The sequence below is a fragment of the Vidua macroura genome, chromosome 15 (assembly GCF_024509145.1).
Source record: "Vidua macroura isolate BioBank_ID:100142 chromosome 15, ASM2450914v1, whole genome shotgun sequence".
Taxonomy (NCBI): domain Eukaryota; kingdom Metazoa; phylum Chordata; class Aves; order Passeriformes; family Viduidae; genus Vidua; species Vidua macroura.
Window position 1 is genome coordinate 11012392 of NC_071585.1, and position 132889 is coordinate 11145280.

General features: G+C 44.1%; 4 protein-coding genes across 15 annotated transcripts; 3 read left to right on the forward strand and 1 right to left on the reverse strand.

The window, feature by feature from the left end:
- Positions 1 to 17200: 17200 nt before the first annotated feature.
- Positions 17201 to 36844, forward strand: MYOT (myotilin). Its single transcript, XM_053991512.1, has 14 exons — positions 17201 to 17263; positions 17804 to 17945; positions 18562 to 18585; positions 19163 to 19282; positions 19879 to 20137; positions 26154 to 26756; positions 28474 to 28624; positions 30513 to 30614; positions 32608 to 32657; positions 33239 to 33371; positions 34430 to 34637; positions 35102 to 35267; positions 35741 to 35874; positions 36247 to 36844. The coding sequence occupies exons 1-14, from the start codon at positions 17201 to 17203 to the stop codon at positions 36417 to 36419; spliced, it is 2328 nt and encodes a 775-aa protein (XP_053847487.1). The 3' UTR covers positions 36420 to 36844.
- An 8219-nt stretch (positions 36845 to 45063) lies between these two features.
- Positions 45064 to 89665, reverse strand: FAM13B (family with sequence similarity 13 member B). Of its 4 annotated transcripts, none has more exons than XM_053990921.1 (25): positions 89577 to 89665; positions 79016 to 79182; positions 77867 to 78057; positions 77207 to 77419; positions 74981 to 75158; positions 74219 to 74363; positions 72010 to 72167; positions 66191 to 66232; positions 65033 to 65188; positions 63014 to 63149; positions 62776 to 62799; positions 60436 to 60503; positions 59826 to 59880; positions 59299 to 59446; positions 56786 to 56851; positions 55523 to 55733; positions 53896 to 54025; positions 53348 to 53429; positions 52855 to 53084; positions 52442 to 52525; positions 51550 to 51645; positions 49271 to 49354; positions 49007 to 49179; positions 48487 to 48588; positions 45064 to 47404 (listed from the first exon to the last, which is right to left on the reverse strand). In XM_053990921.1, exons 3-25 carry the CDS (start codon positions 78021 to 78023, stop codon positions 47281 to 47283), a joined length of 2862 nt encoding a protein of 953 aa, XP_053846896.1. In that variant the 5' UTR covers positions 78024 to 78057; positions 79016 to 79182; positions 89577 to 89665; the 3' UTR covers positions 45064 to 47280. The 4 variants fall into 4 exon arrangements, with proteins under 4 accessions (XP_053846896.1, XP_053846895.1, XP_053846897.1 ...); XM_053990920.1 differs by having other exon boundaries at positions 89509 to 89592; XM_053990922.1 differs by lacking the exon at positions 56786 to 56851 and having other exon boundaries at positions 89509 to 89592.
- Positions 88999 to 102737, forward strand: LOC128814753 (thymosin beta-12-like). Of its 9 annotated transcripts, XM_053990928.1 has the most exons (5): positions 89670 to 89785; positions 91351 to 91537; positions 92031 to 92163; positions 100948 to 101055; positions 102466 to 102737. In XM_053990928.1, exons 4-5 carry the CDS (start codon positions 100956 to 100958, stop codon positions 102501 to 102503), a joined length of 138 nt encoding a protein of 45 aa, XP_053846903.1. In that variant the 5' UTR covers positions 89670 to 89785; positions 91351 to 91537; positions 92031 to 92163; positions 100948 to 100955; the 3' UTR covers positions 102504 to 102737. The 9 variants fall into 9 exon arrangements, 6 of the variants coding, with proteins under 6 accessions (XP_053846900.1, XP_053846903.1, XP_053846905.1 ...); XR_008439472.1 differs by lacking the exons at positions 100948 to 101055; positions 102466 to 102737 and adding an exon at positions 100171 to 100318 and having other exon boundaries at positions 88999 to 89785; XR_008439473.1 differs by lacking the exons at positions 92031 to 92163; positions 100948 to 101055; positions 102466 to 102737 and adding exons at positions 95231 to 95514; positions 100171 to 100318 and having other exon boundaries at positions 88999 to 89785.
- Positions 102738 to 115060: 12323 nt separating this feature from the next.
- WNT8A (Wnt family member 8A) lies at positions 115061 to 118391 on the forward strand. Its single transcript, XM_053991325.1, has 6 exons — positions 115061 to 115131; positions 115219 to 115252; positions 115465 to 115603; positions 116511 to 116636; positions 116751 to 116893; positions 117831 to 118391. The coding sequence occupies exons 1-6, from the start codon at positions 115061 to 115063 to the stop codon at positions 118389 to 118391; spliced, it is 1074 nt and encodes a 357-aa protein (XP_053847300.1).
- Positions 118392 to 132889: the final 14498 nt, after the last annotated feature.

Below are 132889 nucleotides of genomic sequence, written 5' to 3' on the forward strand. Positions count from 1 at the left end.
TTATCTCCTGTTTAGGACAAACAGAACCATCTCCATATATAAAATCAGAGAGAATCCCAGCCTGCTCTGATCCAGCTCCTCCATTGTAGGCACTTGCAGAGGCTCACAATCCCCACCTGGAAGGGATTTTCTGGGTATCTTTCCAAGACACCCAGTTTGCACCCAGACCTCACACAGACAGCAGGTCCCAAGACATTGGTGTGAGTTCCACCAGGGGTATTTTTTGATGGTCCCAATTCAGCTGCATTGTATGAGAATCATTTTTCCTTTTCTTACAGAGAGCTATTTATACTGACAATTGGGCTCTGCCTTAAGCACTTAAGCCTGCTGTCTAGCCAGAAAACAGGCTTCCCACCAACTTCCATGCCTCTTCCTGCACCTGCCAGGCCCTAAATGCTGATAAAAGGTGCTGTGCCACACACAGAAGTCAGGAGGAATATTTCTGCAATATAACATTTAAATGTCCTTGTTTATGGTCACGAAAACCTGCAAACTTGAGGGCCAGAGGTGCTTGTGTGTCCATCAAGAGAGCTGCAGCTGTTGGGAAGGCATCCTGAGCATGCTGGGGGAGCTCCTGCCAGAGCTAAAAACAGCGAGCGCGGGCGGCGCGCCGGCGATCCACGCTCTGCACGTGTCCTGACCATCCCTGCTGAGGCAGCCCAGGGGAAAAGGCTCTGCTTGGAGCCACTTTCTCTGCCTCAATAATTTAACTCCATCTCACAAGCATCAAGGGGAAAACCCAGCTGTAGGAACCACTGTCATGAAGTGAAATGGAAATGGAGATCGTGGTGAGTGCAATCCTGTCTTCTTTAGCGAGTGGGTTGCTTAGGGAAAGGCCAGGATAAAAGATTCCTCCCTGGAAATATCTCAGCTGCAAAACCTAGACCCACATCCACAGAGGAAACTGACATAAAACTTTTACATGTTTTGCAGAGCTGTATCTTGATGCAGCCTGCAGAGGACCCAGCTGGGGGACACATCAGTACAGGCTCTATAGATAGGGCAAGTGTCCTGCCCAGGGCTGGCAAGCACCCAACAATGTTCACCCCTCCTCAAACTGCCTGTAGACAAGAATGTATAGCCCAGACTGGCACAGGCTTAAATTACAGTGGAAAATACATTAGATACATCAAAATACCTGAAATTAAACCCCAGGGAATGCTGCCAGAAAGCAGCACTAAGAGAGCTGTAAGAGCACCCAATAAAGTGGTGCCTCAAGGCAGCATCCATAATGTCTTTATTGCAACACTCTGTGAGAACTTTAATCTGAGCCTAGCCAGTCTCCCCACTAAAATATTGTTCCTGGGATTCAGGATGTGGAGAGCAAGCAGGCACCTCTGCTAAGCTGCTTTCAGAAGTTAATACTGACAGATGACTGAGGAAATCTGCCAGCAATGCCACCTCTGTTATGTAGTAGCAAAGTTCCAAATTGCTCATGCTCATCTGCACTCCTTTTCCACCACACTTGCTCAATCCCCTTGAAGTCTACAAATATGCACCAGCATAATTCAGAGGAGTATTTGGCTAATGTGGTCAGAGATAATCTGAATTTACAAGATGCCCATGATAAGCACCTAGGCTAAAACTACTGATCTGTTTGGCTCACTGAGAACATCAGATCTTAAATGGAACAACAATGTCAGGAGAAAGGTCAAATGTGTCCCTGTTGTCCAAACACAGCCCTCACATAAACCTGCACTGCTCCTCTGAAGTAGAGGAACTGTACCAGCCCAAATTTGGGGTTGGAGCAGTACTGTTAGAGGTGAAGGCAGCCCAGCCAGTGCTAGGCTCAGACTTGGTTCAGTTTAACCAGACTTGGCTGAGCCTACTGGTGAGTCCAGTTTCAGACAGGTCTGACAAAGTGCAACCAGCCAAACCTGGCAGAGTCTACCAGAGTTTACCACCCACGTGGAGTCCCCAGTGTGGGAAGACAGGAGAGGAGGCTTAGGGAGACTCCCAGTACCCACTCACAGCCCCTCTACTGCCTTGGGACATCAGCCAGGCTGTGACAGCCTCTGGCAATGACACTCCATGTGACTGAAACCTCCCAGAGTCTCTCCTCTCTCACAAATGGTGATGTTAAAATTGCAATCACATTCCCTGCCCTGTCTGAGGCTCCCCTGGAGGAAGAGCCCTGGCTGTCTCCAGCAATGGGCCCCCCATCCTCCCCCAGCCCTGCAGGGGGGTGCAGCAGTTGTCCTGGCACACCCCTGCCCAGCATCCTCCCTGGCAGTAACCAGCCCCAGCCAGGCTGCCACTGCCACAGGTAACCCTGGGACCTCTTTGGGAAACACCTGCTGGACCTGCCAGCCTGCCTGGAGCTTCTCTCTCCCGAAATTCCTAGCACTGCCAAGCTCCCTCCCTGTCCCAGCTCCCTTGTGACACAAACACCAGCCTGTGCCCAGCTTCTTCACACAGGAGTGGAAAGATGAGCTGGGTTTCCTCAGGAAGTCAGAAGTTCCTGGCTGAACTCTGAATACAACAGTCAGAATTAATTCAACTTTTACTGTCAAAACTACCCCAGCCACCAGCTTGGCACTGAAGATACCCAGTTTCTCCACAGGGCATATCTCTTCATCACCCACAAGAAGATTTTTGTTACCTGCACTCCTCATTCAGAAATGTCTCTGGAAAAAAAATTAAAATTAAAAATAAGTCTTTATTCATCTGCCTCAGAATTTGATGTATAAATTGAAATGTCATTTCAGAGGCCCTTGACAAAGCAATTCAGGAAGGAGGGCCCCAGCATTTGTGGCCTTTGCACCTGCTGCTTTTCCATTTTGGGGAGGGTTTAAGATGGCTGGAATAGCCAGTCTGTTCCCACCACCCCTGCATTCGAAAAGCTTCAAAAGTTCATCTGGGAATTGCACCCCCAAGAGGTGAATAATAGTTTAAATTCCTCGGGCTGGATTGCCTAGTGAGGGAATCCAAGTAAATCCCATTGATAGTGGCAGAATTTCCAGAAGAAAGGGAGAGCATCCCTACAGCACAGCCCGTGCTGGAGGGCAGGACCCATCCCACCCTTGAGCCCAAATGGCCTCCATACGATTTGCAGCAACACAAAAAATGTAGCAGCAGCCCTTAGTAGCAGTGCCAGGAGAGAGGCTCTAGCCAAAAGTAATTTATACCTTTTCACACAGCTTCTGGGACTCATATGAATAAAATGTGAGAGTTTGTGCTTGCAGGAAAGCAAACTACAAGTCATGTTTTCAAACTGGGAATCTGGGGAATCCCACGAGAGGTAACTAATTATTCAATGCCTCACACTGCAGGGCAGGGTTCTGCAAAGCAGCTGGGTTATTCCCATGGCCACAAAACTGATGAAGGCTGGCCAAGCCAAGCCTGAGCAGGATAACCCCAGTCCAGCCATGGAAGGGCACTGCTGTGGGGGCCGACAAGAACCAATTTGTTTATAGACCCTTGCAGAGCAATGGGCAGCTTTGTCTGGGGATCCTGCCCTTTGTGCATCACACAAAGCAATTCCTCCGAGGGTTTGGGGGCACAGGAACCCCCAGTACACCTGCTGCAGTGACACTGAGGGACACTGCCCTCCACTTCAGAGATGCCCTCCCTCCCCACGACTCCTCACTGAAGAGTGCACCTTGTGTGAAATGCGGGTGTACAACGGCCCTGCACCTCTGCCATCATCACAGCATCCCTTCACAACATCCCTTCAGCTCCTACAAGCTTCACACTGCCAGCTCTGCAGGGTGGCTACACGAGGCTGCTCAAGCCAGCGAGACACATGCTGGCTCCACCAAGACATCTCCCTGCATTCCTCAGCATCTGGGAAGAAGCTCAGGTTTTCTTTATATCCCAAGTGAATAGGAAATTCTTTACATTCCAGATCTGTATAAGAGAGTCCTGCTTCTAATAAAGTTTTTCTACACTTCTCTTTCAATGTACAGAGCCACAATCGACCTGAGCTGGCATCTTTCCAGCACTCAGGGCTATTAGCATTTCAAATTATGAGCAATTACGGATCTGGCCACCGTTGTGTCTCACAACACTGGACCTGTTTTGTTCCAGCTAATGGTGCCACCCTGTTGACTTTCAAACAGGCTGGAGGGAATAAATTGCTGCAGTTTATTCCCATACAGCTGACATTCCCGCCATGCCATCACTCACAAGCAGGGATCTGAACATTAGAAATGTAACCCACCACCCCAGACAGCCTCCAGACCTCAGAGGGAGCTGCTGGAGAGGAGACTTTCCACTTCAAGACTCAGCACTGACACAAACTGCTGGCAGCAAGAGCCCCAACACCAAACTGATGGCTTATAGAGGTAAGTAACATTTTATTTCTAGCATATTGACCATGTTCTCAGGATGTTTGATGCTTTTCAGACGTGGGGAATAGAGGCAGGGATATGATTTTCCTTTTCAGAGAGCAGCATTCCCCTTGCTGGCACATCAAGCTCTGCTCTCACCTTTAGGCTCATCAAGGGTGGTCATTTGAGCATCCTGGCAACCCAGGAGCTCCAAACCCACAGCATCCTTGCTCAGTCCTGCTGCCTGCATCAGCATCTCTCACCCTGGCACCCAGGAAGATTGTGCTTTCAAAGCAGGAGAGGACTCCACTGCCAACCAGGGCATCCCAGCTCCACAGCACGGGCACAAGGGGTGAAGCCACGATGAGCTCTGCCCTCCTGAATGTCTTGGTCCATTTTTGAGGTACTCTGCAAGCAGCCAATCCAACAGTGCTTCACGTAGTGTCCTGGCCCCAAAACCCTCAGCTGTGATGTGGGCTGGGGTGTGCAGCAGAGCACTCACAGAGCTCCAAAGCCTGCTCCTATACATGGCTCATGGGCAGGGGAAAGAGAAAAGAGGTAGAGGTGCTACAGGGAAGAAAGTGGCCAGAAAATATAATACAATACACTCAGTGGGTGTCTTTTCAGAGCACTGAGAACTGTAGTTAGTGCAGGTAACCAGAACCACAGCAGTGGGATTTGGATTTAGTCTTTCACCCTGTGCTCCCCCTTGCAGCAGCTCAGGCTGCTCTGATTCTCTGCCAGCACATCATTTACAGCCACAGAAGTTCACTGTCCAGCACTGTGCTACCAGAACACATCACTGGCTGTTCTGTGCCACAGCCAAGGAGCAAGGACAGCCTGTCTGTGCCTCTGCAGCAGGGCAGCAGCAGAGGGTGACCTCAGGCCAGGGGCAGGGCTGGGCAGTGCCTCCTCTCCCAGCAGTGCTCCAGCAGGGCAGGAGCCGCAGCCCAGCCCCTAAGGACAATTAACACCTGGCCCTGTCTGCAGGCTTAACCCAGAGCCTTGTGAGAATGGCCAAGTGCGGATGGGAGCGTGGAGCCTCCCAGCTCCAAAGGACAAAACACTGGAGGATCAAGGATTTCCTCAGCAGATCAGGGTGTGAGGCAAACTTGAGGCAGGACCTGCCCCTTGAAAGGAATTTAATTCCCTTTGTTTTATGAGTATCTTCCTTTTTTCTTTTTGGTTGCATTATTAGTGGGTTTGGGGTATCCAAGAACTTTGTCCCTAACACTGTTAACTTCTAGAGAAATTCCTCACTGTTGTTGCAAAAGGTAGCAAGAAAATTGAGTGCTGTGTGTACAGTGCCTGAGAGAGGAACTTCGTCCACTTCCCACAAATACAATTAACAAGAACTGTAACTCACCTCCACCTCTGCTGCTAATTTAACCTCTAACATTTTAAACTAATTTACTGACCAGCTCTCTAAGCAGAAGCAAACTTTTCATTTTTAGCAGGGAGGGCAGGCAGACACAAAGCCCTGGCTCTCCTGTGCCTCACAGTGCACACGTGCCTTTCTATTGCCATTTCCTCATTTCCAAAGGTTACACAGGGCAGGGGACAGCCCCTTGCTGGGTGCCAGGCCTGCAGCACAAGCTGGAGTTCAAAGCCACCCTGACATGGCTCTACTTGTGACAACTTTCCAGTGCAGCTGGGTACACATTAAATCAGGCACTTTGGTTTTGAGAGACTTTCCAACAATTATGCAATATCAATTGCTTGTGGGACACTTGAGCTGAAGTTTGGCACATATGCTACCTCTGCCACTCCCCAGAAGATAGAAAATTAAAGCCCTTCTGTATTTTTAGGGGTTTTCTACCCAGGAAGTTTGTCTTAGCTGCCAAAAAGAAGGTAATCCAAGCACACATTGAGATCACTGCCTAGATGTGCTCTTGGCAATTAGCATGATGTCTGGCAAATCAACTTTTCACTGTAGAACACGTTTTCACAAGAGGGGAGCACAGGGAGTATGACCAGGAAACCTTTTCACCAGTTGCAAACACACACAGGTGAAACATGCTAGCAATGCAATGGATTACAGGGTGAGAGAAACAGACAAGACATGCCTCGCTTTTCTAAAGAAATGGAATTAAAATCTGAGTTTAGGCACTGCATGCCTATGGTTACAAATTTACAGCTCTGATTTATAATGAGCCAAGTGCAAGCTAAAATCAGGCCTGGCTGCTAATGGCCTTTGGGTGGAAATGAACATATTTGCTTTAGCAATGCTCTCGGGTTGCTCGACAGGCCCAGAGTTTTGTATGACACCAGCTGCTTCCATATCAAATGCTGTCCCTGCAGTTAAAATTAGCCTGATCCTATTTCTGGGGGGTTTTGGCTTGCAGCCACTGCCCATGGGCTGCTGGCTGTGAACAGTCACTGCCTGGCACCAGCTGGGCACAGGGCATCTGTGGGAGCCCAAATCCCTCAGCATTCATTGAAACCAACCTTTCCTCCTCCTTGGGCACGGCGTGTGGCACGTGGCAGTCACAGGAGGTGTTTGGGAGAGCTTGGATGGCACAGTCCTGATGCCTGCTGGGCACAGATAATAACCATTAGAACTCATTTTTCATTCAAGAAACATCTGTGCAAGTTATTTAATTTTATGCAATCCTTTCTGCCAGCTCAATTTTCTGTGAAATGACTTGGGGTTTGTAAAGTTATTTCCCTATAAAAAGCTGCCTTTGACTGTATAGTGACAGGTTAATTTAGGCAATTTGAACAATGGTGGTTTGGGGAATTGGCACCTTTAACTGCTTCATAGTCTACACCTTAGCTCTACACACAGGCTTCCAAACTACAGTGCTTAGCAATATCCTGATTATTTACACTTTTAAATGTACAATTTTTGCTCTGTGTAAAAGCTTCCAGACAGGAATAGTTTTCTTTACCACATTTTACAGTGCAAGAGGTAGGACCCTGCTCTGAGTTTTGTGGTAATGCTGCAGCATATGCAACAGGCTGCTCTTCCTGACTTGGTTACATGCTGCATTCTGGCTCCCAGCAGTTTTGGATAATTACCACGAGCCCTGCTGCTGAATCAGAGCTCTTGGTGTAGACTCAAATTCTCTTTTAGATGCTGAAGCTGCCCCAGCTTCTCTGGTGAAGAAATCAGGGATAGGACCTGGGAACAAGTATTTAAGAGACCCCATCTCTGCCCCACTGCACAGTAGCCCTCCAGCCTCTGCAAGGCCCATGCAAAGGAAAAATTATGGAAAATGCCCTCTCATGTTGCCATCCCTGCAGCAGCTGCACGCCCTGCTGCCTCTCTGCCACCCTCACTCCACAGCACTATGGGCCTGCTCTAGCACCATTTGAACGGTGCTTGAGATTACTGTGCTGCTCAGGTGGCAGCAGAGGGAAGAGCTGTGCTCCAGCTTGGGCAGGAGCTGGCCAGAGACCCCATCCCTGTGCTCTCCTCCCCACTGCCAGGCTGCCCAGCCCACAGCACTGCACATGTGCTGTGGGGGAGCCAGGTTACACATCCCTGCTGCCCAGCAGCTGCTCCTGTGGTTCGCATGCTCACCACAAACCCTCCAGCTCCTGGGGGAACCCCAGCACTGGTGTGTGCCTCTGGAAAGGCACTTCTGGCCAGAACTTTGCACCACCACCACGGGAACACGGGCACCACCTCCCAGCAGCCCAGACAGACAATTCTCTGACCAGTGAGCTAAAAACATCCCCTGGCGTGTCAGGGAAACCAGAAACCAGAGAGCTTTAGATAGCACTCCTCACAGCCCAGACTCCAGGGGGGTCTGGGCTCCTGGTTAACTGTGCTCGTTCAGATCTCAGCCCCTGACTTCACTCTGCTTGTGGAAGGGCTGGCACTGCCTGTCTCAGGGGCTGAGCAGTGCTGATGGAGCTCAGCTAGGACAAGATCTTTGGGGCAGAATTCACTCAGGGCACAGCTGCGAGGCGATGGGTATCGGGAGGATCCTGTGCACAGCTCCCCTGCCTGGGCCATTGTCTGGGAGGAGCTCCCATGGAGCAGGACTGTCACTCCCAGCCCTTCACTGCAGCCTCCGGCATCGTGCAGCAGCAGCACGGGCAGCTCAGGAGCCTGACGTGCGCTGGGACAGCAGAGCTGACATTTCAGCAGGCTCAGGAGCTTTGGTTCATCTCTGGATCTGCCAGCTTTGATGATTTCAGGTTTAGATGGCAGCAGCATCAGAGCACCAGTCAGTAACCACTTGAGGCACACCTGTGTGACAGGAGATGACAGAAGCTACAGCAGGCACGTGCTGCTTTGCATAGCACTTTGGAGAAAAATGTTCTGCAGGCTCTGCAAAAGCTACCCCACATTTCTATTTGCATCTGAGTGCAACGGAGCTACTGCTGTCACTCTGGAGACACCCCATTTGAATGTGTTCCCATCTGAGGACATACTTTCCTTTTATTCCCATGCAAATGAAATCAGCTAAGTAAAATCATGATGTTTGGGGACAGAAAAGGCTCTTTCTCCATTTTGGTAATTACTACTATAGCAAAGACATCCTGTGCTACAGGATACTGTAGCAGTTGCAATTCCTGCAGCGCTGTTTACAAAAAATTCCTTCTTCCTGAAGGAGGGACACGTGTAACAGGTGTGGTCTGGGGCCAGTGGAGATCAGAACTCGCTGCCTTCTGCAGAAATTGCAAACGTAAGGGTACAGCCACAGCAGCAGAGTCATCCTTGGGGCTCCGGATAGCAAAGCCATGAGTCACAGTTACTGCACTGATCACACAATTCCCATCTCCTAAGCCTGCTGGAATGACAGCCACCTCCTTGGAAGGTGTGCCCCTCACGGAGCATGGGGCAGGACAGGCTTCTCGCCCTCCTCTTTGGCCCCGTTAACTTAATCCTCCCTCTGACGTGTGGCAGAGCCGTCACTGGGCCATGGTGGGGAGGTCAACCCGCGCCCTGCCCGAACAGGGCATGGCACGTTTTCTACCTTAAAAAAAAAAAAAAAAGGACCGTAGGTTTTTGTATTATGGCTGAGGCTCTGCTTCATCAGGCATCCTGTGGGAATGGGAAAGGCAGAGCCGGGATGGGATTCATCCCCTCCCCAGGCGCGGGGGGGGTGCAGGGGGAGCCGATGGACGCTCCCGGCACGGGGACTGCGAGGAGGGACCGGGGCTCGGTGGCTCAGAGCTGGACCCGAGCAGTGCAGCCCAGCCCTGCCCCGGTGCACCAGCTCAGCACTAACACTGAGCTCTTAGGGAGCAGGAATCCTGGAGATTGTGAGGCTGTGGGTGTTCCCTCACAGGAAAGAATTTCGTCTAGCTTTGTTACAGCATCCTAACTGCAGAGACAGCATTTACAGGTTCTTGAAACAACATTCTGTCCATGGCACTGAATGGTCCATAGGATTCACATAAGGGACCCTCAGCTTCCACAAACACAGCCTCTGGGATGTGCCTGTGCCATGGCAATGCCAAAGATACAGCACAGAGCAGCAGGCACAGGATGCCCAGAGACTCCCCAGATGCTGTTGCCTGTATTCACACCTGCACGTCCTCTGCAGGTCACAGCCATGGGCACCAGAGCCTTCATCCCAGGGCCTGCAGGCTTCTCATGTCAGGCAGTCTGGGCTCAAAATCCTTCTACATCTCTGTAATGCTCTGGCATGCAATGAAGTGGGGCAGGGTTGGGTTTTTTATAGGGAAGAAAGGAAGGAAATTAGCAGGATTTCTGTTTGACACAAATATACTTTAACAAGTATGGAGCCTCATGACTTCAAGTGGAAGCTTAGCATCTCTTAAAATAGGCTGGAGGCGTCTTTTAATGTCGGTGCTTAAAAGGGATTTAGTCACTTGGTTCTAGGAACTCCAGCTCGACTCAAGTGTCCAGTGTCTGTTGGCAGTTCAGCTGTTATCCAAATAAGGGGAGGGAAAGCCAGGATTTTCCAGCCCTGAGAAACAGCTGTGCTCAGAAGAGGCATGCAATACGAGGGACAGAATTAATTCCCCCTCAGCCCTGGTGTGTGAGCTGCTCCCAGCCGCTGGATGAAGGGCCCGTCCCTCCCAGCGTGTCCCTCTCGCTAGGCGGCCCCCGAGCCCCGCCAGGGACCCTGCTCTGCCCCAGCGACTTCCAGGCAACCAAAAGGAGATTTGAACACACAGATATTGAGGCCCCATCTCTTCACACTGCACTTGGAGTGGGACGTGTGCCTGTGAGCACAAGCACCCTGAGTGTGGGCACACCTGCACCAAGAGCCCACAGGCTTCACGGCCGCGTGAGCCACACACTGGCTGTGTTCGTTCACCATCTCATCAGGGATGTGCCTTAAGTAGCTCCAAAATTAATCTTTTCACTGTGCTCTTTCCTATATTAAGGCTACTGTTGCTCAAATGCCATTACATTCTGAGAGCTGATGCTCTTTTCTTTACATCACTTGCTCTGTAAAGTGGACAAACCCAACTTAAACTTAGCAGTGGCTCTGAAGCATAAAACGCAGTACATTCATTCCTGCTGCCATGCTGGTCTCCATGCTTGACAGTCCTTGCTAATTCCAGAGGGAGCCTGTCCTTGAAAGCCAGCACACCTTCCTGCCCTTCCCAAACGTGTATGGAAATGTGCACAGGAGTGCCAGACACAACTTTTGAAATGCAAATCTCCAACCTGCTTCATGGGAGGCATTAAAAGCTGAATTCACAGAAAACGAGCCTCTGAAATTGTGCTCTTCAGTGCTACCTGTTCTGAAAATATGCCAAAAATAAAAGAGGTATTTGAAACATACTCAGCTGCATTTCTACAATTTAAAAAGACTCTCAGCAAGCTTCACATCCAACCAGGATTCTGCAGTTGCTGTGAATACCTTATCAATGGCTACAATAACCTCTTTCAGCTATTTGATTATTTTCAGAATATCCCAGCTGCCCCATTCCCCACCTGAAGAACAGTGATTTTAAGAAATTGTTCCACAAATCACAACAGTCTCTGCAGTCCAACTGATCTTCTCAGGATTCTTGGAGCGTAGAAGGAGAAGCAAATAAAATCACTCTTTATCACTTCCTACAGAAATCTCATTATTCACACCCCAGGAGCAACAGAGAAGCCACTTTATAATCACACATTCACACCACTAAGGAACTCACAACTAGAGAGCTCACTACTAAAGTGGTGACAATTTCCCTGTTTAGCCATATGGCACAGAAGAAATTCAGCTCCAGACAGAGCTTTCTGCAGCCCACTGCCACTGGGAGAGCCTCCTTCTTTGCAGACCTATTCATATCTCTGTTAAGCCCTACAGAGTAGTGCCCAAGATACCCAAGTGTCTGGCACACACTCCCAAAGCTTGAACACCTCTGTAAAAATGAGTAGCACCATCAGGTACATGCAGATGGTTTGCAAAATGCATCATTTCCAAAGTGATTGGAAGTTGCTATCCTGTGTATCTATTCAAGTAGCTTTTAAAATAAAAGACAAGCATTAATGTGATGTTGCAGTCTAGCTCTGCTTCACTCCTAAGTGTAAATTTTTAAATGTACTCCTCCCCCCTACACACACTCTTTGCAATGCAGTGTATTTCAGGTCCAGCAGATGCTCATCTTGTTCCTAAAACAGATTTAATGTGTTTTCCATGATCTAAACACCTGGCAAAAGGGTTCCGTGCAGATTTAATACTTTCCTAGCCCTGTGTTAAATTTGTCCTAGTGTTGCATATAGCATAATTCTGCAGCCATGTCAGCTATTCAGGTAATGCCAGAGTGTCGTCATTACGGTTTGTGTCAACAGCATGATCTGGATGTACCTTGTAATCATTCTGGTGTTGGGTTGCAAAGGTCCTTGGACTCTTCATTTGGCCGAGTCTAATTCTGTCCACTTCACAAAGATCTAGAGTTACACTAAGTAAAGGTTGACATTTACAAGAGACACCAGGACTGCTAGAATGACTCACCAAGGTAAAACCTTGGCTAGATATTCTTTCAAGGGCGTAAATTGTAGGGTGATGACTTTTCACAGACTCGTTACATTACAGAATGGTTTGGGTTGGAAAGGATTTTAAAGACCGTCTCCTCCCAACTCCCTTGCCATGGGCAGGGACACCTTCCACTATCCCAGGCTACCCCAGGCTTCATCCAGACTGGCCTTGAACACTTCCAGGGATGGAGCAGCCACAGCTGTTCTGAGCAGCCTGTGCCAGAACCTCACCACCCTCACAGGGAGCAAGGTCTGCTAACCTGCTGTAGAAAACCTCTCTGCTTAGCAAGGCAAACACAGGCAGAGGGGCAGGTCACACACAGAGCTCCTCAGGATGTGGGATCAGGGTCTCAGAAGTCTGAGAACTGATAGTTACAGAAGCCTGGAGCATCACTCATAAGGAAAAGGAGATGCGCCAAAGAGAAAACAGATACCTCAGAGTGACCTTCCAGTGTTTTCTTGGAAGCTGAATGACCTCTTCTCATTTTTACTGCTGAGTTGGAGAGCCACACACACAGGACAGCTTTGACCTCCTACAGAAACCCACTATTTCAACCACGTGAAACTAATTAGTAGTGGCAGAGCTTGTCAGCATTGCAGCCAGTGCCCAAATGCTCTCAGGACATTTACTCTACCAAATACACTCTGCCCTTTAAAGCAACACCAGCCATCATCTGCAGCAAGCTTGAAAGTCTCCTGGTTTACTAAATATCCTCAACTCTAAGGTCATTAGGTCTCAATCAAAACCAAGGAATTCAGACTAAAGCTGTGACTGTCCCAGCACTGAAGTTCATAAGCCTTTTATCAGTTCCCATGAACTCTCCTTTACCTAAATCTAACAATAACAGTGAGAGCATCCAACACACTCATGAGAAACAAACTGTGAAACTGAGGGACCACACAAGAGGAGGTGAGAACAGAGCATCTAACATGAGCCATGTGTGTGAAGGATGACTTTGTCTACAGAGGTGCTGCCAGCAACGTGGATTTCAAGGATGGCTTCTGCCTTCTTCACCTACAGCAGCCAAGAACAAACAGAATTCCCAGTGATGGGGTCTTCACTCAGCTGAACTGACAGGATCTGCTCTGATGAGAGGTTAACCCAGCCTTTCTCAAGCACTGGCAGCTGCAGCAGCCCACGTAGAGCTGCCTGTATTTACTGTGGGAACACTGACTGCCTGGTGTGTCACAGGGCATCAGGCCAGGCACACTCACAGCCCTGACAGCCACCATCCCTTGGCCATGGTCTCTGCCACGTCAGGAGGTCTTAGCAGCAATCATCACATCAAGGAACTAATGCCATGCAACTGAGTAACTGTCTTGAGCACAAATTCATAAGCTGCTGCTATTCCTGCTTAGTGCTAAAGTTCAGTGCCTCTTTCATCATACTGGAAACTTGTCAGGAGCTTCTCTCATTCAGTTCAGTAGAGCAACCTCTCTCCAAGACCGCGCTCCTCACTCGAGATACAGTGTGTATCCTCCTGCAGCACCTCACTGTGCTGTGATCCTACACCACAGGTGGCCACAGTCCCCTCTGACAGGGGAACCTCTGTGCCCTCTGTTTCTGTGCATGTTTTGTGCGAGTCCAGACTGATCATGGACTTGGAAAGGGAGTGGGACATGAAGAGTGATGGCAGTTCTGAGGATAATGAAGTCTTTTGTTGTGCAGAAAAAGAAGGGGCAGTGATCCTCCAATGCAGTTTTGTTAATGGTGTCTTTAAGGTGCATGGGACACTCTTTAAAGCAGATATATCAGTCCAGGAATTCCTTTTGTAATCTGAACATGTCTGATTTTTCATTACCCTTTTTCTTTGGAGACAAAATAGAAAAAAGCCAAATCATCCACTATTCCAGCTCCTGAAAACTGACTATACCAACTGTTACCTGGTAGACTGGAAGGCAGCACTGCAACCAGCACCACGGGAATCTGTGGTGGAGTCCAGCCAAGATTGGTTTGCAGTGGGAACCCAGGGCAACTCAAAAACATTCCCAGGCCCTGCTCCCACATCCAAGGGTTTGGGATTGTCCAGCAGCCCTTGCATCACAGCACAGCCCTGTTGATGGCCTCATGGTATAACCTTGGACAGGAGCCATCCTTGAACTACTTGAGAGACATTTATAAATCAAGAGCAACAGCTTGAAATATGAAAGCCATGGGTGGTCCAAGTCCATGGGTAACTGTGCCTGGGCCCTCAGGGCTCCGTGACACACTGCAGGTGTGAATGAGGCACACAGGGATATGTTCTTATTTTAACCAGGCAAATCCAACTAGACTGAAAAATATCTGCGACGGCAATTGGGCGTTACTGTTACGGAGAGTGCCAGAAAGCAGAAGAGAAAGAGAACAGGTCTCAAGTAAATTATTTGCACCAAAGAGCTGTGCAAAGCCTCTGAGGAATTCAGACACATACATTGGTTTTATTTGGTAAGATGGGTTATTTGTAGCCTACTGACCTCTTCAAGGTAACTAAATCCCACTCTGCTGAGATATCTCTGTCTCTCTACACCAGGTACCCACCTGTAACTCCACCAATATGGCTCCCAGACAGGGTGACAGTCAGCTAAAAGATCTGAAATTTGCATTGCTCTACATAATGTCTAACAAACACTGTAAGTGCCAAACTCTACCATGTGAGATCGACATGGGTAAGATCCAAACCCCGAAGAAACACCCATACTCTTCTGACTTACAGCACTGTCAGTGTGCAGAAAGCAACTGCAACCTTAGAGAGAGTTAAAGTGCCAGACCATCACCTCTCACATCTGGTTCTTCACAGAGGCAAACACAAAGCAGAACTGCCACACAGGCAGGGGCTGAGGCAAGGAGCTCACAGGGGAACACTACAGTGGCTTTAGCAACTGAGCACTCAACAGCAAACAACAGCTCTGCAAACGCCTGCCAACACCTTCAGGTGCTGCCTGCACAGCCACAGGCTCAGGCACAGACAGGCCTTGGCTGTATGTGACATCAGCTACCAGACAACAGCCAATTTGATGCCACAGGCACCGAGAGAGGGTGGAAGCTGCCCTAATGGATGGGGAATGCAAATCCAGGGCCTGCTTCTGCTCACGAGGATTGCATCACAGCAGAGAGCAGCAGGGAGCCTCCCTCCATGGCTCCTGCAGCCAGCAGAACGTCAGTTCAGGCATGTCCATGTCTTCTCCTGGCTGGCAAACCAGGCTCCATTCCTTCCCCACAGCTGTAGGCACACAGGCACGGGAGCACTGTCACCGTGTGTCACACGTGCTGCTGTCCCTCACCAGGGCCACAGTTCTAAGGCTCACTCCAGCAGCAGAGTGTGTGACAACAGCACTGCTGCCGTTCCTGCAGGGCGTTTGTCAAGGCTGGCCTTTGTCCTTGTGCAGGTGGCCCCAGGAGAAGTAGGGTTGGCACCCTGTGGTACACCAGCAACAACAATCCCTCCTGCTATAGCAAAAGGGAAGAAAAGATGAAACCTGTAAACCTTTAATTACCATGCTGAGCTATTAAAATCTCAATAACTACTTTTTCTGTGTCCACCCCAGTATGCTACAGTCTTTGTGCAGAGGAGCCTAGCAGCTGGTTTATGAGGTTCCATTTTCACTTTCACTAAAGTAACAAGGTTTTTTTAGACTTTCCCATCCAAATACAGGAAAACCCTAGTTCCAGAATGAAGCCAGGTTTCATATGTAACTTGGGTCTTTTATAGAGGTCTGTATCAATAATTTTGTTAAAGTGTCTCCATGTTCTGGTGGTGATCTGAGCCTACTCTCAAATACTCAGGATGCTTCCATTTCCTCTGGCACTTCTGTGTGACCCCAACCAGCCTACATTCAGTTCACAAAACAGTCATTGCTGTGTTCTAGGGAAAAGGAGATAGTTCTAAACACACACTGCTTTATGTTTGTCTCTGCAGGTTCTTAGAGTAAATCCGAAGGCTAAGCCTCCTTGCAAGTCTCAGCATCCTGTCGGGGCCAGAGGAATGTCACAGTAAGTGATCCAAATATTATTGGATCAAGTATACTCAGCCTCCTAAAGCCTCTGTCTCTGTCCTGCCCTGTTTTTTTCCCCACACACTGGATAAAAGCAGAGGGCCACCAGTGTTTTTCTGTCCATTGGCCCCTCAGCCAGTGCAGTCTCTCACAACCATTCAGTTGACCAGAGTTACACCACTTTAATTCAGCCTTATCTACTGACACTCAAAGAGCAGCTTACACATGGTTTAAATTATTATTTGCATCATTCTAGAAATATTTTGCAAGGATCAGCTCAGGCTCATTTTCAGCAAGCATCTAAGAGGCAAGGGTCAGCATGGATATCGAGGTCTGGTCCCTAAGCTCTGGAAAAAAGCTCTCTGGCTTGGAACATTTCCTAGTCAGAATTGCCAAGAACTGATGGAGCAGGTGACAGGGCTGGAAATGCCCAAGGGGCTGCCACAGTTATACTTCAAAGATTCACTTCAGAACAGAAGGCTGGTTTAGAGAACACATGTGGCCAAGAGCTGGGAAAGTCAGAACACCTAGAGACAGATTCACATCTTAACCTAGGCTGGGAGGGAAAGAGATGAAAACATGGGTTATTTCAAAGATAAGGTTATAAAAAAAGGCCAGTGTCTCAGCAAAACAAACCCAAGCACTTCAGTTGCACATTTATATGCAAGACACGTGGTTCCAAAGCTAAATGAGGCAGAGATGAGTGCACATCAGCACTCCACCATGGAACAAAGACATATCTGGCACTGGCAGCAGCACTAATCTTTACACAGAGGCTGCAAGATGTGGGCAATTAATTGGCTTAAAGCTCTGAGCAACATTTACTGGATATCAGCTCCTCTTCCCACTAACTTGGTGTCTGCAGTCAGGGAGTTGCTTCCTCTTGAAGCACCTGAGTGGAGGAGACTCTGCATGGGGTATTTATTAGAGAGGGACACGAACAACAGATAAAACACTCTGAATCTTCTCCTTCAAAGGAAAGTGCCAGCAACACAGCCAGGTTTCTGCGTGTGAAACATTCAATCTATAAAAATCTCTTTTCTTTGCCATCTAGATGCAGAGTCCCTCGCTGAGCCTGTCTGGGTCTGCCTATGGAACCACACCTGTGTTTACAAAGGTAAAAAGCACGAGTTGTCTGAACAACACAGCCCATCCTGCAACTATCAGCATTAGATTTTGCATTTTCTTGTTCCTACAGAAGGTATTTCTAGGCTGGAATATTGGTTCATTTACAATTCAAAAAAGCTAGCATACTTCATTAGTGATGCTATCAAACTAACATCTTAATTGGTAAACGATCCAGACAGAACCACTTACAGGAATTAATGTCATTTACTTCCTGCAAAGGAGGATGAAGTGGAAACCTCACATTGTAACCACCCTTATTATGTTGCATCCAGTGGAATAGAAGTTTTACCTGCATTTGTGTCTTTATTTAAATGCACAAGCAAGGCTTTAATGAGTGTTGGTCTTCTGGTGCAAAAATTTCCACTCACAACCCACTGCAAATGCATTTAGAATTCAGACAACTATTGTAAGCAAAATGAAAATACAGACGAGATCATCTTCCTCCCTGAAGGGTGTATAATTTCCTAATAAATGCCTTAGTGGGAAAATACTTGTATCAGGCATTTAACACAAATATTTTCTCCTCCAGGGTCTACAGAACATAAGAGCCACCAAGGGTCAGTTGGTGGTGTTTGAGTGTCGCGTTCACTCCACACCCACCCTGCAGGTTCACTGGTACAGGGAATATGATCAGATCGTGGATTCTGCCGATTTCCGAATCCTGCGGAAAAGTAGGTGTTGCTGCAGCTGTTGGATGCACAGACATTGTCCTGGGACAGGGACAAGACAGGAATAAGAACTGCTATAAAAATCGGGAGATGTTCACAGGAGCAGAGTTACGTTTACAGTATCAGATGACCCCAAGCCACAGGCTGCTGCACACTCTGCACTTCCTCTGGCAGCGCCTGGGTGGGTCAGGCACAACAGGGGGAGATTCCAGGCTGTTAATTATTAATGACAGCCCTGCTGAGCCATGGAGGCATTGCTACCATGTACTAGAGCTGCTGATGAATTCAGGGGGGGAAAAAAGCATAACCTCATTTCAAACAATTTCTTACACTCCCAGGCATGAGGCCAGAGCTCCAGAGGGCCAAACCCACAGCAACCAGCTCCAAAGTCAGTGGAGCTCTTTGTGTACCACCTCAGTGGAGAGGTGTTTGTTCCCCAGCCACACCTGAGCTTTCCCTATCCACGTGCTATTAGTTGTGATGGACAGAAAGGGACATGGTTTCCTTGTAACCAGGGTGACAGCTGATGTGGGAAAGGGAGTGAGGGCTGAAGGGTTTGGGGTTTTTTCCCATTCTGACATTATAATAATTTAAATTCTTTCTCTCTTATCTTGAGCAGAGGCTTGTTCATCAGCAGTTCCTGGTGAGTACGCTGTGCATTTTTTGTTAGACTCCTCACCACACTCATTATTTCCCACCTCACCCAAAATAAAACAACAATGTCCAAAGGTAGCCAGAAGACAACAGTCAGTCAGGCCAAGAGCTTTCAAGCTCTTAATTTTGCTGCAAGCACCCAAAAGGCACTGACTTTTTCCACAACACTTGGAAAGAGGTATCAATCCTTTTACATTCAGCCAATGAAGAGCACCCTATGCTAAGAGAAAGCATATCTACCATTCTGACCTATAATATTTTAAACTTGTGCAAGAAAAGACAGAATTTAGAAAAAAGAAAAAACAAAACAAAACAAAACCACTAAGAAACAAACAAAAACAACTAAACAAGCAAAACACCCACCACAAAAATGTGTTTTGTTTCATTAAAAACAGAAGAGTCTTCTTTAATCTTGCTCTTTCTGAACCCCTTGACTTCCCATGCCCTCTACATCACTTTTTTTTGCCAATCCCCACCACTAAGTAAGGAGTCCTGTAAAGAGCAGTTGCTACAGGTTAACATTTGCCTCTTGTGCTACAACATCATGCCCAAATCTCTTATTTCAGAGGAAGTCTGCACCCTGGTTATTACAGAAGCTTTTCCAGAAGATTCTGGAATATTTAAATGTGTTGCTGAAAATGAATTTGGGTCTGCAGCGTCCAGTGCACATCTCTCTGTTTCCCCAGGTAAGCACATGGATTTGTGTGTTGAACAACTAAGCACAAAAGAATTTGCTGCAGCTCAACATCAGGCAGAATCACAGATATTTCCCAAGCAGAGGCCAGACCCAAACAATTCTGTAGGCTCAAGAGAAGAGAAACGCCCACAAGATGCAGTCTGCTTGGGTACCTCTCAAAGCTGGATGCAAGTTGTTCTGTTTGTGCTTTTGGTCCCTCTTCTTCCTGGGGCAAGGATGACAAGGTGGAGATGCTGTTCCCTCTCTCAGAGGAGCCTTACCCCTGAGCCTCATCCCTCCAGGGATTCCAGCTTGGCCCAGCACATTGGCTGTGTCTATACCTTGTTTATGGTAGCACCTGGCCTGATTGGCTCATGCTGGAAGCCATGTGCAGCCAGAACAGCACCTGGCATGTAGCCAGAGCTCACCAGCCCTGCCAGAAGTCAGGTTTGGCTCATGCAGCTGTGCAGGTTTCAGTCTGTGCAGAGCAGAATGAGCCTCATCCTCCTGCTCAGACATTGCAGTTTCCCATCCCCTGTTACTGCAGTGCTGTACTGCTGAGCCACCCCTGCTCCCCACCTGACATGGGGACAATTCTACTTCCAGGAGCTAAAGAGCTGGAAAGCTTTGGAGCTGCTGCCCCCAGGCTAGCTGTGCAGGTCACCATGAAGAAACCCACCTTCCCCAGGAGCAGCCCCACAGGAGCCAAGGACCGTGGGGCAGCTGCTCTGCCATCCTACAGCCCAGAGAGCCCCGGGCTGGGCACTCGAGCAGCAGCCACGAGCTTTGGCCAGAAGAACTCCAAGAGCCAAGCTGAAGATTTCCATGGAGCTTATGAGAATTCACCTCGGGCTTCGCCTCCGCGGTAAGACAGAGGGAAAATCACATCCCTGGGCCAGCTTTTCACAACACTTAAGGCATGAACTGTCCAGGGACCCCAGCTGCTCTCTCCAGTGGCCCTAACCCTGACAGGGATCAGGCACAGGCAGGAGCCTGAGCTGTTTGCCTGGGTGACAATGACAAGGTGCAGCACCAGCCTGGAAGGTCACAGCACGGGCTCCATTTGACCAAGTGTGTAACCACCTAAAGCACCAGGGAAGGGCCTGAAGTCATTTTCAGGAGTGTCTATCTGTGACTAACCTAAAAGCATCACTCCAAATAATTGTCCTCTAGGAGACCTTTGGCTCCACAGCAGAGCATGAGGCAAAGATCACAGTACCTGGGAAATCTCAAGGTACAATTCTGTTGCCACCACCTTCCTTGGTGGTCTTGGCCAAGTGGCATCACCTCATGCTTCTGTTTCCTATTCTGAAAGACAGCAATAGAACTTGAGATCCTGTAAGTGTGGTGCAGACAGGACCTGCAAAGCACTCTGTGGAGGAAAAGCACTGAACCAGTGACCCACTGGATAGAAGGAAAGCTGTCCCATGCCATGGCAGGGACACTCTGCACTCAGGAGATGGAGATCTTCCCCCAGTAATTAAGTATCCCATTTTATAACAAGACTTGATCCAATTTCCATCCCAAATGCAGCTCTCAAGTCAGTGTATGCTTGTTGCATTATCAGTTACCCTGTTTGATTGCTCCAGAGAAACAAATCAGGTTAGAATGCATAGATTGGTGACATCATCCCCATTTCTGGAGGGTTTCTCAGGGGTTTATAGGCATAATAATGACGCCAAATGGTGACAGTTCAGCTATCCAAGCCCAGCAGAGGATTCCCTCAGTCGTGTTAGGGACAGGGAGAGCTCCGTGGGGGCAGACGTGTGCCTGCTGTCCCAGCTGAGTGCCGGCCTGCAGCTGCAGTGATCCTGTTACAGGCTGTGGAAACGGCTGTCCCTGACAGAAACCATTCCCTGGCTTAGAGATTATTTTTGGATGTACTCAGCCATTTTAACAATTCTGAACAGCCTCCTTCAAATTTTACCACAGGAGAGATCATATTTCAATATAGATGTCTCCATTCAGGAGAGTTACTTTTTTGCTAAATCAATGAGTAAAAATGGTTTTGCTTCAATAACCAGCATGTAGATCATTAAGAGGAAGCTCTCAGTTTTGCTTGAAGCCCTTCTATGAAATCCAGGCTTGCTCCAGGAAAATCAGCTGGGACCCTAAGCAGACCCTAATGCATAAAGGGATTTACCATGCCACCAAAATCTGCTAGGTAATAGCTTTTTAAAATGTAGGTTACATCCTTGTGTATGTATGTATGTATGTATATATATATATATATATATATATATGTAAACAAAAACATTAACTAGTCCAGACTTTGGACACATCTCAAAATACAGAGAGAAACTATTAAAATATCTATATCTACCCATCTATAAGAATTTAAATACCTTTAAATCTGACAGACATACTGCCAGGTGCTTTGAAACATCATTATGAATGTGACTCAGCATTGTAAATGTTGCTGTTACCTCAAACTCGGCAGTCGTGGCTAATGGCTGGCTGTAAAATAATTGTCTTGTTAGTCAGGTTTGGCATATAATTCCCTCATACAGTGTATGTGGTAGCAACTGTATTACCAAAGGCAAATACCAACAAAGGCAGTGATGACAGAACAAAGCCAGGAATAACTATAAAATGAATTAAATCCTTGTGCCCATATTCTCCCAATTCTTGCCTAGCAACAGGCGCTCCACAAAAGCCAGAAAATGCAATTCAACAAGACTGTCACCAGCTACTCCTTTCTGAGCCCTTCACACCTGCAGCTTACAGTGTCCTCAACAACCTCGAAGCAGAATAAAACCATTGTTGATTACTAACTTCATTAAAGAAATTCAATCCAAGCAAAAGAAGAGGTTTCAAGCACTGATGTACTGCAAGGTATTTTAGGTAGCTTTTAAGTATCTTAATTAATAAGCAACAGATCCTTAACTCTTCTAGACATTTTTTGCTATATGACTCAAGCAGTGAGGAGAAAGAACCCAATCAGAAGCAGCAGGGCACCATTCTTAGAGAGTAAACTGAAGCAGGACAGAAAAGCTGATTCTGACACCTCGCAGTGCTGGTCACAGTACTATTAAGTTACTTGGCACACGAGATGAGATTTATTCCTCCGCCTTCATCAGTTCAGCTTCCAGTTCTTTCACCTTTTTTCCTACCTTCTGGAAGTCACGTTTTCCTGTTCCTTCTCTTTCACACAAGCTGTGCCGGTTGCGTCCACTCTTTTAAGTGTGTAAAACTCTCCTTAAACTGATGCCTCGCAGCCAACTTTAGTGCTAAGTTGAGGTTGGTGGGAAGCCAGGGAGCCTGTCCGAGCACGGAGCCTGCCCTTTGCCGTGCTCACAGCTTCCTGCAGGGCAGCGATCATGATCCAGGTACCTTTTTTTAAGTAGTCGCCTCTCTCTGTGCAAACTACTTATTTTTAATTTTTTTTTTTCTTTTTACGTAAAAAGCAAATAAACGCTCAGACAAGTAGGGACAAATTCCCTCCCTTAATCACTTTCATGCGAGGAATTTATATAAATTAGCACTCAATTAACACCTGCTCTGTAGTTTTAGTTCACAAACGATGGGGTGATGTTTAAACACAAACACTAGAGGAGGATTAACCTGGTGAAGATCGCTGTGCTGACAGACTCACGGGCACAGAGAAGGAGATGAGAGCCCACAGGCAGCCCAGCTGCGGGACCTTCGGGCTTGGGGTGTTGTTAAACAATAGGCGATGGTTGCCAAAGTATAATTAAGATATTTAAAACGCTATAATGTTAATTTAGATGTAATTAGGCATTGAAGCTGGTAGTGAAAGGGATACGAATCACGTAACCTAACAGCAAGATCTGCCGCTGTTCTGGTGAAAACACCACAGCTGCATTTTTTTCATCCCTGTAAATAGCTGTAACAACAAACACAAACAGCAAAATCTTAATATTTTCCGTATTTTTGTCATATTCTTTCCACAAGGCTAGTTTTGTTACTCAGCTTATGACTGTTCAGACACATCCATGAGCAATGCCACTGCTCCTGACCGGAGCGGGCTGTGGGTCGCCCCGGGGCGGGGGGAGGTGACCCTGGGCACGGAGGGAGGGCTCGCTCGGGTCTGCGGCTGGGGACATTTAAATCACGTTTAAACCTGGCTCTCGAGTGCATGTTGGTTAAGTGCACAGCCTTAAAATCAGTACCAGAGTTTTATCGCTACAGAGGCAATTAGCTACAAACAACTAGTGAATGAATTAAACAAGGAATTTAGAACCACAGAATGGTTTGGGCTGGAAAGGACCTTAGAGATGACATTTTTTCTGCCATAGGCAGGAACACCTTTCACTAGACCAGGTTCTTCAGGGCCCCATCCAACCTGGCCTTGAACACCAGGGTCAGTCACAGCTTCTCTGGGCAAGAATTTCCTTGGCATAACAAAGAGGGATTTCGGGACGTTCAAGCATATTGCAGCGGTCCTTGCTCGCTGCTCCCTGGCGGTGCTATGGGTAGAACACCTGCTTTTCTGCTCAAAAGCTGGCGACCTCTGCAGTTCTGCCCCTTCTGCTTGAGCCAGGGACGCTCCCGGCAGTGCCGAGCCGCGGCCGCTGCCCCTCGGGGCCGGGACAGAGCCGGGTTAGCAGGGACAGAGCCGGGACAGAGCCGGGCTGGCCGGGACAGAGCCGGGTTAGCAGAGACAGAGCCGGGACAGAGCCGGGACAGAGCTGGGCTGGCCGGGACAGAGCCGGGTTAGCAGAGACAGAGCCGGGACAGAGCCGGGTTAGCAGTGACAGAGCCGGGACAGAGCCGGGCTGGCCGGGACAGAGCCGGGACAGAGCTGGGCTGGCCGGGACAGAGCCGGGTTAGCAGAGACAGAGCCGGGACAGAGCCGGGACAGAGCCGGGTTAGCAGGGCCAGAGCCGGGCCAGGGCCGGGCCAGGGCCGGGCTGGCCGGTCCGAAGCCGCAGCGGCGGCTCGCAGCGCCGGGCGGTCCCAGCGCTGCCCGCGGAGGATCCGCTGCCCTCGGGCACCTGCCCAAGTCCCGGCCCGGCCCTTACACAGCGTCCGGCTGCGGAGACTCTTATTGTGACAGCGGCGGGGGCCGGGGACAGGCCGGTCCCGCGGTGTCACCGCTGGCAGCACATTAAAGCCTCCGGGCTCGTACCGCCGCGCAGAGGGCGGCTATGACAGTGAATGACCGTCCTTCCCAAAATACCGGCCGCGGCCCAGGTGACAGCTCCTAGGCTGTAGGTAAGGTGCTTGTTGGGGTTTTCTCTACGTCACTTTCCAGCTGGAAGCTGGTTAGGGAGGTGGCGTGAGGGACTGCTGGGAATGCTGAGGTGGAACCGTACCTGGAGGTGCGGCGGTGTCAAAGGGAGCGTGGGCGGCAGCAGAGCCAAAAACAGGGGATTGTTTTTCAACAGGCACACTGTCCCTGTTATTACTTACTGTTTTCATCTTGTAAGGTCAAATGTTCGGATTTATTTTTTTCCCTCCCAAATCAAGGTGGAACGATTTGAGGAAAACATTGCTTTTCCCTTGCTGTGAGAAGTGACGCTGTGCACCAGAGCTTGGTTAAGTGCAGTGTTCTAGAAAACAAAGTAAACGCTGGTTGCTGTCCACAGCCTGTGGTACAGCGAATGTACAGACCCGTGCACAGGTAGAGATATAAAAATGGGATAAAGACAAGCCTGAACGAGATTTCTGTATTGGTGAATGAGGATGTAGTGTGGACATGCTCCAAAAATTTGAGCCAGCTTCAAATTCCAGGGGTATGACAAGGGGAAAGTTAGGGAATTTTTACTATAAGGCTTCTGTTTATTTACAACTAATTCACAACTAATATTGATGATTACCTGTAGGAAATGAAAGCCTTGAGTCCTTAATATCAGAGCAATGTCTCCACTTATCTCTCCTCATAGGAATTTATGACCTCGTGGAGCCCTTCTCTGGGCTCTCCAACGAGAGGAATACAATATACTGGGTATATATAGCAGTGAAACAGCTGATCTCAGTGGGGCAAGATTACAATTTTTTCCAGCACACGTAACTGTGGGGATTTATATTCTTTTTTTTGCCTTCTTCTTCTTTTTATTAGTGGGTTTATGTTTATTTTGGGGGACTATTTATTTATTCTGGAGCTGAAGTAATTTGTCCATTTTTTAAAAGACTGCTAAATGAAACTCTCCTAGGTTTTGTGTTGATGGAAAGCCCAGGTTTTTAGATATCAAAAACCTGCAAAATAAATCAGGACTCTGAGCAGCTCAGCTTGCCCTACCTTATCTTGCAGCTCATGTCCTTCTGGCAATTAGCAGCCTTAATAGCAAATCTCTGGAAATCACCTCAAACAGAGACATGCAATCCTTGGCATTCTAATCCCAAATCTCAGTTGGATATTAGAAGCTCTGAATTCAAAACCCATTAGAGAAGAAATGGAGATTTGGTTTCAAAAGTTTAGTTTTAGACTTGATAGTGAAACTTTCATGGTTCCCTATGGTACAAGGAATTTCTTGGCGCAGATAGCTGGTTCTGGGGAATAGTACATTTAGCATTTTGACAGGGCACAAACCAGCAGGATCCAGGGATCTTGAGTTAGGATGATACATGGGAAATTACCTGGCTTAGCAGTAGTATCTGTGTTTATCTGTAGATTTAGGCAGGTGGTTAACCAATTGCTATTTCCTATAGAATTTACTGGGTTCTGGCATATAGGACAAGTCTGGTGATCATTGCACCTGAGCCAGACAGACTGTGTGGCTTGTTACTGTAACCCAAAATGCTCATACAGCTGTGGGACAGTTCTAACAAATCCTAAATAACTTTAAGTTCAAGCTTTAATTTAGTTGAACTTTAACTTCATAGTGTTTGGATTGCTAATGAGTGCTCAGAACACACTATTTTGGTGATTCAGCTTGTGACATACAATTTATTTTATCTGTATTGTCTTCCTTAAGGGAAAATCCACTCCAAGAAAGCCTCTATTCTGCAAGGCAAGGGTTCCATTCTATCCAGGAGCCTGGCCAAGAAAACTTTTGTGGCCTATCACCTAGCTTTTACCAGCCACCTATCCAAAGCCAATTATCACCAACAAAAACCCAGGACAGCCGTGAAACCTCTCCTATGAGTGTCCCTAATCTCCCATCAGTTTCCTCTATGTGCCAACCAACCATGTTTAACTACGAACGTCCAAAACACTTTATCCAGTCTAAGAACGTGTGTCAAGGGCAGCAGCAGCCTCCAGGACCTGCAGCCTCTACAGAGCCAAGCAGAGAAATCAAACAGTCCTCCATCCTCATCCAGCCTCGTAACCCCAGCGGGCAGAAATTCTCCTCCTCGTCATCGCTGAGCTCTTCAATCACGCTCTCCTCGCCTTCCTGTAGTGCCCCTAAGGAATCCACATATCCCATCACACCTGCATCTGCACAGTCTCCTGCTAGCTCATCATCTGGGCAGAGGCTTCCACCCATGCCTAACCAATCCCCCGCAGCCTTCCTGTGCTCCGTGCTCCCCTCGCAGCCCGACTATAACAGCCCAGCTCCTTCTCCCGTGGAACCTCAGTAAGTACACACAGCCTTCTAACCTGCCCTGCCTCCCCCTGGCCTGGCCTGTCCCCAGCTCTCACCACCCCAAACCAATGCCCTGCTAAAGCTGTGCTCATGCACAGCTCCCACTCACTGCTGGTGTGCAAAGCAGAGCCCTGCACGGGTCGGGTTAGGAGGCTGAGTGCTTGCCCCTGTGTGGGAATTAAACTGCACAGTGGGCATGTCACAGGCTGCTGGGTGAGTTTTCTGGAGCTGGTTTGAATTGTTTAGTTTGATTTGACAGAAATCTCTTAAGGTTATTTAGAACAGAAGACAGGCACCCATCTCAAATTAATTTCTTTCCAAAACATGTCTTATGAACAGTGAGACAGGGGGGAAGCAGTAGTATTCCCAACACAACTTAAAGAGTCCTAGCAAGTCTCAGCAATATTTTCGGGTTCCACATCATGATGTGGATCTAAACTCACCTACAATACCTCTTTTATTAATCATACATGCAAAAGAAAGGCGGCCCCTTGAAAATTTTACCCCTTTAGACCAAAGAATAAATTCTTTCCTAAATATGTATTATATCATTTTGCCTTTGGGCGGCAATCCAAATATCTTCCAAGGTCAGTGAGATCTCAAAGGGAGCTGGGCCTTGCCTCCTCACCAATTTGTATTCCTGCCAATATCAGCTGGAGGTCCTGGGGAAAGTCAGGGTAGAATATGCACAAAGTGAGATATTGGAAAGTTGATAGGGGAAGGGGGTCCTGCTGACTTGGATATAAATCCGGGTTTAAGTGTCAGTTTGCATTCAGGAAATCAGAATCTTTCTGTCTGTTTTCTGAATCACAGCACTGAGGGAAGGGGAAAGGTAAGATGGGGTGGGTTATCTGGGGAGCATTTCCTGAAGTCCTGCAGGAGTGTGGGGGTTTGGGACACTGCTGGGGAGACTGCTGGGGTTTGTGTTTGTAGTGTGGGGCTGTTTGTTTCCATAGCAAAGGGCTTGGGTGCCTTACTATGCTTTTCATATAAGCTGCTCTTAAGTGCAGCACGCAGTGAGTTGAGGAATTATTTTCCCAGTCACTCTACTAATGGGCAAACAGGGACATGAGGTGTATTCATCTGTGGGGCAAATCATTCAAGTTCTAAAGTTATAACTCACATTAAGTTATTAAGTCCAAGCAGTGCTGGGAGTATTCTGGAATTATAACCCTTCTACTCTAGTCTAGTCAGCAGAACAAATTCCCAAGTGACAGGAGGAAGAGGATTTGGAATAGAAATAATTTCTGAACACAAGTGCAGCACAGGAGGCCCCACTGCAGGTCACAAACCAGGTTAGAGCCTGTCAGCCCAGAGTGCTGTGACCTCCAGCAGACCTTTGCAACCCGTTCTGACGGATGCTCCTCTTTTCCTGGCATCTTTCAGAGTCAAATGCAGTACCCAGCTCCGGGAGCTGACTGTGTCCCGTGGCTGTGGCAGGGTCAGGCTGTGAGGGGCCACTGCAGGATGCAGGCAGGCTGAACGAGTGCTGTGGAGGACACTCAGTGACTTGGCTGCACCATGATGCTTCTTCCCCTTAATGTTTTGATACTCAATTGCCCAGCTTGGCCTGTGGGTGCTCTGTGGGTTCATTGAACCGCAGCTCTTAGGAGGCAGGCTCACATTTTCCTGTACATTCTGTGAAGCTGTAGCAAATAATCCAGCACGCCTACAGGAATAACTTTGTTTTCTCTTCCTGTATGAGTAGTTACTCACAGCCCATGTATAACAAACAAGCCAGCATCAACTCTATGCAGAAGACATCAGACCAAGAAATCCGAGGAACAAAGGAGGCCCTCATTCAGGACTTGGAAAAGAAACTCCGATGCAAAGACAGCCTTCTCCAGAACGGCAACCAGGTAAGGGACTAAAGGGCTCTCAGGAGTGCAAGCAGGCTGCAGAGGCTGCTGCTACTACCCCAGGGGCTCCAGCCTCCAAACTGAGCTAAAAGCAGAAGGAAATGCAGGAGCAGCACTGCCCAAAGGCCTTTACTCAGAACCTCAACAGATCCCACAAGAGCAAAAGCCATGTATGACCAAAATATTCTTTCAATGTGAAAGAAAAAGGAACATGTTTACAGCTGTGGCACAAATTTGAACTCTCTTCTGGGGATCCTGTTGAACATCACATCCACAGAAAATTAAAAATCCAGGGAGAATGCCTCAGTTGTCTAGACATGACTATAACTTGGTTTTCAACACTGGGGTTAATAAACATCTCAAAACCATTAGAAGCTGAGGAAAAATTGGAATATTTGAAAGTTCATTCTATGGACCACGACCAAATGGGGTATTTTTTTTTTTTTATGAGCAACGACGAATGAAAGAAATTATATGAGCTTTTATCATAACGCCTGTCTTCTATAAGAAGGCCTCTTAGTCTCACTACTTATTTATTTATTCTGCAGAGGGTCACAATAGAATCCCCCTTACCAAGAAATAAAAATCTGGGGGAAAAATTTGCTACCAGTAGGGAAGCCCCCTGCAGCAAGCTAGAGCAGGCAGGTTTCTAATGTGGGAACCTTTCTGCTGGCTGGAGGCAGACTGGTAACAGTCCAGTGTTTAAAGTTTCCATCTTTTTTCCCCTGAAGTAGAAAGAAGTATTTTCATGATCATCAGTGAGAACAGGTTTGTGTCATATATGTAATTTTAAATATTGAATGGGCAAACAAATAGGTCAAATCTGACTGAATATGCCCCTAAACAGAAGTGTCCTATGTGCTGTAAGAAAGCTTGTCATAGCAAGTCAGCTTTCCTCCCCATAGGAAGCCATGCTAAAAATAAGTCTTATGCAATCCCCACTGTGTCCTCCTCCCCTTGTCCTCCAACAGCGTCTGAGCCAACTGGCCAATCTCAGCCACACTTGATACACACGTAAGGACCTCAGGGATATTCAGCTCTCACAGGTTTTGCTAAAGGTCTTGTGGTCTCTTCTAAAGAAAAGTCCCACAAGGCTCCCAAACCTTTCCCCACCCAGCAGTAGACACATGTATATCTGTACAGAGAAGAAATTCAGTCAGAGCTCGTGTCACAAAATCCAAACCCGAGTGAAACTTTATGGGCAGCAAAGTGTCTGGTGTTCTGGTGCTAACATACTTTTCTAAAGTAACCCAACTGACAGAGCTTGAATTTAACTCTGCTCATTTTTATCCCTGTGTGCCACATCCAGATTGTAGGAACTGACTGTGTCATGCCTGAAATGTGTCCTTGCCTCCTCCCCAGACAGCTCACAGCATTTCACCCTGCAGATGTGCTGGCATAAACCTCCCCAGTGCTTTCAGGGGCAGTGGTGCTCCCTTCTGGCTGTGCCTGCTTCTGGTGTGGCTCTTGCTTTTTTAGGAGCATCCATCATGCCTCCAGCTCCACAGCTGAATGACTTGGGAAGTTTTCCCAGCCCTAACAGAAAGGTACCCTGGGACTTACTCTGGCTTCTGTGGATGATGCCATCAGCTACCCATAAATAATCCCAGTAGAGAAAGAGGAGGGGTGGAAGGCCACAGATGGCATTAGGGAGGCTTTGATGAACAGGCAGTTTAATCTTTTATGCATTTCAGTGCTGTATATATTGAGGCTGACTTCAGTTGGCATCACAGACTGCAAACCCTCTGGGCCAGACGTGGGGCTTCTGGTCAGCTCCTGCTTCCATTGACAACATCCTGAATTTGTGGCACATTAAGGTGCTCTTAACAAGCTGGTCTGAAATAATAAATGGACTTCTGACTAGAATTCCTCTCCACTCTGCCATCAGCGACTGACTTATGAAGAGAGGATGGCTCGCAGGCTGCTCGGGCCAGTGAACGCTGCCTCTGTGCTGGACACACAGGGTGAAGACAGCATGCAGAATGCACAGGTAACTGGGGACCTGTCTCTGGAGCAAGGATTTCCTGTGATTGTGCTGTGGCCTGCTTGTACCTGGGCGAGGCAGAGATGGAGTTTATTTGGTGCCAGTGCAGGTGAGGGGTGGCTCTCAAAGGCAGAGCTCTCTGTGGCAGGGGTTTGGTGTTTTCACAGGGTGATGGCAGAGGGGGAAAATTCAAGCACTATTCCCTTGCCGTGCCTGATCTGTAGGAATGACCTCTCCAGGGAGGAATTCCAACAGCTGCTGCACAGGACAGCACCCAGTGCCTGTGACAGGCAGGGAGCAGCACCATGAGGGAGCCAGGTACCCACTCCCAACAGCCTGAGTGCAGGCTTGGCCAGGACAACAAGATTTACACCTGTCACTTTTGGGAATAAGTGACATTGGCTTCAAGAGGTCATGGCCTTGGGCTGGGATTGGTTGGGTTTTTGCCCTTGCAGGGGGCTGCAACCACTGAGAGAATGCAAAGCAGTTATTTCAGCAGCCCACATGCTGATAGACAAGAATCTATCACTACTGGCATTTTCCAAAGTGTTTTGGTTGGAGACTTGCATCATTCGTCGGTTATTCAGGCCAGTTAGAAGCTCTCTTTGGCACTTCTGTGCTCAAAGTTAGTGGAAATGTCCCTGGTATGGCACTGGGTACCTGTGCAGGAAAGAGAAGGCCCCTCCTGCTGCAAGCAGCAGAGAGCCAGGAGCAGGCACACACCTGCCAAAGAGCCCTCAGCAAAACTCCTGCATGGAACAGACACTTAAGATCACAGAAAAGGAGGAACACACAGTTTGAGCTATTTTTCCCCAACAATCACGTGGGAAGAGCAGGAAAGAAGGAAAAATCATGAATGTCAGAGAGCAAGGGAAGCCCCATCTTTTGCAAAGAACAAGGAAATATTCAGTCCAAACAGGATGACTGACAGCTTTTCAGGATGTGTGAAATGCTGCTTTTATAAAAAAAGAACACTGGAAGTAGAGATTGGCTTATGTTTGGGACATCTTACTTCCATTGTTCAGTCTTATTTTTTAATATTGTAGTCACTGATGCATTCAGCCTCCTGATCCCTCAGTAACTTAATTCAGTCCATGTAACAGGTCATTAGAATCATCAGCAACTTCACCACTACAGTGTAATTTCACAGGACACGTAATAACTGTACAGAACTTGTGTAAATGAGCAGAAACAGGCAATTGCCTTTGGACTCCACATGGAACTCAGCCCAGCAAAACCCTAATTCATGTAATATTTCCCCTGAACTTAAAACTGCCTCCTTTCTTGATGTTTAAACCCAGGCTTAAATGTTCCACAGGACTGGACTGCAGAGCACAGAACCAAGCACTGGGATGGCTCAAGGCAAACACTCCAGAAATTTCCATGCAGCGTTTGCTCTCTCTGACTCCGTTGCTAAAACGAGTCACTGGCACCAAACTCTGTCGTGTTTTCCAAACATCCAAGCTCCTAACAGGAATCAATCCTAGGTACTTTAGCAGATTTAGCCACGTGATTGCAGAGTTGTCAACGAGCTTTGCTGGTGCTGTGATCTAGAAAGAAAAGTATTTTCCAGCTCAGCATGTGTCCATCGCTGTCGGTACCATATTTAAGTGGGCACAATACAAGGCTCCTGCCAGCGATTCCACTTCTATTCCTGCTGTGGGGAAGGACACTCTGTACTCAGCTCTCAGTTTAGATACTGCCAGGAGTCCTGCTCGTCTCCAACAAAGGTTATGGGCTGGCAGAAAACTTTTGTGCCAGACAAAGCTGCTGCACCCATCACCTGGGCAGCAATGAGAAGTTCTTCCATGGCAAAGCCTGTGGTGAATACAGTGTGTGTCAGGTCCTCATGCAAGTTCCTCTACCTCCTGTCCCAAGGACTTCTGAAGTACATTCATTTTGTTTTTAAGCAGCAGTCAGGATAGGAACTTAAAATGGCTTCTCATTCAGTCTACAGATAAATCTAAGTGAACTCACATCTCCTCTTTCTCTTCCCAAGCACCAGAATGCAGAAAACACCAGGCTGCAGGTTCCTACAACACATGTAAGGTAAAGCAAAAACTTGTGCTGTGCTATTCTTCAAGATCTCATTTCAAATGTTTCTAGACAATGTTGGTTTAATCTCACTACTTATCACTTTTGCTAAAGTAGTAATGACTAAATTCACTCCCTTTTGACTAAAATGCTGCCATTTGTGGATGGGTGATGATGCCTATGATCTTAATCCAGTGAATTCTAAGCATAGCATTAGAGGTTTAAAAACTCCTTGGGAGTTGGGAAATGCAACTCCCATGCACCTTGGAAAAATATTCTTTGTATTCTAGAAGATTAATTTCTAGTCAAAGAAATATAAATATTTAAATGAATATAAATTATGAAAATTAAACAGCCAAGTTTCTCTTGTCAAGTCTTTTGGATATAAGGCCATAATGAAGGTTATTCTTCTGTGCTGAGTTGAACAACTTGAGCAAGAGAAGTGGCTGATCAAAAGTTATGACTTACAGCTGAAAAACCAATCAGAACTGTTAGATTCCTAAAGGTGTTGAGGGACTCCAGCTGCAATCAGAGCTTTGATACCACTTGTGCTACAGTAGCTTTTACACAATTAACTGTTCCTGTCCCATTTTCAGGAGCAGACCATCCTCAAGAGGCGACGATCGTGGACATGACTCAATCCAGGAGAAGTTTTTTCAGCCACGTTTTACACAAGTGCCTGAAGATGTAGTGATTGAGGAGGGGCGGTTCTGCAGGCTCGACTTCAAAGTAATGCCAACCTCTCCCTCCCAATTCCACTGCCAACCTCTCCCTCCCATTCCATTCCTTCTTGGGGTGTGGGGCGTGGAGAGAGGTCTCTGCAGTGCCTTTGCATTTTAATAAGCCAGAGCACTAAAGGCAGATGGTTCAGGGTCTCCCCAGGCTATGGAAACCAAGAAACAGGAGATGGGTAAATATGTCAGCATTTCCCCTTGGAAAATGTAAGTGGAATTAGCTGCACAAGGTTATGATTAAAGCTAAGTAGTGGTAAATATAGACCACTATAGAATGTCTCTAGACCTCCTTGGGAAGAATGAATATTAATGCCCTGCTGAAAAAAGGCTTTTTGGCAGGGGACCTTGTGCTTTGCACAGGGACTCCACTACTTCAGTGGACACACGTCCAGCGAGGTCTGTGTAGGACTCACCTCCCTTTAGTGAGGCTTCCCTGAGGTAATTGTACCCTTGCTGGAGCAGACAAGCAAGGAAATGCTCTAAATAAAATAAAACTCAAGAATGGCCTAAAACTGCATGGCAGCTGTACCAATGCTGGGGTGAGAAAGGACCTTGCTCTTGAGTTTTCCTAATGACTGCCAACCTCTTTGTTTCAGTAAACTGGCCAGATTTACACATGGCCTTTAGCCATCTTCCTCCAACTTGCCCAAACTTCTGCATGCCATGGAGAAGCTGGAGCATGCCTGCAGGACAGCTCATTTTCAGCCATTATCCGTTAAGAGTGTCAGCACTGCTGCAGTGATAGCTGTGGGAACAAAAGGCTGAACCCAAAATCAGCATCTTGGGCCTGATCAAAGCCACCTACAAGAAGGGAACAGCAGGGGGTTGCAGGAACAGCATCCACTGTCTTGTAGCTAAAGTTCATTTTTCCACAGCACTCCATGAGCCTTTGCGTGCAACATCTCATTAATATTCAGAACTAGGCAACACTATAAAATTTTGCAGTAGAGACATGGTTTGATCACCTATCAGCATCAAACTCCCTGTAGTGTTGGAGGGATTTTATTATCTTAGGGGTGTTTTAACTCTTCACTGCTCTCCTCTCCCTCACAGGTCAGTGGGCTCCCGACTCCAGATGTGATGTGGTACCAGAATGGAAGGATGGTTCATCAGGATCAGTTCCATAAAATGATAGTGTCAGAAAAGGGGTTCCACTCGTTTATTTTTGAAGCAGTCAAATCAGCTGATGCAGGGACATACGAATGTGTGGCTGTCAACCGCGCAGGAGAAGCGTCTTTCACAGTAAAAGTGGAAGTAATTGGTAAGACTGAGTGCACTGATAATTCCCTGGACTCACTGGGAAAGTCTCAGCAATCTACTGCTTTTCTCCCTGTGTTTGGGACATTAAACTAATAAGAAGCAGAAGTAGCACTCCACATATCCAGGCTCAAACAATAAAAATTAACTGTTCCAAGACTATTTTAATAACTACATCTAGGATGCTGTATTTCTTCAAGACACTTCTATCAGATATAATGAGATGTCCAGAATTTAATTGATATTATTAATTTTCCAGGATTGATAACATATGTTAATTGACTCTCCCTCTAAAGTGAACTGTGTTTCCCACACCCTTTAGCTCATGGGAACTGCCTGCAGGCTAAGGAGATGCAGTGAGGAACACGTGTCCTCCTGAATTTAGCAACCTGAAATCTTAAAAAACAAGCATGTCATGAGCATTCCACACTTCCAGTAACTCTTCCTTATCTCTCCTCTTTAATTTAGCTAAAGAACATCACACGCCTCCAACTTTCATTTTCAAGCCACAAAGCAAAAAGGTTTTTGAAGGAGACACAGCCAGACTCGAATGCCAGATCTCTGCCATCCCAACACCTCGGATTTACTGGAAAAGAAACAACGAAATGGTACAATATAATACAGACCGAATAAGGTATCCTACTGATGAGCTGGCCATTGGTGTGTTAGAAAACAGCAACCAGTATTTGCTAAATCAAATGTAAATGGGCTGGTCTCTATAAGGAACAGGCTGGAAAGCTGGATGTGCCCCTTGTGTGTGACACAGGGCACAGGCCCATGTGCTGAGAGCCTTGTTTTGAGGGCACAGAAGGGAGAGAGCTGTGCCCAGGTGCTCCTCTGAGTGCCTGCAGCAGTAGAGGGCCCTTGGAGAAGCTCAGCTTTAGGACTGAAATGTGCAGTGTGGGGCTACACATCCATGCCACATGCATGGTGCCAAGATGTGAATCACTGGTGGCTCTAACACAAATGCAGTGTTCATGTCTGAAGAGCGTGCAGTGCCTTGCAAGGATTGTTCTGGGGCTTTCTCAGCTCCTCAGCATGTAAACTGACTCTGCTTTCTCTCCTTCCCCCTCAAAGCATTTAGGCATTAACACCTTCATTTTTCAGCTTGCTCCATGACAATACTGGAAGGATTTGCCTCCTGATCCATAATGCAACCAAGAAGGATGCTGGCTGGTACACCGTGTCTGCTGTCAACGGGGCAGGGGTGGCCACATGCCATGCCAGGCTAGAGGTTGCAAGTAAGTTCAGGTCCCAGTGCTACAGAAAGTGCATCTAATATTCAGAACTGGCCCTCAAGATTAATGTCATGAAGTTCAGATTGCTGGGAGGATTTATTTCCTAGATAAAATTAACTATCCTGGGAAAAGCTCTTTTGTTTAGTACAGGACACTGTGGAGTGTCCTTTTGCACTTTCAAAGACTACAATTGGCCTGACACCAAGCAAGAGGGTGAATATAAATCGCTGGTGTCTGACATATGGGGTTGTCTGCTAAATTCTTCCCAAGGGCTTGCTGGTTTATATTGCAGAAAAAAAGCAATGGGGTTGCTCTGCCATGGGTCTTTCTACACTCTGGGAAGGCACTGAAAGAGGCTTTTTCTCTCTCTTCCAGCACATACAAATAAGCCACTTCCAGCCCCAAAGCAGTTACGGGTTCGACCAACTTTTAGCAAGTATTTGGCACTTAATGGAAGAGGACTGGATGTGAAACAAGCTTTCTCACCAGAAGGGGAGTTTCAGCGTTTGGCTGAGCAGTCTGGACTCTATGAAAGTGATGAACTTTAACTGGAAATGAAAAGGAAAACCTCACACCTAAAAGAGACAGTTACAACATATATGCAGTTAACTGGTGATTGCTCTAATTAGCAAAATACCTACTTACATATTTTTACTTTGACTCTTGCACATTCAGCTGTTCCCGTTTTACTATGTTAGATTTTATTTATATGGTTTGGTGACTATAACCATTACTGAGTATTGCATTTTAACTAGAAAGCCTAAGAAAGCAGGTTAATTAGTTTTAACAAGTGTGGGTGGGCTTAGTTCCACCTGTGCTTTGTTACATGCTAAGGTAGCTTGATTTGTACTGCTTCTCCAATATCACTCGTGATAATATCAGAAGTCTGTACTGTCTGAATACTAAAACCAAATAGATTAGAGTGTTTTTATGAGAATAAATTAGAGGCAAATAAAATTTTAAATAACTAACATCAGCTGTGACTCTTCCTTGCTTGAGTGGTTAAAAGCAGCTTTTGAATGTCTGGCATCAGCTGCAGCCTGGGAAAGATGGATTTTTACCCTCCTAAGCTTTCTACTTGTCCCCTCCCCTGTCTGTTCCCACTGTCATTTGTCATCTGGCATATATCAAATATTTAGCATAAACTAAATGCCGACACCCTATTAACACTACACCATGCCAGTGAGGCAACATCAATATTTCTTCTCCTTGCACACTTGACCCAAAAGCTGCCCTCTATAATATGAATCATTAGGGCTATCATGTTTTCCCTCCTTTAAACAAGGAGTGGTTGCAACTTATCCTGCTGTTGACTCTCAACAAGCTGTTGATTTGAGTCACCCAAGTGGTTTGTGCGCTGCTGTTCACAGACATTTTGTTCAAAAGCTGTATTAAATACCATGGAATAAAACCAAAACTGGAGATCTTTCAACTGTACTTACTACAAATAAATTTGTGGGGGTTGTTCTAGCCTGGCCTCCTCATCAAGGTGCACAGTCAGCAGACCTCTCAAGCACCTTCCAGAACAGAAAAAATGATGCCTCCATTTCACCCTGCACTGCTGTACCATTAAATAACCCCCCCAAATCTGAACTACATAACACTGACTATTAAATTCCCCCAAAAATCCTGCAGCTCTACCACCACATGTCTCCTCTGGGCTGCCCAAGTGATGAAATACACTGAGAAAACTCCCCTGTTGCACATTTGGAGATGGAACTGATCACATGCAAACCAGGCTCCACTGGAAAGTCTGCACCATTCCTCTGATAGGTGTCTTTACACACAAGTCATGGAATAACTGAGGTGACTCACACTCGTTACCAGTAATCACAGTGTCAGCTGTACCTCATTCAGTACTCACTCCTTACTCCACACATCATCCACCCAAAAACATCCCTGCAGGGGAAATGGCTCTCAATTCCCAGCAGCATGACTTAGTGACAAGTGGAAATGGCAGAGCAAGGTTAGAAGCTGCTGTCACCCTCTAAATTCAGCCCGTGAGCATCCCCTCCTTGCTCCTTCTCTCTGGTGACGTTCAGGGTGCTGAGCACAGATGTCCCACCTCTGCCTGGGGCCCTCCTCTTCTGAGGATGACAGGAGCAGTTCTGGGAGCTGATTTCTGGAGAGCAAGGCTTCCCTCGTAAATTTGTTTTCATGTAGAGAAACAAGTGAAGAAGCTCCCAGTGTTAGTTCAGAGCAACCTCACCTTGTGGTTCCCCTGAAAACCATGTGCTAAATATTGTGCTTTCAGTTCAAGAAAGGCAACCAGCTCCTTCAAATGTGTTTGGAGAAATTCTGGGTACAAACAACACTGATACTTCTGAATAATCAGCCTAGGAAAACAATAGGTCAGCTGATTGCTGCATCATATACTCAACACAAGGCTTGGTCTGGAAAAAGTCTTCAATAAAAAATATTTTCATAGTTTGCAAAGGGATCCCTGTTGGATGGACTCTGCTGAGACAAATGCTATCACAACACAATATTAACCCTCCCAAACAACAACAGCCATATTTACTACAAGAATTTGCTGTTGGGAGTAGCCCAGGTCCACGAGCTGAAAGGAGGCAACAGTGTAATTCCACACTTTTTTAGCATACTTACAGCAAATGTCATTATTGAGCTGAAGATAGGTCAGACCTCAGCCTAAGGAATCAATCTGAGCAAGTAATCCTGTCTGAGCACAGAAATGTTTTGAAAGTGCCACAAATCTGGAGTCAGTGATGGCCATGAGTGCAATTAGCTGAGCTTTTCTCTTGTTTACATTGAGATAAACCATGGATTTGTTTTTGTGCCAATATTAAAGATGGGTATTTGGCATGGGAAATCCATAGCAGAGAGACAGGAAGAACTGGAAAGAGCAAGCCCAGTTGAACAGAAGCACATGTGAGTGCTCCTATCTCCTCTATCATCTCTGGAGGAATCAATTAAAGGAGGCCTGAATTTACATCATATATTTATAAATTAGAATCAGGCAAAAACACTCTGGAATGCTCTGCTTCACACACTTCATTTAGCACTGATTTAACACAATGAAGAGACCATGTGAACGTGCCTAAGTAACAATGAACTATGTAAACCAGAGTTATTTCATTTAAGGCAATGAAATGGGGCTTTAAATTAATAAACTGCCTGGCCTGTGTTGGGTGAAATCCAGATTAATAAGGAATTGTTGTTTTGTGAAGGTACTGAGCAACGAAATAAAGGCACTGGGAATATGCTAAGGCTGTGTATCTCCTGAGTACTTCATGTAAAGAAAAGTGTTATTTCAAGGTCTTAAGTGGTCAGTTTTGCATGCAGAAGAACGCAAGGACTACAAAATAAAAATTCAGGCTTACATCAGTTCAAGTTCCATAAGCTGAGCTGCTTTGTTTTCCCATTTCTGAGAGATGGAAATGCACCTCAGCCCCCTCATTATCCCCATGGAACTGGGATCTGTGGGCTGGTACAGCAGTGGAGGACATATCTTCACCTAAATCAAAGCAGGAGAGTGAGGAGAAGTTGATGTTTCTCAGGCAGAACAGCTGTCTCCCTAGAGGAACCAGAGCTGCATTAATCATACTTGTGTTTGTATTTCATAAACATAAATGTATATGTATTTCTCAAGGTGTAATGCTAATGTGAACCTCTTCTGGGTAATCAGGTGAGCTCTTACCTTTACTGTGTGTGAAATCCAATTAACTGAGGCATGATGCTTCCATAAAGACACAAGGAAAGGCTGGGCACCTCAGGCATGTGCAGCCACTTTTCCTCAGGTAGCAGCTGGCAAGACAGTAATTCATTAAAAATGCAGAAATCAGATCAGGGAGCAGACCCAGATCCATCCTCCCCATTTTTTGGCAATTCTTGGTGTCTGGTCTGTACACTGGTTGCTGCTGGCTGTTGGAAAAGATTTCTTAGCCTTTTCAAAGCCAAAGACTGTATTATTAGTGCTTGTTATTAGCAGTATCAGACAATTAAGGCCTGAGGTGATTCAAAGGGATTGTATTTATCACCTGCCCCCTGTTTTTTCCCTGACACTGAGGCTGCTCTCAGCCCCCCACACTCCTCCTGCGTGAAGTCCATCAGATCAGTCACGTGTTGTGATGAATTCCTGTGGCCTTGACAAGTCTCGTGTTGCCTCTGTCGTTGCACCCATAATCTAGGGAGCTACAAAGACAGTAAATCTGAGAAAGAAATGCTTCAGAAGTGCCTAGAACTGGCTGCATTTGCTGCTGTGGGGGTGAGTTACCCCTTGACTTTCACCTCTGTGTTTGCCAGCCTAGGCCAGCACTGGCTAAAGAGGCAACGAGGCAGAAGAGCCCCAGTGTGTGCCTGGTTAGACTCAGTCTAACCTGTCCTACCCTGAAGAGACTGCACAGACCAGGGTCCAGCACACAAACCCCTTTCTGGCCTTGCTGTGGCTCTGTGTCCTCCCTATTCATTATCCACCCTGCTTTGTTTTAGCCTGAGTCCTGGCAGGGCAGGGAAGTGCTGGAGCACAGCAGAGCTGGCACAGTAAAACTGGGATGTGTGTGGCGTGTGACACAGCACAAGGCCAGAGCTGCCCCAGCACAAATACAAGAGGTTTGGCCAGAAAAGTCTCATATATACAGCTTATGACAAAACATCCAAAAAGCTCAGGTTCTTCAAATCTAGCCAAGGGCCTTTTGAAGGCAATCCAGTCTGTGCAAAATGACACCTGAAGAGAGGGCAGGGAGCTGCGCTGGAATCTCCCCGGCTCCTGCTTTCATTCAGGATCCATCCTTGCCTCCAACACCTCCTGCCCTGGAGGAGGGGACCTGCTAAAGGAAGAGCTGCTGGCTGATGCCCATGTCTATCCAGATTGCTGTTTCCTTGGTAAGTTCTTTACAACAACATGTTGTAAACATGCTGTCAACATCTTCCTTCACTGGATAAAAGCATTGGCTCAGATTCCCTTTCTCTGTAGTCAGGAATCACAGTGTTCCTAAGCACAGATTAAATGTTCACTTTTACCTTTTCATGGGCGAGTTGCAAAGGTGGAGCTCAAAGGGAGGATTCAGTCTATAAGATTCCAGAGGAGTTTAAAATTACCTCCCCCTCGTGAACATGGGTCACGCAAATTCCAAGCTCATCTAAAAATAATTTTGCACGTGGGCAGCTGTCTCCATTGGAGCAGCTGGGAAATCACCACAGGCAAAGAGCCTCCCTAAACTCAGCCTTTTCCTAGACCCAGTGTAAGCCAGGTATGACCTGTACAGACAGCCTGGCTGTGAGAGAGGAAGGCAGTCATAGCTTTGTAGCCAAAAGCTATGAAAAAAGTACCTAATTCTTAACTGCAGAAGGAGGCAAAATGTTCTGACCTTGATTCAGAACTGCCTTCACACCTAATTTAATTGCATTTTTAGTTGCAAATACATATGCTGACCTCTGGACAGAGAATGAAAACTTCTCCAAAATTAGGAACTATCTTTGCTCCTAACCAGGTGCTCTGGGGCCAAACTAATGGAGACAGTGCTGAGGAAAAGGTAGGCTTTATTCTTTCCTGTAATCTTAGAAACTGCTGGTTGCATTTTGGAAATTGAAGTATACAAAAGGAATCACAGTTGCCTCCACTGTTCCTTACAAAAGCTATTTCTCCACAGGATACTATTTTTAACATCATAGGATGTTAAAGCATAGGATGTTTTAGTAAAAGCTACAGTTATAAATAAAGAAAAATCACCAATTATGCCCATAAAGTCAAATGAAAGATTGCTCAGGCCAGGTCATACACTGCAACAGCAGAATTGGCAGCAGGGTGAGATCAGCGAGTTTTAGTGATTGTATAAAGTTGTGAGCTGGACATTTCCCCAAACGTTAACCAGAAACAGATGTATGGAAAACAAACAAGTTTCACAGCAATCTATTGGGTCGCAGGCTGCATGTACAGCAAGAAGAAACATTACTGCAACTTCCCTTTGCTTTGGTAAAAGGTTTCCAGCAATCTTTGTTCCAGTTCCATCGTTGGGGTAAGTCTGTGTCTGTACAATTTATTTTTATTTTAAAATCACTTCTGCAAGAAGAAAGGGAAAAGCCCCCAGGCTGGCTGTAAACAGTACTGCACAACACTCCCTGCCATCTCTCTCCACTCTGAAAACAAATGTGTATTTCTATATCCTGTCTTTTTGGAAGGGCCAGAAGGAAAGTCTACTTTCTGCCAGATGTGGAACATTTTCCCCACAAAGGAATCTCTTCCTACAGGAGTGATTGTGGTACTGGTGTCCCAGTCAGCCATGCTGGCTTTGATAGATACTTTTTTTTTTTAAATCCCTCTGGTGTTGAATTTGGAGTTATCAAAGCTACAGGAATGGAAGGAAGAGACTCAGTCACAGCTCAGAGTGACATCTCCAGTGCATCATTCCAGCAGGGTGTGGCAGTTTGCTCCTGCAGATGTTGTTCCCATCCCCAGGCAGCTGCAGCCCTTGCTGAAACCTCACTGAGTGACAACCCAAGAGACAGAAGAACTGCACAAAGTCAGTGATGTTAAGATATTTTAAGTGCTTTTATAGTGGTTGACAACAGTTACCCTCTGGGAGGGAAGGATTTAGTAGAGATTCAGGAAAGAGGGCCCAGCAAAATGTCTGAGCTCAGCTGGTAACACTGTTCACACAGTTTAATTAAAACAAACTATCCCCCCCCTTTTTTCCCCCCTATTTCTGGACAAGAGGAGTAGGACTGTCAGTAAATGTATAAACAACCTTCTGGGTCTTTTCTCTGAACCTTTCAGGTGCTGTTCTGAGAAGAACTGCCCAGCCCTGCTGGAGCTACAAATGCTCCATGAATGACATCAACTCCTGTGCCTTGTCCGGGCCGCTCCGGGGCTCAGCTGTGACCGAGGGGCAGATCCCGAGCCCCGGCAGCATCCCGGACCCGCTGGCTCGCAGCCGCCCTCCCTTCCCGCGACCCTTGCTCCGTTCATGCATCAGCTGCCGAGGTTAATGCTAATCTCTCAACAATTCCTACCGCAGCTATCTGTTACCGTCAGAGAAAAAAAGAGTAATTTAAACTTTCAGGAAAAACCCCGAATAATCTCTTTCCTTGGCTCAGAGCTCACAGCTGTCGGCACCAGAGGGCGCTTCGCTTCATCCCTGCACCAGGCGGAATTCCGGGAACATCCTTTTTATTCCTCAAGCCCTTTACTCCCGTAGCCCCAGGGACAAGTTACGTGCAGGCCAGAAGCTGTGCACTCCCAGGCAGTCACTGCTGTCCGTTTATCGCCAGGCCTCAGCCGCAGGAGAAGGAAAACGCGTCCCGGCGCCACCCGGACAGCGCCACGGGAAAAGCCGGGGCCGGCACCGGGATGCAGCCCCGCCGCACCCCCAGTCCCTGCCCAGGCAAGTTCTGCTCCTGCACATCTCTGCTCCTGCATGACACACAGCCCCAGCCCCCACAGCCCCTGAATCTTAGACAAATCCTACAAGGAGCTGTATTTGAAAGCCGATGTCCTGCATTATCACAGCTGCTACACGGGCTCTGCTCTGCCTGTGTCTAACCCCAGTGTGGAGGAGCAGGGTCACGGAGAAGGGAGCAGAGGCGTGGGAAGGGTCTCAGGAGGGGATTTCCAGCCCAACAGCACAATCAGGGAGCACAGGGCACAGCACAGCAGCGGGGGTCACTGATTTTGTACTTTGGTCTCCTGGCCAAGCCAAGCCATCGCTCTCTTCTAAAAGGACCCGTTTTAAAACCCCATTCCCTTCCCCTCCAAAGGGATCTTGTTGCCAGGCAGTAGCCCAGGACACTTGTCCCAGAACACATAGGTCATTGGTGATTTGTTTATCCGGATTACTCAATAGCCTGACAGCAGAAAAGCAGGTGTGTGACACCTTTGACATCTCCAACCTTTCCTAATCCTGGCAGCCCTCTCATACAGAGCCTCAAAACCTTTGGACACATTTCCTCTCCCAGAACTTCCCAAAAGAGCTTTCAAACACTCTTCAACCTCACCTCAGTCCCCTGGGGCACAGGACACCCTGTCCACACCCTGCCTGGCTTTTCCCTGCAGTGACACAACAGCTCAGGCAAATCAGTTTTAAGAGGCAAAAACTCTAGACTTGCATTGTCTCAGAACTGGTTCTCCAGTAATAGATTTTCCTAATATAACTGAGCTTTTTGCACCCTCAAAAACATGCTTCTCCATTTTATTAGTTAATAGTGTTCAACACAGTTATTTTCATTAAAATCTTAGTTCAGTGCACATTGATTTGCAGCAGATCCCACTAAACCATCTTTGAGGGAACTTTTTTCCTTATTACCTTCCTGATCACAGCAAGTTTCATTGAATAATGATTTAAGGAAAAATAGGGGATTGTAGAACAGATCAGTAGGAACCTTGTTCATTCTCCAGGCCAACATCCTAAAAATTTCTTTCCCCCGTTTTCAGAGAAAGGCCATGTGATCAGAGGGAAGGATATTCTGTCCCAACCCAAAGAACATGCCCAAGGCTGCCTTCCACCTCCTCTCCCTCACTTGCTCCCTCAGCTTGCTGGTTTCCTGTTCCCATTTACCTGCAGTGCCACACATCCACAAGCAGAGTCTTCACCTTCAGTTCTTTAGTCCCTGCCACGCCTTAGGCTGAGGAGAGGTGGATTTTCACAGAACACAACACAAGAGTCAGCTTTAAAGACCTTGACCACTTTCTATGAACTCACAACATACTATGAAATAGAGGCTGCTCAGTTCAGAGGAAAAGCATCCTCTGGTGTGTACAGCAGCATGCAAGAGCAGCGTTCCCTGGCCACAGACAGCAGGAACTGCTGCAGTACTGATTCCAGGGATGAGAGATCCTCATGGATACAGACACGACTGATGTGCTCAGCTGAGGGCAGTGAATGAACTGTCCCAGTGGTGGCTCCCTGCCCCATCTGCACCCACCCTGCTGCTGTTGGGGCAGGAAGGAGCCATGTCCCAGTGTGCTCCCAGTCACTCCCAGCAGGAGCTGAAGCCCAGGTGGCACCACGGTCCAAGCTGTCAGCCCAGGAGCACTGGGGCCCCTCTCCCCTCTCCCACACAGGCAGAACACGGCCCCAGGGGATGCAGTTTCACCCTGCCTTCACCAGGGCACATCGGGGAATTCAGACCCACCTCACACCCTGCAGCTACAAACAGGAGCAGCAAAGGACTCAGCACTCCTTTTTAAGAGATGGCAGTGGAGGAGAAAGCATGATGAGAAACAAAGATACAAGACAATAAAGGTTAAGGTACTTTTATTATAAAAGTCTATACAATGAGCACCAGACATAGCAATGCAATTATATCTGGTTTAGTTATATATATTCCATATCTATATATCCATATAGATATATAGGTTTTGCTTTTACCAAAGTAAAACTGTTATATCACAAAATGCCTAGTTCTACCATTTATTTATTGCTCAACAAGGATGGCACAAAACACAATCAGCATAACTGTTGCCATGCTTATCTACTATACTGAATAAACAGCCAAACACTGCATAACAAACACAAAGCAGCTGTTAATTCTGAATTGGAACCAGTCTGATCACTCACTCACTTATAAAAATATTGGAATCATATAGATTTAAGCATTATAAAGGAGGAATATATTATTTAAAACATTTAAATAGTGCATATTGACATTTTGCATGTGGTATATAAAACACAAACATTCATGTACAACACTATACAGTACACATTAGTTTCAATGTTTGGATACACCCGTGTCTGCAGACTGATAGAAAAGGAACTGAAGTGTACATTGCACAATGGAACTGAATAAAATTGGTAAATGGTCTCAAAGACTACTTTAACCTCATAATTCTCTAAGGTCCCAGATCACTTTGCAGTTAAAAAAAAAGAAAAGAAAAAAAGGCATACCACCAGTGCTCAATAGTTTTAGTGCTTTTTTTTTTTCTGAATTCCAAAATTACATGCCTACAAGCAGAGTAAAACAAACCAAGAAGTATTCTACAGTACACAAATGAAATCTGAGCACTAAAAATCCTACTTGCAACCTATTTCATATGCTTCATGACAGAACAGCAAGTCTCTGAGATTACGTGCAAGCCATTTCTTACATCATGAGAAAGTTCATTTTTGGTCTTCCATAAAGCAGAGTGAATCATTGCTATGTTGACATTAGCCAGTCATAAAAACATGCAGTGAGAGTAGGTGCATGCAAAACATGGCCACAATCAAACTGATACACTGAAACAAAAAAAAAAAAAAAAAAACTGAGAAAGCACCAGCTGAAATTAACATTTTGATTTTGCCAGATCAGAAACAGCTGCGGATGGCTGCTGCAGAGCAAAGCTAGTCCCTAAATCATCATTCAGCACAGCAGATGTGATACTCAAAACATTATTTAGATTCAACTCTGAAGCTAAATCATGCAAGGCTCATAAACTGTTTTGCTTACATCGTAAGGATTAGATAATGTATTTTTATTCTCTAACTGTAAAACAAAACCGTGATAAACAGCAGTAATCTTTCCACTCCAAACCGACAGTTCTCCCTGTGGTGCATGTTAACTACACTGATTTTAGCCCTTGACACCATACTCATTTCAGGTACAGTGGGATTTTAACTGTCCTAAGCCAGCTCCTTTCTGTGGAGCCACACAAGTCTGAGCGTCACCAGATTTCCCAAACACCAGAGTGTTCACTGTGCTCCTCAAATCTTCCGAAAGCGGAGATGCCGTATCCAATTCAGCCCAAACACTACGTCACCACTGGCTGATAAACAACAACCGAAAAAGGGATCAAATGAACAATGACATGAGTCCTGTAGGCAGCATGTGATTGAACTTTTCAGTTTTCCAAGGTTTAAAAGCCACTAAGGAAAGGTCACTTTCTGGTTTGTCCACTGTCATCTTTATCAAGGAGGAAACGTGACCGCTAATGAGCAAAATCCATAGACGTTAATTATTACTGTGTACAGGTGCAATTTAGAATACCAAAAAATCAAAGTTGTTCCACAGCAGTCCTTTGAAAGGAATTACAGTCTGTTTAAGTGTTCCAAAAATTAAGAGCTGTACCCTTAATTTGCTGATTTTTTTAGGCAAGAGGAATAGTTCAGTGTAGCATTACAATATTAATAATTTCTTCAACAATGCAAAAGGTTAGTAATAACAAAAGTCTCAAAGTTCTTGAACGCTAAAGATAAAAAAAGCTATGGTTGTTTTGGAACAGGATGGATGCATCTGGAATACAAAACTTCGATGGAAACTGTGTTTGCTAAAGTTGGATAGAGCAGTCTCAAACTCAGAAACCTTATTTGCTCTCTAGACAGGACCTACTTACCCTTCAAACATGTCCTAGTGGCACCACAGTAAAGTGCACAAACTGGATTCTTTCAACAGTGCATGACACATGAACACAAGCACCCAATAAGTACAGGGGTAGTATATGGAAACAGCATGTTACTCAACAGGTTGGAGGAATATAATTTAAATTGATTTTGAAGAATCTTGTTTGCTGATAAGGACTTCTAACAGCCTCAGTTTGGCTTTGATTTTCTTGTACTCCCTGTACTCATCCAGCATTGGGACTCGATCTTCTTTCTGTACGTTCCTGTAAAAAGAAAAATGTCAAAATGTCAACCAAATCCTCCATCCTGCAGCAAGCCAAACACAGAAGCAGCTACAGGAAGTTATTTTAGGGCAGATGAAAATATTATTGGCAGCTTGTTCACCAATAACATGCATGATATTGTATTTTAGTTTACTGTAGTTAAAACTGCCATCACCTAAAAAACTGAATTGAAAACCCAGCAGCATTTATTCAGCACAACTGCTGCAGCATTTGGTAATAATCATTGCCCTAAGCTGTCCTGGGAATTTTACTAACAGGATATGAACAGTTTCATTTCAGATCCTGTGTACACACTACAGAAAAAGTAGATTGACTTAAATTTGTCATTTTTTACTATAAGCAGATTGACCCCCAAATTGGCAGCAGAGCATTATTCTTACTGGACCATAATAAACTAATCTATTAATATGGTTAACCTCATTATTTGTCATTGAAGTCAAAAGGAGTTTTGTCCCAAACTCAGTAAGGGCACAATGAAGCCACGTTACTGGAATTCGTGTGACCAGTGGTCCAGGAGTTTGTAGTTCAGGAGAAATACAGGAGAAGGCACAGTCAAGTGAGAGCATTTGCCAAGAAAGGTCAAGAAAGTGACCTCTTAGGAGTGTTGTTAGTTTTGTTCATGACATGAGATATCTCAAAAATACAATGGGCAGCAATGTAATCCAATTCATGAGAAGACAAATTCAAGTAAAAAACCTAAAATATCTAAACTATATGGAGAATAAAAATTATAAAAACCTTTACTGGTAAAGCAAATATCCACTGCCAGAAATGACCTACTGAAACAAGGGGCAAATGGGCAAATTACCCTGCCCTATGTTAAAGAACGGGGATAATATGGGTTTTTAAAATAAAAAAAATCATACTTTCTAGTAGGTATTTTTACATGCCTTTTTTTTTGTAATGGAATTGTTAAAAATACACAAAGTTATCTCCCTCAGGAGATTATTCACAGCAGATCAAAACAGATCAAATTCCAGCTGACAACATTCCAAGTTAGAAAATACACTTGGCCACATAATAAGGCTGCAACCCAGCATCTGGTATTGTGCTAAACAAACCTTCCATTCTGCTGATAAAACTCCTCTTCAAATTCTCGTAAAGTCTTACGTAGCTTCTTTTTCTCAGCTCTGGCTTTCCACAGTTGCTCCAATAATTCAGGCCTAAAAATTTCAAGTGAAAGAAAAATATGTTGGCCGTACAATAGAATTTAAATTCCTCAGAAACAACTGAGCTAGCTCCACTAATAATTTATTTGTCTGGCTCATAAGGAACATGCTGTCAGTTTGAAAGTGAAATATTGAGAACAAACTAGCAGTTAATAAAGGGGTATAAATTTTCTGCTGTCTACACAGCTCAAGTAAGGCTGAAGAAGGTTTAGAAGATACTAAATAATTCACTGAGTACAAAAAGATCTTAGTCAGACATGTCAGAGCAAAGAACACTCATTCAATCCAAACATTTCCTGAGAAGTGCTGAACATGTCACTCCCTTTCACCCAGCATCATAGATTTAGTATCATGACTCTAACTACAATTATTACAACTATTATAATTAAATTATCCACTTAATTATCCTTACATAGAAGCAGCTCGGGTGCTGGAGAGCCTCAGGTCCCGGGTGAGTTTCTCTTGACCATCTTCAATATCAGACTCAGAGTTTTCAACTGGGCTTAGAACGGGCTGTGTTTGGGCAGCAGTTTTTAAGATTTCATTCAGGTCTGTAGACAAACCATCACTTTCCTCCTCTTCTTCCTGAAAGCGAAAACAGAAATTCAAAACAAATATGCATTTCAGTTCCCTATTACAAGTGCTGGGATGTATTTTTTAAATGCACTGCACCTACCTTAATTTCTTCAAAAAAATGGGCAGTTTCACCTTCAATAATGGGCTGTAACATCTGCCCCCGCCTCTTGGTTGATGGTGATCCCTGAAAAGATGGATATTTGTTTCAAAATGTACAGTAAGACATCAAGTGCTGTCTGAAGTCAGAATTACGTTGAAGTCACACAATATTTCCTCTTTGAGATGAATAAAAGACTGCAAACATACTTACAGACCACAAATAACCATACAACCCAAAAAGCTCAGGTACCCAAGGTATCCTTGACACAGAAAATAATTGTTGTAGCTTATAATTTATTTTAAAATATTTCTTTTCAGACTTAAAATAAAAAGCATTTGCTCTCTCCATGTTTTGTAGAAGACTCATAAAGTGCAATGAAAGCTCTGAATTTTGTATTTATTCTTGTTCCTCCCAAACCAAAGCACAGTTACAGAGGCCAGAGCTGCTTATCTCCTGCCAGGCATCCATTGGGAATAATCCTGCCTGGTTCCTTTTCCAGACACTCTGAGGCCCTGCAGGTGGAAGTGTGAAATCAGAGCTACGTGTTGCCACCTCAGAGTCAAAATCCTTTGAACTCCAGCCTAAAGCAGGTGTCCCTGTGCTGCCCAGGTGCCCGCTGCACACCTGCCATAATGTCCTGCTCATCCCTTATCCCCAGACAGCAGAAGCAATTCCAACAGATGGCCTCTGGACAGTAAAAAGGTGAAACACAAAAGCCACACAGACAATGACCTGTCAAAAACTTTCGTTTATGAAAGGTAAATAGTCTCCTGCTTCTCTGGACATTTCCACACAGGCTTCAGTGCATGTCATTGGTGTACCAGGAAACAGTAAGAGATATCTCATATAAACCTAAAAATCCATTCTTGAAATATCTGCCACTGAATATAGGCTACTTAGAAGTTACCATTGAACAAGCCTTGGCAATAAGAGAGAGGTCCTCATATCTCATAGGTTTCAAAAGCAAAGACCTATGAAAGAGATTTTACAGGTGCTGCCTACAGCACAGATTAGGAATCATGTTACTGACATCTCTCCTGATTTTTAAGTCTTTCTGGTGGGCTATCACCCATCCCTTTATTTCACAGCCAAAACACCAGAATGGCTAAGGTACAGTCATAAGGCTACCCAGAATGTAAAATCCATCTCAGCTGAAGAGTCAGATTTCTGAGGGGAGAGATGGGATAGAGCCCAATCAGTCAAGAGCACTACCAAAAAGCTGTGACCCACCAGTCACAGAGAAACACGTGGGTGCCTAAGACCAACCTGTATTTATGGAGTTCAGAAAGGGATTCTGATAGAAAAGCCCTTAAACTTGACTGTGATGCAAATCATGTTTTTCTTTAAAAGAAGCCACCAAAAACAATGTACGTGCAAGAAAGGCAGAATCCTAACCTGGTCTCTTTATCTCAATGTACTCCAGCTTAGAGGGGAGAGCTCAGAAATGTCAGTGACAATGTAAACAGCAGATTAAGCTCCTGCTGAGTAAGCCCAGCTACCTGTGTCTGGGAAGAACTGTCTGTATGCAAAGAGATTATCTCACGCCAGCTATGCAGCTCCTTCCTTCCAAAAGGTCAGCAGCCAACATCCAAACAGGTATGTTGCAAGTCGGGTCAGTATGCAAGGCTTGGATTATGGTTCATGCAGAACAAAACCAGCTGGCTGTCATTCCCCAGCTACTTTACAGGTACTATAAACAAGGTTACATCAATTTCCTTGCACAGTATGACAGCTTTTCTTCCTCATCTCTTAGAAGACCAGAGAGAGAGGATAGAAAATTCAGAAGGAAATGAAGTGAAAACACAATGAAAAAGCACGGATGCTGTACAGATGCTGCAGGTGCTGGTAATATGTCTCTCTCTGGGGAAGCATGAAGGAATGAAATGGTTCTGATGGCAATCCTGTCACTCAAGCCTCTGCTGACAGCAACCTGCACTGCAACTGGTGTTACTATTCTGGGGAGGACTAAAGTACAGTATGTCCTGTGGATCCATACCTAGCACAGGCACTTGGGAACATCTCAGCTACAGCAAGTTAGCACAGCTCATTTACTTCCACAGAGAACCATTTAATTCCCAAGAGCCATCAAGGTCACAGACAGCTTGGAACTGCTCTGTTCTTAGCAGTAAATCAATCAAATGCCTCAAGTACAATGACAACAATATCTTACATCTCCCACAAGAAAGATGTGTCACAGAACAGTGTTACTAACTCTTCTAAACGCAGCCTCGCAGTTCAGAAGTGGGAAAATAAATAGAAATAGCATTTGTTTTACTCACAAGAATAGGAGTAATGCTTGCTCTAGTTAACATTTGTTTTACAAGTCTGTATCTGTCATAAAGTGGCTTCACAATATGTCTTTCTTCTCTAGTAACCTAGAGGCAGAGAAACCACAGAATTAATTATACCGGACACTCAATCACAGACAAGCAAACACAAAGCCGTGTGCTTCTCCTGCCAGGCTACCAATGATCCAACTAGGAATATAAAACTACCTTACATTGTGGGTATGAAAGGGGGTTTATGCAGATAAAAGGGAATAAGTAGGTGCTTTTTCATTCTCTCTCACTTTAATACCCTGTATTTTTTACGGAAAATATTTAAACGCTTCCTAAAAATTAGGGGAGCTTCTGCACAGGCAAACCCTGTATTTAAATATCCATGGAAAAGAGGCAAAAAAGGGACCAAGAACTGGGGGAAAAGATGTGCCTGGCAATGATGATGGTTCTACAGAAATGAAAGGGAAAAAAGAAAAAGATGAAACTGTAGAGAAGGGGGATGGGAACTGTCCTTTCATTTCTGTTTCTGTGAAATCCAGAATAACATTTCCAGTCTTTTCTGAGGAAATTCAATAATCTTGTTTATTTTTAAGACATCTCTTTGCCTCACAGACATATAAGGCACCAAATGACACCCATCACTTTGCACACTCCAATAACCTGCTGATTTCTGAAAAGGGGGCCTATTAATACATACTTTTTTTCTTTTTTTAGAAGTCAATGCAGCAAGTTCCTCAGATGGCAACATGGAGGCCAATAGATACCTTTGTGTTTTGGAGAAGGAAAAAGAAGAACCCCCCACACCAGCATTAAGTTCTGGTCTTACGACTGCTCAAGAGTTACTGCTGTCTATGCACACAATGGCACAGTTTGAAATAAAGCCAAGCATTACCGGCCGTCCATGTTGGCTTTCATAATACAGGAGGCTCTTCTGGAGAGATGTTTTCTCTTCTACCAAATGGTCCTTTGTCATTTTCTATCAAGAATAATTAGCATTTAATCAAACACAAGTCACTTTTATTCACTATCCAGATGCCTAAGCCAAATTTAGCTTAGTTAACATCATACAACCCACCTTCCTCCATTTAAAGCTGTTCAATACTGTCAGCACATACTTGTAAATATTTTTATATAGAGCAAGGAAAATGTGGTTCATGTTGATCATTTCCCCACTGAGTCTGAAATATGACGGCCTGGCAAAGGGCTGCTAGCCAGAGGCATCATCATGTTGATAAAATGGTATCTCAAGTGCTCTATTTCCCCCTTATTCTCCCAGAAAGAGCCTATCCATAACATCATGCTAACCTTTATATCTTCTGGTAAACATCTCTCAACTCGTTTTTCCTTTAATCTTTTCAAAATGAGTTCAAGAGTAGCCTCCTTGGTGGGCTTCTTCTCTTTCTGCACAACCCGCATCTCATCTTCATTTTCTTCATCCTCTTGGTCAAGAGAGGAACCAAAGCTTTTTGGAAGTGTGTTACTTCGTGGACGTGTTTGAGGTATGAATTCTCCCTCTGAGCTCCTCTGCTTTGCATCTGAAATGGGAAAAACTGCTCAATCCAAAGGTTTAAAAGAAGTAACATATTTTATTTAACTGCAAGTACAGGAACATAGCAATTTGCATAGGGAAAGTTTCTCTCCTAAAGAACTAAGTAAGAATAATTTGATTTTTGAATAGTGCAGAATGTAGAAATGAAACATTTTTGTGTGCTGTGGAAGTTTACTGAATGACTTAGCCATTTCAGTCATGGAGATAATTTCTGTTGGTAGAGAATAAGAAACCGTAGCAATCTCTTACCTTTTATTTGCTTTCTCAATTTGGTAAGTTCAGTCATCCATTTTAAAACTTTTGGATTGGCTGCTATATCACTATAGGAGGGCTGAAAAAATACAAATAAACTACATATTAAAACAAACACACTAAATCTTGTTTATAAATACTTCTTTTGAGATTTGGTAATATTTGTGACAGTGAATGTGAACAGTTACAGGAATGCCACTCAGTATCAGATCAGATCTCGGCACCAACATACGGACAACACCTGTGAAAATAAAACTGAAACAACTTCAGCAGCTGAACCAGAGAGTGGCAAAACACTTCTGCTTTTCCACACATCTCATCTGAAATGCTCTCAGTCTCACAGCAGAACTGCAACTCTGTCCTCCTCTGGCTCTGGCACACTGGCACCTTTGCTAATATTGCTGTTGCTCAGCTCCCTTTTGCATACAGCAGTGTGTAACGAAGTTCTCATTTGTGAACACAGTTATTCAATAATGAACTACAAGAGTCACTCAGCCCTCCCATGCAATCCTTTATCCTGAGTGAAGACAGAAGTGCTAACCTACCTTACTGTTTTTCTCTTTTTCAAACTGTTCCTCAAATTGCTTTATTTTTTTCTGTAATTTCTTGACAAGCTGATAAGGTGTCTTGTCTTCCCTTTTGTCATCTTTTGAGCTAAAGGATGCTCTTCGTGTTCTGTTTAAAAACATTTTTAAAATGTCATTTAGATAATTGAGTGCAAACAAGATGTATATTCAAGTCAGAGATTAATAATTTCATTTTTTCTCCAGTTCGTAATCCATTAATTTCAAGTTTTAAGAGCTATTTATTCTAAGTTGTTAAACTGCTTTGAGCTGTTGCCTTCAAGATGTGATGCTATTTCTGTCTCCCTAACATCAGTAATACCCACAACAGAAAAACCATATTTGAAATTCAAGTGTAATGTACCATAACTGCCAACTTTCTGGTGCCTGGGCTATTTACCTAAGTTACTTTACACTCAGTTGTTCTTCAAGTACTGGGCACAGAATAAAGCCCAGGCTAGAAAATACTACTGAACAATCCTTGGTAATTAAGCAGCTTCACTCAAGTGTCTCAGGCAAGTTAAGAGATAATTAAGCCAAAAAGTATCCACATAATTTGTTAGTCTTACTAATAAATTTCTTAGATTTTACTAATAGACTTCTGAAGTATGTGGTTTTGGTTTTATATCATCTTTCACACAGCTCCTTAGCATTTGCTGCTCTTGCAAAGCATTTTTTGTTTCAAGACTGACATGAGAATTTTCCAGAAGACTTGTTATACAAAGTGCCTGAAACATCTCTCAGCACAGCCAGTGAAATCTATGTAGTTCAAGATATTAGCAATACTAATCTAATAATCTACTAGAGCAGATCCTTATTAGTTTCAGAATGAGGAGAACAGCTATTATCATCAGCACTTTTCTGCAGGTCAGTCTTCTACATCACTTTAACTAGTACTTGTTAAATATCTTCTGTGGCTAATTGGAGAAAACTTGAACAAGGATCTTTCTGCATCAATAAATCTGCCAGACAGACAACTAGAAACTCTAAACTTGTTCCAATCTCCTGTTTCAGGCTTTGTCATTTTTATGAGATTATTTCTTCCCTAACAAGCATGAAAATTCTTCTCAACTGCCCTTTCCCAGTAACAGTAGCAGACAGTATAGGTCACGGGTTATATACAGTTTTGAGAGTCACACTGCCCAGTTCATACAAATAACCTGCAGCTTGTTTAGTGACAACTCTACTTTAATAAACTAAGTAAAAAAATACAAGAAAAAAAAGCCAGAGCTTACATAAAATCAGACCAGCGTCTAGCAAAGCCTGGTAAACAAAGGATATAAATACTACTTTCAGCCCAGGAAGTGCCATTTGTCCGAAGCCCTGACCAAATGCCAGGGAAAGCTTTGCAATCTTGTCCTATTTTTATCCTCTTTCCCTCAGCATCTGTCAAAGGCCAGTTAGAGAGACACGATCCCACCCCAGCTGAACCTCTACTCTAACTCACTCCAGCAGTTCCTGGACAGGCAGAGCAGCCAAATGGCCACACAATGCTTTGACCTTGGCCTTCAGTTCACTCAGATCATGAAAACCCACAACAATCTCAAACAGCTGTATTTTCATCCTGGAGTAACACATCCTGCCCACCAGACTGCATTAAAATACACACCTAACAAAAGAAAGTGCTTTGGATGAAGAGTCCAACGTTTCTGGATCATGTAAGAAACGCTGGCTTTGCCCAAAATCCAAACTCCGATGTGACAATATGGGATGACAGTCCTCTTCCAATGGATGATTAGTCATCCTCCCAGCCTGTGGGGAAAGCTGAGCTTCTCCAGATTCACTGTCCTCTTGCCAGGACTTGAAAGCAGGAAATGGATCTAGAAGATAAAAAAAAGAGACAAAATGGTACTTTTCTGTTACCAGAACTAGCAACAGGAGTCGAAACAAAAATGCGAACCCAGTGCTTAGTCTTGTATGCTCTAGAGGATGTGGTGTCATACACAAAGTGAATAAAAACAGTGAAATGCATCAGAAAGCTACAAATTCTGTCATATAACTGAAAGAAAAAGGTACTGAAATGAAGTATGCACACTAGGATCCCTTTTTCAAAGTGTATCTTGGGAGTATGCATTTCTGAGCAGTTCAACAGTGTAATAGAGCCTTATTTATGTATCAGAAATATCAAAAAAGAATATGTTTATTGTCCAGTGCAGTATTTTGCTGTGTAAATTCATTCTCATACCATACACATGTACTTTGAAAGGTGGTCTTCTTGGTTTTGCAGAAGTACCTCTTTAGGGACAATGCCCATTTGCTTAAGTCTTTTTCAAGGAGTGTTTTTGGGTTTTATGATAAAATCTACCTTGACACCACTGAGAAAAAGAGATTTCTTAATTTGTGGAAGGTGATTTTTTTAGGAGGGAGATTCCAAAACAAACAATTCTTTCAAATCCCTATGAAAAATTCCTGGCTAACATTCCTTATAATTCTTTGACATGGTTTTCTTGATGTCGAAAAAAAAGCTGACATAGCCTTTCAATTACTTCAATTTAAAATCCCACCCCCCTTTTCCTTTCAGAGTTGCCTGTTCTTTTTCCTAGTTCAAATCAGGAATTTGAAAACTGGGTTCAAAGTGTGCAGAACAACAATAAAACCCACAAAATAATCTTCAAAAAAAATATAACCCTTGTACCTGCTTTCCACTGCACATTTACTAAGTATGATTGGGATTTTTTTTGTTGTTTTTCAGCTGTGATCTTGCCTGCTTGCACAGTACAAGATACAAGAAGGGGACCTTTTTGAATCAACAAAAAAACTGCAGATCAGAATATTCCCAAGATATAAGGGACAGCAGGTGAAGGGTTAGTTAGAAAGCAAACCATCAACTATCAAAAGGCAGATAACTGAACGTATGGCGAACCATACTTACCCTCCCCTTCTCTCTGCAGATGCATTGTTTTGAAATCAATGAGGGGGAAAGTGATAGGGCATGGCGCTAATAAAATGAAAAAGAATGGCAAAAATACTAAAGTGAACACACAGCACAGTCAGAACAAACTATACATAACATGTAAAGCAGGAAGATACAGTACCAGGGAAAAACATCCCATCTTTTTGGACCAGGCCCTGAGCATTCTCAGCTTCCAAGCAATTACCATGGCAGGTAAGGATGCTCAGTCCTCAGCCAATTTGAACTTTGTACTGGAAAGGTTTACAAAGAACTGGTAGAGGAATAATAAAGACTTATTACAGTTTAATAAGAGATTCATGCATCCCCACATGAACAAAGGCAACTCTAATGTTTTTGCTCAGAGCTTGTAAATAACAGAGATGGTGGTGATTTCCGAAAAGCAGGGCAAATGCAGAAAAAAATACTCAGAAATATAAATCAACCATTCTGCATTTTCACCTTGGGCCAGCAAGCAATTGATTTTCAAGAACTCTGTTGCATACAGTCCTTTGAGTTTTCTATTAGATTGGCTTTAAGAACCCAAATCTTGTAACTGAATTTGGACTAGTACAGATTTCTTAACAAAGTCACTACTTCAATGGAATGCCATAAGGACTTGCAGTGCCTTGGAAGGCTGAGTTCCTAACAACCATCCTAAACAGGACTGAAGAATAGTCAACGTTCAAATACTTCTCAGTGAAATTAAGACCTCTTGCAAAGAACACGATTTAATACCAAGAAGTTATAATATAAATTTATAAACAGATACACTGCTTTATTTTCAAAACAAGGGTCATAAAGCTATTAGGGGAAGTAAAACCAAAAGCAATTTCATGAGCAGATTTAAGGAAATAATGAAAACAGATGCCACAAACTTTCTGAGTATACATATTAAGTCATCTTAACACAGAGGATGCAACAAAATGTAATGCGCAAGTAAGCAATAAACTAAATAAAACACTGAAAACATAAGCAGGATTTTTATGTTTTAGCTCTAGACTGTTCTTGGGTAACAAGAATGAAAACCTGGACTCAGGGTCTTTGGGTGCCTGCAATTTGACTTCTCTGTGCCATGACATACTCTGAATGTGCAGTTTGCTAGGGCTCAAGAGCATCAACCAGCAAATATTGTACAAAACTAATGAAGCCAATCACAAGTTGCAAACCTCATTATTTGCAAAAGGGTTAAAAGGGAAGTGTGGACTCATGAAGGCACTTAATTTGCAAGCCAGTCAGCAGTGACAAACTAACAATCAGCTCTCACCACTTGAGCTTCAAGACAAAGCTGTATGTGCTGACAGCTCTAAGCTGCACTGTTACAGAACACACATTCCAGCTTTATTTCCCTCATTTTAATACTTCCAACACTGCAACCACAAGTTAAGTGCAGTGATTCCTTGCTACCAGTGTCTTGCTAAGGTTTCACTGTGACACTTAAAGGCATTTCAAGGAACAGCTGTCTCTGAAGAGCCTGCTGAAAGATAAAACCCTGTCCCTTAGAGTTAACCTGCACTACATCTATCAAGTTGTACTGCAAGTTTTCCAAACCAGAAATGAGTGGCCTGTGGCCACTGTACTGTCAGTGACAGCTCACAGTGGTTTAGCAGCTTAGATCATTTGCATGTTTTAAGGTGTGATGACTCCAACACCAGGCAGAGGAAATACGATATAAGGAAGACATAAAAAGAGAAGTATTTTGAAAAGAAGGTATTGACAAGAGTATTTTGCTCTGGTTACAAAGGACTTATGGTTGTTTTAAGAAGTTTTAACAGTTTAACCAGATATTTGAGCAATAAAATTCAGTCAAGTCACAAGCTCAGGGGATTGCTAAGCCTGGAAGGCAGAGAAGAATAAGGTCACAAACATAGGGAATCCTGTCTGAGAGCAAACTGTTACAAGTATTTTTCTTCTCCTAAAATGCAAACCATGGAAGGAGAAGGGGCACAGAAGAACATCCATCTGCAACTTTAGCCTTTATTTGAAAATTCAGAGCTGCTTCAAGTTGTCCAATGACATGGAAACCAAAACAACTGACAGATTTTTCTGAAAAATTGAAATATGAACTGCTGTGTTTGGCAGGTTAGTGATTTTAAGTCAAATTCAGCCAATTCAATAGTTTACACTTAATAAAACAAAGACAAACAAGAGACAATGATAATTTAAACTAAACTATATGATTAGACAAAGTGTTTTTAAAGACTTGGATAAGAGACTCAGGGTCATGGAACTTTTAAAACAATAAAAAACAAAAACAAAACAAAACATGACACCTAGCGTGAAACTTGGGACTTTTTTGCTTTCTTTCTTTAGTTTTCCCTTATATTTTTTTAAGGTCCTTAATTAAGTTGCAGATGGTTCTGAAACAAGATGAGACCTAGATCATGACTTGGTTGATCTTACCACGTGTACAGGAACGTGTTGTTGTCTCCTGCTTCTACCTTGTAAATAGTTTTATTTATCAACTATAGTGTGAGCTAAAGAGCAAAAATTACCTTCCCATTTGTCACCATCAGATACATTCTTCAGATCCAGATGTGGCACTTGGACAGCCGGAGCTTCCTCGGGAACATTAACGCTGCCATCCCCCAACGCCTCTGAATCAGGGTTTGCATTAAGATCACAAGTCTTGCTACTTGAATCCTGTATTTAAAGAACAGAACAATTTTATTATTACTTAGCAGCTTGAAATCAGGTATTTAATCAGTTCCAGCACTTCTAGAAATTTTAAGGAAAAAAGAAATCTTTTCAAACTTGAGGCATTAAAAATAGAGGCACACACCCCAACAGCAGTCAAATATTTACATTACAAAACATTTCTTACATGAGATGCATAAGCATAAACTTGCTGTGCTGCCCTGAGTTTCAGTGAAGTGACATGATGAGCTCTCCAACAGAGGTCTTGCAAGCCTTGCAGCACCAACCACCATTAAGATGTTAAAAACTAAATTTATTGCGTTACTTCACATTTGTATTTCTTATAAGATGCTGTATATCTGAATATAAATGAAATCTTTCTTACCAGAATTTCCTCTGAAGATATTCTATCATTGCCATCAAGCAATATACTATTTTCCCTAAAAAGAAGGCACACACTTCATTATCATTTTAAATGGACATTATCATTTAAATGGACAGTAGAAACTATACACTCCCCTTGTATTTGTTTTTTACAAACCCCATGCAGTTTAAGCAGATAGGCAATGTATTTATTTAAGGCAATAATTAAAACTCTGGGGGATAAAAGTTATATTACTTTTTTTCCACTTTCTGATCTTCACATTGAATTTCAAGTTGTAGCATGTAAACAACTAGACTTGAATAAAGCTGAAAATAAAACCAGCTCAGACCTTTATTCTCAATGGAGAGTAAACATTTTAAAACTCAACTGAACAAAAACTGAAATTTCAATCAGTGCTGAACTAAAGGTGCAAATTAACAAAGCTTTCTGGCTAGTCACTGTTGCTAACATTAATTCTTCAATCACTAAGAGCAATAAAATATGCCAAAATAGTTTTAAGAAAATAAATTTTTATTCTTCTGTTTCTCTTGCCCAGAACATAGGGCTGTTCACAAAAAAAAAGCTGCAGGTTAATTATATAGGTTTGTATGACTACAGAAAAAACACAAACCTTTCACTATTATTTTCTCCATCAACATCTTCATCTTCATCACATGGTTTCAATAATATGTCTGCAGTCTGTGGGGGAAAAGTATGTTGAGAAAGATTTGGGAATGGCTCTCTCAAAAGAAAACATTTGCATAACCATTTTTGACCACGAAACTCCCTCAAGAACTAAAAGTTTCTTGTATGTGGGGATGGAAAACATGTTTTTTAACTATGTGACGTTTTTACATCTCAAGTAAGGCCAGTGACCAGGTGGTTTAACCACCAGAAGTCAGATAACCATTTTTCATCTTCAGATAAACCATTTTTTATTATTTCTTCAATAAAAGCTGTACGTAAAATTGTCACTCATGACACGAGGTTTAGGGTGACTAAAATCATGGCAGTTTGTACATCCTAGTTTCACTAGTGAGTTTTTGTTGTGCCCAACATGTACGAAATTAAACAAGTCTGACAAACTTTTTAAAGGAGCTACTAATTCTGTTACTAAATAAAGCAGCAACAGAATTGGAAGGGGATGAAAAAGTGCTGTCAGTTCTGACACCATCTCACAGAAGTTCAGATGAATCCATGTCACCTCTTTGTTCAGTAAAAGTATTTATGCCAAAGCCCAGTACTTGATTTCTTCAAAAAAGTGTGTTATTTGGGGGAATACAAGAAATTTGAAATATAAAATATGTCATTTGGTTTTAGACTTCAGGAGTTCTCGCAAAATGATCTTTACAGTGTCTGAATGTAACATCAAGTTACCAGGAGACTTCAAACACACCAACAGTTGCCAGTTTTATGCTGCTGATAGCAACTGACACCCATGTCAGAAAAAACACCATTCTTCTGTTGACATTATTTCAGTCCTCAAGTCAAACTCCAATCTGGGGACACAATTTTTAATTACAGTGTCATACTCCAGCAAATAACTTCCACCCTGGAGATGAGCTGTATAAGTCTTGCACAGTCACACTTACTGGAGTTGTGGAAACAGCTGCTTCTATTTCCATTTTGGGCCCAAAGGAGAACTCACATGCAGAGCTTTCTTTTCCTACAACCCTACATGCTCCTCTCAAACTCATTCCACACAGGAGAAACACCACACTTCTCTTTAACCTCTCCCCAAAAGGTACAACTCTCCAATAACATTTGAAACAGTTTATTAAAATATTGTAAAAACTACCATTGAAAAAAAACAAAACTCCATACCAAAATGTCACCTTACTACTGCCAGTAATGGACAGAAGTCTATCAAAAAGCAAAAAAAGGCCAAGAATGACACCAGGTATGACAACAAAAGTATTTCTATTGTGCAGTCACATGCATCATGTTCCCCTTATAGCCAACACCATGTTTTATGCATTTTGTGCTACAGGATAACAATCTAATTATTTTTTAGACCAAGTTTTGGCACTAAAGGAAAGAACCAGGACAATGAATACATTCTGTGAAATTGAATTTACAGAATGGGATTCCAAAACAATATGCTAGTTTGTGGGAACAACTGGAAAATTTGGCTTCCTAGGTGATTCAAGAGAGTCATTTGGGATCCCCAAAAGCAAACAAAAGCCTAAGAGCAGAACACATCACAATAGTGAAAAGCACTACAGAAACATTTTGTTTTAATAAAAATACAGATTCCAGACTACTCAGTTTCACTATGCTAAGGCATCCATTCCCATCTTTTCAAGTTCAAAGACCCATTAAATTCTTCTAGTTAATTTAAGTCTACTAATAGTAGGTTTGCTTATCTGCTTATCTTTCAGGAAACTCTCAGGAAGATTTATGGATTCACAGGCAAGAAGCTGAAAATCATTGCATTTTCTACATATGTGTAACAAACCTCTCCACCCACAGAATTCATCATTTAGATTTGTAACAAAAGTGTTAGCAAATAAATAAGGAACTATAGATTTGGTCTTTTTCATTAGAAGGGCTTATCTGACAGCTGCATATGCTTGATATAGAGTGGAAGAATACTCTCTTCTCTTGCACTTTAACTGTTATCCTTGATTTCATTTTTGTCAGCACATATTTTACAGAATTCCTTGATTGCATCAACTAGGGAAGAGATAAAGATGTGCTGAAAAGAACAGGACATCTCTGCCTACCACAGAAGAAACTGGAAATAGAGAGAAAAGGCTGTAGTTAGCTATTGACAAAACCACACCTTCCTAGCACATGCACAACCAAGAGACTGCAAAGTCTAAAGGTGACTGCTACCCTTTCCTGATCCATGCAAGGTGACTCTGGGCTATGCTGCAATCTCAGCTCTACAGCTTCTGCTCCTCAGGAAGCCTTTACTACCACAGATGCTGTTCTAACCAGTGCTATGCTGCCTCATACACCAACTTACCTCAGCAGAAGGAAGGGCTGGTATCTGTGAAAGAAGAAGGAAAAATATCAGTCAGGGTCCATACAAGTCACACCAAAATACACAGAGAGTTCTCAGTGCACATGGCACAACAAGGAAGACAACTGACTGCACAGAGCAAGAGCACTATGTAATGCTACATCAGAGCTCTTAGGAAAAACTGGATCTCTAGAGCACTAAAGCTGCAGCAACTTATGATACAGGAGACTCTTCCTCTCACCTGAATGCTTTCTTCTTCCTCAGTTACAGTATCATGTTTCATAGCTTCGCTGTCTAAATCAGTGCAAACCAATACTTCAGAGCAGTCTCCTGTGTTTTCACTGCTACCAGTGTCATTATCTTCAATAACATCATTCCTAAAGATACAAACAAAAAGACTTTAGAAACCTGTTGTAAAACCTTTAAAAGAAAAAAAGATAAAAAAGAAACAATTTTCCCCCTTAAACATTATCAAACATCAGGCCATTTTTTGCTTGGTTCTTTTTTTTTTTGAACAGAATTATTCTGACCTGTAGGCAAAATTAATTATGTGATGTTTTGTATATCCAGACATGATAGACATATTAAAATGTATTTATATGGTTATTGTCTGAAGGGCCAGGCATAACCCCACACTTAGCATACCAACCTAAGGAATTAAAACACAATAGCCAGAAGCAATGACATCCTAAAACTACAGTGACTCCATGACACTGCTGTGGCTACACTCCTCTCAGTACTGAAGCCAGTTAGTTTATAGCTGGGTTCCCCTCCAGTGAGAAATCCCATTATTTCTAACATTTAATCTGCCGAGACTTCAACTTTAGGCATGTAACATTACAGCCAGATTAAAACTAATTGACACCATATTTGTATTCACATATATGCTTTATGTGCCACCACATGACTCTGTCATTCATCACAAGCCTTTGACTTCATTGCCTTCCTTGCCCTCACTCAAAAAGAATTCCAGACCACATCAAGAAAGCTCCTTCACTATCAGATATAGAGAAAATAAACAGGACGGGTTGAAAATTAACATTTTAACTCTTTTTTTCTTAATTGCAGCCACTGAATTAGCACTAAGAAATTGGCACTGGATCACTGCTTTTTTTAGTTCTTAATTTAACTGTGTATTTGCCTTGTGCAGCGTCTGCTGCTTTAAAGATCCCAGACACCCCCTTGAAGAACAATATCATGTATCCTCTCTCACAGTTAATCCACAGTGGAACGATGATCAGAAGCATTTGCAGTAGTGCCTGTGCCAGAGGAGGATACTGGTTTCAAACCGGCAGTGATGGCACTTGGAGTCCCCCCCTCTGAGATCAGCCAACCTTTACAGCACTTACACTGGGACTGAAGGAATTCAGCTGCTACAGGGCTGCGAGGCAATTACCCACTTACAAATTACTTCAAAGACATTGAATCTTTAGCACTAAAACTCAGATTTAATTGATCATTACCAGCAATGATTATTACTTTTATGATCCACTGCAAACTTTATTCCTGTCTTCTAAAACCACTAAAGATTGAACAATTTAGAAAAGAGCATCCGAATCGCTGAGCACTTCATGTATTGCAGACTCCATTCATGTATTCCAGCTCTGAGCAACAAAGAAATTTAGGTACTGAAATCTTATCAACACATTTTTGAAGCCTGGGTATTAATCACGACTACTTATTTTTAATGAAGCACCAAAATGTACCAGCTTCCAAATGCTGCCATGGCAATCACTACACTCAAAATCTGTCCTGATTTACAAGAAAAATAAAATCTGATCAAATAAGGTTGGAACCGTATGCAAATAGACCCACAGTGGTCATTCTACCCATTTTGGGCTGTTTCATTGACACTGGCAGCCAGAGCAGTAAAGTAGCTATGTTGACATGGAAAGACAGGGTTATGACACAGAATCTACAATAGCTTTAATATGTTAAAATTTTGTTGTGAGTCACATTGGTGAGATAAGAATGAAAGCACTTGAGTACATTTAAGTTCCTGTGCTATTTACACAGAACTCAGCAGTAAAGCAGATACTACACAGCATTTTTAGCTACAAGATCAATTTAAAATATTTGCTTCAAGAGCTACTGATTACTGGCACCTGATGGAAGTTGATTTGGTTTAAAATAGATAAAACTGAAGTCAACAGCCAAAGTTGTAACTTTTGGGTCGAGGTGGGGGATTTGGGTTGTTTTTTATGGAAGAGTTAAGATACACAATCCTACAGAATTCATTACAGACACAACGAAATCTTACTGGTTGTTAGATCCTTCCTCATCCCCACTGGGATTTTTTGTTTCACTGTTACAGCCCAGTCGTTGTTGCTGTATGTGTTTCAGATCGTTATCTAAGCTGCTCTGCAGGTCGAAAAGATGCTGTTCCACAGCTGCTCTGATTGTTCTTTCTAAAATGCTAAAAAAAAAGATGGAAAAGTCCTATTAAGATCCCTATTTTTGCATGGATCAACCAGACAGAAAGGCAGAGATAAACCTTACATGACAGTAATCTTTGATGGCAGTACTTCAAGGCAAAAGAGACTAGCTTTTCCAAAAAGGCAGTGGGAATTACCACACTTAATATTTTTGAATGCATACGATTTACATAAAGTATTATGAAGTTTATCAACATTATTTTAAGAGTAGCCAACACTTTACAGTAACTAACCTATTTTTTAACAACTATACACAAAAACTTATGAAAGCTTTATATATTAATGTGACAGTAAAATCCTGTGTCTGTAACAGGTCAGAATCAACCCTGGGGCAGGTTCCACTTCATCACATGTGGCTGCACTCTCTCCTGAACAGGGCTGTCATCTTAAAAGGCTAAAGCCAACAAATAGCAGGGACAATCAGCAAGTACCTGATGAAGGACACAGGATATACCCAAGATATCATCATGAAAAGAACAGCATTCTTTAAAAACAGACTACTCTGCTGAGCGCCTCTCAGGCAGCTCATCCCCAACACAAAAGAGGCCCCTAACAATCCACCCGTAAAAATCTTAAGCTACTTAATCCCATTTTAACTCTGAAATTGTGCTTTTATTTTTTCCTCCACATATGTACAAAGAATTCCACTGAACTGCACTCAGCATCATTGGTGCTAAAATTACAATATGAACGCTTGTATAAGATTAAGTAAAAAACTTATGAGGTATCTAAGTGTAAAACCAAAGTTTTGGACTCTGGATGCAAGCACACTCTGCTCTCATGCTCCTGCAGTCAACAACACTGACAGGCATTTGGTACTTCCTGCATTAGTGTTAAATGCCACCAGTGAAATCCTTCAGACTAAAATATGTTCCTTCATAACTGTAATCAAACCTATTGCATTTTTTTGAAAGGCTACATAACGTCTATGCATGTTCTAGTAAGAGCACAATTCCAACATTTTATATTTTCATTATACTTACTCTGCAGAGGCTGGCAAGATACTTATGGGAGAGATATGAGCACTGCAATAAAGAAAAAAAAGTTAATATAATGCAAAAACTTATCACACTAAATAGAAATCTTGAAGTCAACAGAAAGCAACCTAAAAATACTTAAATATTGCATGTGATGCAGCTAACAGAAGTAGAATAAATATGAAAGGAACACCCTGATTTGCAGTCCTTTATTATTTAAATGACAAGGCAGAAAGTTGCAGAAGTAACAATGCAGATTTCTGTCTCTCGAGAGCCAGTATTTGTTGTGTGATGAAGCTCCAAGCTCTCAGATGTATGGTCTTTCCCATGGGAAATACTAATCATTTTGTAGTCAAACATTTCCTGACACCTTGCTTAAGAATGCAGATTTTAACCTTGCTGCCTAAAGCAAATTCCAAATTACTCTGCTTTCCTCCACAGGTTCTTCCCACTGTTGCATAATTTTGTTCTGCAACGCTCAACACATCTACAACAATCTCTGAGCACAGCTACAACATTTCAACTAGAAGGCAGATTTTGGGACAGGAGCCTGACTTTTGTAAAGCATCTGGAAATCTCCAGGCAAAGCCACTTCAGCCTAGAATGTTAAACTCCTCGAGGAGGGGTGGGAGGGTGGAAATCAACATAACTAACACAAGTCAGTTAATTCATGTGTGTGTGGTCCCTCTGCAATTTTTTATTACTATGATTAAAATTTTATTATAAACAGAATATTTAAAACTTCAGACAAAGTGACAGTAAAGAATGAAAGATGAGAAATCTACTATAAACAGCCCTGCATTGCAACACACACACCTCACTCAGAAAAAATTAATTTCAGCTTAAGTTGGAGGCAGGGAAGGAGGTAAAAAAAAGGCTTTTTCTTTCTATTATAGATAACTAAGCTCAAAAAGCTGAAGGAGATTTTTTTCTCCTCTTTACCATGCAACAACACTGTTGCCAAAGTTGATGTAAAATATTATTTTCATGAATGCATATGGTAAACCCTGAAACACAAGAGAGCTTGCCACTCCCCTGGAGAATGAGCAAGTTACTACCTCTCTGTGGTGTCCTATCAGTTTTGACTGCTATGAGCCTTGCTTGCACCAAAAAATGCAGACAGTCTCTCTGTTTACCCAAGAATAGTTTCAACAGAGCAAAGAATACTTTGGTTAGAACTTACAAGGTTTATTAGTACTTCCACCACCAAAGAGAAGTCACCTCAAGCAGACTTTCTATTTTTCCTTCCTCCAAGCAGGCAATACAAGCAATAAAGGGCTTTCAATTAATCATAAGGTGATAAAGAAAGTGGTTAAAGTATTTATTTTAAAATAACTATACCAGTTTGCCTTAGACACCTTGTACTGGGCTAAGACCAGACTGCATAGCATTTAAAGCCCATATGACACAAAGTGAACAAGCAGGTGCTCAGAGATGCTTTTAATTTCTTTTCTTCCCTTTTTTTAAATGGAAACTGGCTGGCAAATCAAGTTCATCTTATGATTTGTGTGTGTGTTTGCCTGGTGAAAAGCCAAAGCTGAGCTATTCCAAATGCATTGACAGAACAGGCAGCAGTTAACCACTATTTCAAAACAGACATAGCTTCAGGAAATTAAAACACCTGACATAGAAGCCAGATCTTGTAGCCACTGATTTCAAAGCTGCAGATCAAATAACTGAGGGGGAACACACTGACATTTTGTATTTTTTTTACAAACAAAAAAATGGCAGGAGGTAGTTTACAGCTTAGGATATTTACATTTCATTTGTATTTCCATGCACAGAAGTTCAACATAGCCCTACGATCTGTACAAAGTCAATTTTCTGATAAATATACTTTATATTAACAATACTTGAAATAAAAAATGAAAATATGGAACTACATGTTTAGCTTCATGAATAAAGTAAGATAAAAGAAGCACAATGTTGGAAAAAACCCCCAGCAATATTTCAAAATATGAAAAATGTAGTTTTAAGTATCCATCTCAGTAAGTTCTACAAAAGTTGCATTATAAAAGGTATGTTTGAATTCTAAAGGTACAAATACATAATGGTGTAGACTGAAATTGAATTGCTATTAAAACAGTCACTCCTTGGACAAATTGGTAGGAAAAAATGAGGCAATTAGAGCACAGAACACTGCAACACCCTAATTGCAAAAGAGAGCAAGAAAAAGTCAAGGGCACAAGTACAAACACTATTTATAGGAAACTGTGATGACTTGAAATCCTTTTATTCTACCACTTGAGACAATGAGGAAATGTGTCAAGTATAGGGAGAATCAAACTCATCTCCAAAGAATCCAGATGATTCCAGACATGGTTCAGAACAAAATTTTCCATCCTTGTGTGTAACCTTCAGTCCCCAGCACAGGATGGCTCTCTAGTGCTTCTACTCAACACTTTTGGGAGCATTAGAGGTACTCAGCAAAAGCTGTGCATAAATCAGCAGTATCACAAATCCTAAAGAATCCTCTTACTACGTGAGGAATATCTTGTATCTTCAACAAATCACTGTAGCACTTAAGCACTTTCTGAAACAAATGTGACAATCTTAGGTGAAAAGCCATTACAACTTCTAAGCTCACCTACCACAGTTCAAGGATACTTTTTAAAAGCTGTAATTTATAATGCCAGACAGAGCCTTAACGCAGCATGACACAGCAAGACACAGAAAGGTAAACATCTTTGTTTCATAATGCTTACTCCCTCCTGAGAATCCCTCCAGCACTGGCTCCCTAACCAGAAAAGGTCCCAGTAAAAACGTATCTTGAGTCGAAAAATACATTAACTGGAAATAAAACATGTCCAAGTTTTCCTAGGTAATTTCCTGACTGTACACAGATTCTTATTTCTCATTAAAATAATTAGTTGTGGTATTATTTCATTTTGTATCTCAAAACCACATTTAATCTCACGTAATTTTAAAAGTTAAAGCCTTACTTGCAATCATACCAAAATTACATTTTCTTTTCATATATTTACCTGTGCAGCAGAACTTTGCAGGCCATTCTGATTATTTTTGCTATCCCAAAAGAGCACTTCATGTAAAAATGCTTCATCTGGAAGGCAGCAAAGCGTGCTGTGGGCTGCTGGCTGTGCATGCTGCTGGCTGTGCTCCGGGGGCTGCCTGCGAGCGGCACCTCTGGAGTGCTGCACTAAACCCTGCAGTCTAAATAGAAATCGACTGCAACATGAGGTCACTCCTGACAATAAGCTGCCCAATCAACACTTGAAAGCTCTCCTAACGTGTTGTTTACAAGATTTTCCAGGATGGAAGGAAGAAGAAGTATTTGGATGCTAAAAACAGCACTACATTAAAATAAGAATGTATTCTTTAGCAATTTAGGCAGCTCTTCTAGTCAGTCAGCTATACCATGGATTTTGTCTGCCTTGGCAGGTGTTAATATTATCACTTCTCTCTGATCAGAGCTGATTAAATAACAAAAGGGTTAACAAAAATATCACAGAAGCAGCAAGGATGTTGCCTTTGTCACTGCATTTAGTAGAAACAAACAAACTGTTTATACAATTTACTGCCTGTCATATCTCATATTTTTACACATATAATTTAGAAAACTCCAAAACCAAAGAGATTTTATATTAGGCTTCTGACTGACAACATTTGAGATGAACTGCCCAATTAAAGCAAATACTGCTTGGCAAGGCTCAGGAATGAAAAATTTGGAATAATGACAGAGAAAGATTCTAAAATACTTATTTCAACAGCATGTCTTAAAATTCAGCTGCAATGCTGAGTCAGTAATTCTTTACTCCAAAAGTCAGGACAGAAGAAGGGAAAAAGCTGTGGGGAAAAGACTTCTGGTAAAGGAGAACAGATTTCCTTTACGTGCTCAACACCAACCTGTGAGCAACAAATGTTCCCTGCTGGGTAATGGGCTCAAAGATCACTCCACAGGTTTATTAGAAATACCATTTTCAAGCAGTCACTAAACCAAAGTGCATTAATGATTATCCACATTCTCACAAGATCTCTAACTCAAAGTCAAATTAACACCATGCAGTGCAGGAAGGTCATAGGTTTCAGCAAGAACAAACAGAATGAGTAGAGAAAAAAGAGAGTGAGCAAAATTAGAAGCAAGTTATAGTCCAAATAACAAGGAAGAAGGTCAGATGCCCCATTGTACAAATCAAGATAAGCAATCTCTTTTAGTACTCTTAATAGAGAGACCAAAATACATGGATATTTGGTTCCTAAAATCTGACAACAGCAAAAAGGAAACAAAACCCCAGCTTAAAGAACTACAAGAATCATGTTTAAGATCTACTTCTCCTCCTCCTTCCCGTATAAGCTGCCACAGGCTCTACACCAGGACAAAGATAAATAATCCAAATAAACCTGCATTAAGATTTGCTTTTGTAAGTTTTTTTTTTTTTTTTACATCAAGAAACTAAGACGGAAAAAAGGCCACTAAATGCGTACATAAAAGCCATCAGGTTTGGGAAAATATTTACAGTATTTATAGTTGTTAAAAGTTTAATAAAGAGCTCTTTCTCATTCACTTTACTTCTTTTTTCCTGTTTCCAGCAGGGAAAAAGAAGTCAAAATTCTCCTTCTTCTAAAGAGTTCCTCCAGTCAAAATTCTCCTTCTTCTAAAGAGTTCCTCCTTATCCTTCCCCACAAATTATTTAAAATGCCAACCATAATTAATGCCTATTCATTTTTAATTAACCTTAAACATCAAGTCAAAATGTTTGTCTCTTCAGGCTATCCAATTTAAGATCTCAAACATGTTGAGTTTGTCCCTACTGCTCTGTTTAAACATTCCAGAAGCAACCTAATACCTGTGAATAGTTATACTGCAACTTTTTTTAAATTTAATTCAAACTAAAAATAAGAAGCTGTATTAGTGATAAAGATAATAAACTATTAAAATATAATTTCAATTACAAAACAGTATCATGATTCTATCATTATTTTACAGCTTCTTGCCATGAAGCAGAATGAAGCATGCAGCCAGTAGCTGAACAGATTCCAACCAAAAATCCACATTCTTGAAACTATCCATTCTTAAGCAGTAACTTATTTGTTACTGTATTACTATATTTGTGGTTTTCCCTGCATTTCTTCTGCTTTTAGTCACATTTTTATTATAGATTCCTCCTCACTCATCACTACAAGTTCTTACATGCAATGCCCATACCAAACACATGCTGCAGAGGGGAAGAGGTAAAATTCACCATCTGTAGAATGTAAACTCTAAGTACAAGTAAAGCAGACTTAACAATAAAACCTTGCATACTACAACAAGCAAAATATAAATCTGTGTATTAAGCAAGCACCAATAAACTCTCAAATGAAAGTACGATTTTATGTTTACACACTCTTTTATGAGAATTGCTCTTAAAGCTGGGTCACCCTCCAACATTCCTGCCTATATCGCATTTTGCAACTTCCAAACCTGCCCACAGCTCTCCAGCACCACGTGACAAGAAGCAGCCCCAGGATTTCCCATTGGAAGGATGATACACAACAGGTTTGGATCTACCAGTATGCAGATTCTTTTTATTTCTGCTGTAAAATTTACTGTTTAAATACCACTTTACAGTTTAACTAAAATATGCTCTTTTTAACTTTCCCTGCATAAATCCCCATAGTTAATCTGATCTGATCATACAGGCATTCCTCTGCTCAATTTAGGAACAGTTATTTTAACCCACATTTTACTATTATAAGAACTGCACTTCTAAAGCTCCAGTTTGTAGACACCAACACTTATCTCAGAAGTCTGGCAGTTTCTCTCTCTGACAGAATAAATTACAATTCAAACTTTAAATCCAAACTCCAAGGCAGAACCAAGTTACCTTGTTGACGCTGTAACATTCCTGGAATCTGAGAGACTTCCTGTCATATCTAGATGCACCACAGCTGGCCTTTCAACAGGTTTCTCTGAGCTGTCTTCTGGAAGTTCTTCCGACTGCTCAAGCTTTACATCTTCCTCTTCTTCCAAGAGATCATTGATCTAAAAAAAAATTTAATCAAAGTTAAGGGATTGAAAAGTTCCTTTCAAGAGGTCCAGGTAATTAAAAGAGCATGAAAGGTATGAAAGTAACATGAAAAAGGAGAATACTTTTCAATTTTAGGAAAAAACGGGCACACTAGACTTGCTTCTATGTAAAACTGTAAATTCTACACCATTAAAAATCTCCTCTTGAACACCAGACAAAAACTGAAAAGCACGAAGCACCTCTGATGCCATAAATGAACACAAGCAGAATGAAGAAACAATAAAATCCCAACCACGCTGAAATAATGAACTACAGAACCTTTCTTCTTCTATGTCAAACTGACAATTCTCCTCTATTCCACAAGTAGCCTTATTCATGTATCAGAAGCATTTTCAAACCCTCCTAGGGAAGGCAATACAGAAGTCTATGAACCCAAACTTCAAAGCTCGGAATGAACACTTACAAAGTTTCTGTGCCCTTGTCTATTTTTGTTTCTTTGTTTCCAAAAACAGATGTTTTTGCTGAAGCAGAGAAATACAACCAATTTAAAAAGCAAAACAATATAGCCAAGTGGTAACTCAAGGCAGTTAACTTCATTTTTTAAAAAGCAACTATGTGTAAAACATGAAAAGGTAAAGAGAAAAAAGTGATTGACTCCCAAGCTGCCTCTGTGATTGATTACTGATTTCCCAATCTTGCAAACCCAAAAATTAAAGCAGCAGCCTCAAGAAAATATGCTTTATAGTATCTGTCACCAGTGTAAAACAAAAACGCTAAATTAAGAAAAATTGAAACTTCAGAAGTTTAAGATTACACAGAAGACAGAGAGAAGATATTTGTTAGTTTTTAAAAGGGGTGCAACGTGTTATATGGCACCACATTCCAGACAAGAAATGTATTTATCCCTGAGTTTCCTCTGTAATTGCAAGAGGATGTGCCAGTGAAGCAAAGGCAAGCCCACCCACACACTGGGGCAGCTGCCAGCGGGGCTGTGCCCTGCAGGGACAGCAGCCCTTCTGTCCCCACCGCACTGGCCTGACAGAAGTGCACTGTTGACATCTGGTGGAGACACCAAGAAATTAAAGGGACACCCCACCAGCCCTCCAACTAAGAGAAAAAACCAAACAAAACCACACACCAAACAGATTTTGTATTTAGGAAACACTTTTGCTGAAACATATAACAAGGCACAGCCAAGGCAGTAATTTCAAAGCATGAGAGCACAGAGCAGCTCTGGTTTGCAGAGCAGTTACCCCAACTCAGTGCCAGCCTCCAGCTGCAGCAGTCACAGCCCAGCTTTGCTCAGCAGCTCCCTGCATGCAGCAGGGCTGTGGCAGCTCTCAGTGCCAGACAGATTCCTGCATGGAGCTTTGCAGAGCAGCAGTGTTTGCTCCAGGAGCTCTCACAGCAGACACTGCTCACTCCAGAACCTGCTGCCCAGCCTGGCACACCAGACCAACACCTACTGCAGGGAAGAGGAAGCAGCCAACTGCTCCAGTACTTGCCTTACCTGTCTTGCTAGAGGAGGGGTTTGTAAGATCGGCTGTAAAATTCAGCACTCTTTCTTACCTACCTTAGCAACCAATTATTTTTCCCCTTTTTCCTCTTTACAGAAAATACATCATTTTCAAGTCTTAGAATCAGAAGCAGAATTCAAAAACTTTGGCACAGGAAAGCACCACTGATAACATCATCAAGTGGAGTGCGAGACCCTGCATGTTCCTGTAAGACACACCTAGAAATACTCTTGACCAAGACCAACAACAGAGTCATTCTTCATTCCTAAATTGGTAATTAGAAAGCTGTTTATAATAGTTTCTGTGTTGGGCAAGATATCACTCTTGATTTAGTTCCTATGTATTTTTCTACATAGCACAGCTATACTTACTACAAAAGCAAGAATTTCACAAGCATTAAGAAAATTAAGAAAATGCCAGGTTTTGTTAGTTTGCAAGAAACATCTAAGTCATACTAAAGAAACTGTATTTCACTAAATCTTTCATGAACATAAATGTGTATAAGAGACAGGTAAGTGGTAACATATAGCCATTCAAAATAGTCTTACCTGCTCAGTTATTGAGCTTAAATCATTAGTAGATGAAAAATCTTCCTCTTCATTTTCAAAAAACTCATAGTAGTTCTCCAGAAGTCCCGCCATTATTCTGCTAACTATTTCCTGTTCTTTCAGATCCTCCACATCTGTGTAAATGCTAAAGATTTCAACACTGTTTTAGTTTAAAAAATCTAAATGCAACATTTCCCCAAAGAACACCTCTGAATGTCTTCTAAGTGCTACACTTCACACCATTATCCCCTACCCATTCTGAACACACAGAACTTTAAGCATGCCTTCACACTACTGCCTTATAAAGCTTTATACTATTTTATATTTAAAAATAAATTAGCAACTATTTAGTCAATTAACTTTTCATGAAGAATATTTAAAAGTCAAATATTTTCCTGTGCAGAGGAAACAACAATATAAGCTGGTACTTTACCAGCCTTCTCCCAGAACTGTTTTCTTGCTACAAATAGTAGCCTTATATATTATTACTAAAATAATTGAGCCTCCGAATAAATACTGTAATGCAACAATCAAAACAGTGGTTTCTCATGCTATAGCTCAGAGACAAGCTGCTGTTTAAATCTTAGCAAAAATTGTAAAACGAAACTGGAGTGAGAGAGTGGGTGGGAACAGAAAAAGATTCTGCCTGAAACATATTGTGTACTTTGTTACTGTTTCTCAGGGACCAGGAACGACTTTAAACTACAGAGAGACACTCAAATTCCCACAGAAACAGTGAATTAACTTTTATAATTAACTTACTGAAAAACATCCGGGCCAAAGACTGCAGCTAAAGAACTTGCTGACCAAATTTCTTCATGATGCGATGCTACGTTAGCTAAAAATTTACACAGAAACTTTAACAAACTGTAATTGACAGGTGGAAGCTGCTGCAAGAGGAACCTCAACTTTCTTCCAAATTCATCTTCATTATTATAATCTGAAAAAGTAATAAAAGTATTTTAGTCACAAAGAAGGTATCTTTTCATACTTGATAGTGATCAGCTTTTTGCCTGACAATTACTTATTTCTGAAAAGACAACTGATTTGATCAAACCGCAACCTAAAATGCAGAAACTGACTTGCATTTTTGCTCAATATTATCGACCACATTCTCTTCTGCGCGTTTTCCCCAATTAATGCCCACTCAAATTCCTGATTTCAGAGGGCAAACGCTGTATGCTTTTGTTTTACCGTTGTTACATAACATTTGCTTCACAGAAGAGCTCTAGAGACAGCAACAGCTCCAGATAGTGAGTTAACTACCATCTACTTAAATTTTTCTGGCAGACAAGCTGCTTTGACACCTTTTCCTTTACAAGCATCCCATTCTCACCACTCTACCTGCTTTTATAATACTTAACTGATAAATCCAAGCTATCTCAATGTAATAATCATCTTCACATGTGCTTAGCTCGAAGCTTGCTGATTCAATTTCAGATCTGAGAAAGGGTCACCATAAAATCTCCTCATTTTCACCCCATTTAACTATACTCTTCATCAAAATATGTCCCCATAAATCTTATTTGTTACATCATCAGCCTTAAAGGCAGGAAGGTTCAAAGAATTTACAGCTGTTTGTACCTAACTGAGAAACTTCATATACAGAAAATGTCAGGAAAGCAAAATGGGAGAAAATTTGATACAAAGAGGCCTCCCTTTCTTTCTCAGACACTTGAAAACTCTTCTAAGATCAGTTAGAGAGGGAAAAGCATGTTTGAAGATGATGAACCATCTTTGCCTCTCTAGATGAGAGAGCAGAGACATCCTTGTCTTTAATATCAAAGCAAAGAGTGAGTAAATTCCCTGTTGAGCAAGTACAGGAACACCAAGCGGGATCTGCAGGATTTCATTTGCTCAGACACAGTCAACACCTACAGCAGCTGAATACAGGCAACCAAGCACAGAAAATGGTTGTCTAAACACATAATATGTTAAAATGAACATTTCATTGACAATTCTTACTCTAGAAATGCATTTTGGAAGCAGAACAGCTTTAAAAAGTACTTTAAATAGGTAGACTTTTATAAGAAAGGGACCACAGCAAGGTGATAATCAGACCACTCTGAACATACACATCTCCATGTTTTGTCTAACCAATCCATCCTGAAACTTAAGTTCTAAACAACCAGAGACCCAAAGGCAGAACGTTCTTACCCCTGACTGAAGTCCTCTGGCACTAAAGCAGGGATAGCACTTGTGGGACTGGCCACGTGCACTGGGATGGCCACATTCACACCTCAATTAGCCAAATCACCTGTCTTTGAGGAACCACCAGCCTGCAATGAGCTCCTAGGGAGGCACACAGGACACACCTTGGTATCCTGAGGACTAAGCCTGACCTAATGATATGGAAGAAGTGCTGAAGAGGGAGAAAACCAGAACTAACACACGGGTCAACAATTACTACCACCTTCTGCAGGTCTTTAAGCAATTCCTATGCCTCAAATGCAGCTGATGATGTAATTCTGAAAACTGAGATATGTCTATCAGACAGGCAAAACCCAATTAGAGAAAATCAGAAGTCTCATTTTAGCATCTGAAAACACTGTTTAAGGGTTTATGTGGTTTGATTTCCTTGTTACAGATAACTTTAAAAAAGACAGTAAAGACAATAAGCTAAAAGTTTAAGTGAAGTTTCTCTATATATTTAACAAAAGCAAACTAAATGGGGACTTGCATGCTAGAAACAATCCATATGTAAACCTATCCACAGTGATCTATTCAAAGATGGGAGGAAAAAACAATTTTCACATTAGATTTTACAGTCATAGAAGAGAATTCTGCTGTCACACCAAGTGAATATACTTCAGTCCCATTTCCAGTCCTGACAGATAACATTGCAACCAAAGTGCACAGCAGTACTATCACTATTATTATTACACAGAGCACCAAAGACACCTTAGTGGCACTACAAATCTCAATTCAATACTGGGTTTTACTCTTAAAATCATAAAATAAAAACACTGAATCAAAAAGAGTTATTACCTTGAGAAAGTTGCATCAAATGTATGTGCAAACTGCCTGGAATAACTGGCTCTGGAAGTTCTTGAAGAAAAAATCTAAGAAGGCTAATAGCTGAGGGTACATCTGCTTCTTTAACCAGGTCCACATCTTCTCCATTATCATATCGTTGCCGGAGCCACTCCACTGTCTCAGCATTCCCATTGACTTGGAAAAGTCCTTCTTGTTCCAGACCCCCTGAGTCAGAAAAAAAAATTGCAGAAATAAACTTTTAGCTCTGGTATGGACAAATATATCAGAAAAAATACTGATAATCAGCTATGCACAATTCCCATACTGACTGAAACATTTTCTGGATAACAGTTTTGCACGACTTCCAGCAGTTCTCTTCCCAACACACACATTCTTGTGCCCAGTAACAATAAAATAACAAGGGAAATGTTAGCAGTACCTAAACCACAGCATTTCCTATGAGGTGCCCTGCAGAGCTGACTACATTACTGTTGGCTAGAAAACAGTGATACACATAACAGAAGGAGCAAAGAAAGGAAGTAGCCCAAACAACCAAATCACATTCAGTTGAATAATTAACTTCAGAAAACAAGTACTCTTCAAACCACACAATCTAGTCTGTAAGAATAACAGTGAAATACATTATTTTAAATACAGCAAGGTGATACATACCATGTTCCTCAATATAGTCCACGACATGGCGGACTATGAATGGAACCTCATTGTCTGGTTGCCCTTCTTGCTGCAGCTCATCAAGTGGAATTCCAAATATTTTGTTAGCAAGAACAGAGTTGCAGTTACTCAAGGAAGGGGAGGAGCTCTTCCTCATATCTTTTTGCAGCCAAAAATCAAAGCTGTCTTTTCTGTCAATAGGAGAAATTAAAACCAAAAGGCCCACTTCAATGTATGTTTTTGAAAGTATTAATCTGTAACATAAAGTGTTTTAATTTCCTAATGCAAATACTCTCTAGTCTGTCTCCATCCATTCACTGCTTTAATGGACAGTTCTGTAATGACTCCAAACACAGCTAACTCAATAAATTACTATCATTGTGGTGTTCTGTTCAACCCTCAACAGAGGACTGAGAAGAACACATATAGCAGCAAGGAAAATGCAGAAAATTCTAGTTACCACATTTCTAATTAAGTTCTAAGGTATTTTGGTAGATTCCTCAGTACTTTTTCTGACAGTATTTAGTAGTCAGGCTTTCAGAACTCAATACAAAAGCATCTCAACAGGAAATGAAACCAGTGGATCACACCAAACCAAAAGCCGAAGTTTCAATTATATGAAATTATTAAGCATTTTGTGATATTCAACTGCACTGTAATAATTTTAAAGTATACTTGGCATTTTCTGGTGTACATAATAAAGCTTTCAACACCTGCATCAAATTAAAATTTTTACTGAACAGAAAACCCCCAAAGCTAGTTTCTAGATGTTCAGTGATACCATTCTATCATGCAGAAGCTCAAGCTTCACTTGCAAGTCTTTGCTTGATAAAGGATCTAGATAGATAACAAGGGCAGTGTAAATCAGTCAGGCTGTAATCCTGTCAAAACCAAAATATTTCTTCTAGCAAAGAAAAAACTGGCCTTTCAAAATAAATAATAAAAAGAAAACATACTTGCTTAAATGCAAGCAGTCACTTTGACAGAAGCTGGCACACAGAACATGAAGTATATGCTGTTAGTCAAAGCACTGCAACCAAACTAAAATTCTATGTTTACCAAGAGGTAAATTCTAATAGATTAGACATTCTAAAATTCACACTTGCTTTTCTTTTTTTTTTCCCCAGCAAAACAAGTTAAGAAACCCACCTCAGAGTACTTAAACAGCCGAGTTTGAAAAACGCTTTCTGCGCCAGCTGCCCTCACTGACCAAGCATTCTTTTGTCATTTATGGTTGTTTAAGATTATGGCAAAAGATCAGCCTGTAGTTCCTCATTGAAGAATAGCAGAACTCGATCAGTACTTCAGCAGTTAATCTGAAAATAAGGAAAATATTATTAGATCATAAAGTTTTCAACAGTTTTAAACTCAGACAGGAATCCAAACATCACGTTACAGGAATTCTTGTCAAATCAGTTTCTTGTTCTGAACAAGAAAGCATAAAGACCACATTAGCACAGCTTATGAGAGAGCCCCCCAAAGAGCAAATCCCTCTTTTCACTTATGAGTTAAACAAAGCTGAAGTGAAAGTTAGCATGGGACATCTAAGTCTCAACAACTATGAAATAATTTGCAGACTCATTCAATCCTCTTCCAAAGAATCGATGAGGGCTAAGTAGGTTACACGGAGTGTTTTAAAGTACCTACCATACTAAAATATTGAATGGCTATGAAATTTTTAGAAGGATCTCAGGCACTGGTCTAATACAACATATTTAAACAGCAAGACCCAAACCAAAATCCTAACTAAGGAACCTTTACAGTCAGTTTTTGATGGTACTGATCATATTTTCCAGGAAGTTGACTACATGTCCTAACTGCCAGTCAAAGTCCAAGTGATCATCAAGTCTGGATACAGGAAGCAATTTCCCCCATGTCAGATTCCATAGAACCACCCACATTTTTGCCACCTTTTATTTAGAATCTAAATTATCTGGACATTTTTCATGTCCTCAGCTCTCAAAATAGCTACAAACCACAGGAAATCACCTTTATGATTTTCTGTGGTATTAAAAATTCAAATTTCAGCTTCACAGCACAGTGGAGCCAATGTAATGCCCAGAATTAGTCCACGGGTCACCTAAGCCCCTTGATCTCCCCCAGTACCTGCTCTAAATAAACTCAAGCAACTGTGACTGGGGAAAACAAGCTTGTGACATACACATAACCACAACATTCATCACCAAAACTAGATAATAAAGAGGCTTTCCACAGCTTCAAAAAATTCACTGCAACCTCGTTTCATAACTGGAGATTGATATGACAGCCTGGAGACAAGTACCTTCCCTCCCTTTGCTCTCTCACACCAGCTCCTGATTCTGTTCCACATCAGGACAAATAAACTTTATCTTCACTTGCAAATTCCTGACAACCAAGCCCTCTGGTTTCAGTACCCAAAATGCCAGACCATTCATTAGCCTATCACAACAAGAGCCCAGAGTACTCTCAGTAGTTTGAATAAAGCAGTTTTCCTGCTCCCAACCCTCCCCAAACTGCCTCCATGTGCTAAGGGAGTTGGTCATAAGCTCTACATAAGACTGCTTCCACCTCCTCAGCATTTTCTTGCATTGAGACCTAGAGAGAAAAATATTTCAAGCTTAAAAGTATTTAAATTGTCTATTGCCTTGTATTACACACAGGTTGTAAATCTGTTAAGTCTCACACAAGTGAATCCTGGTCTAAGATCAGGACTCCAGGTGAGCTGACAACAGAAAATGAAGGGTTATATTCTACTCAACGGGTTTTACTTTTTTTTTTTTTTTTTTACCCTAGCATATTCAAATCTGTTACTGCAAATTCTTGGTTACTAAAAGATCCCACCAGATTCCAACAATGAAGAAGCAGTTGCAATTCATGAACCCCGTACAATTTGTGGAGCCCTTGTACAGCCATTTTTCTTATTGTTCTGGCATTTTAAGTGAAAGTTCACATAATCTTTGCATGTAAGTAGAGTTCAGTCAACCCCAATATAGCAAATTTTAAAATATGAAGTTGCACACTGTCTATTTTCTCAAGCTCTACCAAAGTCAGCTTATCCACAATGAACCAGAAAACCTCACACTGGCCAGCTGTGGGGTTAAGGGCAGCTGGGAGAAAACCTTTGATGGATCTGCCACAATGCTTCAGGCTGACTTGCTAAAACCAACAAACCAACCTTCAAAACAAACATCACCTAATAAAAAGACCAAATTTAAAGTAACCACTTCTTTATAATTCCACACCAAATGAACAATCTTGCAGCCCAGCTTTCTCAGCAGAGGCAACTTTGTGCTCAGTTCACTGACATGAAAGCTCAGCCACTTTTGCCAGGTGCAGCAGATGAACAGGCTGCCTGAATATTAATTTCATTCAAGAGGCATGAAAAAAAAAAAAATACAGACTTCTATTTTAACTGGCTTGGCAACATAAGAATGAAGTTGAAACAGCCTTGTTGTCTCATTGTTAGAGCAAAACCGGATTTACAACCCAGGTTTATACTTTGAAGAAAGCTTTATATGGCTTAGTATCACCTAGATAAATTAGTGAAAGCCTCATTTTCACCCTCTCAGACACACACACACTTTTACACACATTTCAATATATCATTATACATGAAAAACTATTTTCAGAGCATTTCCGTCTTTCCCTTTTAGTTCAGGTTTTGGTATCTTCACAGGCTGTGATACAATTAATCTGACATTTACCAAATCTAGAAAGAGCTAGAAACTCTGAAACTTATTCAACTTTCGGCAAGTTTGATTTCCTGCTATTTCCAACATTGTAAAAAACTGTTAATAATTAACCATTTTATCTCCACTTTTTATATGGATCAGAAGCTTTCCCACTTGCCCTCCCTTGACTCAGGAAGTGCAGCACGTCACTGCAGACACACATGAGAACTAGGACAGGATGTGTAACCTTCAGGATCATTTCCAGAGTCTTTTACAAATTCTAAGCAATGCTGGTTTTTAATACTTTTTTTTGCCCCAATCAAACAACTAAGGAAACAGGAACTAACCCACTTAGTCAACTCTTTCTTTTGCCCATATTATCCTGATCCTTTTGAGCACATGCTTCCCCCTCACAATTTCACAACCTAAATGCTTCACAAGTTCTATCAAGAAAAACACAAAAAAAATAGCAACTAAAAAAAAATAAATAAATAAAACCCAAAAAACCCACAAAAGAAAACTCCCTAGCTTGAGTTTAATTATAAACATTCTGGTTGCATTTTTTTCAATCTACTTCCCCTTCTTGTTACTACAAATATTTAAAAACATCCTTAAGCTACAATCATGCTCTACAAAACATAAATGCAGGAAAGCAAAAATACACCTTATTATAACCACGTATTACACCACAATTTTACAAGAGACTGAAAAAAAGTTACTATGTCCTTCGCAATATGTTGAGCCCAACATCTTAAATGGGGGTAAAATACATAGTTTTGTTTTATATTGTGGATTTCAGTGCTCTCTGGTGTTATTTAAAAAATTTTGATTTGCCTTTTTTTATTAAGGCAAGTTCTTCATAGAGTCTGCTGGGAAAACAGCACCATAAGCTTTATTTTGCCATCATAATAGCATTCACTTATCTTGGCAACTTGAGAAGTATTTACACCCACACATGAAATGCCACTAAAAACCCCACAGAATACATGGCTAACTGTTAATATTTGAGGAACACACATGAAAATTTAGACTTATATTTAGTTCAGCTTTTACATTAATGACTGAAGTACAAATAATATATGGGCATCATTTTAAATTAAAGTCCTCAGGGTTCCACCACCTTTCCTTAAAACAAAGGAATGAAGCAACAAGTAAAAATAAACAAAGAAAGGCTGCAAACTGAAACTATGCCATAGGAATGAAAACATTAATTCTGCGTGTAAAATGTCTGCCACAAGTCTCAACAATTTAAGCAATTCTTTTATTTGCTCATTTTATGTAGCAAGAAATTCGTATTGTCTCTGAAATAAATCCAAAGCTAACACTAACTGCTGTTTTGCTCTGTTTTTAATATATTGTTTTGTGGCATTAGCGAATATCACCAGTAAATTTTTTTTTTAAATACATAAAAGTAAAAACTAACTAAGATTTTTAGATAGGGAAAAAAAAAATCAACAAAATGGCCTGTCCCAGCTTCCCAGGAAACACACACCTCAACTTTTTTGGCTTTTTCAGCCTGCAGTGGCATGACCCTGTGAACCATCACATTCCTGCAAACTGGGTCCTAACAGATCACATACACATCCTCCAATCATGGAAAAAGAGATCAATGCTCCTTTTCTGCAACGATTTACAAATAAAATTCCACAAAAAACATTAGCGTCTCAAAATTTTTGATTTCTTCCTCTATATTTGATGAAGAAAAATAATGTATTATGTTTACTTGTATGACTTACAGCTAGACAAAACCTGTGATGTCCCCCTGGATGTCTACAGCAAACATACTGTTAGATCCAAATAAATAACTGATTTTTTGGCTAAGTTCGAAATTATCAAATTTTAAACAGATTTGCTAAGAAGAATTTCTAAGTGTCGGTCAAAACTTAAGACCCAGATTCCAAGGTGGAATCACAGGAACTCTCGTGCAATCATCTCCTCATGACATCACCCAGAGGCAGCTGCCAGGCGAGGGCAGGAGCAAGAAGCCTTCCCTGGGAAACCTCTGTGCCCCAGAACACACAGAGCCACTTGGCAGCTGCTGAGCTACATTGATTTCTGTCTCCAAAATATGGCAACCAGCACCCTCGACCTTACTCTTCAGTTTTGTTGACTTAAAAGGAAACTGACTTTTTGTAATGTTATGTCAGAACTGTAACAATTAACACTGACTGATTTTTATGTCATCTGTATACTCAAATTACTGTGAGCACTCCCAACGGATGAACTGGTTTTGGGCAAAAGAGCTTTTCCTCGTCTGATTTTCAGCTTTTGTTCAGCTAACAAGTAAAAACAGAGTATTTTGCTTGTTTGAAATAATCCAGACAAAATTGAAAAGATAGCCAGGCTGGGGAGGGGACATGGCTTGGAGTAAATTTATACAAAAGACAAACTGAAATAAACCCCACAAACAGAACTCTACCACAAAGCCAGGACACAGAAAAGGACAAATTTGTCTCAAGACATGTGCCAGTGCTTGAACAGACAAAGAACATCCTCCATGTAAAAAGAATAATCACATTTAAGTACTTATTAATACATTTGAGTAGTCAAAACAATAATTATTTAAAATAAAAGTTTTAAAACCAGCAAGATTAGCTTAAAATAGACTCTTAAAGCAAGATTTCCTCTTTTTGACTCAGTGAAATCAGCTATCAAGAGGTATTTTAGTCACAAGTCTAGACTGGCAAATCAGACAATTGGGCTCAGTTATTATTTTATATTTAATAAGCTGGTCTTCTTAAGAACACAATCCCCATCCCCATTAAGGCATACTGTTTGAAATTAGGTATAACTACAAAATTTAACTTGCAGTGTTGAAGGAATCCATGTTAGAACAAATATCTTCTCAAGCAGACGTGACTTTCCTGCTCCCTTCGTTTCTCATTATGGTTCCCAACTCTTCAGTGCCCTGTTTGCTTTCTGGTTAAGTAGGAATCAGAAGGAAAGCAGCTCACTGCAGTTTTACACAAATCACAAAAGGAGTCAGCAGAAGCATGAACCCAGCTCTTTAATTAATGAACTGCTTGCCTGTCTATGCCTTCACATGTGCATTCACACACACATTAAACCTCAATGCTATTAAGCAGAAATTCTCCATCATTTGCCACGAGCACTTCTGAGATAGTCTCAAAAACCACTCAACTGACAAAATACTGGTTATACTGACACAGCAAGTAGAAGCACAAAAATACAACATAAGATTTAGTGGAATGCAATTCTAATGCAATTTTTGTTCCCTGGGAATGTAGCAGCAAGCCTTCTAATTTACAAATTAGAACAATTTAAATTAAGCCTTTATGCCGTCTCCATGCAAGAAAGAAACAAAACACCTCATGAAAACTCCTCTGGAAGAGATATAACTAAAACTAATAGAATTTTTTTATTATTATTTACAAGCCAAGAAACCATAATACTGATTAGTATTTATTTTCCAGTCATTAAAGTTTAGGCTACAATTTCAGTTGACAGAACCTGATCACACTGTTCCTGAAAAAGCCCATCGTCCACAGACCTTCACAAGAGACAGATCCTATATATTAGAAAAACCTCAAATACAGTGACTGATTTAAGCCTAAAAAAAAATTCTACACTTTTAAAGAACAAAGCTGAAAGATCATCAAAATGTTAGCTGGTTTTGGTAAGCAAAAATCATGTTTTATATTCACTTACTAGATAAAATCCAAAGGCTTTTTAACAGCATTACAGCAACTTATAATCCTCCAACTACATTGTAGCAAGAAAATAAAACCATCAACAATACCAGAAAAAGTAGATTTTGCTCAGTGCCTCACACCCACCACCACATACTGCCAGATTTGCTCTCATCTGCTGCTGCCAATGCACATGTGCAGAATTCTAAAGAAACTTCCTGCTCACACAGATCCCATCACACTCTTAACAACAGTAGTTAATAAATAAAAAGGCTTTTGTATCTTGTGTAACAGCTAATTATATTCATCCTACTCGCCACCCCCCAATGCAAAGCTCTACTCCACCAACCACACACATCTCATTGCCCCTGCATCAGATAATGCAGAACCTTGGCGCAATGGCATTAGAAAAGTCCAGTAAAGTAACAGACAGGAAGAAATTATCAGCAAAACTATGCAACTTGCGAGCTTCACGTTATAAAACCAAAGCAGTTTAACAATTGTCACTGCTGTTAAAACAGACTTTGGAACAGAAATGAAGCTATCTCAGAGACACCAAAAAAGCAAACTATAAATATATAATGCATTTAATTCATTATACATAAGTTATCCTATTACATACATTTATCATCAGTTTGTTCCTCCCCTCCCAAACAGGTAAGCAGAAATACACACTGGAACTCAGCAGATCACAAAATGGTTCACAGCCCCTTTGCTATCGAAACACTGCCTCTGTCAGAACCTTGAGCACGTGCCACCAAAATAAAGGACAGGCTCAGCACCCCCACTGCAGAAGAAAGACATTTCAACGAAGAGTTCAATGCTACAGCAATGATCCTTTGAATTTCAAGAGATGGGAAAGGAAAAAAAAAAAAAAAGACCAAAAAAAATTAAAAAAAAAAATAAAAAATAAAAAAGGTCTGGTACTGAGGTCTCCCATCAAAACTTGATTATGACTAAATTTGAAGAAATCACCTGAAATCATAAGGTTAACAGTTACATTGCAGACTAAAATTAACTAACCTGATTATATTTCTAGAGTGCCACGACAACAAAAGATTTCATTAAATGTAAAGTTCAGCAGAAAGGGGAGAAAACCTTTCAAACATACACACTTTAAAAAGGGTATAAAGGAAGAAAGAACCACATTCATAAGATTCCAGCTCTCACCTTTTCAGTTTTGTCCATGTATTATTATCCTACACAGCTGAGCACAAATTTTAATCCTAACACACTGCAGGGAACACTGAACAGAAGAGACACATGAGGAGAGCTGCCAGCGGCACTGGAACCTGGACAATCAGTGCAGGGTTCCCACCAGATACAGGGCTCAGATCCAGCAGATGCCCCACCCAAATGTCCTTAGAAATGTCCAAACAGTGAAGAAAATAAAAACCATTTAAACCTCTCTATAGGAAAAAGCCTCTGCAACCACAGTCTTTGTTACAAGCTGTTTGAACACAAACATAAAGCCCTTATCTGTATTTTAAGCTCATATGGCATATTTTTCTTTTTTTTCTTTAAGACAAATATACTGAATTTCACACATTCACAGGGGAAAGACCACAAGAGTAGAACTATTATTATCACAAAAGAACTAGTTTCACTAATCAGACTATGGGTCTGCAAAATATCACCCATTTCTTGTAGTGAACAACTCCACCCATATGTTGCAAACATAACAGGTTTTGACCTTCTAAACTATGTTTTTTTAAGACTTCAAAACAAATCAGTTCTACAGAAAAAAAAGCAAGCCGAGTAGAAGATGCAGTAACAAATACACTATGTTTTAGGGTGCAAAAATCCACAGAATTCACTTGAACTGACTGAACTTCCATAAATCTCAACAGCTGGCTATCAAGCCAGTACAAACTGTGAAGATAAATTTGAATTTACCAAACCTTGAGATGGCTAGTCATTCTCAAACAAAATTTTTGCAGGTAAAATCACTCACTTTACAGAAAATAATAGTCATCAAGACTGAATTGCTCAATTATATTAACTTCCCAGGGAACAATGTAAAATTCTTGTATTCTCTGCCTGAATCCAATTTTGACTAGAGACACAGGTCCTCTGCTGAAAAACTGTTAGAGCCATCACTTTACAAACTGCATGACAAGTAACAACGTCCCTCTTCCATAGCCCTTCACAGAAGATTTAATATTCCTTCACTTCTGTATCTCCTCCTCATATGTTTTGGATAAAATGTTATTTTTCAGTTCTTAAATGACAGTCCTCACAACTGAAATGATCAATAAATATACAACTAGGCCTGCAATGCAAGGAAGTTTAAAAAGTTTCCCATCCTTCACCCTTCAGATGCAAATTTGGAACTGCCCTGCACGTAGTTAATTCACTCCCACCTAAATGGCCACCAGATTTTTGTGCGCTAATATGGCAGTAAGATTAACCTGGTGCTATGCACGGAATTAGAGGAAAACTTGAAGCATTCTCTTACCAACATCACTTCCTCTTCCATGTAGCTACAGCTTCTTTTGTGGGGGATGGGAAAAAAAGGGAACCACCACACAAAAAAATAAAAAATCCAAACTAAAAAAGTCTCCTCAGACTTGGCAGGTTTTTCTCATTTCAGTGAGCCCTGGAAAGGGCATCACTGCTCAGCTGTAACATTTGACCAGCAATCAAAAGGCTGAGTATTAGAAAAGGAAAAAAAACTACTCCAGAAAGCCTTCCCACACAGCAAGAAGGGACTCAGAACTTTCTGATGTCTGTTCCAAAGACACAGAATATTTCTTCAGCCTCACCTGCTTTTGCAAATATGCCATTATGTACATTAGAAAGCAATGCTTCATTGCTTGCACAGGTTCTCAGGGTATGAGCCACACATGACAAATGTTAAATTAAGTCTTTTAATGAGTGTGAGAAGATCCTCCAGTGTTCCAAGCAACACAAAAATGAAGTGCCCAAACTAACATAGAGCAGATAAAAACTATCATTTGCTAAACTCAGATATTTTGACATGCCGTTCATGTCAAAATCTGCAAGCATTAAAAGCTACCAGGAGCCTCTCCGAGTCAGCTTCCTTAAATGTAACCATAGGACACTCTACTTGATTGATTTTTCTAAAACAATACTGTAAATTTCCAGTTTGATGCTTTCAAAACATTGAGGTATTTAATTCCTTATTGTTACATAGTCGAGACAAGGAAAGAATCCCTATGGAGCCAAACAATGTATAAAATACAGACAAAGAAGATTAAAACAGATTCTAAACATCTTCAAGTCTATGCAACAAAGAACACATAAAGCAAATTACTAGTAATGAGCAGTACAAAAAAAAAAGAAAACAAACTAAATAGCTAAACTGCTTATAATATAAGCCAACAAATCAGCTTTCTTTTCTTTTTATGCTGCAGATTAAACTGCATGGAAGACAGGAAAACTTCAAACCTGAATGCTAATCCAGTTTAACAATTTGTTCTAAATTCACAAACTAACAATTCCATCCCTGAGGACATTCAGGAACACATGTCAAAGAAAAAATAAACAACTGTGTAGTTTTTTATGTATTCGCTTTCTTTTTTTTAACATGCAAGAGTTATTACGTGGTATTTACTTTCTTCATCTGTTACCTCTTTTCCCCATCTTGAGCCTGGCAGCAGTAAGAAATTTTGTAAAAATTTCTCAAAATGCAGCCAGACCAAGGAAGTTGAGAATAAGAGAGCTGTGCATTAAAAGCTGGCGTTGCAGTATGTGATGGCAGGCTTTTTGTTGTCGGGTTCTGTTGTATTTTTCCAAACCTTGAAGGAGCACCCCAACACTGGGACATCTCAGGTTAAAGCTACTTTTTGATAGCAAGAAACATTTCCACTCAAATACTCAAATCCCTAAGGAGCTTCCATGAACAATGGAAACCCACAGCAGCAAACCCCTCGGAAAATACATTTGGTCACAGGCTGGGGCGTTCAGTCCATGACCCAGCGTTCTTAATGCCAGCGCTGCCTTCGTGACCACAGGCGATTTAGGGACTGCCCTTCTTGCAACTGCTGGGACCAAGCTGGCTGTCAGGGAGCTGCGAGGCTGATGCTGTCAGCGCGCCAAGCCCCCCGGCAGGGGCACCCGGCGGCTCCGCGGAGAAGGGAGCAGGCAGGGCGCACAACTCCTGGAGGAGCCGGGCTGTCAGCGCTGCCTGCGCGGTGCCCCCGACGCCAGCCTGGGAGACGCTCCCGCCTCTTGACAGCTCCGCGCGAGCGGCTGCAGCAGCTCGGCAGGAGGAAGTTCCCGCGCCCCGCTCGGGCCGGTGCCAGAAGGTTCCTGAAGCCTGACGTGACACCGAGCGGCCCGAGCGGGGACCCCCGCGCATGCGCCCCGCGCCCCTCACCGTTGCCGGGTGACTCGCCCTCCCCGCCGTCCTCAGCACCACCAGCAGGTTCCTCCGCCTCTTCCTACCCCGGGGGCCGGCGCGGGCCTCTCCTCGCCGCTCCGCTCTCCTCGCAGCCCTCCTCCGCCGGCCGCTGCCCGCGCCGTGTGCCGCGGCCGCCGCGCTGCCGGACCCGACGCCGTCCGTGCCCTCACAGCCGCTCCGAGCTCCGAGCCGCGAGCGGGGGGTCCCCGACGGCAGCGGCGGCGACGGGCGGAAGTGACGCGCTGACTGACAGGTGCAGAGCGCGCGCCCCCCGCCCGCCTCCCCCCGGGGGTCACGTGCCGCGGGGCGGGGCGGGCGCTGAGGGCGGGCGGGACCCGCGCCCTGAGGGGGCGGTGGCCGCGGGCCGAGGGTGAGGGTCGCCCCAAAATTAACGCTTTCCTCGTGTTCTCGCCCGCGCGTAACTCAGCCACCCGCCCGCCTCGGCCTGTGCGGGCTCCGAGTCACTGAATCAAATAGCTTGGGGAAGACCTCTGAGCTCATCGAGCCCAACCTTGGACTGAGCATCCCCGCGTCCACCACACCAGGGCACTGAGAGCCACGTCCGGTGTTTCCTTAAACACCTCCCTGGACAGCCTTTCCAATGTCTGATCACCTTTTCCATGAAGAAATTCCTTCTCTTGTCCAACCTAAACCTCCTCTGGTGCAGTTTAAGACTCTCCTCTCATCCTGGGGTGCCCAGACAGTGACCACAGCCAGCAGTGGCACCAGGCAGGCTCCTACCCTGCTGGCTTTGGTTGGACATGAGGAGAAATTTCTTCACAGAAAGGGTGACAGGACATTGGAACGGGCTGCCCAGGGAGGTGGTGGTGTCACCATCCCTGGAGCTGTTCAAGAGAAACCTTGGACAAGGCACTCAGTGCCATGGCCTGGTTGACATAAGTTGGACTTTACGACCTCAGAAGTCCTTTCTGGCATAATTGATTCTGACATTCCAGTTTTGCTTTTCTCATAACCATATTAAAATATTTCCTGTAAAGCTTCTGAATTGAAGCATCAAGAGCAATCACTGCCAAACATTTCCCAAATGTTAAGCGTGCCAGAAGCAATGAAGTGCCCTTTGACAAAGAGCTAATGCATTTTGAAACACAAAATTTAGCACCCTTAAAGTGAGTTAGCATAAGTTAGAGAGGAGATGCAAGCTTCCACCCGAAGTGTTAAAACCAGTGCCTGGCAGTCTGTGGTTCCCACATGCCACGCTGAAACTACAACAGCTTTTTCTGTCATGCAGTGCCAGCAGCCATAGGTGGTGGGTTTAATAAGGCATTTAAGGAAACTTGGATTTAGTTAGTAAAAATCCTCTCAGGAAAAGCTTTTTTTTTTTTCTCTCCCGTGAAAAACTGACAAAGAGTATATGAAAGGGGGGAAAAATTATACAAGCAGTATGGGATTAATTGAAACCTCTGTGTTTTCAATAGCTGGGAGGATTTTTTTCAGGTTTTCCAGCATGGATTCTGAATTTTATCTAGAGATACATTTATAAGACTCATTAAAAGGTTTTGCATGTAGAATCCAAAGACAGGAGAGTCACAACCCCACAGTAAATTAGCGTGGGTTTAATCAGATCTTAAAACTCTGTTTTCCTGCTGGAAGATTTGGTGTCATTAGGAGGTAGCACACAAACCCAATAAAACATGTAGGGTTGGGGGAAATGGCCTTCCAGGAGGTCTGTGTGTGCTCTCTGTCTGTTTCCACAGCAGACTTCTCCACTTGAACCACTAATAAAATTTCCTCGCATCAGGATGAGGTTTCTGAATTTGTATTTTGTATACATAGCCGTGTTCTTTCTGATTCATTTAGCCTCATCAACAACAATAAAGATACTGAATCAGAACAAGCTGGCAATTTTGTTGATGAAACACGGGGGAGAGCGGACTCCAGCTGGCTCTTCAGCAGATCCATTGGCCAGTTGACAGGAATAAAACTGCAAGAAACCTGACACAGAAAGCACATGCGGTGAGAGGAGACAGACAGCAGAGGCAGGCAGGTAGGCAGGCACTGCACAGCACCTGTTTGCTGGTTTTGAGTCCAAGGCAGTGGTTTCTCTCCTCTGAACTGGCTCTGAATACACCATTTCATGCCAGCTTATCCTACCTCCTTTCAAAGGCTTCCAAGGCTCCTTGCAGGGGGCAGACATATGCAGTCCCAGGCTGCCATTTTAGGCTTTTCTGCTCACTTTGTGTTCTTGCTGTCTACTTGAAAGGTTGAGGACAACCTGGGAGTCACAGAGTCATAGAATATCTCAAGTTGGAAGGGGCCCATAAGGATAGAGTCCAACTCTGTGCTCCTCACAGGACTGTCTAAAGCTAAACCATGTGACTAAGAGCATTGTCCAGATGCTCCTTGAACTCTGGCAGGCTTGGCACTGTGACCAATTCCCTTAGGAGTGTTTTTCAGTGGCCAGCCACCCTCTCAGTGAAAATCTTTTCCTTATGTCTAGCCTGAACTTTCCCTGACACAACTTCATTCCATTTTCTCAGGTTCTATGACTGGTCATTGAAGAGAAGATCAGCATCTCCCCTTGCCTTTAAGGGAAGCTGAGGGTGTGATGAGAGCCCCCCTCTGTCTCTTCATCTCTGAGCTGAACAAATGCCGTGAGCTAATCTGCTCTTTGTAAGAATTTCCCTTGAGACTTTTCACCATCTTAGTCTCTGTCTGGTGCTTTACCCACATTTTCTAGGATAGTAAACAGAGAGAGAAGAGAGGCAACAACTTAATGAGTGGCTGCATGGTTATATCCCCGAAATTCAGCTGTTGAAAGCATCTGCCTCTCAGATCACTCCTAAACATCACAATAGAGCAATGTCCATTAGCTGTTCCCACTGCATTTTCCACTGTCTCAGGCACACCTGAATTGTGAAGGCAGCATTCCATATTCCTGCCCCTCTGGTGCTGTGCAGGCTGTGGAGCTCCCACAGCCTCGTTTCCCACTCCAAACCCAGGGGCACATTCAGAGCAGGGGTTGTGCAGGGCAGGGCTGCTGTCCCGCTGTGTGACACAGCACTGTCACCCCATGTCAGGAGGTGTGACGCTGCACTGCCCTGTACAGTGACGTGGCCCCAGTGGGAGGCTAATGAGGAGCAAAGGACTCATTGCCCAGGTGCTGCACAGCTCCAGGGGCTTGGCAGGTACAACTGGTCAGCATCTGGCCCTTGGGACTGAAGAGCCAGAGTGCCATGGTATCCCTGTTTCATCAGTAAATCCATGTCCAGAGCCACACCATGGAGGGGGGGGCATTTCTGCAGCTCAGTGTGTTTTCTTACAAATCCTTGCAGAGATTGACTGCTAAGTGCTTACAAAGTAACTCAGTAGATCTGAAATAATTACTAGTGTAATTTCCCTGTTTTCAGGAAAAGCCATTCATAAGCACAAATCACTATTGCCTGTATGTGTCACAGAAGAACTGGAGCCATGTTTCCTTCATATATCGTCAGTTCCCATCATGAACTAGAATAAATATTCTCTGAAGAATTTAGCTTACAATTAAGTCTACTTCCAGCAAGAGCCCTGCATTACACCTCATCAGAAATTGAAGAAACTAAAAGAAAAATATCCTTATCCCAACTGTGCTCACTGTTGTACAAGGCTTAGTAAAAACTGAGCTAAAATACTCCAGAACATAAATCATCTTTGCAAAGCCGTAGAATGCTTGGAAGGTTGATAGCCTGCCATACAATTCCTTACCTTCATATTAGGTTATTATCTTACTAGGAGGAAATGGGAATCTGACATGTAGCAAAACAAGACATCATCTGTTGTAATACCGTGTATGCCAAACAGTTTTTCCTGGAAATTATCTGTATGTCAGCAAAGTCAGCTTTTGGGTTTAATTGTTCACCTACAAATTATTTGATACATTTTTCTGAACTTGGAAGTGCTCCATTTTTGCCTTAAGTGTATCCTATTGATATCTTGCAAAAAATATTGACGGCGAATCCTTTCAACACCAAGGAAGAATTAGCAAACCTGCAAACACCTTTCCAACTGGATGCTCTGCAAAGAGCTTTCCTTTCCTGCATATTTCATCCACAAACAGACATGTCCCCAAGCTGAGTCTTTACTTTGTTCTTCTCCAGCATTGCAGCATTTTCTAACAAATGTTGTGTTTCAGGATGCCCAGCACATAGCACTTGGTCTTGCTGAACATCTATAACTCTCCATGGAAACTCTCATATCAGCAAGTACTCAGTTGTTCTAATTCATAGTGTCCAAAAGGGCACCTAAGAATCAAAGTTCAGTTTAAAGTTTTGCCCTGTATTAAAAAATGAGGTTTCACAACACTCAAGCAAACAGGTTAAAGGATCTATTTTATAGAAACACAAACTCCAGCTGAGAGAAAACCATTCATCATTTCAAAGACTGTCAGCCATTACTAGACACATATGTAAGGATTTTTTTTAAACTGAATTCAGTATCAAAGGCACATGTTCTGCGTAAATGTCAGACATTTTTACTCATTTTTCTACTAGAGTTCTGTGGTTAAAATAAACATTTACAGCATGAGATTTTTTTCCCTGCCTCTGAACACTTTTTGGATCTTAATCTTGGTTTTAGAAGATCTGTCTTTAAAGTAGAAATCTAGGAATATGGGTCAAATGTGTCTTTTAAGGCTTGTTCATATTTTAATTGCATGGTTGCAGACTTAACAAGAGAAAATTCTTCCCTCCTTGAAATTCAAGACATCGAAAGGTTAATTCAGTCTTCTCAATTCCATTTCCTTCCGTCTGTTCCCCTTCCCACACTCCTCCCCACCCCCCATCTGTAGACAGCTGAGTTATTTGAATTTTGTGCAAGCTAGTATTCATCCAAAGGGGAAAATCACTCAACATATGCACCAGGCAAGAGAAAATTGCAGTACTGCACACTTGCATTTTTTACTTCCTATTTGCTTTCCTCTGCATTCACCAGCTTGGGCTGTGGACATACACACTCATGCCCCAAGGATAAAGTTAACTCAAATTAAAGCTTGTGTGTCCCCGTAGCTGTTGAATTCCCATTCTTTGCACTCACATGGAATCTGTGCTCAAGCTGCTGTGGTGCTTTTACCTTGGGTTGAGGAAAGGCTACAGTTCCCGTTACCACAATTTGTCAGCTGCCAACACAATCACTCTCTGCTGCTCCCATGTTATTTCATGGTGTGGTCACTCATACTCAAGGTACACTAACTTCAGAGGAGTCACTTTGACAGAGCTCAGGTTAACCCAGGGATGAAGTCAGAGCTTTAATCAAACTGATTTTGGCACTTTACATACAATTGCAAGGAAAAAAAATCCATAGAAGTACTCATTAAATATGTTCTAGTTCACTCAGATTCTGAAGAAAGAGATGTTCACTTCAGATGCCAGGAGAGGTAAACAGTATCATCTTTCTTTATTATCTTTTTCATATTTTAAAAAAGAAAAACCGTGTTTAACATAAAATACTTGCAGTTTTCATGGAAAAGGCAGAAGTTAACAGATGTGGAACTTAGTTATTACCATTTTCTTACATAATTGTCGACCTTGTACACAACATGTAATACCTGTGTGTTTGACCTACACTGTATAACAAGCTTATAAAATTGGAAAATGATTTTTTGAAAAGATGATGGAGAAATACAAGTTTTTATTCTGTAAATTGCTCAGAGTAATCAGCTAGAAAAGATTACTTGGCTGTCTTTTCTGTTCCTTTGCTTCAGCAGCCTTGTGTCCTTAAGCAGCTGAAAAACTTCAGGGTTTATCTTCTCCCCAAACATAAATCCACTCAAGCTACCAGGAGTCCCAGGCTATTGAGAGTGGAATGATTTGGCAACACAAAGAGAAGTTCTGGTGAGGTGCCCCTGAGGACTACATCCACAGCCCTGAATCCCAGGAACAAAGAATTCCTCACCTCTGTAGCTACCCCAGCACAGCAGAGATTGTAACAACAGACCCACCTATTGTCCTTTTTCCTCTGGACAAAAGGAAAATCTGAAGATAACATAAAGTTAGTATATCTCTAGATTTTATGATCTTTGATCTATCTTCTCCTGCATTATGTTGGTTATTTATTTGCTGCACAGTGGGTGCCACAATTTCACAATTTGAATGGTAATGTTTCTCCTCTGTGAAGCAAAGAGAGGGAGAATCTCAAGAGTGGATTGTTTAATTCCAGAGCAGCCAGCTACACTGAGAAAAGCCATGTTTGAGCACACTCCCAATGCTCATCCAAGATTTCCCTGTCTTACTCCTTCCCTAAATTGATGCTTGCAGGAGATGCTTCTGTCCAGAGACAGAAAGGAGGGAAAAAAAAAAAAAAAAAAAAGACTGTTAAAGACTCAAAGTCATGCTAAACTTGTGTCTCTAGACGAGTATTCATCACAAACTGTCATGTGTTCTGTAGCACTAACTAATGTGACTAACACATCACATGCTTCATTCCCCACCCTGGCTTTGGGGAGAGAAGCCTGTGCATGGACATTCTGTATTAATTCTACTTTTTCCTTTAATAATTCATGCATGGGTCAACACATTTTGCTGGAAGGAGCCAGGACAGAGCCAAGTACTTTGTGCTGGAAGACGTGCTTTTGGGTCAGTTCTTGAGAAAGCTCTGTTGCAAGAATCTCCATCTGGTTAAACTTTGAAAAATTCACCCCCATACCAAGTTTTATAATATAAAAAAAAGAAAAAAAAGAGAGAGAGAGAGGAAATTTCTACTCCCACTAGCTTATGTTTTCTCCTTTTGCTCTTTGCTGCAACAAGGCTTCTGGTATAGACTTGTCTGAACTCCTGAGCTATTTGGAAAACATGGGGTTGGAAAAAATAGCCCAAGGAGAAAGATTGTCTAAAACTGCCTCTCCTCACCGCTCATCTTCTGCATGTACCTACCCTCAAGGTTCAATGGTCTTGATAAGGAAGATGAAACACCTTAGGTAACGATAAAATGTCCAGTGTAAGACAAGTGTGGAGTATTTACTGACTGGCAGTGCAGCATTACAGCAGAGAGTCTGCCAAAGAGGGATCAGTGCCTTCCTTACACCCCCAGCATTCATTGTCTCTTAGCCTGGGAACCTGTCTCCGTTCCCAAACAGGGATATTTTTTTTGGCAGCAAGATGGAACAAAAGGCACAAAGAGAACTAAGAAAACCCTTTCAGTGAAGCTGTAGTCTTTTCTTGTTCCTGTTCCCCTGAGGACGGGAAACCTTCTAAGGACAGCTCATAATATACCCAATCCTGCTACCTGCCTGGAAGGTGCTCAGTGCTCACAGGGACCTATAGGAATTAAGGTCTGTGCAGATTCCAGCCCAGCTTTCAGCCTTGACAAATTGATCCCCTACCTTTAGCACCAAAAATACCACAGCATTTTGAAAATGAAATCACTGTTATATTTGAGTGGGTGTGTTATTTCGAGACAGCACTAATGTGATTATAAAATCAGTTATGTCAGCTTATTGGCTCAGCTACAGACACTGATCTGCTCGAGCGTCTGTTCCTCTACCCGGCTGCTCGCCTTAGGGTGCTTTGTCCCCCCTCAGCTCCCCGTGGAAATAGAGACCATTTGGTTCCCACTGCTGCACTGAAGAGAAAGAAACCCCTTCTTCTGGCAGTTGCCCACCTCGTCTCTATGAAACTTGGCATTTCCAGAGCACCTCTTGTGCCAAACACGAGCACAGCATCCCCCAGCCTGCTAAAGGCTACACCCCATATATGTGTGTGTGTGTATGTGTGTTTGTATGTATACATATATGCACGGGCTGGGCATGCTGCTTCCAAGTGACAGCAGCCAAGGGAAAAGGTCAAGTGGCAGCAGGGTCCAAACCTCCCAGCTTCACTTTTCAGACTTTTCACTTGAGCTCCCTCTAAACGTTTCCTCTCACCTATTACTGTATCCTGGGAGCAAGTGTTTGTTTTTCCTGCTGCTCTGTGGGTGTCTGACAGACTCGGTGCCTTGTGCTGCCAGGCATGGTTTAATGCTGTCAATGGCAGGTGACTCACTGGTATCAGAAGTGTCAGTCCTGGCAGGTTTGACTCAGTCCTTCATCTTTTGGCAGCAAATTGAAATAAAATACAGTTTCCATTGTATGAGGCAGCTTTTCAGGCACAGCCATACCAGTGTAGCTTTATATGCTTTATGTGTAGAGCATCTGTAAAGATCCTATAGTCTACATGCTCCACTGGTTTTTCGTATTTCTATACACTTAATTCCTCTGCCTCTGTGCAACACGAAGAAAGTTAAGGTTTTCATTGCAACCACAATCTTCCCAAGGCCAGGTAAATGCCACGTTCCCCCTACTGAAGACAGTGACTCTGAAGTCCTGCAATTAAAAACCTGACAAAGAACAGCTTTGCTGCTCATATAGCAAAAATATTTCCATTACTAGTGAAAGGAAAAGGCATCTGAGTAAGATATTACCTACCCATCTTTACCTCAAAGTATGCAATACCCTCAGGCCAAATTCCAAATTTTCCATATTTAAACTGCATCCAGCTGTGTGTGCTGCCATGAGTATATAAACATGAGGTTTGAATCCCACACGAGCTATGTTTGACCACAGCACTGAATTTACAAGCTACAGAAACTTGACAGGCACTTTATGCAATGGTCAAGATGTTTGTTATGGAGATGAGTATCTCCTGATTTCAGCAGAGTGAGGATGTGTAAGTTCTCATCATGATGTTATTTGGCTCAACACTGTTGCACCTTCCTCACAAACACAGCACAATATCAATTAAAAACTTGGTCATCTTCAGCCTAAAAACCCAAACAATGTATCCCAAACTGTTTAAGTATTAGGTTGGACAATAAATTGGGCAATTAAAGTGGCAGTGGTGGTGAAAACAAGCATGCACACCCTGTCTTAGCATGTTTAGAAGAGCCTGAACTCTGCTGTGGATCCTGGGGGCAGAGCCTGTGACTGGACACAGAAAACCAAAAGTGAGGTTCTTCTGCTTTGCTGTTCTAAACACTTTGTTTGCTTTCTGCAACTGAGAGAACTTGTGCTACTCTTGAAGTTTAAGAGGTTTTGTCCTTTCAGTCTCTCTTCATAATCATAATTATAATTGTTATTTTTAAAAATGGACAAATATTTAAAAAACTGAAACGCATTAGCTGCCTGGCTTCATGAATCACTCAGATTATGTTTTAAAGTATTTTCTGATCTAGACCTCGTATCCAGCCAAACAAGAGGTTAATGCTGTCTCTTTAAACAGACAGAAAAACTCTTCAGTGCCAAATCTCAGCTACGGCTTACACCAAATATTCACCCAGTGGCTGCCTTCGTGCTTTTTCGGGGGGTTTCAGTCAGGAACACAGCTTTCTATTTGTGACAACTGGTTGGATATGTGGGATGGAAGCAAAGGAACCGAGTCCTGACATTAAATATGGTGCACACACACAGTGATTTGGTGTGGTCAGTGCAGATGCAGAGATAACTGAGCCAGCCTGCACAAATCCCTTAGGCTGGGAAAAACCTTTAATATCAAGTCCAACCACAAACCTGTTCATTGTTTTAGCTTAAACAAACATTGTAAGAAAGAGGTCCTTAAGACACATTTAAGCACATTAAAACCATTTTCTCCATGCAGACGTATCAGACTCAAACCCACTCTACCTAAGCCTGTGGTGCCAACAGAAAGATCCACAGGCCTTCCAGGGGCTCTCAGTCAGCTGAGAGACATCTCTGTCTCTCTGAGCTCACTGCTCAAACTGCTTTACAGTCAGTAGAGAAAACCAGGTACTCCTAGGGCACAATTAATTTTATCCCAACTTCATTGCCTTCCTTCTGACTGTCATGGAGCCTAGACAGGAATTTCAGGAGGAGACACTGAAAGGTACATGAGAGGAAACCCACTCCAGTATCCAGGAGGATGCACACAGGCCTTCCCTCCCTGTTTCCAGAGCCGTGGGCTGAGGGAGGTACCAGCAAGTGAATTAACAGCTACCAAAACAGGGACAAGCAGAAATTCATTGTACATCCCTTTAGGACACATTCCTGGATGTCACTGTGGTGCCTGGGCTGTGCTAATCTCAGACTTGGCCCTTGGTCATGGCAATCACACCATGGCTGTGCTGAGAGCCCTCCAGAGCCCCAAGCCTGTGCCTCTGCCAGCCTGGGCAGGCAGGGATGATCCCCAGGCGTGTTGCTGAATGCACCTACAATCCCCTCCCTCCGAAAAATTAATCTGGCAGCTGCAACCCCCAGACCTCAACCTTACTCCAAACCTCAGCACTGGGAAATGGTGGGAAGGGGAACTTCAATATGATTGTCATGGTAAATGAAGAGAACAGAAAAAAGAAAAATCAAGATGTAATTTGGCAGTTTTCCATGTCAGTTTTCCCATTTCCCTCCCTCATGCACTTTCTACAGGAGCAATCTGTCCTTTCCCTAAACGCTGAGCAATCCCAGCACTAAACTAATCAATATTAATAGCGATGGGTTGGGGAGGGGGGAGGAGGGGAGAGGAGAGGAGAGGAGAGGAGGGATTACCCTGACCTTTTTCAACTCACACTGCCTCAGACAGCCACCAAGCAGCTGAAGAGAGAGCAGCCAGACGGTAATGCCATGTGGTTTCGGTAGCTTTTCATTTTTTAAATTTTTTTTTCCTTGTGAATATTTACTCTGTTGTCTCAGTGCAGATAGCAATGAAATCTGATTTTCTGCAGGAAGGAAAAAATTTAATTATATCAGCCATCTCCGGGCCAAACCTTGCCTTGATGGGAAACTCCACTGAAATCAGGGGAATAACGCCCAGGCTGGATTTTAACTTGAATTTCTTAATAAAAGGAGGAATTGGATTTGGGAAGTTTTACAGGTGAAATGCTTGTGTGCTTTGTGGAATTCTCTTTATTATAATAGAGTATAATCAAAGCCATTGAGCTGTGACTGGGATATGGAGCAAGAGCAAACAAAGGGCTGGGGGAACCAGTCCGCTATTGTTATGTTCAAGTGTCCACAGCAGCTCAGGGGATGGATGTAGTCAGAATAGGGGGCTCAGAATGAAAGACAAATCCTATTAATTAAAAGAAAATCATATTTGAAACTCTTTGTTCCTGTTGTATTCGGGGTTTATTATAGATTTTTCCAGTTAGCAGAATTTCTTAAAATGCAGGTTTATGTCAGGGAGCACTGTGGATTGCTGACAATTAATCATTTTCTCTTTATTACAGATTATTCTTGTTGCCATGTGCAAAATATGATTTTTAGAAATTACATCTGAATAATCTAGAGAAAATTCTATTTATGTGTTTCCTCTTTTGCTCTGAAAGAGCCAAGCCTTGGGGAAAGGTCCCAGATTGAGTGTTAGGTTTGTGGAGGTTTTTGAATAACCATTTTTATGGTATTTTCATTTTTTTTCTCTTGAGGAGAAAATGCTTTGCAGATGGCTGGTATCACAGCACTAGCTAATGAAGCCATGGGTGTGTTTTCCCTTTCTTTGTCAGGACCCATCATGTCCGACAAACCAGATTTTGCAGAAATTGAAACATTTGACAAGACCAAGCTGAAGAAGACAGAAACCAGAGAGAAAAATCCACTGCCCACTAAAGAAAGTAAGTGCTTATGAGGCTATTTGAAGTATGAGTAGCAAGGACATAATCCATATTGCAGTTCATATGCAAAATGAATACTAATCACAGGATTACAGGCTCAAACTCATCCCTGACTTTAAGTGGGGATAATACTAAGACTCTATGCTGGGCTTCCAAGGATGTCAGTAATTATAACCAGCGGTGCATTTTGTCTGAAAAACCCTTTCTGATGGGATTGCTCTTGCTTCTGCTAAAAGCAAGACCAGTGTTCCCATTGGGTGCTGGTAACAGGATCAATCTGTTTGTAATTACCTTGTTACCAGCCCCCCTGGAGGCACAGGGGACCCTTTGCCCATCCCTGGCAGGCCAGGCAGCATCCCCAGAGGGTGCTGGGCTCTGGATTTAATGTTATCAGGCAGATGAGCTGCTGCCTCCCACTGGTACCTGCTGTCAGCCCTGGGCAGGAGACCTCCAGGCACCTTCTCTGGGAATAAGGCTGCAAGCAAACCCATCAGCATCCTCATCTAACAGGCAGTCTCCCTCAGAAAAACACCCCTGAGCTTTTCTCCTGTGGGGTCTTCTCCCATACACACTGTGCACAGGCAGCCAGATAAGGCTGGGATTCATGTTCAGCTTCAGATATGAAAAGAGCATTTGGAGCAGATTTTGTGAGCAGTTTCCTTCAGAAGAGAATTGCTAATCACCATGGATGTGTGTGCTGATAGCCATGCACAAGCACAGTCTCAACCTTACATACCTGATTTTTCCCCTGTTCTATTATCCTTGCCAATGCTAAAGCTGTAAATACAAGAGGAGCTTTGCACACCATGACCTGCTCCCATCTAGCTATGCAGATGTGGGAATGAGTTGTCATTTTCAGGATGATCAAAACAACCAATTATGGATTTCATTCTCTGGCTTTGTGTATGACCATAGAAATTGGTATCCTGCAGAACCATTATCATTGAATTGGTTTGGGTTATAAAGGACTTTAAAGATCATCTTGTTTCAACCCCACACCATGGGCAAGGACACCTCGCACTAGATCAGGTTACTCCAAGCCCTCCAAACTGGCCTAGAACATTTCCAGGGATGGGACAGCCATAGCTTCTCTGGGAAACCTGTGCCAGGGCCTCACCACCCTCACAGGGAAGAATTTCTTTCTCACATCTAATCTAACCCTGCCCTCTGTCAGTGTGAAGCCATTCCCTGTTTTTCTGTCACTCCAGGCCCTTGTCCAAAGTCCCCCTCCAGCTCTTTTGTAGCTCCTTTAAGTGCTAGAAGGGATTCTAAAGTCTCCCCAGACCCTTCTTTTCTTCAGGCTGTACACCCCCAAAACTCCCTCATTCTGTCTCTACAGGAAGGCAAAGTTTATTGTTCATAAGCAGTAAAGTTCACTGATGGTGTTTTTGTTTCCTGTTTTTCTGCCAGCTATCGAACAGGAAAAGCAAAGTGAAAGTACAGCCTGAGCATAAAATTGAAGATGTGACTGCTGCTTCTTCAGTGGGGTTTTGGCTTCTGAGTTGAGTTGTTGTTTTATTTTGTCCCTCCCACCCCAGATTTGTTGCCCATTTATTTTAGGAAGCATTTGTTCATTTAATATTCCCTGAAGAAGTTTGTTTTGTGTTTGTTGAAGAAGATATTATGTACTTGCATTCTTAAAATTATAATTCCAAGTTCTGTATCAACCCCATTACTTGGCAAAAAAAAAAAAAAAAAAAGCAATTTGCATAGAATTTTTTTCCTAAACCTCACAATAAACAGGTTTCTTCTGACCAACTGTCTTTGAGCCTTGCAGAAATCAAGTTTACACTGCAACTCTTACTAACATCCTTCCCCCTTTGCATTTCCACAGCAGCTCAAGGGTTTGGGCAGCTTGGGAGGGGTTACCCCAGGCACTCACAGGTCCCTTGGCTGGAACACAGCCCCTCTCCATCACCTGTATCCTGCAGAATCCCAGAGCCCCAGATGGCACCAATCCACAGGAACCCCCCTGACTGCCTTCACAGCAGCCTGGAGACTTCACCCCCATCCCTTGTGTCACTCAAGGTGTTTCATGGGAACCCTGAGGGACAAACTGTGTGTGCCAGGAGCTTTGAAACCCCCAGCCTGGCAGCAGGCATGGGTAAGAGGGGAAGCCACTGGCCGGCTTCAGTCTTGTCCAGCAGTAGGTTAGAGGTTCCAGAGACAAGTACCCACTTACAAATTCCATGCCAAATTGATGGCTGGGCTGAGGACATATTCAAATTAACATTCCAGATAAAGAAAAGGGCTGCAGCACCCTCTCCACAGCTTTTTTATCTCTCTAACTTGCAAAGATCCAGTCAACCTTGTCATAACTGCAGCACAAACACAGCCTTTGGCCCATCTCATACCCAGCAATACAAGAATGAGAGAAGGTGGAAGGAAGAAAGAAAATTAAGTATTGCATTAACTTTTAGGGATGAGAGAAAGATCTTTAGCAGCACAGGGGTATAAGACACAAACCTTCAAAGTAAGAAAGGACTCCCTACATCTTCATTTCTGGTGGAGCAATAACATCCTCACTGGTCTGCAGAGAACTTGGCAAAAATAGACTCTGGTACCAGCTCAGGGGACTCTCAATTACATGGTATCACATTATCTCTGGAATTAATTTGCAATCATATTAGAAAAACAAGTGCTTACTCTGGGCAGATAAACTGCTGTCCCTGGAGCTTTAGTTTGATCCTACTTGTGCTGTGAAGTGACAGTAGCTCTGTGTACTTCAGCAGGCTTAGCCTGGGCTTGTACCTGCAAAAGGTGAGGCAGAACACAGCCTACAGGCTTCAGGAAACAGAAGGGAATGGTTGGGGTGGTGTCCAGAAAGGTCTTGTTTGCTTAAGGGCTGTTTGACACTTGACATTGCATGTGAATAGTCAGAGCTGCAATTAAAAGTAGCAGTGGATCCACAAGACTGTGACCTTTGGTGGCAACAGAAAGTAACCAGAGGTGACCAGGAGACCAAAGGAAAACACAGGGCAAGAGGACCGATGATTTCTGTCAGAGCTTTGTCAATGTGGTGGTGTCCAAAGGGATGAGACTGCTGTTTCAAACCACATTCATCTGTTCAACACTGATGATGTTTTCTTTTCATGACCAAGGTTTTTTTTTCACATTCTCATTTGAGGTCCCCTTGGCACCTGACTCAAAGGAGTATTTGTTTTCAGGTCAGCTGGATTTATTAATACTGATTTTTATATAAAAGGTAAGGAATGCTAGAGATTGAGCAACAAAGATAACAGTACGCTTTTCTTTGTGACTTGTGCCCTCCCCTCAGCCCTGCACACTTCAGGGTCAAGGAGCCTCTGACATTATTTAAATATTTGCTTTAATGATGGTTCCTTCATGGAGGAAGCATTTAGAGATAGCACTTAAAGCAACACCAGTTATGGAAATCCTACTGTTTAACCAGATTCATTCAACCTGCTCCTTTCCCCAGGATGGTTTTCAAGCTCCGTATTGCACTCAGCAGTAAGGCCACAGATGAGACTTTCTCCTTGGTTTTGTCCCACGTGATGATCTCCCTCCACCTCTGCCAGTTCAGAGCATCTGCCAACTTGCTCAGCAAATACACTCTAAATCACAAAAAACTTATTTGGCAACACTGAAACAGGGGCTGGTCTTTGTGTCCACAAGATCTCCCAAAATTCAAAGGCCTGGGCTGTGTCCTTAGCCTGCACTTTTTGGGCAGAAGGGAAGGGAGGCCTGGCCAAAGCAAGAAAACAACAGACATATTCTCTTGTATAAAGGATTAGCAGCACAGCTCACATTTGCCCAAGCACTTGGCTAGGGGCTGCTCCTGGTGCTGCTGCAGGGCTCAGTTTCCCCCCATGAAGCCTGCTCCCAACTTAGCTGTTTGAATTTAAAGCCTGAAACAGTAAACCAAACATCTCAGTGCTTTTATCCACACATCTCACCCCGCTAAATAGGCTGAGAAGAGCTTTACTCACATTCCTGACCCCTGGATCTGACTACAAAGGCTACAAACACCTGCTTACCTGGAAAAACTCCTCAAGGTTAAAGGCCAGATCTTCCCAGCTTCCCCCCACCTGCCCCAGGTGGAGCATGGTTTTATGGCAGGGCTTGGGGAGTGCTCAAAGTTACTAACATGTAGCTGCAGTGTTCTGATTTGAGGGACATCCCTCTCTGCTGCTGCATTTCAACCCAGGAACTGGGTCGGGAGATTAAAGTTTATCAAGAGCAGGGACAGGTTTGGCTCCCTGTTACCTTAAGAGCATTAAAGCCCTTATCTGTGGGGCAAGCTGGGGACACCAACCAGGAAACTGCTCATTACTTCAGGTTGAGAGAGAGAATTTTCATCCTTCCAGGCATTACACAAGGAAATCTTTGTTGCTGCCATTGAGAAGGAGCTATGAGCAGAGCCAAGCTAAGCTAAACCAAAGCAAACACCTTACCCACACCTAGGAAACACCTTCTGGGTGTTAACCTGACCTTCGCTCCCTGGAAGAGCATCTTCAGCTCCAAGGCTCCCCAGCAGCCACCACCCAGGAGCTGAGGCCCTTTCCCAGCCTCTATGGTGATGGGTAGCTGAGCTGGAGACAAGTTCATCAATAAATAGAACCAGCCTCAGGTGGGAAACTTAAATATTTCTGCCAATTAGCAGCAGCCCCTTGCTGTTATGTAAAGGTACATAAACAAGGTGTTATCTTGCAACTCCTCCAAAGGAAAAACGCCTTCCATGCTAATGCAGTTATGGCAAAAAAAAAAAAAAAATCATTATATGCAGATGAACATTATGTGCAGATAAACACCCACTTTCTTGGCATCACCATGAAGCCAGTTTTGCCCCCTGGATCCCAGGGATAGGGCCAGCCCTCTCAGGATCTTGGCCAAGTCCACCTGCCCCTGTGAGTCACCTCTAATTGCTGTGCACAGTTGCAGCAAGCCCTGGCTGTGCAGAGGAGATCTGCATTCCTGTCGTTGTTATACCAAAGTGAGTTGATTTAATAAATCTCATTAGGCAGGCATTTGATAGCAGTGAAAGCCAGGCAGAACAAGCCCTGAGCCTAATTCTCCCAGGCAAAGGGCATTTGTGTGTCCCACCACAGCTGGAGCCTGGTGAAGGCTCTGGAGGTCCTGCCAGCCCCAGCTCAGATACCACCGCTGAGTCTCAAAGCACATGTGGGGGTTTTTCCAAATATATTTGGGTGTTCTCTCTTATTTGGGTCATTAGCCCCGCGACTGCTGAGACATGCCACAGCTCTAAAGTGATGAAAGCAGTGGGTTTTGGCCACCACAACAAAAGCTGGGATGCCCATGCAAGGCCAAGGCTGGAGAAGTCTTTGGAAAACACCTTTGTGTGTTTGTTCTGCCCTAAGCACTGGTCCTGATGCAGCAGAGACCTCTCCTGCTGAGAGAGGATCAGAGAAAGAAACCAGGGAGAGATGTGAGCAAAGATCTGCAAAAGCTCTGCGGGATCAGGGGTCTGAACCACACCACGTGGGAAGGAGGTCAGGGCTGGGAGTGCAGCCAGGGAGGTGCCCACGGCAGCAGAAACTCCAGGCAGAAGAAGCCAGAGTGGTTCTCATGCCTCTGCCTGGCTCGCCCTTTGTTTTTCCAAAAACACAGGGTGAAAACAATAGTCTTTTGAAAAGCACTAACCTTCTGGTGCCAAGCTGGGGGAGCCTCCCACACTGTGCACGAGCAAACAAAGCCTCTGTGTCCTCCTGGAGCCCTGGCATGGGCAGCCAGCCCTGGCCTCGCCACCTGTTCCCACCCAGAGCTCTGGCTGTCCCAACCCCATCCAGGGCACCGAGGTGTGTCCCGGCAGCACAGCCCGCTCGGGCTGGAACGTCAGAGGCACGCTGGGGCTGAGCCAGGCTGTGTGGGAGCAGGTGTGGTGGGGGTGTTTCTCCAGCTCCAGCCCAACGCCGCTCAAACTGACAGCAGGGAAAGCTCTGCTTCCATCTCCCGTGCCCGGAGAGGCGGCTCCGTGTGCTCGCTGCCTTGTCAGGAGAGCTGCCTTGGGAAGGAACAGTTGCTGGGGATGGTTCGTGCACATCTTGTAAGCTGTGCTGACAACAGCTCTTGACAACTCCTACCATCAACTGCAAATCTCCCAATGCTTCGTGTTTGCTTCAAGGCCCGGGTCCAGAATTCATTCAGTCCGTGGGGAATCAGGAAGGAAGGAAGAGGAGGGGGGAGAAAAAGGGGGTTTCTAACTTGTCTGGTCAAAGGGACACGTGAAAATGAGATCTTTTAAGGCCCTGGAAGTACACACTGAACAAAAAGAATGAGATTTTTAAAATAAAAAAAAAAAAAATCATGAATTTTAAGCTGGTCTCATGAATTCAGAAGCCAACTCAGTATCAAAATTTTTCATTTGGCGAAGTTGCAACAACAAGGGAGGAAAATAATTTTGTGTGATTCCAAGTGCGTGTTTTCAAACAGCATCTTGCTTGGGGAAAATAATCCTCCTTGGTCTGCTTTGTTTTCGTATGATGCTGGAAATAATTCTTTATCTCAGAAAGAAGAATTGGGGTTTTATTTTTCTATCTAATGACGGGAGCTACCTCAGGTCACGCCCGACCACAGCTGGTCCCCCCATCCTTGCTAGCACTGGGAGGAGTCACCACCACAAAATGTTAAAGAAACACGTGTGCAGGTCCAAAATCACACATTTCATTTAGCAATGAAGAAATCAGGCATAAGGAGCCTTGGCTGGAGGCGTGTGCTCATGGGGCTGAGCCCAAGGGCGGTGAGGGAGGCAGCAGGGATGCCCTGGGGCAGCAGCATCACTCCCACTGCCAGGACCCTTCTCTCCGGGGAGCAGGAATAGCAGTAGCTTATAGTATTGCAATAGCTCCATATTGGCTTTATAATGCTCCAGCCTCCTCACTGCTCCCCCAGATTCACTGTTTCATTTCTGTCCTGTCCAGGCTCTTGTTTCAGTGGGATCTGGGTGACCCAAGCCCACGGTGCTGCTCCCGGCCGTGTGCATGGTCTGCAGCACGGCCCTCACCTGGTGCAGCGAGGAGCACGGGCCCCGGGAGGGAAGAGGCGTCACACAGCTTGTGCCAGCTGCAGTCTCTCCCGCTGGCACACATCCCCGGTAACGCTGGTGACTTTGGGGGCGTCAGTCCAGAGCCAGATGGGGGCAGCGACAGTGCCGTGACCCTGGGGGCAGGCGGGTGCTGCCGGAGGATTGCTCTTGCCCACGCAGCTCCTTCATGGCCACATGAACCACAGACCCACAACAGAGGGGTTTTTTTTTTTTTTTTTCCTTTTTTTTTCGCCTCAATGCATCTTGAAAATCCCAGGGCTTGGCCAGCCAGCCCGAGCACGGGAAGCTCCGCAGGGGCTGTTCGGGCAGCGGGATTGCTGCACAGCTTCCATCCCAGCTCCGCTTGGGGTGCTCGGCTGGGGACACCCTGCAGCCTGTGCCACCCTGTGCCCCCCGGGCCACCCTGTGCCCCCCGGGCACTGCCGGCGCGCACGGAGCGTGCGGGACGGGCTGGGCACGGCTCTGCGGTGCGGGGACGTCCCACAGGGGGGAGCCTTGTCACCAGCCTGCGGGGACAATGCCGGGACACTGCGGGGACACTGCGGGGACACTGTGCGGACACTGCCGGGACAATGCCGGGACACTGCGGGGACACTGCGGGGACACTGCCGGGACAGTGCAGGGACACTGCAGGGACACTGTGCGGACACTGTGCGGACACTGCCGGGACAGTGCAGGGACACTGCAGGGACACTGTGCGGACACTGCCGGGACAGTGCGGGGCCATCCCCAGCGCCAGGCCCCCTCCGCTGCCGGCGCTGTGCCCGTGGGTTTGATCCCGGCGCTGGGGCTTGGCTCCATCTCCACCCCCTGCGAGTTAACAAGTGCAAAGCGAACCGCGGTCATCCTCACGGGGCACGGCAGAGATCCCTCCAGAACCACCTCAGCTCGGGTGTTCAGAGCTGGTCTGGGATTTACCAAGCGAATATGATCAAGGGAATCTGTTTCTAAAAGGTGTCACTGGGGAAAATTCACCCCATGGAGTGTCCTAACAGTTCTCTGTGCCTGGAGGATGCTGATGAGCTGAACCCCTGAGCCACATCCCCACCTCACACATTCCCATTGGATCAACTTTAAACTGAACAGCAAAGGCCTAAAATTGGTTTAGTAAAACCAGAGACCTTGCAAAGAGCTGTCATCCCACCCTGACCTCAGGTAACACTGGAGCTGTCTCCTCCTGCCTCAGAGATGGAGAAATGCATGGCACTACCATGCTGATGGAAGCAAGGGATGAACATGGCATCAGTGCCCAGCTGCACTGTGAAATGGAAATACAGAGCTCAACCCAGGTCTGTATTTCCAAGACAGGCAAAGCAAGAGGGGTTTCCTTAGGGGGAACAACAGCAAAGTGCCAGAGCCCAGGTGGGCACCACGGAGGGAACAAACCCCACAGCAGCACAGGCTCCCCACTGCCTTCGTGGGCAAAGCTGGGGCCAGAAGCAACTTTTCTCCTCACTTTGTTTTCCCCAGCAAAACTCAAAGAATTTTTTAAATTGCTCTCAGCCCAGATTCTTCCAGAGGAAGCCACAGCTCTCTGCACTTGGAATCACCTCTGTCCAAAGAAACAAAGACAAGTTTAAAGAAAATATTAGTGGCTCAAATCACCATTTTCTTCTGTGAGTTTCAAAACCTCCCACACTGAGTGTGCCAGACAGAGCCAGCAGCAACACCCATATCATCCAACTCAGAATTTAAGATCTTTGGGCTTGATCTGTGACATGAAATGGATGGGGGACAGGAGGGATGACAGAGCCTCAGCCACAAAGGGGTAATACAAGGACCCATGCTGGGAAAGGATGGGGAGCTCCACATGAGCCAGGTTGTAATCAGTTAATTTAACTTGAGTTTGGCTAGGAATAATTAAGAAGGATGTGATAATTTTCCTCTGTATCAGTGCCCAATCTCTTCCTGGACAGGCTTTCACCTGGGAGGTGACACCTTGCCAGGACAGAGATCTGGTCCCTGCATGCATGCCCAGGCAGTAACCTGTCAGCTGCACTGATTCTGTTTGCATGACACTTCCTTTAAAGAGGGAGAGAAAAACAAAACACTTGTCCCTACTTTATAAGGCTGCTGTGTAAACAGCCCTATAGGTTTTGGGGGACACACCTAAAGGAGGCAGGTGAGGTGAGGCTGATGAGGTCATGGGGCAGCCAAGTGCTCTCTAGAGCTTTCCCCAGAGAGATGGGCACTGCTGCTGGCAGGGTGAAATCCCCCTCCAGCCACTGTCGCAGTCAATTGGGCTGGAGGGGTCCTGACCCACCTCCCAGCCCCTCCTCCCCACTGCAGATACTCATCCCCCTCCTTCCTTACACGTGGTGAGCCCGCAGCAAATTAAATCTACATCTTGAGCCCCTTGCTCTGCTTCTTGTTGATGGAATAAAGGTTTCCCCAATCCTATTTTCTGTATTTTCTCATTTCTAGCATAAACACATCATCCTGTGCACACAGATCCAAGAGTTCTGCAATGCTCTGAGGCCTTTTCTACAGTCAGGACATTCCCAAATCACCTTGACAGCCCTTGCTGGGAAAGATCTATGTCCCTGGTCAGTTTGTGTCTAGAAAGATCAGAATTTGGTTCCAAACCTCATTTTTTTTTTTTCTTCCCTGGAATGAAAAGGTACAAACATGGAGCTTCCTATGGTGCTGGCTTGTATCCCAGGATATATTTCCTTCAGTAGAAGAGGCTCTTACCTTGGACTTGGTTTTTTGTGGCCTCACTGATGAAGTTCCCTGCTCATTCCATCAGGCTGCATGAGGCTGTGCTGGGAATCAGGGTCAAAATTAAGACAGAAAAGCTGGGTGCATTGGTACAGCTGAGGGCACAAAGTGCTGCTGAGAGACAGCAACTCCTTGGGATAATTTTTTTCACTGGGAAAGTACACCCTAAGCTGGCTCTGTTGGGTGGTTTAATCTTGTTTTCAGTAAATATTGGGCTGCTTCTGTGTGCCAAAACAGGCATGAAGAGGACCAAGCCTGTGGGGTAGGTGTGGCACAATACCTGATTCCAGCTACATCTCCATCCCCCATTACTATTCATTAATCAAAACATATTCATTATACAGGCAAAACTCCCCCCAGCACTGCCAGGTCCAGGGCTTGGGTCCTGCCTCTGCTCCTGCTGGGAACTGCAGCAGCCCACAGGGACTGTGCAGCAGGCAGAACAACGGGGACATATTTTCCCCAATACAGGAAGGCTGAGAAGACTAAAAATAAAAATTCCTAGAAGAGCTGGGTGTGCAGGAGGGTTGCCCCACAGCTGCAGGGCTCTGGGATGGAGTATTGTGCAGCACAGGGACATATCCCCTTTGCTGTGTACAGACCAAGGGGCTTGGGGGGCTTCCCGGGGCGAGCGGTGTGGGAGAGCACCATAAAACATCCTCCACCTCACCAGAGAGGGGGTGGCTTTCTAATTACCCAGGTGGGTTTCTATTGTAAGGAGGGCAGCAATGCAGGATTTGACGCCAGGGCTCTGAATGTGTCACCTGCCAAGGGCAATTTAGCAAGTGGCCTGTGCTTTATTTTCCTGTTGTCCACAGCCACGGGGCAGCACAAGCCAAGACCCCACCCCTGAGGGACCTGCCACCCTGATAAACTGATTTACATCATGTCTGCCTTCTCTGAAAACCCACATTGTGGTGTGAAAAAGGTTTTGTGGGTGCATGAGGCTGCATATACTATTGTTGTCTCTTTAATTAGGGCAGATACCAAAATGCTTTAGGATTTTGACCATCCCATGAAAAGCACTGCCTGTTTGGTTACATAGCACAAAAATAAGAAACAAGGCACCAACATTTTATCAGTTAAGTCAAGGGGGTCCAGCTGACACTCAGGACATTGCTTTGCAAGCAGCCTGTCCCTCAGCATCACTCGCTGCAGGCTCTGGAGCTGCCTCCACGCTGGGCAGCTGATGGCTCATGAGGTCCAGGCTGCCCAGAACGCTGACAGTGCACATTCTTCATAACCAGGTAAATTCAACAGAATTTGCCTTCCAGACCTTTTTTTTTTTCGCCTTCCAGACCTTTTTTTTTTTCCCCATCCAGAACCAAACCAAAAGTATGTCTCTAGGCAGTGGGAAAATCAAAGGGAAGCCACCTTCAGCATCATTTCTCAGATGACCCACGGGGGGTGGCTCACCATGGGGTGACCAGTGGGCTGTTCCCGCGGGCGATGGGGGAGCACCCAGAGCCTCCAGAGCCCAACTGGGCTTGGCTCACATGTGCCCAGTGACTTAGAGAGCAAAGCACCAAAATCAGCTTCTAAACAGCTCTGCCACTGATCCACCCCGAGATCTCCAGACCACCCATTCCTGTGCCTCAGTTTACCCAGCTGCAAACAGAGATGTGTATATTTAATCTCTTCTGCTGCAAGGACATTGCACAAAGTGGCCTGTAAGTGCAAATTTATTAACAGAGCGAGACCAAAGTCTGCTTTTGCCTAAGGTGGAGAAGCCAAGCAGAAATACAATTGGGATCAGTGCACTCATGGCTGGGTACCCTGCAGAAGTGCTGGCTCCTGCCTGCCAGGCCTGAGCAGTTAATGTGGAAAAAACCTGGAGCAGCGTGGAGAGGCTTGTCCCAGCATGTTGCTTTGTTTGCTGACAACTAGTGCAAGTGACAATGTTATGAGTGACTTTTAAGATGGCTGTGACTTTAATTAGAAAGGACATTTTTAATAGCCTGGGCAAAGAGCTGTGTGGTCCTGCCAGCGGCTGCTCTCAGCACAGCTCACGCCCAGGGACGCTGTTATTCCTCTGGCATGTGATAGCAATATCATGTGTGAACTGACAGAGCAGACATGCCAGCATTTTTTTAGCTGCACAAGCTGTCTCAGACAAGGAAAAAACCCATCTAAATGGCCTCAGGGGCAGCCAGACACAACCCCCCAAAATTACCTGTGTGCACACAGAAAATGCACGCAGATTTCCAAGCCATATGCATGGGCTTGAATCAATGAGCTCCCCTGATACATGGGAAATACTTCATTCCCAGTAATTGTCCTTTGACAGCTCTAACAAGTAGGATCTGTTCGGGATGGTAATGATTAAAATGCTGACTCACAGAGGGTTTTCCAGGCTGGTGGGACTGCACCAGCTTTGTGCTCACTTGGAAGGTATTTTGCATCCCTGCTTTTTAACCAATCTGCAATTTTAATCCTCTGGTTACAAATGGGTTGTTTGTGGCTTTGCCCAGCTGACTCCAGGTTTCCCTTTGTGCAGAGTCTGGAGGGAAAGAGCTCTCCCCTCACTCTCTGAAGGGCAACAGGACAGGGAGAATCTCTGTGCTTGCTGCAGCCAGGAGCAGAGAGGAGCTGGTCTGTCTCCAGGCACGAGAGAGAGCAGTGACAGGCCTGCACTTCAGACACCAGCTGTGAGGTGTCAAACCCCGGGGCAGGTTGCTGGCTCTGCAGTGCTCTTGGGCATTTCATGGCAGGACAGAAAACTACTTCTCAGAGGTACTGAGGTGCATCCCCCTGCCTGGCCATTGTGCTCCTGGCTGTGGCCACTTGCCTGCACGTGAAGATGGGGTTTGTCCCTGTGTGTCCCCTTCTGCCTGTGGGGCAGCTCCCCAAGGGCCATGGCCAGTGCAGTCCCGTTCCCTTGACCCTCACTTTTGCCACTCTTTCATCAGTCCCCCTGCAGCAGCAGTGATTAATTCAGGTAGGTGGGGGTACCCCAGGGTCAGTCAGGGAGCTGAGAGGAGAAGAAAAAGGCAGCACCTCTGCCTGCCATGGAGCCAAAGATGGCTCATCATGGGCAGAGGCTGTGCCTGTGTCCCATGGGACAGTCACAGGCAGAGGCAGGGGGCTGTTTGTCACTGCTGGCACAGCACAGCACTGCTTGGGGGCCAAGCACCCACACTGCCCCATGGAGCAGCCAGGATCCCTGCCCAGGGTGAGTCCCCCCCAGTGGGACCATTCACTCACAGGAAAACAGACCAAGAAGTTTCCATGAACACCACCTCCCCATTCTTCCATCACAGCTCCTCACAGCCCTAAACTATACTGGCTGTAACTACCAAAAGGCTTTTTGGGTTTCCTCTGATAAGGATTTTCCTTTCCCAAGCACAGATGATGGCTCAGCTGCAGCAGAGGCCCCTCGTTCCACTCAGGCTATGGGCAGCTCCTGCCTGGAGCAGCAGCAGCTGTGCCTGTGCTGCAGCAGCCTTCACCAAAAGGAAATTGCCAACCCCAGAAAACTGCTCCCCTAATTACAGCGTTGGATCATGGAGAAAACCACATAAATGATTCACACAGTGTTCCCAAGCTGCAGCCGCGTAAATGAGAGAGATTTCCAAATGCTACCGAGCCACGCTCGCTGGTATCAGGATGGAAATGCAGAAACTTTCATCATAAAGAGGCAAGAAGGAAAATTCCTGCCGTTAAACGCATCTCTGCAAACCAAGGAGACCTGGGAGGTCTATCCCCTATAGATCTTTACAGAAGGGTTGTTAAAACTCCTCAGGGAATTCTCATAGGAGGGAGCAGGCAGATAGCAGGGGAACTATAGAAATGCATCTGCTTGTTATTTCAGAGGGACGTGGGGATGGAGCCTCTGCTGGTAAGCAGAGGATGAAAAGGAGAAGGCAAGAGGACTTGGGGCCAGCAGAAAGGGATGGCTGGTGGCGGGGAAGAGAGTTAAAAGTGTCCCATTGTTAGGGAAGTTTGCTCTCCTTCAGACCATCCCGCTCCCAGGGACACCCGCCGCCTTTTGAAGTGCAACCTTAGGCGGTTCCTTGTCACCCATTGGAGCAGGAGCTTTTTTATCACATTAAGTCATTGGGTAGCAAATGAATGGGGGGTTTTGACTATTCACAACTTCACCTTATAAATATCAGGGTTGGAGGTTCCTGCAGCTTTGCTCCATCCCCATAGCTCACCTTGGGAAGGAGTGGAGGGAGGTGGCCCTGCTTGTGCAGAGACCTGCGCTGTGGAGAGCTACGGAGCAGCCAAAGGGATCCAACCCCACTGCTTGTGACAGCCATGAAGAGAAGCACCCTCCTCATCCTCTCCATCACAGGGGTCTACAGTGCCATTCTCCACACAGCAGCATGGTAGGCTCCAACTCGGTGGAAAGGGCATTTTTTAGAGATGCTCTTCAGCCTGTGGTAAGGTGATTTATTTTATTTTCTTTGTTTCAGGTCTGTGAATAACTTTCTGATGACAGGACCCAAGGTAATTAACATACGGACTGTCAGGAATTTAAATGGAGTGATTTTGTATTGCAAATGGGAAATAGTACTTTCCAAGGAACCAGACTTCCCAGAGCATATCGGCTCCAAGTCCTGCCAAGTACAGAGGGAAAGGACTCACAACCTGCTTATGTCTGTTTTCACTGATAAGTGCTAAAACAGGGTGGATTTTAACCCCGCTGTTTCCCGTGCCAGGCTTACCTGACGTACTCCAGCAGCGTGGCGGCCGGGGCACACAGCGGGATGGAGGAGTGCAAGTTCCAGTTCGGGTGGGAGCGCTGGAACTGCCCCGAGAGCGCCCTGCAGCTCTCCACCCACAACCGGCTCCGCAGCGGTGAGTGCACCCTCACCTGCGGCACCGCTCCCCGCCCGGCATGCTCCGGGTGCCAGCTGGGATGTGCTCCGGAGAGAGCCGGTGCTGCCGATTAACTGACTGATGGAAAAGGGCCTTCCTGCCCCAAAATCATTGTTGTTTTTCCTGTATCTGTATTAACTGGTGTCATACGTAGCACTAACATTTTCCTAGGGATGCCAGGCTCGGTGTTTCCTGCGGTGCTGCTCCATGGGTCTGCTCCTACCCTTTTGTGTGCAGCATTTGGGGGAGTGCAGTGCCAGAGACACCCAAGCTTCGAGTGGGAAGTGCAGGAGAGGCAAAGGGAGAAACCAGGGAGGTGCACTAAGAAACTGCCTTCATCAGAAAGCTGTGGATATATTTCAATATTATCTATTTCAGCGGACAGAAGTCTCCTTTCACCCAGAGCAGCATCTCTATTTGAATCTCTTCAGAAAGCCAAAAAGGACTACACTAGGAGTGTGAGTGCAGACAGCTGTTAGCACAGGTTCAAAGGATCAATGACCATTTTCTCTAGCAGGCAAGATCAAAGCACAACATAGCCCCAGGCAGGGAAGGACAGAGATGAACCGAGTGCCAGGTGAAAGGAGAAATAACTCACCTTGGCCAGAGCAGGACTATGGCATTTCCTTAAAATCCTACCCCTGGCAAGAAGTTCCATCCCCTGTATGGACACCTGCATAATATGATAGCAAATTGCTGTACCCTGTGATGCTGAAGCCTGAAAAGATCCAGTCATGAGCATTTCATTTCTGTAGCACCTTACCTTTTGCACAGAGTGTGGGTATTTTCTCCTTGCACCTTCGCAGCATAGGCGATCTTCATTCCTGATAATCCGGATTGATGTCTATATTTGCATGTGACAGCTTTTTTCCCTCCTCTCCCCCAGCTACCCGGGAAACCTCCTTTGTGCACGCCATCAGCTCGGCCGGGGTCATGTACACCCTCACCAGGAACTGCAGCCTGGGAGACTTCGAGAGCTGCGGCTGCGACGACTCCAGGAACGGCCGCGTCGGTGAGTGACCGTCCCAGGACGGGCTGACCCCGTCCCCATCCCCACACACAGCCCCGCAGACTTCAGGGCAGGATTTGGGGCAGGTCAGTGCTTAATCCTGTGTCTGTCCTGCAGGTGGCCGAGGCTGGGTCTGGGGAGGATGCAGTGACAACGTGGAGTTTGGGGAAAAGGTTTCCAAGCTCTTTGTGGATGCCTTGGAAACGGGACACGATACCCGCGCGCTGATTAACCTGCACAACAATGAAGTAGGGAGACTTGTAAGTAATAATAATAGTAATAATAACAATAATGCCTATATTGAAAACAAGATTTAGCCTGTCCAGGTGCCCATTTTCAGGCCCCTGTGAAAATCCAGACCCAGCAGTGGTTGCATGGGGGAGAAAAACACAGAATCTGGCCTTGAACCTCAACACAGGGAATCACAGTTAGAGCTGTTCCCCCTTCCAGCTTCTGCAGCTTTGTAATGCAGTTAACTGCTAGCACACACCACTTATTCAGAAATGCATGGGATTTGTACTCACCTCTAGGCTTGTCTGGTCTGTAAAACAAAGCCAGAACCACCTTCCTTACTTTCTTGCAATATGCATTTCCAAGCTCTTTGGCCAGGAAGCCAGGTGTGAGCTGGCCCTGCTCACAAGCCAGCCACAGTCACCCCCACTCCTGCCTGGGCCCTGGAAGCTCTCAGCATCTTGCCAAACCTCCTTGTCTGTAAAAACAAGGATGACAACACTTAACATACCTATCTCATAGGGTGTGTCAAGGCTTAATCTCACATAGATACCAGTGATTGGGACCTTATAAATACCAGAGGGAGATAGGCAGATAATATCTGTGAAGTGCTTGGCCTGGAGGAGATGCAGAGAGGTTGGGTATGATTATTCCAAAGCAGTTTCACACATTTTGAATGAAACCTCTGAAAGGGACATGGGTTGATGCTGGTGAGTGGCGTGAGAAGGGCATGACCTGACAAAGGCACTTTTTTGCTGGCCTGGATTCTCCTGGAAGGGCTGGGGACAATAGTTTGTGCCCATTTAGCTGTGGGACAGATGTTTTCCTGGAACTAAGAGCATCAGCTCGTGGAAGGACCTGAAGTCATGCCAAGCACGAGCCACTTTAAATGCAGTGTCCCCAAATTACAACTGCTGTAGAGCCTGACTTTGAGATTTCCTAATTTCTTCACGTGATCCCACCAAGGCGGTGAAAGACACAATGAAGAGAGCCTGCAAGTGCCACGGGGTGTCGGGCAGCTGCAGCATCCAGACCTGCTGGCTGCAGCTCGCCGAGTTCCGCGAGATCGGCAACTACCTGAAGATCAAATACGACCAAGCCCACAAGCTGGAGATGGACAAGAGGCGCATGAGAGCCGGCAACAGCGCCGACAGCCGCGGGGCCACGGCAGAGACCTTCCACCACATCCACGCCACGGAGCTCGTCTTCCTGGAGGACTCCCCTGACTACTGCACGAGGAACGCCAGCCTGGGCCACCACGGCACCGAGGGCCGCGAGTGCCTGCAGACCGGCAAGAACCTCTCGCAGTGGGAGAAGAGGAGCTGCCGGCGGCTCTGCACCGAGTGCGGCCTGCGCGTGGAGGAGCGGAGGACGGAGGTGGTGGCCAGCTGCAACTGCAAGTTCCACTGGTGCTGCACGGTGCGCTGCGAGCAGTGCCGGACGCTGGTGGCCAAGCACTTCTGCACCCGCCGCGACTCCGCCGCCCCCAACCACATCAGGCAGAGGAGCAGGGGCCACAGGAGATAGGGGACGCCTTGGTGTCCTCACGCTGGGGAAGGAGCGTCCTTGAGGTGCGGAGGGTTGAGCGTGCACCGTGTGAGGTGGTGGGGTCTCCTGGATGGATGCGGTGGGATTAGGAAGCACAAGGCGCGGGCGCTGTGGGACCGTGGTCCATCTTGCTTCCATGTTTTTTCCTCAACATTTACGAGTAGCTTCTTTCTTCTCAGGAGTCACTTTATCTGTGCGTTGGACAGAGGGAGGAATTTCATGGCTTATGTGGGCTCAACCCCTTGTGCCCTCGCCAGCGGGTCTGCCAACGCCAGCAGTGGGGCTCCAGCCCCCAGCCAGAGAGGTGGGAACAGGTGCTGTGGCCAAAAGCGGGTCCAGCCAGGTGATCCCATCCCTGCAGCCTCAGGTCCTGGCCGTTGGTGCACAGCAGCTGCTTGGCAGCATTTCTGGAGGAAACCTTATGCACTTTGTGATGTGAGAGGAGGTTTGACAGTGTCGTGGTGTGTATTACCGCAGCTGCAGCCTTCTGAGGGCTTTGAAAAGTTTACAGCCAGTGTTTACATATTTCCCTCCCCACCTTTTTGAATTTTGTATTTTGGCACAAGAAGCCTCGCCCCAAATAGACAATAGTTTCATGTATTTGTACTGGATAAAATTAAACAGTTTACAGTTCCTGTATATTTTTTTGTTTTAAATTAGCAGATAAGAATTCAGAATTCTTAATGCCTAATGATGTTTATTAATAAATTGTATTATTGCTTAGCACAATCTGTTTTCACTATATATTTTGAAGGTAACCTTTAAGAGTTAGATTTTGGACTGTATTTTGCAATAAACCACAATGAAAGTAATTGGCTTTTTCCTTTCTGGCTTCCTAGCAGTATGTTTTTAGGTGCAAAATTGTCCCTTTCTGTGTAAAACCCAGCACTTCCACGAATTTCCTCATCATTAATCCAAAAGCCACTGAGAGCAAGGAGTTTGTTCTCCTGGATCTCAGTAAGTTGGCTCCAGCCTCCAGTCCCCGGAGGGTTGGCTTTCGTACCTATCGCCGTAATCTCGCCCTTTCCAAGTGCTGAGTATGCAGACACAGCCTGGCTAAAGCCTATTCTGAAGCTCCCAAAGTCTCTTGAATTTGCCTCCACCCGACATCCCCCAGACAATGCGAGGCTGCCCCGCTTTGATGTGGAAAGCGTCACCATCGGCACTCACTGCAAATTTCTTGGAGGCACGAGAGGAACCCTTTGAACTAGAGCAGGAGAGAAAACTTGGGGACAGTTGTGAATGTGTCTGCTGGTTCCCTGCTGCTCCGGGTGCCAACAGCCCGGACCAGGTCGGGGAGGGCAGGAGGGGACAGCGCTGGCTGCTGCTGTCCCAGAGCAGCTCCTGCTCCTTGGAGTCAGAGCTGCTCCGGAGGGAGCCAGGGCTGTGCCATCACCCACACCCACCATGCAGGGCGAGGATGCTCGACCAAGTTTTCTCTCCAGCCAGGGCAGGAGGAGGAGAGACAAGTGTAAAAATCACCCCACAGCTCTGCCAGCACATTGCACCCACGCTACAAATGCTTCAATGCTATTTTATCCAGGTCTCCCTATGGCTCCCTGTGTAAACACAGTCTCGGCACACACGAGAGCCAGATCAGGGAGCTCAGCTTGCAAAACACACATTTGGGAAGCACAGCTGACTTCCATGCATTTATTTTATGCAAAGTGGATTTTATTAAAGCTGGAAGGGTGACACCATCAGTTAGGGGGGCTATGCTGCCTTGAGGATAGCTATTTCTAGTTACTTACCCTACCAAATCAAAATACCCCAAGATTTTTGCACAGTGTTGCCACAACAGCAGTTGCAACCCCCAGAAATTTAGGCCAAACTGGGAGTGATAAAAACAGACAAGCAAAGCTGCTTTCCTGCATCTCGAGCACTGGTTGACTTGTCTGCACAAATATTACCCAAGGCTCTCTTTTTGTATTGGTTTGGACTGTGCTCCAGAGCCCCAGCAGCTGCAGCCACAGGGTACCACCAAAATCCCACAAAATAAGATTATACAGAGCACAGGACAGTCCTTGCTGATGTGCTCTCAGAGGAGGGAAACTATTTCACCAGGATAACTCCCAAGCACACATAAAAACCCTCCTGCTGTATACCAGCAGCAGGTTAATAAAGCACACAGGTAAATCCCAGGAGATGAGGGCTCCCAGTGAGCAGGAATGGGCGGGACATGCTGTGTGTGTCATCTTACCCATTTCTCTGCAGCATCTTTCCAAATTAACATTAACACAGAAAATAAGAAACAACAGGTTTGTAGGTGGCAACACACCAGATCAGACCTCTGTCCCACAAAGGCTCCATCCCAGGGAAATGGGGCTGGAGAGGGAAGTAGAGATAACCCTGCAGAGACCAATCCTTCTCCCACTGAGCCCTCCCATTCCCACCGACTCAGCATTCATACCCACCCCATTGTATTTAAATGCTGGAGATGAACTGTCCTTCCTTAAATTTGTCATCAAAGCCATTTACATTTCTGGTTCCCAGACTCTCTAAGGCAATGAGCAAATCACACCCAAAAGCCAGAGACCAAATGCAAAGTGAAGCAAACTCAAGAGAAAGTTACACACCATCCCATGACACACATTTCCTTTCTCTTTTTGTACCTTGCAGAGACAATACCAAGACTGAAAAAATACAAAAATCAGCTCTATGGCTTAGAGTGGCACCTTGCCAGAGATATTACAGTCCTGGAGAAGCTGAAGCTTCCTTATCCTCCCCCTTGTTGCTTGGATACAACAGTCATCAATTCTCACTACATTCACTACAAAACAATAGAAATTCAGGATCATCTTAATCCATCACAGCACTGTCAGGGAGCCCTGACACCCCTGCCTGCTGCTGTGGTTTCTGTAATAACCCTCACAAATGCCATGGGGCACAGGGTAACGAATTCTGAGCATGCCACAGGACTGAGCTCATCATTTCAGCTGTGATTTTACCTGGGTAGCATTTTTACCCCTGCAGAGCAGCTTTCAAAGTAAACACAAGCACACACAGCAGAGCACAGTCCTGTCACTCGCTGCTCTGTGAAGGCTCCTTCTCCCACCACAGCCAAAGAGCTCTTGCAGGGACTGGTGATGCCTTCAAACCCGCACATGTTTGCTTGTGATCACACAAAGTCAGCACCAACCTGGGGCACTGATCCCAATCACCTGTAGCTCACTGCACACCCAGAGGAAGGGATGGGCTGGCTCTCTAAAGCCTTGAGGAGGAACCTGACCACTGTCCCACAGATCCTAATTACAATGAAAAGCCAAAAAATCTTAATCTGAGCCAGGTGCTGCATGAACTCAACACAAAATCTTGCTGCCTGTCCCTCAAGAACTGTCAGCACTGCTTCTCCCCTGGAGCAGGGGCACTTTAGGCAGGGCTGTGGAGCCACTTGGATAGTTCTGGAACAGCATCTTCATGTTTGACCAGGCACTGACATGGATAGAGCATCCTCTGTGATAAGAAATCTGTGGAACAGCTGTGGAATCAGCTCAGAATCACCATTGCCTTTCTGGAGGTTTAACACCAGTGTTCCAGCAGTGTATTTGTGCCTTTATTGTGGGAGAGGGATGGTTTACAATCCATTTTTAGCGAGAAAGGGAAACATACTCCAAATGATGAAATAATATATGCCAGCTATAGCATTACCACAGACCAGGGCAGGTTTATGTCAGAAGTGCCTGCTCAACTAACGCAGGGCCAGAAGGTCAGTGTTGGGGTGCTCATACCATGATAACAGCCCAGGCTAAGCCCACAAGCTTTCCCAGCCCTTCCCATCTAACCCAGGACTGTCCCTGTTTCACCAGCTGCCTCTTGGCCATGCTGTCCAGGATGGACAGTTTTCTTCTGGTTTCTCCTTCCCAGCAGGTGGAGATGCCTGCACAGCCTCACTCCCCTTCGGGCAGGAGCATGGGCATGACTCAGGTGGTCTTGGCTGGGGTCACCTCCTTCAGTGCACGCAGGAAGGTGAAGTTTGGGGTGCAGGTGCCAGCCTGTACCATAGAGATGGACAGCACCTCCCCAGGGCTGCCCAGCACACAGAGCCAGCCTGGGGCTGTGCTTGTGGGGGGGCTCAGGATGTCACCTGGCACAGGAGCTGCACCTGTGCTGTTTCCTTTGCTCCCTCTCCCAGAAGAGAGTGCAGAGATGGCTCTGGCAGGGAATTCACTCCATCATTGCCACCGTGTGCCCCTGCAGCCCCTCCCAGCAGGCTGGCAGGGACACTTCTGCTCAGAGATTGAGGCACCTGCCCCAGGCCCTCCCCTCAACGGGTCACACTGCTGCACAGGGACCATCAGCAAGCAGAGAATCAAATTTATTAACACACAAAGTGCAGGTTCTGCAGATGATTTTGTAAAGCAGTCTGGAGGTGGATGGATTTTGGCCTGGCACTGCTCTCTCCTGCCCTGGTCCCACCCCAGCTGGGGGCTGTTCCCTCCCCCAAAGCCCCACCACATCCCACCAGCATCCCTTCTTTCCTCCAGCCTGCTTCCCTTCAGCTGTTAAACTCCATGCCTGCTGGATTACCTTTAAATTATGCCCCCAGTGCCCTTTCATGGATTATAATTCTGTATGAGATGTTTGTGCTGTATCCTCCCCCAGTATTAAAGTGTCAGGAGTGTATCCCCAGGCCATCCATCTTCAACACTTCCGCAAGGGCTTGGCAATTCTCTGACATGAATATTATGGCTCTCCATGCAGAGCCTCCATCACTCAAGCTGACAAGTGTTAGAATCTCCTCTCTTGAGCAGGGTAAGTGACCTTTTCATATGCAGCGTAGATTCCCGGTCACGCTGCATCTGGTGCAGGGAAACCAGCGAGTGCCAGCAATTCCCTGAAGTCTTAAAAAACAAGTCACAGGTCCTTTTCCACTTGCAAAGCCAACCCTTAGCAGGAAAAAGTTAAAGGGCCTGAATCAGCCCCTGGTTACCTGCTGCTAGTGCCAGTCCCAGAGAGGAGGATGAAAAAGCATCCATTCCATGCCTTCTGTGGGATTTATCAGCAGGAATTTTCAGGGAAAGATGGGAGGATTTGGGTGTCTGGCATGCTGGAGTATACAGGAAAGATTTTTGTGACCAGTTAGTGACTTTAGTGACTTGGAAACCTCAACTCTAGCTTTCAACAATATATTTTTAAGTGACATGCTTGAAGTTAGATCCCTAAACCCCACCAAAGCTGCTGAACTCCTGGGCTTCCCACAGTTGTGTGCAGGAACTTTCCTCTACCTGTGCCTAGGGAGAAGCTGAAGGAAAAAACAACCTTTAAAGCTCTTTTCCAGCTCTGACTTCCCAGCTGTGATGCCCTTGGGACACTCCAGTCCATGTTACCGACAGAGTGAATCCCCTGGAGCTGAACTGTGTGGTGATTCAAGTTAAATCCCTCCTACAAAATTCACACGTTACCCCAAGCCTTTGGCTAAAGGGGTGCCTAATTTTTTTTCTTCTCTAGAGGGCAAAGGGACTTTCAGAGCAACTTTGCCACCTTTCTCTTACAGAGGGACTGTGCTGGCTCACTGCCAGCACAGAGCAACAAAAACTTGTTAACACCTTTTCGGCTCCCTCTTAATAAAGCCAAGGCAATTAACAGCTTCACTATTTACAAAACAAATCCTCTTTGCAACACCTGAGAAAAAGAGTTACAAGTGTTTCCCAAACATTTCTCAGTTGGGGAGGACACCTACAATAACTGTCTGCTGGGATGAGCTGTATCTGCTTTCCCTGGCTGGAGAGTCCATGCTTCCCATGGAATGCTGCATATTCAGTATGAATTCATGCTGCACTTCCAGCCAGGAGTCCTGATCAGGCACAGGTCTATTGGGAAAGGTTCCAAAGGCTTGTCCAAAGACAAGGAGGTATACAGGGAGTGTACAGGGAGCCAGGGTGTCAATTTATTGCCCACTTGCTGGTCCATATTTCTGGTATGGCCTCATGGTACAAGAGGTGGACATAGAGCAGGTCGGTCCCCTCCAAAAATGCCCCCAGGGGTGGCTGGGAGAGAGTTGGTAATGTACAGTGTATTTACACCTCTGCAGGGGGATTCACAAGCTCCTCCACCTCTTTTTCTGGTTCCCTGCTCTCTCCTAGGATACAATCCACTTTGCAAATCACTGCTGGCTTACAGTGCAGTAAATTCCCCCTTTTCAAACAAGCCCCAAGGAGCTGAGCCATATAACAGAAGATTGACAGATTACAGAAAATCAGAAAAATGTAACTTGCAATGAACTTTCAAAATTAATTCCTTCCTTCCTTCCTTCCTTCCTTCCTTCCTTCCTTCCTTCCTTCCTTCCTTCCTTCCTTCCTTCCTTCCTTCCTTCCTTCCTTCCTTCCTTCCTTCCTTCCTTCCTTCCTTCCTTCCTTCCTTCCTTCCTTCCTTCCTTCCTTCCTTCCTTCCTTCCTTCCTTCCTTCCTTCCTTCCTTCCTTCCTTCCTTCCTCCCTCCCTCCCTCCCTCCCTCCCTCCTTCCCTTCCCTTCCCTTCCCTTCCCTTCCCTTCCCTTCCCTTCCCTTCCCTTCCCTTCCCTTCCCTTCCCTTCCCTTCCCTTCCCTTCCCTTCCCTTCCCTTCCCTTCCCTTCCCTTCCCTTCCCTTCCCTTCCCTTCCCTTCCCTTCCCTTCCCTTCCCTTCCCTTCCCTTCCCTTCCCTTCCCTTCCCTTCCCTTCCCTTCCCTTCCCTTCCCTTCCCTTCCCTTCCCTTCCCTTCCCTTCCCTTCCCTTCCCTTCCCTTCCCTTCCCTTCCCTTCCCTTCCCTTCCCTTCCCTTCCCTCTTGCTCTCCTATCCCACTCCCCCTTTACCAAACACACAGAGTGGCTCATATTTTATGAACAAGAAGGATGAGGTGCTCCCTAATTAAACGATTATTTATCTGTAGAGATGGCTGCTGGGACAGCTTCACACAAGAGCTCTCCCAGACAAAGTGGACTTGGTCCAAACACTTCTGGAGATTAGAAAAAACCCTTTTAAAGTGTGCACCAGGACCCACACTCATTGGACTCTTGGACCCACACTCATTCCTCCCAGAGGGTCCAAAACACAGAGAGGAAAGGAGAGGCACTTGGTGGTAACTCTGAGTGAAGTAAGGAGCAGAGACTGATGGCCACAGCTAAGAAATGTTCACCACATGCAGTCAGGATGCAAAGATGAGTTGCAATCATGTGGGACAGAATGAGTCAGAGCCAGAAAATGAAAGAGACTAAGTCTAAATGTGTCATAGAAAAGGATAGCAGAGCTGTACAAGCAGCAGGACATGATGGGAAATAGACATGGACATCTCTAATAGCATTTTAGCTGTTCTTTTTCTTTCTCTCTATTCTCTCTTCAGTGTCCCAAGCAACATTAATTGAAGCCCCTTGTGGGCACGGCCAGGAGAGAATAGCTCGTCAGGGGACATGTGAGCACAGAGCCTGGACAGTAAAGGGCCCTTCATTTCCTCCTCTGATGCTTTCAACAGCACATGGGATGCCATAAAAGATGGTAATGACGAGGTCAGTAGAAAGACTGTAAAACAGTGGGGAGAGGCACAAGGGTTACCTCACTTGGGCTCAAACTCAGGCCATGCATGGGCTGAGTTTGCTGGTTGCAAGCTCTGCTTGGGACCATGGCTGCACTGCCTGTCCCATCTGGCCTGGCTGCCAGCACTCAAACTGGGCTCTGATGAGGTACCTGGTCTGAAATGTTGGATTGTGATGTCAGTGGGACTCTCTTTATTGGCTCAGATCAAGCCTGGACACATTTCTTCTTCTCACATTTCTTCTCAATTCCACAGGTTTTTCTAACTCACAGAGCTGTGGCTCCTGGCCTGACACTTCTAGGGGATCATCCATCAAGAGCAGAGTTGGCAGTTTTAAAGGCAGTAATTTCTATTTCTCTCCCTTTTGCCCAGTGCCTTGAAGCTAAACCTATTCTGGCCCAGTTCTTCATTCCCACTCCTGCCAGGCAGACTTCTGCTGGCCGGCTGCCATCAGTTGTGATAGGGACAAGGCACCTCCTCCCTAAGTGGATTTTGAAGCCAATGAGCAGGAGAATAATTAAATTAACTCAGTCCCAAATACCTCCCGAGGTGCCAAGCATTCCCAGCATTACAGCTGCACCACAGGTGTTGGGAGAACAGGTAATTCCAGTCAGGGGCAGGCTGCAGATGTGGCTGCCGGGGACATCTCTGCTGGCACAGGAGCACCAGCCAGTCCTGGACAGGAGCGCTGGGAAGAGATTCTCAGGATGGCTTTGCTCAAGCCAGCTTGAGTCCAGGAGTAAGACAATATATTTATGCTTTGATGTGCTTAAGTTAATAAGATTTATCCCAGGGCAAACACAGTTGTGCTTCTTAGCCTGGACTACTTCACTCTCCTATTTCTTGCTTGTCCCATGGGCTTTCCCCCACAGGGTGTGAGCGCTGTCATCTCAGGCCCCAGCCTCTGTTTTACCAAACAACCTGCTATTTGAATTCCCTGAGAAACATCTGTATGCTTTTGACTGCAGCACATTGATTTCTTTCTCTTATCTACTACAGGCAATGAGACTTGAATCCACTCCACTTGAATCAACTCCACCCACTTGGCCAGGGTGGAGGCAGGGCAGAGGACATCCCCACTGCAGGGCTTTATCTCACCCATCACCAGAGAGCTCACAAATCACTGTCCAGTCCCTTTCAAGCAGTTGGGAGCACTAAATTTTACCTCTTGTATCCAGACACCACCCAATCTCCCAGGACCAGGCCAGGTACATTGATAAGGAGATAGTGTAAATGGTCAAACAGGATGGAGCCAAAATTCACAATTTCCTGTGCTTTAACTTAGCAAGTGCCATATCAACAGGGAAGTCTCTTGGATTATCTCCCATTCCAAAGGGGGCTGTTGTGGCCAAGACCTGCCACTGTACTGCTTCAGTGTAGAGGATTTCTGGTTTCATGTTACACTAAAAGCAGAGTGCTCTGTACATTTTCAGTGCAAATTTAATTACAACTATGATCCAATAAATATTTAGGAAGAGTAACAAACAGTGCTACAAAGAGAACAGAGTGGCAGTCAGCTCCTTCCAACTCCTCAGAGTTTTAAACCCCAGATGGTCTCAGGGGCACTTCCACTCTCTCTGTCCTGTGCAAAAGATAAAATTAATTTCCACATCATCCTGATTAGTTCATATCATATAAACTATCCTGCCTCCTAACCAAGCTAACCACTAACAAACCCCTTCAACTCTTCTCTTGGCTGTAAGCAGACACTGACCTCACCCCAGGGAACTATTTTCCTGGAGATGACTTTGGGCACTAAATATGCAGCTACATCTTGGTAGGTTATTAAATCCACATGTGAAAATAAACTCATCCATCATCTCATGCATGTGGTTTAGCTTCATTTTAAGAATATATAAATGTACTAGAGCACCCCATTAAAGCAATTTATATGTCTTGCTTTATTTTCCCAGACAGGACATGTCTTCCTTGGAGATTACTGGCTTTTGGGAAAACATATCAACTAAGGAGTCATGGAATAACAGAATTGACCTTCAGGTGCTACTCCTTGAACAAACACAACCCTGTGTTTTGAAGGATGGGTGACTTTTTTGCATAGGTCCCTTCAACTTCAAGCCATTTCTTTTCAAAGCCACATGGTGACATCAAGGCCCAGAGGCTGGAAAAATGAAAGCAGAAAGCAGCAAAGCTCTGCTGAGATGAGCTCCACAAGCACTCGAGTGCCAGAGACTGGCAGACAGCAAGGGAACATTCCCTGCTCACCCATAGCACCAGTGTGCAGCTCCCTCTGGGAGAGACCAAACACAAAGCCTCATTTTCTGAGACACCAGGACAGACACTTCTCTGCTGCCTGAAAGACATGAACACTTGAGACAGCTAAATAAATGAAACCAGAAAAGATCATTAGAGATAAAACAACCAAAACCCTTTAAAAAAAGGTTTGGATGTGCTAGTCATCCTTCTTAATTCCTGCTGTGTCCCTGTCACCATGGACATATTGGCTTTCACCCTGCTCCTCAAAGGTTTGACTGCTAATCCACCCACCAGTCCTTGAGGAATACACCCCCTGGAGACATCACCTGTGTTAGAATAGTTCTCACTTCCCAACAACAGCACTTTATGGCCCTGGCTGCCTCTGCTATGGCATGTTTTCCATTGCAAGTCTCACTGTGACAAATTACAAACTACTTAAAAACACTCCTTCCACATTAATCATGTAAGAGGAACAAAATACTTTGTGCCAGCATTCTGACACTTGCCCTGGAGAGCCCTTTTCTCCTGGAGAGTGGAGCCCATTGGTTTGCCAGAGCAAGATAATCAAAGCACAATCATCACATCAAGCTTGGACATCTCAAGGAGGGATGTATAAGAGAAGGTTGTAAGAAAAGAAGCAAATTTATGCTGCTTGCAGTGATGAAGACAAATGTATTGATTGGACCTGAACGGATGTAAGAGAAAAGGTTTATTTTCTGTAGAGCAAACCACTAGAACTAAGAAGGTCCCATTTCTTCTCTCATCCCCCAGAGCCTTACTAGCTTAGCTGAATGGGTTAATTGTGACTCATCTTATTATTTCTTCCAAAGAAAAGATCCAAAAAGTTACTGCATTCCCCTTGGATATCTGCACCTCCTGCTGTGGCCTGAACTTAAGACACTAGAGGAGCTGCAATATTAGCTGCACTGGAATGTTTTGGTTTTCCCTTGCAAAACAGCCCCATCTCTCCAAGTGTGAATGTGCTTCAGTTACCTAAATATACTTGAGAGGGGCAAAAAGAAAGGAAATTTCCATTTTTTTATACTTAACTGAAGAATTCCCATTGTTGTTGAAAGCAAACAGAAAAGGGCATGCCTCAACATGTTCCCCTGGACCAAGGGAAGAAAAAACTTTTAGAAGACAATTTTTTTCTATAAAAATGAAGAAAATTCTCATCAGCAATGTGTCACCTCTGAACCACTGTGGAAATCCTACAGCCTCCATGAGCAGAAACACTTTAATGGTACACATGTGAGCACATAAAAAAAATACTGTATTTTTGGAAAACTCCCCTGGCACCAAATACAGCTACTTCACATCCACGGGTGCATTGGCACACACAAATGGTGAAAATTATTCTGCATTTAAACTTTCTCAACCTTAAAAGAAAACCTGTAGCAGAACTGTAAATTAATACTAAGTGACAAAGAAACTATTAATTTTCATTGGAACTGGATAGATAGATAAATAAAGATCCAATTTCTTGTCAGTACAAGGGAATGAAAATCAAAAGTTGCCAGTTTATGCTGTCAGGATGTTACAATCTCAGGTCATTCCCAAATAAATATAATCTGTCAGTAGAATTATACCAGATTATAGGACCCAAGGACATGACCAAAGCATCATCTTCTGCAGCAAAAAAGCACACATAAAATAGTTCAACTTAAAAATATACTTTACCTTACACCTTTTCTCTCATGTCAGCTGATGAAAGTCACATCAACTGTTTGTACCTAGAAAGAAACCCATCAGCTGGAGCAGAATAAAAATAGCTACAAATTTTAGTTGTCTGTCAGCCTTTGCTCTCGGTGCCCAGGCCAGTCCTCCTGAGTCCTCTGAGCTGAGAGAAGCTCTGTCAGAGTATCTGAAAGGTGGATGTCCTGGTTTAGGGAAACATTTCATTTCTGTGTTGTTGGAACAGAGGAAGACAGAGCAGAGGATCACACATGTCCTCATTTGGCCTTTTCTCTACCTGTTCTGTTGCACAGCTCTAAGCAAATAGAGCTGTGTCAGCAAATACTGTATGATTTCCCCTTGGATCATCACCTTTGGTGGCTGTAGACAACAATACAGAACAGAAAACAAAAGAAAACAGTTGGAGGTGCAGCTGGGGCAGAGGAGCATGGATCCTCCCAGCCACAGACTCAGACCCTGAGAAGAATTACTCCCACCTAGGAGTTGTGCTCAAACCTCTAATTCCATACACAACTTCACAGCTCTGCCAGCTCTGCTTGTTTCCACTCCCAGAGATGAAAGAAAACTGATCATTAATTTTTGATGACTGCTTTATGAAGTCCAGAAGTGATTAACAGACTTGCAACAGCATTACTACAGTGATAGAGCTGTCTTCATTAAAATATCACATCGTGGAGAGAAACCCTCTCCACATATTCAGGTAAAAAAGCCTCCAAAGAAATGATTCAACACGTAAGGTGCCAAGTGATCCAAGCACCAAACCACTGGCAGACCTTGAGAACACAGGTGTTAAACTCCCCATTCCTACCTCCAAGTAGGCACTTTCACAGAGCACATGCAGTAACCATCTGCTCATGCATTTGCCCCTATTTTCCATTATTCTGTGATTCTAGATCCTCCTGCTGCTCCAAGGGAGGACCCAAGGAGTCTTTTCACATCTCCATTCCTTACCTTCACACCTGTACCACCTGTGTACTGCCAGTTCCTTTGTACATCACTGCCCATCCACTGAGGAGAGATATTATAAAGAAACCAGGTATCATTATTAAAAGTATGTTTATGGATGACTTGAAATTGTTCATTCCAGGAATCCCAAATCACCTTAAAAATGAACATTTTGCAGAGAGACAGAACAACTGGTTAAGATATATCATGGCTGCTTTGTGCTGTGATGGGTAATGACTAATTAATACCAATAATAACGCTAAGTTCGGAGAATGCCTCAGCACTGGGTCAGCACTCTGGTAAGGCAATGTTTTATTGCAGCTCATTAAAGGAGAAAAAAAAGCAATAAAAGGCTTAAGAACCATCACAGATCCTGACTATATGAAGCTAATAAACAGTATGATAAACTATCATTTACATGAATAAGAAAAGGAATGGACATTTCATTTCCTATGCCTTTGTTGCTCCCATTCAGTTGCGCTGATGGGGCTATTTGAGGAAGCCCCACAGAGCCTGTTTACAAGAGAACTTTGCAAAACAAAGACAGTCACGGTCAAAACTTTGCTGGTCAATTCACTATATTTACATGGAAAAGCTGGGAAGAAAACAAGTAGAAAACAAGTATTCTGGAATAGCCTCCTGGGATAGTTGAGTTGGAAGTGGTAACTAGCAGGCAAGGATCTCATGGCTATCTAGATGTGTGGTGGCCACAGAAAAAGCATCTGGTTTTCAAACAGAGGCTTGATCAAACTTTCTTCATCCAGGCAAAAATACCATTGCAGAACTCCCTGAGCAAAATGGCAACTGCCAAAGTGTTCTGCATGCAGGGAACACCATTGTCCAAGTCTGGCTCCTGAGAAATCAGGCACAAACTCTTTGCTTCCCATAAATGTGGAAAATGTGCCATGCCAACACTTGAAAATACATTTCAGATGCACATACACCATCTGAGCAGCTCCCAGAAACAATCCCATTTTCCCTCTTTCTTTTAACCAACAGAACGGAATTGCTCTGGATTTACAACGAAGGCACCTAAAAGCACAGTTGAAACCACTGGTTTTAAGAAGACCTTGCTATGCCATAACTTTTCACAGTTCAGTTGCTAAATTACACATTATAAAAATAAGTAAGTGCAATTGAGAGACTGTGTTAATCTCAGAAGTTTAAACACTGCTCTGTAATGACTGCTTTATAGTGGCCCATAGTAAAGTGCTTTATGGGGCGTGCAGGAGATTTGTCCGCACGCGTCCGTTAAACACTCCTGGGAATTTTCTCACGCAGAGAGACCAGGCCTGGCACAAAACTAAACATGGACAAACCACTGCCTCATTCACACGGCACCAGGAATGCCACCCAGTAAGAAAACACTTTACAACACCTAAGAGAGATAAGAACCACCAGCCAGCATAGCAATAAGATGCTGCTTTTGAAAAAACAGAATTTCCTAACCTGACAATCTGTGCAGATTCTGGAAGCATGACAAAAACACAACTGTCCCCTAGCAAGGAGATGAGAGCTTAAGCATTGATTATAAAGAGACGATAAAGAAGCATGGGTGGTTTGCAGAGTAGTTTACTAAAGCCAGGAGAATTTAGAGTCAAATTAGGTTCTTGCACATAAAAATTCCCTGGAACTTAGGCTGAGTTCACACGTGATTACTCGCTCAGGCAGTCTGCAGCTGACAGACTGCATCCTACTGTCTTTTCTTTCTGGCCAAACAGGATCCATCCAGGTTGACTCCGATCCCAGGTGAAAAGACTTTTCAAGAAATTAAATATGATGGTAACAAAGTTGCAGACATGGTACCAGAGCTGTGTTTTGGTTTTATTTTTTCTAATAATCATCCTTTTGAATAGCACCACAGCTAAGCAAGATGGGGTTCTCAGGGGTTCTCAAGGGACAAAACTTGATGCCACACTAGACAAGTATAAGTACACCCAGCAAGGCACTGCATGAAGATCTTTGTGAGACAGCATTGCCTCCCTCAGCCCTAAAACACTCACAAGCACTGAAGTGAATTCTCCATCCTTCAGTGTTACCATTATTAGAGTATCATTCACCCGCTTGTCTGCAAACTGCCTTCTTCTCCCACCAACTGCTCCGTCTCACAACAATACCTC

Excerpts from the sequence above, each read along its gene's own strand:
- MYOT (XM_053991512.1), top strand. The coding sequence starts at position 17,201 with ATGCAGAGTCCCTCGCTGAGCCTGTCTGGGTCTGCCTATGGAACCACA. Across the intron at positions 17,946-18,561 it reads TTTCCGAATCCTGCGGAAAA|AGGCTTGTTCATCAGCAGTT; the intron begins GTAGGTGTTGCT and ends TATCTTGAGCAG. Across the intron at positions 33,372-34,429 it reads TCTGCAGGCTCGACTTCAAA|GTCAGTGGGCTCCCGACTCC; the intron begins GTAATGCCAACC and ends TCTCCCTCACAG.
- FAM13B (XM_053990921.1), bottom strand. The coding sequence starts at position 78,023 with ATGAGGAAGAGCTCCTCCCCTTCCTTGAGTAACTGCAACTCTGTTCTT. Across the intron at positions 53,430-53,895 it reads AAAAAGAGAAAAACAGTAAG|CCCTCCTATAGTGATATAGC; the intron begins GTAGGTTAGCAC and ends GTATTTTTTCAG. Across the intron at positions 52,526-52,854 it reads GTTTACCAGAAGATATAAAG|AAAATGACAAAGGACCATTT; the intron begins GTTAGCATGATG and ends TATTCTTGATAG.
- LOC128814753 (XM_053990925.1), top strand. The coding sequence starts at position 89,211 with ATGCTGTCAGCGCGCCAAGCCCCCCGGCAGGGGCACCCGGCGGCTCCG. Across the intron at positions 89,786-91,350 it reads AGTGACGCGCTGACTGACAG|CCTCATCAACAACAATAAAG; the intron begins GTGCAGAGCGCG and ends TGATTCATTTAG.
- WNT8A (XM_053991325.1), top strand. The coding sequence starts at position 115,061 with ATGAAGAGAAGCACCCTCCTCATCCTCTCCATCACAGGGGTCTACAGT. Across the intron at positions 115,604-116,510 it reads CCACAACCGGCTCCGCAGCG|CTACCCGGGAAACCTCCTTT; the intron begins GTGAGTGCACCC and ends CCTCTCCCCCAG. Across the intron at positions 116,894-117,830 it reads ACAATGAAGTAGGGAGACTT|GCGGTGAAAGACACAATGAA; the intron begins GTAAGTAATAAT and ends GATCCCACCAAG.